Here is a 129,125-nt window from a genome sequence, read left to right as displayed (position 1 = left end):
AAAAAAAAAAAAAAAAAAAAAAAAAAAAAAAAAAAAAAAAAAAAAAAAAAAAAAAAAAAATACATTTACTCGGGAAAAGGCGGTTGTGGGACCCACTTCTTCCCCCTCCACTTTCCTATCCTCTCTTCTTTTCCCTTTCCAGAAGTCGGCAACCTATTCTGTCCAACCGGCGGCGCCCGGTGAGTGACTCTCTTCATTCACTCTACTCCAAAATGTACGCACATAAAAATTTCAAAAAAAAAAAGATGAGATAATTCTCCGCTACTCCGCCACTCAGGCGGCGGCACGCGGGTGGTCAAGTAAATAATATTCTTCCACAACTCAAATTTAACGGACATCCCGGTAAATTTGGGTTGAAGGAGATTGGATACTGTGCACAAGATCTAAATCTACTCCCTTTGCACTCGCTTTTCTTATTGCTCAGATCTCCTCTGTTAAACCTATAATGGACCACTCACTATTAAAAATTATTATTATTATTATTATTATTATTGGATTTGACTAGTCAAACCCCATCACATATTAGCCTGAATAATCAGACTACTAATCAAGGCATTCGTGTAAACCCAACTCAACCCTCCATAACCTGGCCTTCTAATCCCATTTATTATTATTATTATTATTATTATTATTAAAAACGTGTAACAATGGGGGTAGAAAAAGGCATTGGTGGGGGAAGGAGAGGGAAGGTTGGAAGGGCAAGTGGTAAACCCGTAATGTAAATAAGGAGGAAATTTGAGAATAAAATATGCTTCTTATTTTTAACCAACCAACCCCATAATTGACTAAACCAAGAGAAATTAGACAACATGAGTGGACATGTACATAGTGGGATCCCATCATGACCATTCTACCCTTCTCAAAAACCATATTATTAATATTTAATTCTTTGTTTTGATTTGATGTGATATTCTCTTATGCCCCTACCCTTTAATTCCTCCTCCTTTTTTTCTTAACCGTGTCGTATTTGACTAAAATGCCAATTTATTATTATTATTTTCTTTTTTTTTTACATTATATGGAAACTACAATTACTGTATTATTTTAATCATTCTTAACAACCGGATTCATTGGGCGGAACAAACAAAACGTGACGCGTATTAGTCAAAATCAATATGCGGATAAAGTTAAACCACGTGTAAATTGGTTTCCCATCGGATTTCCAACCCTAACTACACGCCGTCAAGATTAAATTGGGTGGAAACTACCAAAATTACCCATGCTAATCACGCCAACCCCGCGTTGCTTTACATGGTCATAGTTGGAATTTTATTATTATTATTATTATTTTTAAAAAAAAACTAAACATTATCTGAATCTAGCTGGCAGAGTTTTAAAAAGGCAATAACACGCTTCGGCTTTGGGTCCACCCAACCCACTTCTCTTCCCTTACGCCTCTCCCGGCCGCCCCTCACATCCAAACCCGCCTCTCCCTTAATACCAATTAATTAAATTACATTAATTCTAAATACTAAATATAAATATTATCTATCAACCATATTTCTTCTTTATATATATATATATATATATATATATATATATTTCTTCTTTTTATATATATATATATATAAGTGATTTGAAAGAAAAAAAATAAAGCAAACGAATTAGTTAATCATCTTTTCGGTTTTGAAAAATAAAATAAAAAGCTTAAAACATTGTTATCATTATATGACCTAATTTCTTTTGAAAATAAGTTAGTATAGTTTCAGATGGTACATCATAAAGTTCCATGGTACGGCATTCTAGAGAATCAAAATTAAACAACCAAGAAGCTTACAAAATGAATGGGACATTTGCCTATAAGTTAGGCTCATATAACCTAATATTATGACATTTCATACCTGTGTTTTATTTATCAATCTACCCTACCAGTTTCTTAATCTAATTGGCCACATAATTTCAATTTTTTTTTTTAGATATTTAAAAAGTATTTATAAATCACCCCAACTCATAAATAATTAATAAAAAAATAATCAAATTTCTTTTATGTCAAATATCCCATTTAAAATTTAAGCAATCAAAGTAACCTCAGCCAATGTGAGGTTCAAACTCGCTATCAAATATTATATGAGACAAATATAAATACGAAAATCCCTCTCCAGTCGAGATACACAACTTACTAGTATTCAACCCGACATTACTTATTTTCAAAATCTATTAAACCAACTCGATTTACACATCAACCTAACACGAAATCCATGATACTTTATTAGGTAAAATATTATGAATGATAACTAGTTCTCGTGGGGTAAAATATCCATTATTAACGTTATTTTAAATTTATGGCTCCTCACAATAAAGCCTAAACCTAAAATTTTGAGGGCGCACTTTATAGCTTTAATGTGAATTTAATTGTTAGATTATGTTCTTAGGCTTTATTGTAAGCCCATGGAATATTTATTAATACAACTGAGTTATTATATGATGTGGTTTTACATCAATGAAATATCCAATAACCATATATACTATGAATGTATATAATCAAAGTGGTAAGATTGCAGTGGCAGGAATTTATGTTATGGATAGAATTACAATTTAAAAACATTATTGAATTTTAGCGATGCAACAAAGTTGGTTTATTTAATATGATAAGATGGACGATTCTCCAAAAACCATTTTTTTGGAAGTTGCAAAATTATTATAATAATAGCTCTACACTTACGATGCACATTACCAATTAAATAAATGGATTATAAAAATGATCAGAATTAAATACATCATCATTTGATTTCAAAACCACCAAACCACATTATCAGTTTATGTTTTTTTTTTTTTTTTTTTTTTAATGGTTTTCTTAATTAAATAAATAAAATTATTGATATTCGGACTAAAAGAATGTCAAATCTAAATAAATAAGAAATTAATCTGCCCTTCAATTTTTTAAATCGGAACTTTCAGATTTAGTCTTATAAACCTTGATCACTGCTGCCAATGCTACACTTTAATTAAAATAAACAAGAAAAAATTATTTTAAAATGCAATTGTCTTCTATTAAAGCTGTTTGACTGTTTACACGTGCAGAGCAACATGTCTAATATATATTTTTATTATTAAAGTAATTTTTAAAAAAAAAAATATTGAGGTTGATATCTACGGTAGAAATACCTGAAAAAATTATAAATTAAATAGTATAATTTTGTTAAACTATTTTGTACGAATAAATACATATCTTAACGATTTTGATGGGGTGATAATTTTAGAAAAATATAAATTGAAAGAGTTAAAAAAAGAAGAAGAGAAATTATTAGAAAATGTATGTTGTGTTGGTTAATTAATATTAAAAGTATGTTAATTGGTTTTGTTGAAGGTAAATGTGTCGAAATAAGAGCCACAGAATCAATTAATTTAAAGCCTAATTGCACTCTCTCGATTGGCTCAAATTTGTTTTGTTTTTATTTATATTTTTAAAAGATTCTAAAAAGAGATATTAATATGCAAGTATTTAAATTAGGTCACTAAATTAGAATTAGGTAGTGAGTAAAAAATGTAAAAAATAGTTATTAGAAAAAAGAAAAAATAAAAATAAAAGGGAAAACAAACTTGAAAACCACGCAACTTGGACTACATTCAACCCCGCCAAAAAAGATTCTGGCGTGCACTAACCACTTGAAATAATCCACCTCACTCAGGTACCGAGGAGCCCATTCTCCAACCATTGCCTGCCACCTGTCTCTCATTTGTGTGGTCATGTGATGCATTATTGGACGGTGAGAAAGGTGTTTATGACTAATTGCAATTCAATGCACCCTGTCCCAACACTTTTCTTTTATTTCTTTATTTCTTTATTTCTTTATCTTAATCTTTTTTTTTTTTTTTTTTTTTTTTTTTTTTTTTTTTTTTTTTTTTTTTTTTTTTTTTTTTTTTTTTTTTTTTTTTACCCAACCTTCTAATTCTAATTTCAATTTTATAAATTCTCACATCAATAAATTTCATTAAATAATAATTTCATTTAATTAAAAAGTCAACCACAAACATTAGACCCTAATCAAAATAAGTTATAACCGATCTAGAATTCATCCTACTTTTTTCTTTACCTGAGTTTTTTTTTTATTTATTTATTTATAAAGTGTTTCTACCTGACCGAAAGCTACTTTCTTTCCCTTCCCTGTGAAAAATAAATAAATAAATAAATAAATTGAATGAAAACTCAAACTAATAATTATATCAATATTTAATTTTTAAAGCCTTATTTTTTTTATTTAAAATCTAATATTAGATTGAGGTGAAATCTCTAAATTGATTTACATAATTTAGGTGATAAGTGATAGACCCCTCCAAATTTCGAGATATATATTTTTTTACTATAATATATTTAATTATCCGACAATATAATAATGTTCAGACTTAAACCTATACTAGTCATGAATAATGCGGTAAATTTTGTTTTTAAAAGGAAGGAGTGAAATTAAGTAATAGTAAGAATAGTAAAGCGATGTAGACGAGAAATGGGTAAAAATAAGAAGAACCATATATGGCTTCTAAAGTCCAACTCAACAACGGAATCGTATAATATTTTTGGTTGTTGCATTCCATGAATTGCAACAAATCTATATGCTTTTCTCATCAACTCCCTCCCTTTTTTTACAGGTGCAGTTAATACAATGGATGCTACCAAACACTTTAGAATATATTCCTAACTTACTTCATTTAAATTTTAAACTCTAAATTCCCGATATAGGCATCAACATCAGCATCCCACATACCTCTTTCCTTTCGTGATTTGATGATTTGAGAGAAGCGCATCTAAACCTACATTAATATAACCCACCCTATGTGCTGAGATATTGTTTGGGCGTATATGTTGCTGAGCTGACTGATAGACATAGCGTTTTAGATTTTTTTACAATGGGTTTACTCTGTTTTCTTCGTTTGATAAACACGTGGCTTGAAATTACATTTTTTTGTGGGAAAGGCGATTCCCAATATATTATTAAAATAAATAAATTGGTTGGGAAAGTAGAGGGAGAAAAAGGGGAAATTAAAAAAAAAAAAAGAAATGTAATTAATTGAAAGGAAGCAACCAAAAAAGCAAAGTGCAACAAATTCTTTCCTCTCTAGCTAGCTACACACACCCAACTTTATTCTTAGCACATATTATTAATATTATTATTATTATTAAATTAAAGTTATAATTTTTGGCTCCCCCTTCTTCCTTAATGCTCCATTTTTGAATCACTTTATAAGCTTTACGTGAAATAGAATCCATTCCAAAATGTCCACCTAACCTAACTCGACAAACTCGACCACATCTATTATTTTTGTTTATCTTGCTTCCATCCACACTTGAGAATTATTGGACCCATTTTTTTTGTTTCTTTTTTTAAACATACCTCTATCTTATTATCTTACTACAATCCCATTTTTCTAATTATATCATATCATATCATATCATATAGTTTTGTTCATATGTTTAACGGCGGCTCCTGAAACTCTGAAACTGTTGTGGATTGAGAAACAAAAGAAGAGGAAAAGTGGTGAGTTGGTTAAGAAGGGCGTTGGGTTTTTGAGTTTTGGTATTGGGTTTGTTGGGTGGACAAAGAAAGGCAATTTTGAATGGAATCTGGTTCCTCAAGAACAGTTTGATTTTGATTGAAAATGAATCTGAATGGTGTAATTTAATGATGGAGAGAAGCCCAATGTTGGCAGAATAATTCACTGCAAATGTGCCATTTTATGGCCCAAGAAATCCCACGCACTTATATTGCACTGTTGATGCAATATAGCAGATTGAAAATTAATTAAACTGTTCCACGCTCCACTCAACAAAACAGAATAACACAATATTGGGAAAACTTGTGGGTGAGTTAGTTGGCCCATTGGTTGGTGGATTATTTGTGGGTGAGTTAGGGCGGCCCATGGAAGAATGAGAGAGGGTTGGCACAGTTTGGGCTTCAACAATAGGTGGAGTTGAAGGCTCCAGGAGAAAACAAGTTAAGGACATTGAAGGGAGAGTTGATTGAATGGACAGTCCAATCAGTTTGGGGTTTGAGGATTGAGTTGTCTTAAGCAAAGCCGAGGAGACATGGGCACATGGGGCTAAATAACACTGTGCCAACCACATAACTTGTTACATGGATTGTTGGGTTTCTCCACATAATAACACCCCTTTAACAAAAGCTTTAGCTTTCCCGGTCCAATATGTTGGAAACAAACTGTTAGAGATGGTGGAAGAAGTAAGGGGAACAGCTCTAGACGCCTTGTGACACCCAATGCCCTACCTTCACAAAAATGTACAAAAGGTTGGGGGGCGGGCCTCCTGGCCACAAGGCCTCAACCATCAACCAACAACCAAATTTCCTTACCCCCCCATGCCCCCATGCCCTACCTCTCTTCACTTCACTTCCCTTCCCTTCCATCTAAATATTTCACCCATTCCCACCCATTTCTAATATGGTATAACACAAAAATCCCCAATCCCCCACATGTATTTCCAGTTATTGCAGGTCCCATAATTTTATTCAAAATTACAAATCTTTATATTATATTTAATTTCAGGTGGTGGGTACATATTATTGAATGAAAACATCCAAACTTTCTTTCCATTGTATTATTACTGGTAGCAGATACTTCACACACACCCCTCTCCTTCTCTGAAAAACAAAATTTACCAAGTCTTTAAGAACCAAGAGGGTTATCATAATAAATTCCGAAAATTAAGGTTATGGGTAGATGCCACGTGGTGTGTCGAGTGGGCTCCATGAATCGAAGAGTATGGCGAAATGTATGGATAATGCCTCGCTAATCATGCACAAGTTTTGACCCCTCATCCCTCTCAATTCACAGCTCTTCATCCACGTCGGACTAAACTTCGATATTAATCTCTGATTTTGACGTCCCTCACTAAAATCCTTGTTATTTTAATTTGTCCAAAATTAATATAAATTATATTTTGGAAAAAAAGAAAAAGAAGTAATTAATTAAATAACATGGGTGTCCAGTAGTCTGAAGCTGACGCAGGGAGGCCCGCTTACACTTGGTAGAGATATATATATATATATATATAAATACACACACACAAAAATAATAATAATAATAATAATAATAATAATAAAAAATTAATAAATAAAAAAAAGGGTTAAGCAAGTTGAAAGTTATAGCCCCAGTTTGGAGACAGAAGGAGCAGGGACGGTATGGCTATGGGCGCATGCAGCTTTTTATTGTTATTTTAATGGGAAAAAAATGTATTTATTATTTAATAAGCAAGCAGTATTAGGAAGTGGTAGAGTTGTCGGGTTCGACCCCAACAAATAGTGGATTACAAATTGTAACAACACTTGGGGGTTTGTTTTCAATGGCTCCCATATCTGTTTGTCTAATAAGATTATTAAGATTATTATGGGTGGTGTGTGTATGTGTGTGTGTCTGAATTCAAATTAACAGCTGCACCCTTCCTCTTAATATAAATCCCCTTTTTAGCTCGCCTTTCTCCAACAAACAACATTACATTCTTCATCTGCCTTTCTCTCACCTCTGCCCTCTGGCCCTCTCTGGATCTCCCCACTTTTCAAACACACACACAAAACCCCCCAATGTCTACCAGAACCTCCCGTTCTAGACGCTCCCCTCTTCCTTCTACCACCATCTCTGACCACCAGATTGCTGATTTGATCTCCAAATTACACCAACTCATCCCTCAGATTCGTAATCGACGTTCCTCCTCCACGGTATTCTCTCCTTTCTCTTTATCATACGTAGGACAATAACTGCTTGCGGTGGACTTAGACGGTGTGAATGTGTGTGGGGATGTAGGTATCAGCTTCCAAGGTTCTACAAGAGACTTGCAACTTCATAAGAAGCTTAGAGAGAGAGGTGGATGACTTGAGCGAGCGATTATCAGAGCTATTGGCGTCCACAGACCCTGAAAGTGCTCAGGCTGCCATACTTAGAAGCTTACTTATGTAATGAGTATCACAACTCCATCCCAGGTTTCTTCTTCTATAGACCATTTGGTGTTCAGCAGCGAAGCCTCAGATGTGGATTTCCCTACACGCACCTATTTCAAACCTTCCATCTTTACCCACCATGCAGTTAATTAATCAATTAATATAAATATGTGTAAAGTCGTATAATAAAATGACCTTCTCTAGAGTTCCACTTTTATTATCATATATTTAAGTTAAGTTAAGTTTATATTGTTCCATAATGTATGTTATAAGGTTTTGCATGTGATGATAGTATCATATTTATTTAATTATCAAAAGGGTTCTAAATTTATTTATTTTATTCCTTTATTATTATGATTTTTTTTCTTCAAGTCTCACATTAGATTAATTAATTAAAGAGAGAATTTTGGATATATGAGTAACCAACATCCTTATAAAATAAAATAAAAATAAAAAATAAAAAATAAAAAATAAAGCCATCTCTTATTTATTTATTTATTTTTTAACTCGTCCCCATCTATAATTTATATTCTTCTGGTCTTTTCTGAGTAGATAGTTATTAAAAATGACATCCAACTTCAAAGAAACTTTTTTTTTAGCTTCCATCTTTTTGTTTTAAACGTGTAGAACCCAAAGTCTTTCTCGAGTTTTGAATAATACGAGTAAACCATGAACACATAAATACATATAATATATATATAATAAACAATCAAGACATGAAATTGTATGAGATTCCATTTTGATTTTAGTTGGAAAGGTGTTAAGGATATTTAGTAATAAATTATAGTTTACCATATATATTATATTTGATATTTTATTATAAGACAAATATGTAATATTTGCTTTATTATCATAGGTATCTTTCCATTTATTGTTATTTTCATTTATTACTATTTCCATATCCTTATAATTCATTTGATTATAAATAAGATAACTTTCACACCATTTGGGTGTGGTGGATTAATCAAACATTTACATGGTATCAGAGCCCTTTCGGTTTAACAACCGTGATCCTTTCTTTTCAATGACTTTTGAATCCTCTAATCTTCTTCTCCACCACCCCTGCTGGTTTTGACACCGCAGGGGCAGTCTTCATGGCTGCCGTAGTCGGAGCCGATTGATTACTCTTCGGCTCCACCCTATTGACCTCCAAATCACCTTTCGTCATACTCTGTACATACAACCTCACCTTTTCCAACCAAATTGGTTTTCCCCTTGGCCAATATAGTCTCTCTCATTTTCTTCCCAATCAACCTTCATCCTTCACATAAACCCTAACCTAAACCCATCAACCTTTTGTAGAGATTTACCTTCGGAATCTGGGTGCCGCACTGGCCTATTCGCCAACCAAGTTGCCGCCGCCCTTCCTGCCAAAATTGGCTTCTTCGCCCGATGAGGCGACTCTTCCGACTGTCCTTCTCGCCAAAATTGGCTCGTTCGCCCAATGTGGCGACTCTTCCGGCTTCAACATTGTCTTTGTCCCTTGCTCTAGGTTTCCCCTTCTACTTCTTGGGGTTAGAAATATTCTCACCAGAGCCAAGGCAGCATCATCGCTAAGCGACAATCCCTCTTCATGGGTTAGACATATTCTCGCCGAAGCCAAGGCAGCATTGCCGCTGAGCGGCGATTCCTCTGCAATTTTCGATGGCCAAGAAAGTGTTTCTCTACGCCTCCTCTGAACCAGGTTGTTGACTTCTTCAAGAAAAGTGTTTCTCAACCTCTTTGAATTTTTCAGATTCAAGCTTCACCTTCGTTTAAATCCGACGCTTAGCTTGCGGTGGGGTGTTAAGGATATTTAATAATAAATTATAGTTTACCATATATATTATATTTGATATTTTATTCTAAGGCAAATATCTAACTTCACACCATTTAGGTGTGGTGGATTAATCAAACATTCACAAAAGGAAAACCAAGCATTCTTTACTTCTCCCAAATACACACGTTTTAAAAATAAAAAAGTCTAAAAAGTAAGAGGATTTTTTTTTTCTTTTTGGTTGTAGGCGGAGATTTAAATGGGATAAACCATTGGTTGATAAACATGGATAGCACTTCCTTCATTTAATGCGCAAAAATTTGATAGAGCATGAAAGAAGGGCGATGGAACAGTGATATAGTCAAAAGGAAACAAATTTCACATGGTGGTGCCAACTTTATAACCCCATAAAAGGAAACTAAACTCCCATATATTCAACCATTAAAACGTGCTGGGTTTGCATCTACCTTCACCACTAAACTTTGCAAACACAGCTAAACAAATTCCTTAATCAAAGGAAACCTGAACCTAATCCACTTCATCATCCCAACCAGAGGTATACAGATAAGAATTCCATCTTTCTGGGGAATTATGAATGATTTGTTCAAACATATTTAATCATAATTGTGTACTGGAGAGCATGGTCTGGATATGTCACACTTTCGGCTGCATCAAAATTTGTCTTTTAAGAAACCATTCTATTTTATTCATGTGAAATGTTGTGTCTGAAAAACAAAGGAAATATAATAATTTTATTAATTTAAGTGTGCAATTATGTATAATAAAATATATGCGACCCGTATTTATGGTATCCGTTTCAAATATATTTGAAAGCTACAACCCAGCAAAGAATAAATTAAAGTTTTGAAACACCGGCTGACACCGTTCACACTACTTGCAGCTTAAAGGGGCTTCCATGATCAATTTTCGGTCGTGATGATCTACTAAGCTCTTAAAGTGGTTAGGTGGCTTTTAAGGATCTTTCCTCTCCCTATTTTATTTGTTTAGTCATCATGCCCTTTTTGTTTCTGGTGTGAGCACTAAGGTTTCTATCCTCTGATCGCCACTCACAATTCTATGATGTTCGGTCTTCTGGAGACGTCCTGACCTAAATCTGCGTCGAGCCACCCTATCCTTATCACCCTAGTCTTTAACTTGTTTCTGGTTCTATTGTGTCGATGTGGAGTACACAAAATCCACCACCTAGAGTTATCATACATTAATTCATGCAAAACAATCACACATGCTCAATGCAGCGATAAAATCCATCGAACACTTAAAAAGACCCGTCCTCCTTTCCATGGTTAAAAAAAAAATAAAAAAAAAATTACAGCCATACATAATGCATGATAATGATAACGATAGGAGGGAATTTTCAAAAGATATTATTTAAATATGATAGGTAGAATAGCACTAAAAAATATTTTAGGAAATAAACTTAAAAAGAGTATATAGCCCAGATATTGGTAGGCCCAAATGCCCATCAAACCAGGCCCATCATATGATCTGAAGAATGGACGGCCCATCCAAGCACAACCGAACCCAGCCCACTGTCGTCTAAAGTTATTCAGTTTGGCGGTGGGCGTTTTGGCGCCTCCTTTCTTCGGGAGTTTTCTCTAGTTTTTCTTCTGAGATTTCGTCCTCTGAAACTCCACTTGCTCGTCTCCTCTGCAAGTTTTATATTTCGTCGAAAGAATAGGCGAATCAAGTTTGCTGCGTGAATATGAGCCCCGGTGGTTATACGGTCGAAGTGACGGGCTTGTCTCCTAAAGCCGAAGAGAAAGATGTCCTCGATTTCTTCGCTTTCTGTGGCCCAATCGAGCTCGTTGAGATTATTAGGTATTCAGTTCTTCCGTATTCAGCATTCAATTTCATTTCCTCGAGTCCGTAATTTCATTATATTTGCATCTTATTGGGTGAACGAGTCGTATTTAAAAGATGTCATAGATTTTTCTAAACGTGATTAGGTTTGTAGTGGCTGTTTAGTGGTGATCACCCTAAATTTATGGCCTTTTTGTATGAGTTTATATATATATATATATATTTTTTTTTTTTTTTGTCTTTTCTCTTTTTCGAAAGCGCTTGGTGTATGGATTTCTGGTTTATGAAAACAGATCTGGTGAAGATGCCTGCACTGCCTATGTGACATTCAAAGATGCTTATTCTCAAGAGACTGCTTGCTTACTGAGTGTGAGTATTTCAATTTCATTTATGCTTCTGGCCTACAATACAGTATTTCATTCTCTTCTTCCGTTACTTTTTATTTGGAGCTACAGGGTATGCTCCCGCGCGCGCTGATACCATATAGACACGTGATCTTTATATTTTTTAATTTTGTTTCTGACTTCTCATATTTTATAACGAGAATCCGAAGAATATGGTTTAATGCATGGCATCGATAGAATTGTGAAATAGCAATACTTTGGTTCTGGGCTGCACCCATATTTTTGCAGTCCACTCCAACCACAAAGCTGTAAAAATTAAAAATTATTTAGAAAAAAATGGGTATAGCTCAAGAAATATTTTTATCGTGAAAACTGCATTCTTTTGTTGTCAACCGCATGTTTAATTTACAATGCCAAAATGAATCGCTCTTTTAAAAAAACTCTGGAAACACGGTAGTGCCTTAGTAGGCATTATTATGTGGTTAACTTGTGTAGATGTGGCTCATTTGGCAATTTTGTTGGATGGGATGCTTTTCAACGAACTAGAAAATGGTTGAACCATACAGGGAAAAATGCCTTTTAATAAAGAAGGGTCCATGATCGTTTCTAAGAAGAATGGTAGTGGCATTTTTCTTTTATCAATTGAAAAAGCTGTTCAATTTGCTCTGGATTCCTTGGAGGAAGGAATATTTCATCTGGTTTTGGTGAAGGATTTCTCTGTCTTTCCTCAATGAAGCAGCCGGTTTCCTTTGAAGATGATTGAGTCCCTCTTTTACTGGATTCCTATTGATAGTGAAGGGCTCCTTCGTTTCCTTCAGTAAGGTCTTTTGTTAGAGAAGAAAACCTATTGAGCGTGCTTACAACAATATATTATTAGAATCAAAATAATTGAAAGAGAGAGAAACTTGAAGAAGCCATAATATGAATATGCCGTTGAAATGTTCTTAGAAGCATGAGCATGGATATAACTGAGCATTCTATTGAAAAAAAAGTGGACCTGTTTATCATTGTCGGACATGGCTTTTAAATGTAAGGCACATGACAAATCTGAATCTTCTTATACAAAAAAGAAAAATAATAATAAAAATGAAGACAAATCTGAACCATCGGCAAATGACAAATCTGGATCTGTGATTAGACAAAATCGCATAATTGTTTTTGTTGCTGCTGCTGCTGAATCTGTGTTTATAGGCAATAACATCGTTTTTTTGTTGTAGAATTTATGACTAGAGTGACAACAACATTGTAGCTGTTTTGTTGAGTACTCTGTGGTTGGAGATTATAACGTTGTTGTTGTTGTTGAATCCATAGTTATTAATAGTTATTGTTGAATAATCTGTTACACATTTATCTCTCCATCTTCTCTTTTGCTGCAAATTTGCGTTGTTTTTAGGTATGAATTATTAATGCAATCTGAACAACATCAGATGAACACCCTCTTAGATGCAATTTATGAAGGATTTTCTGTACGGATACTACATTTCAGTTTGTAAGCATCAAACGTTCTGGTTTGATTATTCTGTTTGTGGTTTGGGGTTTTCAATCAACGTTCATTTCTGGTCATGTGCTTAATGATGTTGAACATACCTTTATTCATCTGATCACTTCATGCCATTAGTTTTTCGCCAAGGAGACAATGGTCGCTACTTTTCAGTTTTTAATAGTTCAATGTCTGATTATTGCAGGGTGCAACAATTGTAGATCAACGAGTGTGCATAACACGGTGGGGACATTTTGATGATGAATTTGGTTTCTGGAGTAGGCCTTCCGGTTACCATGAAGAAGACAGTACTGCTGTAAGTGTAAAAAATAATGTTCATTAATATTTCCTACCTGTTGCAATTTGCAAATGTTTTCTTCCTGTTGACAATCTTTGATTAGTTGATGAGTTTTCCATCTTATAGTCGGCACAAAGAAGTCAGTTTATTTCCAGCGCTGGTAACGCAGTGACCATGGCCCAGGAAGTAGTCAAAACCATGCTGTCCATGGGTTACGTGCTGGGCAAAGATGCATTAACCAAAGCCAAAACCTTTGATGAATCTCATCAGGTCTCAGCAACCGCAGCAGCTAAGGTAGCAGATTTGAGTCATAGAATTGGTCTAACTGACATGATAGGTGCGGGTTTTGAAGCAGTTAAAACCATGGATGAGAAGTACCACGTATTGCAGACCACCAAATCAGCTATATCTGCCACAGGAAGAACAGCTGCTGCCGCTGCCGATACCGTGGTCCAAAGTGGCTACTTCTCTAGGGGAGCTCTTTTCGTGTCGGATGCCCTGAATCGAGCAGCCAAAGTTGCTGCTGACTTGGGTAGTCGTGGTGTTGAGCATTAATGGGTTAGAGAGTGCTACTCTTCCATTGTAAATAAATTATATAAAAAAAAATGTTAAACACTTGCTACCTTAAAATTTTGCAAGTTTATACCGGTATTTTATCAGAGCGTACATTCATCTGAAAGCTGTACGTATAAGTATAAACTCTACATTTCATAGAGTTCAATCACACTAGTCATTTGACCCCACAAGTCTAAATTTTAACCCCAAATAAGGTAAAATCCAATCAGAGATGATCTATATTGAGTTGTTTGTCAGTTTGTAAATTCAGTATCCTTGGAGTCAAATCTGTTTTTTTAGCACTCTTGGAAACGTCTCCCAAATTGTACTTTTACAATCCTGCTGCTTACAGCTTGTCTTCTTCTCCGTAACCAATTTGTTAGTTGGGTTGCGCTCGAATTTGATAAACTTTCTTTGGTTCATTTAGATTGTTGATTGTCTAACTGGGAGGCCATATGGATGTCTGCTTGATTCGGGCGCAACAAGAATGAAGTCCCGCATGCAATTTCGTGATGTTGCCGCCTTGGATAGTTTCTTCCAGCTGTAATTGTCCGAGGCTTGCAACTCGCTCCAGCAGGCAATAGCTCCCTGCAAGTTACAGGTCGGTATGCTCTTCAATTTTCTGCTGTGGACTGTGGACTGTGGTTTCATCAAGTAGACATCGAACATGCAATTGTATTATATGATTCTTGGCATTTAGGCAACACGAGGGACAAACTCGAATGTTATATCTAAGCTGTTAATTAATCGATCAAGTCTCGGCCATAACATTTGAATCATGCATTGCACAATATTCCCACACACCGTGGCTGTATTGTCGTGGTCGGAATCGATCACATCATCTGCTGCAAGTACATAAATAGTTTCAATAGAAATGATCATGGACCCTTCTTTATTAAAAAGCATCTTCCCTGTATGGTTCAACCATTTTGTAGTACGTTGAAAAGCATCCCATCCAACAAAATAGAAAGTAGGATATTTTACTCGGATTGAAACAGCCGACACTGTTGACAAACCAAAGCACATCCGGGAAATATTCAACCTGAGTTAGTCGAGTCAAAAACGTTATTAACTGAGAATTATGGAGTTGGAAAAGGAAATAAACACCAAAAGAAAAAAGGAAATAGAAGGAGGAGCTTGCATATTCTGACTTTTACAGAAAATGATGATAGAAGGACCAATTATGTTGGGGCAATTGTAGTGTACAAATTCTTGTTTTTGGGGGTATCTGAAATAATTGTCCTTTCGGAACTATTTGGACCTTTTTGTTGCTGTGATGGGTTAAGAGACAGACCCCCTTTGAATGGTGGGTCAGTCATAGTGTGCGATTGTTGGTGTGGGTCTTAGCAAATAACAGTGCTTTGAAACTGACTGAGTACGTAGGAGGGAAGTCATTGTTTCTCCAAAGGAGACTCCTGCCTCCCTTTCCTCTCTTCTTAACCAACACAGCAGCTTTCTCCTCCTTTTACCCACACTGCGCCTTGCCGTTATGTTCATCTTCCATAAACCATCAACAGTATCAAGTGAGATCAGACTTCATACCATGAACCATGCCTTTAGATCTATAGATTTCTATTTTTGCAGCTTGCTACTTCAGTTTGTCTATTCTAGACCACAGATTTGGTTAATTAGGTCAAAACCCTAAAGTTATCCTAGCTTCTAAAACCCGCTTCTTAAATGGAAAAAAGAAAAAAAAAAAACCCAAAGAATGCTGTGTTATGTGTCTCGCTTGTCGACCTCTTTCTCAAAGATGAAAGAATCCGGAGGCCTAGAGCCTTTGATTCATCTTCCCTTATGTTATTGAAGGAAGGACATAACGTTCTTCATCACTATAGAGAACAAAATTTGTGGTTCACGTCAACCTTATTTTAATATATTATAAGATATTCACATATATGTATCAATCTTATCCATCTCTTTTTCCCTTTCCTCTCCTCTCTTACATCTTACGTTATGTTTGTGTAAAGGATTCCAAATCCTTTGTCAAAGCAAAGGGCCCCAACGGCATGAATAGCCATCTCTTCACAGATGGCCAGAAAACAGCTGCCATCTGCTTTAAGGGATGGATTTGAATAAAATAGGTACCTTCCCCTTCGAGAGGGGAGGACAGTGGGAAAGTGAAAAGTGATGCTGTATTTAGATCCATCAAAAATTTCTCATCTCATCCTCCACAATCCAGATTTGATCTCTCAAATTGATTGTTTTTGTTACAGATAAGAGAAAGAATACAAGAAATACATGGAAAACTTACCAATTATATATAGAGAGAGAATGCAAGAATTACATGAAAAACTTACCAATTATGTATGGAATTTTATTTCTGTACTCTAAGACAGATTTTGAATCCAAACAAGAATTTAGGTCACATCATCATCCATGGCTATATGAATAGGTAAAGCCATTAATCCAAGTGACATTAAAATGACTGAAGCTCAGGCTTATATACCATCAAACAACCTGCCAAATTATCTCCATGACTTACCTGATGGACATGAATTGAGATGCAAAAATGAACAAATCAGCTTTTTGGAGCATTCTTCAAACTGAAAAGAAAGAAAGAACAGCATCCACTCCACTTGTTTGACGAATTGGACACAAAAAAAACTTGAAGATTTTCATTTCCTTATAAATAAGGTAGTAGCAATGGTTAAAGCCACTTTCTATCCCTCCCTTTTCCGTATTGTATAGCACAAATATAAATATACAACAATTGTTCATTTCAATCTGCAAAGCAAAATCTTTTTAGAACACTTTTTGGATCCTAAACAAACTCACTGTTGAAACCAATCAGGAAATTGTCCCTACCAAACCAATGGCTAAGATTACGAGTGCCATTCTAGCCATTGGTCATTATTATAATCATTTTTTTTTTTTTTTTTATTATTGTTGCAGAAACTGTAATCTAAACTAAACCAGTTGTTGGGGAATCCCTATCGCTGCATATCTTCCTGAGTGGAAGGGGAAATGAATATATATTTATAGGAAGCAAAGCATTCAGAAAACTTAATTTTAAAAAAGTTTTATTAGAAAAAAAAGACCAGAGAGAGAAAAGGAGTGACGTAAGAGAGAGGAAGCACATGGGATCAATCAGTGTCAGCTGAATACACCAGCAGAAGCATGAACACATGTGGAGGAGAAGATTCAGATTATTAATTAAAAATGAATTCTTTATTTTATTTGAAATATTTGAAAAAAAATGTGCAACAGGGGTGGGGGAAGAACATGGATCCACCCCATTCCAATGGGGCACTGCAAAGCTTCCAACTCATAAGGCATGTGATGATGCAGCTGAGAATCCTTTGTCTCTGCCCAATCTCTTTTTTCAAACTCACTATTTTCCTTTCCTTTCCTTTTTCTTCCCCTTTCTCAATGGGACCTCTTTTCAGTCTCATCCTCACCAATTCAAACGACATCACCACGTCCCCTATTTGCTTACCTCTCAAGCCTTCATTTTGATGGGATCCCCCCTCCCTCCATTTCTTTCATGTTTACAACAGTTTTGACTATCTGAAAATTTATTATAGGAAGCCACTGATGGGGACAAAAGATTCTCAAATATTAGGATGAAGTAGTGGATATATATATAATCCCCAAAATCAAGGTAGATCGTGTTCATGTGTGGCTGCTCTGATTCATTTATTTTATTTATTTATTCAAGTTTATGTGTTATCAGAGGTTAAGTCATGTGATGGAAGATTTGACAGAGAAAAACAACTGTGGGTAAAAGTTAGATGAAATCTGTGGCTGCAGAATTCCCTCTAATATTGAGCTGTTTATGATATGAATGATGCCTTTAAATTGCTTCCATGGGTCCTGTGTGGTCTGTGTTTCTTTCCATGTACGTTATGGAATCAATTCAACTTAGAAGAAAGAAGAAATATTGCCCAAAAAGTGGGCTTTGAGTTTTGAGGGTCGATAACTTCCTGTTTAATTAGCTATTCAATTTTGCATTTACTGTACTCTGTGTGTGCGTGTTTGTGTTTGTGTGTTGCCTTCCTTCCTTTTCTCATGCATCCATTCTCTCTTTCCCCCTCTCCCCACAAAATCACAATGCCCCCCCTTCATTTTTCTCAATCATACACAATAATAAGGCGATTCTTATGGCGAAATTTGCTTCTTCGTCATTTTTTTTTATAACCTTGAGCCCATTTCAATCAACCTGATCTCATTAAACGGATTACAGATATTAGACCAAACTCATTTCCTTTAAGAGAATGTAAGGTTGGTATGTTTCTACTCCAAATGTGTAATACACTCCATTGTTTTGAGTCGTTGAAATTCTTATACACCACTATTCAAGTGCACATGTCATGTGTGGACGAAAAATATTAATTAATACTCTATATTGGCAAGATTTATGCCACAATTCAAAATATGGATATTAGCACCCAGACGCTCCAACATTCTCTCTACATCCCATGTGATACACTATTTGTTTGAGTCGAGTTGAGTTTCTTTCCAATATGTTTTGTGTTCTCTAAAAGAAATTTCTAATGAGCTCTCCTTTGTCACGAGATTATTCTAAGATAAATATGCTCACCTTTATATTTTTATAGAACTTATTAGTATCAATAGTAACCACGAACTTTTTTAAGCTACCGTACATAAACGTGTCTTGCATAACTGGTTGAATATGATATTATGTGTAATCTGATGCAAGTTATATGATATATGATAGAAATAGTATTAGATGTATGGTGGGCAAGAGGTGAAAAGTGGTAAAAGGCAAGAGAGATTTGCATGGAGATGAGAGTGTGACATAATAATAATACAAAAGAAGATAAAGTGAGAGAAAAGGACAAAAGAAGGCAGTGGGGGGATAGTGATACTGATAGAGTGAAGAGAAAGAGAGAGCAGTAGTGAAATGGATTGGGAATGGACAAACATTAGACATCAGATTGGGGAAGGAAGGCGTAATAGCAGCTCCACTGCTCGGCACTGATGCACTGCTCCACTGCACCACTGCTCCACTCCCCTTTCTTATTTTCTCTCATATCCATCATCTTCATTTGTAAACCCTCAACTCTCTCCCTTTCAAACATGAGAAAGAAAGAAAGAAAGAATGGGAAGATTGATGATGGGAAAGAGGTTGGTCCTGCTGCACGATACCCTGTTGGTGGGTTAGGTAGCAACCCCTGCCCACCCTTTCTCCGGACCCATCCCTTAGATTCCTGCCCCCACCCCACCTCTCTCTTAACTTACCTCTTTCTTCAGACCAAAACCAATTATTTTTTACTTTACATTCTTCTTCTAAACCAAAAGGAAAGTGGACGCTTTTGGATTGAGTTGAGCTTCTTTTAAATTATATATTCAGACTAAAATTGGATTCCCCCCCTCATTTAAAGGCTTTAACAACTATTTTTCTTCTTTTTAATACGTCTGCCATGCATTGTTCATTGAGATTCGTGGAAATCGCCACTCCTCTTCAAAAAGATTTCAAAAAAGTTACCCATTAACTCTTAACTCTTGATTCAAGAAAATGATGGAAATCTGACTTGAGCTGCTGGGTGTGGCAATAAAGTAGGACACAAGTCAAACTGGGTTAACTAACTAGATCAGGATCTTCAATTCTGTGACCCTCTTTAATTTATACCTGAAATTGGTGGAAGAGAGTGCTTCAGTTACTGCAGCAGCTGTTGTTTGGTGTTCATATTTCAATTATTATTAGCTTTCTCTCAATATCCGTACAGGATGAAAATTTGTAATTAAAACCTGCCCGATTTATACATCTCCGTAAGATTGTATTCGTGGCCTTACCAAAGCAAAAAAAGAAAAAGAGAATCCTGCAGCACAAATACGAAGCTAAGAAGAACTGAGATCCCACGTCTCTCTCTCTCTCTCTATACGTATCTATAGACTATATAGAGAGAAGAAGTAATCGAGCCCAGCTGATATGGTGTACAACCCAATATTTCTCATATAAATGCCTCCCATCTCTCCTCTCTCCATTAATTGAAACAACCCAAGTTGCCTTTCAAATTTTGTGTGTTTCTCCAAGTGAACCCTCCAAAACAAAAGAAAAAAAAAAACCCCATTTCATATTCAATCCCACTTCCATTAAAAAGACAAGATTCTGGCCGCACACGGTGGAGATCGCAGCTACGGCCGCCATGACAAGCAATGGGATGGCGTTTTTTCCAGCAAATTTCATGCTACAAACTTCCCATGAAGATCATGATCATCATCACCACTCTTCTCCTCCATCTCTCAACCCAATTCTTCCTTCTTGCACATCCCAAGATTTTCATGGTATTTCTCAATCATCTCTGTTAAAAAGATACCGTCTTTTTTTATTCTGCTTTACAAAAAACAAAAGGTTTCATCTTTGACATGGGTTTAAAACATTTTTATTCTGGCAGGAGTTGCATCATTTCTAGGAAAACGATCCATGTCGTTTTCAGGGGCGGAAATGGTGGAAGAAGGAAATAACGGTGAGGATGAATTTTCTGATGATGGGTCACAGGCAGGTGAGAAAAAGAGGAGACTCAACATGGAGCAAGTGAAAACACTAGAGAAAAATTTCGAACTGGGAAATAAGCTTGAGCCTGAGAGAAAAATGCAGCTGGCTAGAGCCCTTGGTCTACAGCCAAGACAGATTGCTATTTGGTTTCAAAACAGGAGGGCTCGGTGGAAGACTAAGCAGCTAGAGAAAGACTACGATCTTCTCAAGAGACAATTTGAAGCTATCAAATCAGATAACGAAGCCCTCAAATCCCAGAACCAAAAACTTCAAGCAGAGGTAATTACTTCTTTCCATTCTATTACCTTTTCAACTTCTTGGAGCCTTTCTGAAACTCTGATCATTCAAAAAGCTTAGATTTCTTTTTCCTTTTTTGGAATGGTCAAATTTAGTTTTGGTATTAATTTTAGTACATGATGAATAAATTTCTCTGTCTTGCCATGCATCTAAGTGTAAGGAATGATTACTCATTAGATTGAAGGCAAAAATATGGTAATGATGAGTCCCAAAAGGTGCATATTAATGCAAATGGGAGTTCTTTTTTTCCTTTTTTTAAATATATATATTTATATTGAAGGAAATTGATTGAATGAATGAAAGTGTGAATTGTTGGGGGACAGATAATGGGACTAAAAAGTAGAGAGCCAACAGAATCAATCAACCTGAACAAAGAAACAGAGGGATCTTGCAGTAACAGAAGTGAAAACAGCTCTGATAATATTAAATTGGACATCTCAAGAACACCTGCCATCGATAGTCCTCATCAGCATCAGCATCAGCACCCAACAAACAGGCCTCTTTTTCCCACGTCTTCCTTGAGGCCTCCAGCTTTGGCTCAGCTCTTTCAAACCTCCTCAAGATCATCGGACCCACCAAAGCAACTTGATAACAACAACCACCACCATCATCATCAAATGCCCAAAGAAGAAAACACCAGCTTGTCCAATATGTTCTGTGGAATGGATGATCACTCTGGCTTCTGGCCTTGGTTGGAGCAGCAACATTTCAACTGATCATCATCATCATCTCTCTCATCTCCTCCCCATAATATCAAAAAAGAAAAAAAAAGGAAGCGGAAAGAAATATTAATAATGTCATAATATTAATATGCTTAATTTAATTGGATTTTTCTCAGAGAAATATGAAGTTGCTGTCCTGCGTTTTCCTCTCTCTATCTTTCATTTATCTTCTTCTTTCCGATCTCAACTTGAAGGGTTGTGTTTTTTTGGTGTTAAATTATTTGTCATTGTATAAATTAATGGAATACATATATATATTTTCAGGTGGCGGTTATTGAAAGATGTTCTTATTTTGGCTTTTGAGTTTAAGGAACACATATATATATATATAAGTACGGATAGCATGTCTGGGTGAAAGAAGAGAAACATGAAGATGTATAATGAATGTTGAGAGATTGATGATTGGAGGTAGAGCAGGAGCATGGACGTAATCTCATTAAAAATGAAAAGGGTATTGGCTTAGTTTTCTGTGTCAATAAAGTGAGCTGGGTTGCAATGATTTGGGTGTGCATGGGCACGGTGGACGATGGTTCTACCCATCAAAAGCCAACCCGCCTGCCTGCCTGCCTGCCTGCCTGCCTGCCTGCTCTATGGTCTCCTCTAAAAATAACACTTAAGAGAGAGAGAGAGAGAGAGAGAAAAGGGAATCAAAACACACATCCCAAGGTTGAAAAGAAGACAAGGAGATGGAAGAATGGTAAAAGAAAACAAAAGAAGTTGGAGAAATGGTCGCTGTCGTGAAATGGACGCATGGAGGGGGGCGAGTTTTTCTTTATCATGACAAATGAAAGCAAAGAAAATTACATCAAAATGGGGTATCAAACTCATGAAAACTACAGCTCTCAGTGTCTGTGGGAGCTCTCATGTGAACCCCCCTCTGTCACCCACTCCGCTGCCTATTTCCATCGATTCGATAAGAATTATGATATTGTCTACTTTGACAATATTTTACGGTAACTTTGTTTTTCATTTTCTCAAAAGAACTTATATCAATAAATACTTATAACTTACGACTGTATAAACATACTTTTCAAAGCAAGCATCAAGTTCATTGAAGAGGGAAAATCCAACTACTTAGATGTGCCCAATAACACCACTCCATGCTGCTAGAGGGCCTCGAGCCTTGGACTTGGACCTGGATGCTAAATGTTTGGAGGCCCAGTAACAATCCAAATTGGGCCTATCATTTCACTGGGCTTTCAGCCCACTAAGTTAGATGGCCAGACTCCCAAGTATTAAAAGAAATATAAAAAGCTTTTTCCTTCTATTAAATTCATGAATCTTCAAAAATAAATAAATAGATTTGATTCAGCCACGTGGCCAAAATAATATCCAGTAGTAGCACTCTGTCAATGACCACAAGTTGAGGTCCCCTCCCTCTGTTCATCCTCCGACCAATGGAAACCAAGAGATCTCAAAATCATCCTTCAATCACTTCCCACTCTTTTCTGCTTCATTTCTCCCCTTACAGTTTCGGATAACGCCCCTCAATGGCCGCCTCTACTTCCATCTTTTCACCCACCGCTGCCGCCGTCATCTCCTCCTCCTCCTCCTCCTCCTCCTCCTCCTCCTCCTCTACCCACCGACCACTGTTGTACAATTTCCCCTCAAAGATCACGCCACAATTCAACAGACCCACCACACGCATCCTCGTCTCCTCCTCCTCCTCCACCAACACTTCTCGCGCCGCCGCTGCCGCTTCGAAAAACGCCGCCGAGGAAATCGTGTTCTTCGACGGGGGCGCTCACTATGGCGACCTTGTAGCTAACCTTCTTCTGGGTTTTACTCTTCTATGGCTGCCCTTGACTGTGGCCGCAGTTTCCAGGGCGTTTAACCTCAGGTACAGATTCACCAACCTGCGGGTCACGGTCATTTCAGGACTGACGGGTGAGGACAGAAGTGATTTCTCATACCAGGTGATCAAGGACGTTCAGGTGGTGCCACGTTTCATTGGGGAATGGGGTGACGTTGTGATCACTCTCAAGGACGGCACCAAAGTGGATCTTAGGAGCGTCCCCAAGTTCAGAGAGATCGCCAAATACTGTCTCTCAATGGCTGATAAACCGGCTGTTCCAAAAGAGAGTGGCCCCAAAGGATTTTAGACACCACCGATTCAGTTCTTCTGTTTCTTTGCGAGAGATATGTACGTAATTCTAACTTTTACTCTTTTTATTTTATTTTTTCAATTTCTTCTTGGGATTCTGATGGAGAGTGTATCATTTCAAAATGTGTATCAGAATGGGTAACTAGATTGCATATACAGTTCTGTATTGAATTTTTCAAACAATTCATGATTACTTCTTGAGAGTAACTCGTGCAGCGGATTGAGATGTTGTGCGTTTTGCTCTATAATCCTTCAAATTATTCAAGGAAATGTACTCTGTTCTTGATAAAATTAAACTCAACTGCCTGAAATCTAGGAATTAATGAACAACCGTCGATGAAGTGAAGCTCTTGGAGAGGTTAGGGTCAGAATGAGTAGCCATTATCTTGAAACACAACCCATCTTCTCGCCCATATCCTTCAATCTAGACAACCACGGGAGGACATCACCAGTGTTCAGAATTTCAATCCGAATCGAACTGAATCCAAGAAATGTAAACGTAACCCATTGAATATGTTGTTAATAGTTCATAAGGTTCTTTAATAATCCTTATAACAGTTCAAAGCTTTCAAAATCTATGGAGTTTGTAAGCGTCACTGTTATTAGGTAAGTAATCTATCTAATCACCAAATCACCACAATAATTTACCAATATAAAAACAAAATTGGAACAAAGAATGTTCTCTACTCCACTGTTGAAGACAATATATATATATATTTGAATTGAAAATTTTGATTTGGTACAGTCCATGACTCAGAGCTATCATTTTGAAGGCCAGCTTACCTGGTTGGGGTTGTGGCAGGGCTATCATTTTGAAGGTCAAATCATTATGCTCTTTAACCATCATTTGGACTTCCATTCAAATTTCAAACCAAAGAAAAGTTTGAGTTCATCCATTTTAGAGTGCAATTTATAAAGCTTAAAACTTTCCAGTCTCTTATTCCTCCAAATTTAAGGCCTTTTTGGAATGACTTTTAAAACTATACGAGCACAATCCATCCACAAGTAGATTGCTTTGAACTGAAATGAAATAGAATCCTAGAAGCCATTGTTAAGGAACAAACCTGGGAGCATCTGATCTGACCCAAATGTGTTATGGTGTGGACATTATCTCTTAGCCCAATCTGAGCCCAAGAATTGGGTGTGTGCAAGGTAACTGAAGATGGGAGGGAATTGTAGGCCAAGAAATGGGTAGCTTGGTGGTGGTAGGCCTATTAATAATCATTGAGATGATATGGGGCTTGATAATAGTGATCATCATAATAAAGTCCTGCCCCATTTTAACCCACAACTTTGTGCAACGACTGCCGGTGACAACTGACAGGCGAGAATGCGACGTCTGTGACAGTGTGTAATAAAATCTTGCTCAAATGGTAATAATGGCTTAAATTTCATGCAAGTCTGCAGTTTGTAGTGAAAAAGAGGAGGCCATCCATTGCCAACTTTTTAACTTCACCCCATTGAGACTCAAGAGGAGAGACCCATATTTGGGACCCTCCTCAGGCCTTCAAAATTAAACCAAATCATTTCACTTGACAGATATGAATTAAGTTTGATGAAGATATGGCCCAATCAAAACCCTCTTTCAATCATATAAACATGCTTGGAGGTATGAGTTTTACCACATCTACTAAAAGTGCTAAAAGCTCATTTATCTATCTAAAATGGAGAGATTAAAGCAAAGGAGAAAAACTAAACAAGAATCAAGAAAGTGAGTTACTTTAGTTGCTTGGGGAAATTGTATGGTTAGTTTTGTAGCCCCAGGAAGCAAAATTTGGTGGGAATACAGACTTTTGACCATGTTTCAGGATTTGTCTATCTGACTTCTGCAGAAGAAAAGGCACAAATTTAAGTAAATAAATGATCCTAAGAGTGGGTTTTGGAGGGGACGAAAGATGAACAAGTGATGGGAGGTGGTGTCAAGTCACAGGCCAGAAATGGGAGAAAGAGGCTCACTCTGTGTCTCTGTTTGCTCTGTTTTGATAAAGAGATTGCCCCATTTTTTCTAACTTGACAGAGTGTAATTCATCCTCTCTTTCTCTTTGAAACTTCAACAACATCATGGCTGGGGCTGGGCTGGCCCTCACCTCCACTTCACTTATTAACATAAGCCCTCCAAATGAAACCAAATCCTCTGCATATGGGAGTTCGATCATACAATGATCTTTGTAGATATTGTAGTTATTAATCCAAAGTGGGAGTATTATGCAGTGGTGGAGCAGTGTGCCCCCAAGTTTAAGACATGATTACAAACCAAAAACATCAATGGAATTTGATTTTGTATTGATTATTGGGAACAGTATTCAGTGTAGTAGGTGGAGACTTCAGTTTTGGGGTAGTGGGATTTGAATACAAACTGTCTGCACACTGATATACAAACATCAAGACTTAACATAAACAGTGAAATCTTCCCTTTTTTTTTTTTTTTTTTAAATTTTGTTGAACAGTGAAACGAAAGTGGGTAAGAGTATTAGAAATGGCAAAAAAGGGCATAGGATTCCCGGAACTTTTCTCTTTAGCAAGAGCGTGAAGTGTAAGAAAAATATATGAATGAGCTTAAAAAGGTGGCTCCAATATCCAGGAAATGGGGTGCCCACGTTGTTGGAATCCCCAAGCAACACACAACCCCAACATACACAATAAAAGCTCAATGGCTAGGCATCAAATTATCATTGCACAAAACTCTGATTTCTGTTCCACACGTGGGCCCTTTGGTTTTTTAACATGGGATCCGCCTAAGTTCTATTTTGTTCCAAACCCATCAAGAAATTAAAACCAAAAACAAAGAGATTAATATTTCAAAGATGAACAATGCAAGATTAGTATTGATAAAAAGGGAGATGATTAAGGATAATGAACAAGAAAATGGAAAAAGAGGGGTAGAAAGTTATTTTGTACTCTTGGGTTTGCTTTTGTCTTTGTGTTTATGTTGAAGCAAAAGGGGAAGCTTTATTTGTAGGGTAAAACGCTCCCCCTCTTTTGAGCCTGCTTTTGAGACCTTAACACACCAAGTTTTGAACTGGTGGATTAAGCCACCAGAAAACTAGAATGATTAGGGGAGCGCCATTACCAAATCCTCATTTGGGACCCTCCACATGGAATATATATTACACAATGGATTGTTCTACTTCTCGTCGATTGAAATATTATTATTATTGTTAACACTGAGCACTAAAAGCAAGACACGTTAATGCCAAGGTCTATGGCAAATGCATTGTATTCTACTAACAAAGGAAAGCAAGTTTAGCAGATCATACAGTGGCAGTGGTGTGCCATTTTTGTTTGACTGTCTTTGTCTCTTTCTCTCTGTGAGGTCGGCTACCCCATTTCAAAATGCCATTAACTTATAAAACCATCTTTATTTCTAATTCTATAGGACTAACCACCAGTGGTGTGATGTTGGGAATTGTGTCTCAAACTTAGCCACATAAGCCACATCGATAGAGTTCTCGTGGTTGGTTTAATTAGATGTCATGAGTTTTGGTAATGCCTAGAATAAGTTTTGACCCTATAACAAGAGGGAGACTCATATCATCTTTATCCAAAGAGAAATAAGATTAGGGGTAATAGTTTAAATCTTCCGCTAGCAGATATTGTCATCTAATACAGAGAGTCTTGTCCTACTCCAATTCCGGCAACTGACCATGATATCATTTGTAACATCCTAGGCCCACCACTAGCCGATATTGTCTATTTTGGATTTTTTCCTTCTGGGCTTTCTCTCAAATTTTTCAAACATGTTTGTTAAGGAGAGGTTTACACACTCTTCTAAGGAGTATTTTGTTTCTCTCTCCACCGATATGGAATCTCACATTAGTCTAACTCTAATTCTCTAAACTCCTTAAACTTATGCATCGAAGGCAATGTGATAGTACCACGTCGATGTTCTTTCATGATTCAATATACAGTTGCAACAACATGTGGATCAAATGAATAGATTATATCAAATTTAAATACTTTGAGATCACAAATATTTAAACGGTACATGATTTCTTATTTTGATACCTATCTTAAAATGACTAATAAACCCAAAAAATTAAACCTGCTAATCGGTGATTAAAGGATTAATTGTGTTAAAAGCCGTAACTATTTATGATTGAAGTTAATTTGATTGATGTATTGAACAGAAGAATAAATAAATAAATAAATAACTACTCGTAGGATGCTCAATGGTTCTTTGTTGGGAAGTGGGTTAAAATAATTTGACTACAAAATGAGGAAAATTTAACTATATAGGTAAAACTAATTTCTCCATGACCTATAACTTTTGAATTGATTCCTAACACCATATTTTCAAATAGGAAAAATAAAATAAATAACTAAAAGTTTTGTGTTCATATATTCAAAAATCAACCCTTTGCAAAAGGAAAGAAAGCATCAAGTAAAAAGAAACCAATTTTGTCAAAAGATTTCAATCCAATGCTGCTCAAATTAAAGAAAAAAAAAAAAAAATCAAATCCCATGAAGAATATTTATTTAAAAAATTATATATATATTTGGTTCTACCCGCCAAACTAGAAGGAATTTACTATGATAGATTTGTAGAACTAATCATACCTTAACGTGTGCTAGCCCACTTTGACTCAGGCACACCATATGAGGCACGAACCACTGGAGAAGCAAACTAATAACATTTAAAATTTATAACTTTAATAAGTCAATTATTCAATTTTGTCGTGAAGGATGGAAAAGAATCCCAAATATAAAGTGGTTTAATTATCCGTGACCCAAAGATGGAAAACTAATTTGATAGTAAACCAGGATGTCCTATAAGACAAATCATGAATCCAATAACCATAGAGTATCACAGCTAATAAGAGTATATTAGGACAAAAAAGCATAATATAACGTAGACCCATCTCCCTGATATTGCCAAAATCCTTGCTCTCTTAATTATTTTAGTTTCTAATCATTCCAAATATTCACCTTTATTTAAAACAAGACCCTAAAAAATGAAAAAGAAAACCCCTTAAGCCCTTTTATTATTATTATTATTATTATTATTATTTTGCACCTAAAGGGAAGAGGAAACATTAGTTAAAATGTTGATTCATTATGCAGCCGCTGAGGTTGGCATAATGAGCGGTTCCATGGAAAAAAATAAAAAGAAGAGGCATAAGTGATTATAAGCCCCACATCTATGTTATCACTTCATCAATCTCTTTCGGAACTTGGGCCTCCTCCTCCTCCAATTCTAATCCTCTTTTGCTTCTTACTTGTTTAATTAATTTTGTTAGTGGAACCATCTATAATAATAATACCCTACCAACTCCATTACATACACTTCACTCATAACTAGGTTTAGAGAGTGGCACATCTAGGAGCATTTGAAATCCACTGACACAAAGATGTTGGCAATATGTTTACTGAGGTAGGCGTTGGGAATGGGTAGCAGAAAGGGGAAGAAATGATTCCAAAACTCAGCTGGTATGGGTTGGAAAAGGAACATGGATCCAGTTTGAGGATTGGTTTTCAAATGTGTATTTCAATGGATGCAGCTTTGTGTAAATTCAAGTACTGAAAGCATGTTTTAAAGGAGTAGGACAAAAGTGATAACAATATGTGACCAAAGTATATATACTTCATTTGTGTTTAAATAAAGAGAAAAGGTGATGTTGTATGCACATGTGGGTGGTGGGGTGGGGGGAATCAATGAGGTTGCACATCATCAAATTTTGATCAACGTTAGAATCTAGATGCATTTTAAAATTGACATATATTTATAAATAGACAGTAATATATTAATTCCACCCCACCTGATTGTATTACCTATTTTTTTTCGCGGGTTAGAGTGAAACTAATTTAAGAAAGCTTTGAACCGTTACCAATTTAATTAGTTGGACATATGCATCTTTTCCTAAACAAAAATATGCAACTTTATATATTAGGGTGCCTTTCAAATTCAACATTAAGTTTGTGTAACAATTAATTGGGGTCCAGGCGTGCATTTTGTCAAACATATCCGTAACGCGCTTCCCTATCTAATTATTATTATTATTATATCTTAAACAAATGTAAATATTAACAAGCAACCAAACAACAAATCTACATAAAAAAATTAAAAGTGACCAAACGTTATTTTCACTTTAAATCAAAGAAAAAAATAAAATTAAATTAAGCATTAATGGGGTTCGGAGGAAAGGAGAAGGGGACGTTTATATTTCTTTCCTTTTATTTTATAATTTTGTTGGTGGGATTTCCATTATGCTTTATATATATATATATATATATATATATTTCGAAAATAAAATAAAATAAAATATTTTGTTTTGAGGGTGTGTGGGTTTTGCGTAGGGTTCCACTCCCACAAGGGTCGGTCTTTTTCTGGGTGTTATTGGCATTTGGATGGGCATTTGTGGGACAAATATCACCGTCCCCTCCACAATTACTCCTTTATTATATATATATATATATTTATATATATAACAATTAACATTACCTCTTTTAATGCACTCTTTTTTGAACTTACTCATCCATCAATCTCATATTCAAATAATCTTATTAATTTCCTTACTTTTTTTGTTAATTAAATTTATTTGACTTAGCACCATGATATCTATACCCATGAAACATGAGCATTCATTCTGTCCTAATCAAAAGGATCGAGTAATTAAAACAAATAATTTAAAAATTAAAAGAAGATTAATCAATTAAAAAAATTTAATGAGCTTACAAGTTTGACCAAAGGTGAAACACTTTATATGATTTTTTAAAAGAAAAACAAAAATTGGAAAGTAATTATATTTTAGAGGTGAAAATATTATAATTTTAATTTTTTAAAAGGGAAATGCAATCACTCTTTTTAGGCGGGATATTTCGCTGTCAACAAGAGGGAGTGGGTGAAGGATAGCGTTGTGAGGGGTCCATTCAAAAGATATATAACTTAAATTACTTAATTCCGCTTCTTTTATCTCCACGTGCCACTCGTCCATCTTGTCCACCTAGGACGATCGACACAAAACTCTAATATGGATATTCGGTGACCAGTTCATATCACTGCTGACGTGGAAATAATCTTATGAACATATTTTCATATTTGACCACGCATGTATTAATCTCACACCCACCAAGTTACCTCCATGCATGTTGGGTTCAAATTTTCAAAAATTCAAATGTAGAATATATGGATTCGCATTTTTCATTAATTGTTTACCCACAAAAATTATATTATATATAAAAAAAGCACTCCCAGTCAACCATTTATTAATTACTCGAAATATTAACTTCTGTCACACCCCGTATTACATTACATTTCCTACTTTCTTAAATATTTTAATTTTTATTTCTAAACAACCGTTTTAATTAATATACTCAAAACCCAATTCTGCATGGAGGGTATGTGTAACCTACTTTTATGGGAACTTATTTATTTCTTTTAGCAAATACATTTTTTTTTTAAAATAATAATAAAAGCAGACAATTGCCCAACTTAATAGAGAGTTTTTTCAAATTTTAACAATTTTCTTTTTTTGTTAAGATAAAAATTTAATAAAATATTACTCATGTGACATGCATGCATGCATACATACATACATGACACATATAAAGGGAATAAAAATAATAATAATAATAAAAAAAAAGAGGGGTTGTCAGTGAAATGTGGGTATAGTAGACTCCACCAGGCTATCCCCCACATGGAATTCAGCGTTATTATTCAAACTTCCCTTCATACCCGCGCACTCGCCCAAGAGTCCGTTGTTTCAATTTATTATTTTTTTTTTTCTTTTTTTCTTTTTTTTTTTCTCTAATTTTCTGAATTTTAAATCCCAAGTTCTGGTGTTCTAGATAGAGATTCAAACAGAGGCATTTCTCTGTCTCATATCCTTCCGTCTCTCTACAGTCTCTCGAATCTCTCTCGCCCTTTTACTCGAGGGCTTCTCTATTTTTCACTCACATCCATTTCGATTTCTCTTGCATTTCTGGATCTTTCTTCCCTTCGTAATCATTGGATCTTTAGCTTACAACGCAGTTTCTTGGAGTTCGAGGAAGGAAGATTACTATTACGCTCATTGTTTTGATTCTGGAAATTTCTAATTGGGATTGGATTCATGATTGGTTGTTGGTTGTCTCTGCTCCGTTTCCCTCGGAATCCATGGAGGTTTTGTTTGTTTAATAAACTCAGACACTAGCTGTATAGTGAAGAAATTAAAGTGGTGTGTGTGTGTGTGTGTGTGTGTGTGTGTGAGAGAGAGAGAGAGAGAGAGAGAGAGAGAAAAGGTCAGAATCCGAGGCGGTTTCGATATTGTATGAGGCTTCGTAGAGGGCTTTCACCATCGCTTTCGACTTGAAATTGCTGTTCCGTTTTCCAGCAGTGTTCTCTATCCGTAAAGATTAAAGGAAAGGGAAGGGAGGGAGGTCTTCCTTTTTTGGGGGACTTTGCAGTTTTCTTATCCCCCTTTTTTTATATGCCATAGAAAGGCTGCCTTTAGCATGCAAGTGGGTTTCAATAAAAGGGGAGGAGCGCCTAACACACACAGTTGATTGTAATTAATAAAACCAAATGCAGGACACCAAGAAGAAGCTCGCCACCGAAGATTGCAAGAAGAAGGAACGACACATCGTTTCCTGGACTCAACAGGTTTCCACTTCTTTTCCCTCTCTGATTCTCGTTTTTGTCCTTAATACATTGTTTCCCCTGTTTATACTTCCTTTTGCTGTGATTTCTGACATGGGTTTTTGGAATTTCAGGAGGATGATATTCTCCGAGAGCAGATTAACCAACATGGAACAGAAAAGTATGACCTCGCAGTCATTGGCTCTGTGTTTATCTTCTTTGTTGTTAATCTAATTTAGTTTACTGAAACTGTGATTGATTGTTCTTGTAATCGACTGTTCAGTTGGGCAATCATTGCGTCCAAATTCAAGGATAAGACAACAAGACAGTGCAGAAGAAGGTAATTGAAATGATGAGAACCATTGATTCAAACACTTCTGGTTTTCTTCTGGGTTGATCGAGTTTCACTGATGTGAATGGCCTATGGTAATTACGTTACAGATGGTACACATACTTGAATTCTGATTTTAAGAAAGGGGGATGGTCTCCAGAAGAGGATTTGCTTCTATGCGAGGTGATTCTTCCCCCCATTTGTAAGAAAGAAAAATCCAGAATAGAGATTTAAATATTGTCTGTAATCACTGTCTTATTAGCTTAAAGTTACTGTATATGTCATTTTATTACATTGCTTATTTGTAGGAGTGAAATATAATGTTAAAATGCCTCGGATTAACAAATATAAGCACATGCTGTGGTCTCTTTAAAGATAAAAGTAGCCGAACGGTCAATATGTTGAAACTTTTGCGCATTCCCACGGCATTGGATGCCCTGAAAACTAATAAATTAGCCTGGTCTACAGGCGCAGAAAATATTTGGAAATAGATGGACAGAAATAGCGAAGGTGGTGTCAGGCAGGTATAGAACTTTTCATCCCTCTTATTGCAGTTCAATTTTGCTGCAAAGTTTACTAAACATTTACATGTTGTTTTGGCTTATGCAGAACGGACAATGCAGTAAAAAACCGGTTTACCACCTTGTGTAAAAAGAGAGCCAAATATGAAGCATTAGCAAAAGAGAACTCAAGTTCATTCATCAATCACAACAACAAAAGGGTTCTCTTTCAAAAGGGGAGTAACGACGTTTCTTCTGAAACTTCTCAGTCAGGAAAGAGGATAAGGTAAAAGTTTGTATACAAGATGTTTAAATAGAATGTCAAGGAGAAATTGCTTGACAGGAAATAATTAATTATTCTGCAAATAACCATTTAGGAGAGCACACATATCTCATACAACGGAAAGTTGCTCACTTGATGATGGATTAAAAAAGCCATGCTCAGCAAGGGATCAGCAGCTGAGAGCTCCATTTGCAGCTCTGGTAGAGAATGTCCCTAGTATCGACAATTTGCCAGGTGAACTTCCCATGAACAATGCCGAAGGTCTAAAGACCAGTAAGTCACATACATCAACCTTATAAACCTTCTCATCATTTTGTTAAAACCGGAGACACATCATGCTTTCCAGGATTATCATTTCCTTAAAAATTTCGCCAACGAAAACAAGTCTACTAATCACTCCTTTGTATGCTTTGTATGTTGTTGCATCATTTGGTTTCACTTTCGGGCTCATGATAATGGGTTTAATCTCTTCATTTCTCCACCATAAACAGCTCAAGGCAACAAGAATCAAGAAACCTTTATCAAGAAGGATGATCCGAAGGTAACCGCTTTAACACAACAAGCAGAATTACTTAGTTCGCTCGCATTGAAGGTCAACTCAGAGAATACAGACCAGAGTCTTGAAAATGCTTGGAAGGTAGGTACTTCGTCTATCAACAATGCTGTTATATGTGCTCTGTATGAGTGAGTTGCCATGTTGGTAATGGCAGATAACCAAGTAAATATAGTGGGATAAACCTTTATTCCATGTCTTCCTCATACAAACAAATAAACTCTATTTGTATTATTAGACATGGCAATTAGATTTTCATCATTAAAAAAGGAATAATATCTTGAATTATGTATCGGTGTTAACGTCATTCTCCAAAAATTGTAAACTTCACATCCTATTAAATCTCAAGTATTCTTCTTATATTTTCGTATATGATGTCATATATTCATTCATGTAATAGTTTCTTGTTCTGTGATGTCCATTAAATATGAATCAGATTCTCCAAAATTTTCTCAGTCGAACCAAAGGAAATGACATACCCAGATATGTAACTCCGGATATTGACCTTCAAGTGGAAGACACTAAAGGTTCAGTGGAGGATTTAAGGAGTAGCAATGATGGTAGCCAATGGAGGTAACAAAAGGATGCTAGCTATAATTTTTCAAATTTATGTTACTCATTATTTGTAGCCTTATCTATGTCATGGCCTGCAGAGAATCCAATCTCCACGAATCTCCTGGCAGTTCAGAATACAGTACTGGATCAACACTAGTATCCCAAACCGCGGAGGAAAAAATAGATCAAAGCCAACCTGAGATAGGGACTCATCATCAAGAACCTAAATTTGAATCTGGGTCAACTTGCACCGGAGAGCAAAATAATGGTGAATCTGAGAAAGAAATACTTCCGAAGACAAACCTGGAGCGAGGTAATCAATAAGTTCTCGCATTGGTTATAGAGGCCATTAATCTTTCTCATGATATGCTACTAAGAAGATGCTATGTTTTACTGCAGCAGAGGCTTTCAAGTGTTGCAATGAACGAAAAATTGATACCATTGCCTCTTCCTTTTCAAGCTCAGAATTCAGCTCTCCCATGCATGTAATTCCACTTTTTAGATCCTTGGCAGCAGGAATTCCCAGCCCACAATTCTCTGAAAGTGTAAGTGACCCTTGCTCTTTATGTTTAACTGCACTAATAGAATAGAATCGGTCAAGTGATTGTTTCTATGTTAAAGAAAAAGGAGCTGCAGTAAAAAACAATGGTTGGATAACTTCATCCAAAACTTGAGAGTTTATGGAGAGTTATAGAAATCTGTCAGTCAGAAGTAGCAGTGTCTTGTTCAAAAATGAAAATCGGGTCCTTTTCACTCTCCCCCTCCCTTCATTATTCCATTTCCTCCCATCCAGCCAATAAATCGAATTTTTGCTGCTGGTGCTTGCTGTAGTATCCAATTACAGGAGAGAGTATTAGATGGGAGAAACTTTGATAATGGACTAACGCTAAGAGATTTTGCAGTCTACTGCAGCATCCTAGTCCTGGAAAGGCTTCGGAAGGAGGGGAGAGAGAACGGTAGGACACAGAGAGGGCATAGGGCCAATTTTTCTATTTATGAAAGTTTAAGGATTCAATTTTTACAATTGAGGTTTGGTTCCAATTCTTTTTTGGCTTATTGAAGTTGGTGGGTCTAATTTTTACATTAAAAGTTAGTGTGTCGTAACAATCATGGTTGTTTAGGAGTGGTTTGTGCAATTTGCTCCATAAGTTAATAATTAACATCATTAAACTCCTAACAAAATTAAAGCAACGTGAAAATTTGCTGTAGTTTAAGAATTTTCAGCCGAAACTCTGTTCTTGTTTAGATAAATCCACTTCTTATCTTGAAGTGGTTCAGATTGATAATGGTTGTCAAACTAGGGCAAGTGAAGATAGAACGGGAGAGAGGAAATGCAAGTAGGAATATTGACTAAAAGTTTATATTGATGACGACTACACTGAATAAGGGGTATATATATGGTTCGGTTTACTATATATAGTTTTACCAGATATAAAACTTACCATATATAGGCCCTCAAACCCTATGTGAAGATAAATTATATGGATCTATATATATAGTTTTACCATACATAACCATTTATTATATGTAGCTATCTACCATATATAGGTCCTCAAACCTAGGTGAAGATTGGACATGGCTTCCTATAGATGACTTCTAGTATGTAGCAAGGAGAAATATTCACTAAGGGTTTATATTAATGACTTCTAGTATGTATGGCAAGAGAGAATAAAAAAAAGGCAGATGAACACAAAGAATAGGAAAAAGAATATGCAAGGAAGAATATTGACTAAGGGTTTATATTGAAGACTTCTAGTATGTATAGCAAGAGAGAATACAGAAAATGCAGAAAGTATGTCTTCAAAACACTGCCTAAAATATATATATGGTTCAGTTTACTATATATATTCATCTACTATACGTAACTATGTACCATATTTAGTTTCATACCATATTGATAGGGACTATTTACTTTTTATTAAACTTACCATGTATAGATCTTTACTCTCTATAACATTACTTAAGCTCTTATAACATTAAGTAAGCAGACTCCCTAGCCTAAGAGATAGTTTAAAATGGAAAACCTGAACACTGACTATCCGAGCATAGTCTCTTCGTTAAAGAATATCGGGTCAGCAGCAAATAAATTTTGCTACCCAAAACTACTTTATCCGCTTTGAAGCGTTGCTATCCATAGATATTGAACATTGTATGCATATAAGTATAAAATGTCAGCTGCTATAGTAAATGTTAAAGCTTAAGCCTGATTCATGCTGAGATTTGTTTTCTATATTACCTCTCAATTGTTTTGTTTTGTTTCTTCTTTTTTTTCAGGAAAGGAGTTTTCTTCTTAAAACACTGGGAGTGGAGTCACCTTCCCTTAACCCTAGTGTTAATCCTTCACAACCACCACCCTGCAAAAGAGCCCTTCTCCAAAGTCTATAAAACCTCTCTAATCATCCCACACACAGAGTCTGTATTATCTAGGTTCAAAATTCAGTCTTTTTCTTTCTTTCTTTTGAATTAAATTCCATTGGTTTGCAGCCATTCCGGCCTAAAATTTTTCATGGTGGCATGTTGATATCTGCATTCCATGACCCGTGTCTCGAATGTTATGGAGCATTCTGACACATCGGGACACGTACAACCGCGTGTTCCACATTCTTTTTTTCTTTTCTTTCCCTAGGTGGGGTTTCTCTAATAGTAACGTCCGAACCAGTGTGCTTGGTGTGTCATTTTTCCAGTCCTTGCAATGTGATTCTTAGTGTCCCAGTTTTTGTAGCTTGATTTCCCACATGTACATAACTTCTAGATACATTTATAGACATTCAGAGAGTAAGCATGCTTTGGCCGCATGCTTACTGCCCTCCAACAAAAAGTGATCGAGGGAAGCAGATAGCAAAAAAAGGAAGAAAGGAAAAAACTGATGAAAACAAGAGGATAACCAGTTGGGGTGGTTTCCTGTATACTTTTTATTTTTGGTGTGCAGAGGTATAGAATCAGCTTCTTTTTTTTTTTGGTTCCTTACCTGATTTTTGATGCAACAAACATAAATATGATTTGAGTGGAATGTGTTTTGTTGTTGGTGTGCATTGATCCTTCTACTCTTCTCTTATGCCCCTGGATTTTGAACAGAATAGCAACCAGTTAAGTAACTCCCAATAAAGATACAGAGAAAATGACGCAAAAATCTCTCTGTCTGTCTGATTATCCTTCTCAGTTGGAACTATGAAAACCTCAAGTAAAACAGAAGAAAGTGCAGGAAAAACCCTGTGTAAGTGGTTAATTTGTAAGAGCTTTGTTGAAAACAACACACGAAATGAGAGTTCAAATACATTTGGGGGGTTGGGATAAGACAAATAAAAGACAGACACTGGAGAGAATTTTGTAAGCTTATACCTCATGTCTCGGGCCCTGGCGTGAGACTGAAAATTGAAACGAAGTCGACAGTGCAGGGAAGAAGGGTGTGTGTGTTAAATTCAGATGGTTGGGGGCGGATTTGCAGTGGTGGACAAAGTATAATAATGACGAAAGTCAAAAAGTGGATGTTGAAAAGAGGAGGGAACTACCTACAAAATAAAGGGTCACTTATTGCTATCAACTTTCTCGAGGAACAAGGCTAATTTTGAATTTTGTTTCCAGCAAAGTGGAAAGATCATCAACGTTCTACTTACAACACCTTCATGTTATTTTTGTTTATTTTATACTTTGTCAGAACAAAATCTAGCTACACAGTAACAAACTATATTGCACAACTTTTTTACTGGTCATATGATATATCATGTTATACCATATTATAACTGTAACAAACTATACTACACAACATTGATACACACAACTGATTATTCCGATTTCTGTTTCTTTCTACATTGACTTTGTAGATTGAAGTGTAGATCCATCAAGGACACACTACTCAAAATATCATTCGTATGTATATCCTCACCAGCTAGATGTTATCTTCAAGTTCCAAAAAAAAAAAAAAAAAAAAATGAAAATCAGATACATCTTCATGGAGGGAACTTCCACTGGTCCCTCGCTCCCGAAGCCTGATTACAGAAAATTAAAGAAAAGGCAGAGTCAAAACTTGGTTTATACTTCTAAAGCACTCTATAAATCTACATCCATGAATATTCCAGATACCCTCTAATTCAAGGACCATTGAACCTTTGGTTACAATTGATTTCCTACTTAGGTGGTCTTTCTCTTTCGCTGCAACTTTTGCAGCTTCCTCCACTTGAGGTAAATTTGATATGATAACCCTGAGAAGACCATTACAACGCAGCCCCACTGCTTCGACGACAGAGGGTTTCCACTGAGCACAGAGGACACCACAATGCTGACAAACTTGCGAGTTGTGGTGATGGTGGTATTAGCAAGGGAACCGAATCGGCTGATTGTTAGGAAGATAAAATTTTGGCCAACTGCTCCACAGAGACAATACAGAAGAATGTCCCAAGCTGCTTCAGGATGCTGTCTGCAGAATTCTATGGCATGATATCCAGTACCATGCGGCCACCCAAACATATAGATCACATTATATATAGTACCCCAGAGATTCATTCCCAACATTATGTCCCATGCACTTGTTTTTGTATACCTGCAGAATTGATGACGAATATATGACCATACGTAAACATAATTGATTTAAACTGTTGAACAGCATAAAGCTTCTGAGGACTATGACAAGATAAATACATCAAAACATCACCTTGCTGAAATGGAATACTATGACAAGATAAATACTATGTAATAATGTAAATCTTCAACATGATACATTCGTATAAACTAATCGTGCACAAGAAAGGAAGATTCTGACGAAAGAAAATAATCCAAGTGTTATTCTCACCTTGCTGAAATGGAATCCTGAGTGGCATTCGTGAAACCATCAAATGCAAGGTTCAGGAAGCAAAGCCCATAGCCAAGGGGTGCATTAGGATGTGCCAACTTGCTGATAGTCTTTGAGCTAGTCTGGAATTAACATAAGCATAAATAACAAAAATTTAGAGAGAAATTGATGATAGAAAAACGAGAAGCAAGAAGATTTGAAAAGGAAAAAACCTTTAAGAGAGCAAATGTAGATACTCCTCCAGCAACCAGAAAGGTACACAAAAATTCTGGAAATGTGTATTTAATACCATAAACTAGCGTACCCATCAGCATCACTGCATAAGCAAATACAAAGATTCAGATGAAGGAATACGTACATAGATCATCAATTTCAAGTATTGTTTTCATAACCTCTTTTTCCATGATTTTTTTATTTACCATGAAAGTAACAGTATACTACCCTCATATTAAAGTGGAGTAAAAAATATTATTATGAGGATCTCATTTGTCTAACCTGGAATCATTTTTGATGACTTTGCCAGGACCTGCAGAAATGGACAACATAATTCATAAGCTAGATCAAATATTCACACATTGTTTTAGTTGCCGCTCATTGTTTATTTAGTACTCACACTCATCCCTAGCAGAAACTATCATTTATACATTCATCCCAGGGGTTTATAGTCAGTCAGGGAAATCTTGATTGATTAAATTTAGAAAATTATAGAGCCACAACAGAAATAAAAAGGTTAAACAAGTAAATATGGGTATCATTTGAAACATGCCTGGGCAGGATAGCTTATATACTTCAAAGCTTCAATTCCCATAGCTGGTCCAATAGTATTCGTAATACCAGCACTCCAGTATGTCCACCAAGGTGCACCACCAGTGATACGACTGGACCAGAGCTTTATCACTGTTTATGATGCACAACCAGCTTAGTTCTTTTGACCACAGCACAAAATATTTTTTTCTTTTAAATCCGTACGATAATGGAAGGTACATAATAGAATAGATTTGGTAAGAAGTCGAGCCAAGAGAAACTCACTTATATATGACCATATTAAACAGACAACATTTTGTGCCAGGTTAAGGAAGGAAAGGTGTTCAAATCTCTTTCCGTCGGAACCAAAGCGTTTAGTGGACCTAAAGAGAAATGAAAAACGACTTAAAATCATGAAAATGGATTTGAATCCGTCGGTGAACAAAGCAATAACAATGAGGATGCTCCTCCAGAACGTAATTTTTCCCAAGAGAAAAAATGGGTTTCTTGGGATCAAGTTCACGGAAAAAGACAGTAGGCAGAACGACTACTAGTCCTGAAATCCTATCATTAGAAAAAGAACCCGAATCTTGGATACTAAATCCCAGCATTTTCTGAAACATACGCACTAATGTTAATCTCCCAAAAGATGCAGAAATCTTAAGGTAAGAATATAATGGCGAAGAAATCTTGAAGAAGTTGCATAACGAATAAGTGCAACATCCAATTCCACGGAAAAGTTACCCAGATTGCCCTGGATAATGGGCAGTTACTGTTCGCAAGTAAATTCAACAGAATCAACTTGCTTTCCAACAAAAAATACAAAAAAGAAAGTCTAATATGAAAAATCTGAAAACAAAGCTTATGCTATAATAAGAATCCTCAGGAAGATATCAACAACAGACATTCGCTCAAAAGAAAGTAATAGTAAATAAATCATAACGAACAAAAAAAAACTTACAGAGTCTCCTGAAGAACGCCTTGGTAAATATAAGCGGACCAAATCCCGGCGACGCAAAAGGCGAGCACGAACACGCGGCGGAATCCACTGCCATGAGCTTCCATTCTCAGCCCTTGATGTCGCCGGAGAGACTAGATCCAGGAAAAGAAATCGAAATTGCAGAAATATGCAAGAGAAAAAATTAATTCAGGCAGGAAAAGAAAAATGGCCAAGAGCTGAAATGGAGAAGAAAAAAACTACCCGAGTGCGCTTCAGGGAAGCGAATTATATTGGAAGGTATTCCACGTGGAGCACTTTTATTGGTTGAGTGACTCAACGTCGCACCTCTGATTGGTTGAATCGACGCGGATCTTTTTAACGGAATAGAAGACTTGTAAAGACAACGGCAAAAGCTCGACTTGGCGCCGCGCCGTTAGAAGCGTGGAATTCAGAACTCCAATGGCGCGTAATGGAGCTACAGATTACGGAAGGCCACTACGACGTCTCTTTTACGATACGACGTTTCAACCTTTTGCTAATTTGACGACATGTCGCTTACGTCCATCCGCCGAAACGACGCGTTTCAGTTTTCACTATGCTTTTGGGCTTGTAGTCAGGTCACTAATGGGCCATTATTTTCCTTTTTCCTATTTTTGCCAAATATATTTTGGGTGTGTACAATTTAACATAAAACAGCAAATCTAACCCAATTAAAAGTATTTGTAAATATGAAATAATTTCAAGCTAGAGGAAAATGCAAGTTTGGTATCGTAAGCAGAATGAGATTAGCCCCACCAAATTGGAGTTCCCGATTGAATCGTTGAAATGGCATTAACCTCGATCTAAGACCAGAATTGAAGGATAGAAGGAAGCTTGCCTGAGAAAGATGCCAAAATACATACTATAGACCAGAGTCTAAATTGAAATAGACCATAGTAGTAGTTCATCTTTATAAACCAAGCAAGCATCATTATCATCCATAATACGCAAATTACACAATAAATCGGTTTTCTTCCCAGGTGGAATATCATGCAAACAAGTCATCACTCGACTGTCTTTTCTGTTCGTTCGCCTACACAACCATTTTGTGGCTAATCAGCAGTCCAACTCTGTTCCACGATCTCACGTACTCTCCTATTGTAATCACGCTTGTTCTCGCTAAACATCCGGGCAGCTTCAGAATTAGCAGGTGAGTTTGGATTGGGGTCGCACAGCAACGACTACAACGGAAAACGTTATTGGGATTAAAAAACAAACAAACGAACGAACAAACATTGAGCTTGCAAATAAAAGAAAAGCACCACCGAGCCATTTAACCCTAAATTCCACAAGTCATTTTTCCATTACTGACAACAATATTATCACATACTCAATCTCCACACCAAATAATTCCGCAGATAATTCTTTATCTCACAAACCTACGTTCCTTTCTCCCTTTTCTAGGAGGGCAGTAGTATACTTGCAGTGTTGGATATTTTAATGGTATCATAAAAAATTATAGAATATCGATAATGGCTACAATTTCTTAAGTAGGTCTCAAATTCCAATCAGATAATCAGGCAAGATAATTCCAGTTCTTTATACTTTTTTTTTTTTTGTTTTGTTTTTTTTTTTTTTTTTTGTTTTGTTTTGTTTTTTTTTTTTTTTTTTGTTTTGTTTTGTTTTTTTTTTTTTTTTTTGTTTTGTTTTGTTTTTTTTTTTTTTTTTTGTTTTGTTTTGTTTTTTTTTTTTTTTTTTGTTTTGTTTTGTTTTTTTTTTTTTTTTTTGTTTTGTTTTGTTTTTTTTTTTTTTTTTTGTTTTGTTTTGTTTTTTTTTTTTTTTTTTGTTTTGTTTTGTTTTTTTTTTTTTTTTTTGTTTTGTTTTGTTTTTTTTTTTTTTTTTTGTTTTGTTTTGTTTTTTTTTTTTTTTTTTGTTTTGTTTTGTTTTTTTTTTTTTTTTTTGTTTTGTTTTGTTTTTTTTTTTTTTTTTTGTTTTGTTTTGTTTTTTTTTTTTTTTTTTGTTTTGTTTTGTTTTTTTTTTTTTTTTTTGTTTTGTTTTGTTTTTTTTTTTTTTTTTTGTTTTGTTTTGTTTTTTTTTTTTTTTTTTTTTTTTTTTTCCTTTTGAATAGGAGGCGTGTTCTTTATACTTGATCCTAAATGTCAAAAAATAATAAACTAAATCAATAAATCAAAAGAATCTAAACTGTCATATGCCACGAATTCAGAAAATAAGAACAAAAATTGAAGGAATGAGTGCTCTTATGGCATGGCTAGTCAGTGGCAACGGCAAGTGTATTAATTAAATTCTTGCGTGCACAGCCAATTCCATAAATAAGTTACAATGGGCATCATGAGGACACATGAACCATATGCGTGCTACTTCTAGGATAAGGCATAGTACAGGAGCAGTGGCATGCTTTTCATTTGTGATAAAAAGAGCTATTAATCATACATAAATAAAAAATACGCTTGACATTTATTAAGGTTAAATCAATTAGGAATACCTGAATAGAGGTGAGTATAGCTGCTACATCGTAGATTGGGCTCCATTGATTTTGTAGAATGTCCAAACAAATGCTTCCATCAGCATAAACTGAAGGCAATGGAAAAGGAAAACGCACAAACAAAGTGTAGGCTTAGAAACATGTACAGAACAAATTAAGAATAAAATTGTCACAATTGACAATGTACCCTAAGATAAACATTTACTTTGTCTTTTGACCAGATAGTTATACTTTCTCTCTCTTGCCTTCCAATCATAAAAATCATCCAGGCCCAAGTCAAACATACCCATACATATCAAACATAACACGTCTGAGTTCATATAAAAGTTTGATGAAGGAAACACAATAGACTACTTTTTATTTGTAAGAAAAAGAAAACAACCTATGCACAATATGAAAAATATACAATGAAATTGGGTAAGCACAGCATATAAACATAGTAAGCAACACTCTCTTAACAATAAGTAGCTGGAGAAAGAATCTACAGGAGAACTAGGCATCTTCTTAACCCAGTGCCAATGGAGACTATAATAAGCTCTCAAATTGACCCAGAATGAACCACATAACGCATAACTTGTTTGTAAAGGGCACATTCTTTGATATTGTGAACTTACTATTAGGGTGGAACATTCTGGACACAAAGCGAACTGTTGGTGGCTTATTTGGATAATCCTCCGTGAACTGAAGGGTCAGCTTAAACGTACCTGGTCAACACTCAAAAAAAGGGTAGCCAAATTACAATTCATAAACTACATGAGGAGTTCATAAGAAAAAAATACTTGTGGAAAAATACCAAAATAAGATGCAAAATTAATTGAAATTCTCAGAAAAGTAAACAAGATGCTAATGTCCATTTCAGTGTTTAGAAAAGAACACCAGAATACACAGATCCTCCAGAATACATTCCCATAACTCGCACCAGGAAGTATGAAAGCAACTTAACATTTTGAATTTAAAGAACCAGGAAATCACAACCAGACATTTAGAAAGTTCTAATTATTCTTTGAATTCTCCACCAGAAAATACAACACACATCCATATCCAAACAGTAAAAAGCTTAAAAAGAAGAACATGTAATACAAACAAAATATCATGCAAATCAGGACCCGATAATTTTAAAATTGACAAATCAATTTAACTGTACAAAGCTAATAGATATAAAGCAAACATACACATCTACATAGCTGCAGTGAAAAAAGATCCTCATTAGTAATAGTTTTGGACAGAAAAACAAAGTGAAACCATCAAAGAAGAAATGAGTACATTACTATAGAACTTGATCCTAATACAACGCTGTTTATTCTAAATAAGAAAAATAGGCCAAGAAAGGCAGAAGTTAAGAATACCTCCATCCCAAGGTGTATCATCTGGCCTGCAAAAGCCAACAAAAAACAATCAAAGACCAAAGCATCAGTAGTCAAAGAAACAATTGCCCTGCACAAATTCTGATAAGAAGAAAGAACAAGGTCATTATTTCTTTTCCCAGCTTACCCAAATATGACAGCATTCCATAGCATGATATTATTGTCTAGTGGAGCACCACTGATGCCAGCAGGTGGATCTTGCTGCAACCTCCTGAAGTCTCTCATCAGTCTCTTCCTTGCAGGAGTAGACATCCTCACCGGCTAAAAATAGACCAAGACAACAATCTTAGCTTCAATTGTTAAAAATGCATATGGCCAATGCAGAAAAATGAATAAGGACCGTTAAAGAAGGATACAAAAGATGAAAATTCAACCACGTGAAAGTTAGATGAGGGACATGAAACAAGTTCAATCAAATGAGAAGGAGGTGCCTCTATCTTCCATGATATCACCATAACGAAAAGAACAATGGAGAACTTCAATGGCGCTTTTTAAGTAAATTAAAATTGCAGGTCTAAAATGAAGTCCAGACTCTAGAGCATACGTCCACATGAACCCAATGGATGCAGAAGGAGGAGATACCATTTAATTCCATTTACAGGACAAACAAGAACATAAAAGAATCTCCTTCGATACATAATTCAATCCGGAAAACATAGTAGCTACTACAAACCCGTGCCTTAACAAAATTAACACTCAAGCTCTTGGACGTCAATAAACCCTTTCCCGTACCCTTCTCATGAAACAAAACCCTAGATCTCTCTCCTAAACTGCTGGATAGACACAGATTACAATTCCTAACAAATTAGGGCGAACAAGCTTTTAACACCTCGGTATTAGCACAAGTACAACCACGTCGACTACGTCGAAGACAAAGGCCAGTAACACCACGGTGATCGACGAATCGGAGACAAAATTAACAAAGAGCGACCAAAAAAGACAATAACTCAAAAAACTAAGATGATCGAAATCCCTTACCCGTAACCGAGCTCGGCGAGCCGATAACTTCGGCTGATCTCGATGGATGATTCAGAAACAAAATGAAAGAAAATCCCGAGCACTTATCTCGACTGGTTTTACGAAAGGTACTCGTCCACAAGAGATCTCCACCGGTGACCAAAACACGATAAGAGGAGAGAAGGCAGGAGATAACCCAAATCTTGCTTATATTGAATTGAAATCAAATTTCACAAAAGAAAAAAATAAATAAATATTATAGAGGAAAATGAGTTGGCACGTGCGAATCTGCAGTGCGGTAATTTTGTAGTGTTCGTTATTATTTTATTTGGTATTTGTCCGAATTTTTAGCGCGTACATTAACAGGAAGCCGCCTTGGCCTCCCATCTCCAATGATTAAAAGCACTGTTCAGTCCAAGATTTTTCTTTTTCTTTTTACTTTTCTTTTTTATTTAAATACGTTTTTTCTTTTTCCTTTTTATTTTTTATTTCTTTTTCATTTGAATGGTCATCGTACGTTTTACGCAATTGTCGCTTTCCTTTAATATTATTCTTTCTTCAGCTTTTCTAATTACCCTATCTCATCTCATGATGAGCTATTTGAATTTTTTATTTGATGTAAAACTTGTTTTGAAATTATAAACCTGTCATTGGGAACAAAATAAGTAGACTGTGTCCAAAAAGAAATATATAAAAACTTCTTATAGTGTAACATAACACATAAAATATTATTATACGAGTATTGATACAGCTCGCATTTTACCCTTGCTTAATTAAAAAAAAAAATCAATAAATAAAGAGGAAATAAAAGGATTCTAAGGTCCTTGCTGTCTAAGCCGGCAGTACAGTTTGGTACACAGAATGACAAACATCACGTGTAGTCTATATTATTAATCCCTGATCCTCCATAGCTTTTCATCGTATTGGTAAGCACCCCAATTGAAGATGTGTAATGATGGCACTTGTCTGGATCAAAAGGTCGGAATTAAAGGATAGAGGAAAACTTAGGTGAGAAAGATGCAAAAGCCAGACCAGAGACAAATTGAAATAGACTAAAGCAGTTCATCTTAATAAACCAAGCAAGCATATCACATAATACGCAAATTACAAAACAAATCAGTTTTCTTCCCAGGTACACAATATCATGCAAACAAGCCAATCGACCATCTTTTCTGTTTTGTTCGCCTACAACCATTTTGTGGCTAATCAGCAGTCCAGCTCTGTTCCACAATTTCACGAACTCGCCTGTTGTACTCACGCTTGTTCTCGCTAAACATCCTAGCAGCTTCAGAATTAGCAGGAGAGTTTGGATTGGGGTCGCAAAGCAGCGACTGCAAAGGAAAACATTAATGGTATAAAAACACAAAAGGTTGATAAAATTTCCAAAACACCTCCATCCCAAAGTGTATCATCTCTCAACTAAAGGATGCAAATTAAGATTAAGCCATAAACAAAGAAGAGTGGCAGTGACAAACAAAGACTCCCAAATAACCGAACCCAGGGCCCACTATTGCAAAACAAATTTCTTACCTTGGAGGATAATGTGTCTTCATCCATTAGTCAATCATTTTTTATTGTTCACCTAGTTTCCCACCCATATTTTCCACTAACCCCACTCTTCCACCATTTTTCCCCCATGAAGATCCCTGCTCCTTTGACTTTTCCAGTGTGTGACTGCTAATTTTGACAAATGTATTACTATTCTCACAATACATGGCTCTCGATGCCATTTAAACTAAAACTCTAACCTTCAATTCCACTTCCCTCCCTATCAACACCATTTTGAATAAAGCTAAAATCCTTGACTTTTTGATGCCTCACTACCACGTAAATATTTAGATTCATTTAAATTCGAAAGTTAATAGCATATTTATGCAGTTTTGAAACAATTTTAAAGGTTCAGTTAGAATATGACTTGGAGATAATAAGAACATAACTAAAACCTATTCAAAAGTCAAAGGGCATAATTGAAATCTGTCACTTATGCTCATGTACCTTATTCTATATACGACCATATCATATTTCTGTGTTCATGTTAACAAAAGAGTTGGCAGAAGGGATGTTTCCAAACAATTCAAAGGTCAAAAATGAAACTTATAAAACGACATGGTCAAAATTGAAACCTACACTGAAATTCTAGGGCATTATGTTTTTAGTTTTTTTTTTTTTTTTTTTTTTTTTCCTAAAAGAAAAAATGAGTGAATCAAACCTATCATGTGTTGCTAATTCAAAAATCAAGGACAAAAACTACAAGAACAACGCATTTATGCATGGGTCAGCAGGGAGAACAGGCTTACAACTAACCGCCTGCTCAATAAGCTAGTTTCATCAAAATTTAATGCAATAAACATCCAGAGGACACATGAACCTTATGCATTCTTCAACAAAGGTTGGGCATAGTACAGAGGAGGCAATGGCAGGTTTCATTAACTGACTATAATTACATTATTTACATCTTATAAAATGATAAAAGGAGCCTGCCGATAATATAGCAAGAAAAAATTTCATCCTTGACAGACATTAAGGTCAAATTGATTAGGTGGTACCTGAATAGAGGTGAGTATAGCGGCTACGTCATATATTGGGCTCCACTGATTTTGCAGAATGTCCAAACAAATGCTACCATCGGCATAAACTGAAGGTGATTGCAAAAGACAAATGAGCAAAATAAAATAAAATAAAATAAAATAACTAAGCAGCTCGTACAGAAAATAATTTAAAAACAAAATTGTCACAACTTACGTTGCAACCTAAGATAAATATTTACTTTGTCATTTTACAAGATAGTTGAACTCTTTTTCTCTGAACTTTCACATATTAAAATCACCCATCCATATCCAAGCCCAACATAGCATACATATCAAGCATTGCAATTAGGATTTATAAAGGTTTGATGAAAGCAGAAACGATAATATTAGAAGATGGTTTTTTTTCCATTTCTTAGCAAGAGAATTATATGAGCACCAAAACACACACATTGAGCTACATTGTATTAACAGAAAATAGTAGAGAAAAAAACGTACAGTAGAACTAGCCATCCTCATAAAACCTAGTGCCAATGGAGATTACAAAAAGCCCGCAAATTGACCGAGAATGAATCAAATCATAAAATATTTGTTAAGGCCACATTCCTGGGTTGTGAACTTACTGTTAGGGTGGAACATTCTAGAAACAAAGCGGACTGTCGGTGGCTTATTTGGATAATCCTCAGTGAACTGAAGGGTAAGTTTGAACGTACCTGGTCAACTCAAAAAAAATGATTACCAAATTACACACCATACACAAGAAATTCAGAAATATATTTAATTAAGAAAACTACCAAATTTGAATACAAAATTAACTAAAAATTTCAGAAAATCAAACGACAAACAAGATGCCAATATCCCTTTCACTAAAATCTCACGTTTAGAAAAGCACTGCATAATACATGGATCATTCAGAGTACATACCCGTACATTGCATCAGGAGAGATGAAAATAACCTGACTTTACAAAGTCAAGAGCCCCAAGAAGACAATAAATGGAATTTTAGAAGTTATAATTATTCCGATTATCCCCCCAGGAAATACAATGCACTCGCTATATCCAAATAGTGGAAAGAGCTTGACAAGAAGATCAAGAGACGTGAAGATACAAACTATCATTCAAATAATTAACTATATAGCAAAAAAAATATCTACATAATTGAGAAAAGTTAAAATACTATTGTATATATTGTAGTACACATGCATCAATATCATTAATTATTTGTAGTTTTGGATAGAAAACAAAGTGAAATCGTCAAATAAGAGAGAGGTAAATCATTAGAAGACTCGGTTCTAATAACAACACTGTTGTCTTCTTAATTAGTCATAAAGGACCAGAAATTGAGAATACCTCCATCCCAAGGTGTATCATCTGGCCTGCATAAGCCAACGAAGTAACATGTAAGTCAGTTAGCAACAGAAGCAATGATGGACATGTAAAAAAAATTCTGATAAGAAAAAGGAAAAAAAGGGTCGTACCCGAATATAACAGCATTCCATAGCATGATATTATTGTCTTGGGGAGCACCACTGATGCCAGCAGGTGGATCTAGCTGCAACCTCTTGAAATCTCTCATCAGTCTCTTCCTTGCAGGAGTAGACATCCTCACCGGCTGAAAATAAACCAAGAGAACAATTTTAACTTCACTTTCTTCAGCACTCGCATGGCCAACGCAGAAATAATGAATATGCTCAATCTGAAGATGAAAAGATACCGTTTGAGTATTCAAAATATATAAAAATTCACGCCAAGTGCAAGTTTGATGAAGAACAAGAAACAACCTCGATCGTCAAACGAGAAGGGGATTAAATGGATGGAGAAGTGGTGGAACTGTTTAATTTCATTTAAAGAACAAGCAAGATACGAGGAAATGTCGTCGAGACACATTTCAATTCGGAAAGCTAACTACTAGATATTACAAACCCGTGCAGTAACAAAACAAAATAGTTAACGCGTTGCACGTCAATAAATCTTTTCCCATACTGTCGCCGTAATCAAAACCCCTAGATCTCTGTCCAAATCTGCTAGCCAGACAAGCAGAATACATCATCTAACAAATTAAGGTGAACAGGTCTTAACCTCGGTATGGGAACACATGCATCCACGCGACAACCACGTCAATAACATCGAAAACAAAAACCAGTGACACCATGATAATCCACGAATCGAAGACAAAATTAACAAGGCAACCATGTAGAAAAGAATTCAAACAATTAAGATGATCGAAACCCCTTACCCGTAACCTAGCACGGCGAGATCCTTCACTTGATCTTGATGGACTCAAAAACTAAATCAAAGAAAAATCCCGATTTCAATCCTCAAACGGTTCACGAGAAGGAATCGTCGATGAGAGACTTCCCCAGTGGCCAAAACACGATTAAGAGACTAAAAGAGGGAGAGGAGAATCGAGTAGTGCTTATATTATTGCATTTGTCCCACCAAAATAATAATAATAATAATAATAATAATAATAATAATAAAGACAATAAAAGATAAATTGTAGAGGAAAATGAATTACCACGTGCCAATCAGCGATGTGCTGGTAATTTGCCATTTTGGCCGCCCATTTTGCGCGTAAATTAACGTGGCGCCGTCTTGCCCTCCCATGATTATTTGTAAGGGATCTCTAATCTGTAAGTTGTTATGATCTAGAGGTGATATTAAAAAAATAAATTACTTAATTTTAAAATAATATTTAGATTTTTTTTTCTGATGGTTAAAGATTATGTTTATATTAAAATTTAAATTTTTAAAAGTTAAGTTGGTAAAACATGTATAATATATATAAAAGATATTGATTTATTATGATTTTTAATAAATATTATATTAAAATATGAAAAATTTAAAATAATTATCTTTTTTAAAAAAAACAATAAACCGAAATAATATAGGAAATCTATGATTTCTGTAAATAAATAAATAAATGAGAAATTTAATGGAGATAAGATAGGGACGACTTTATATACATAGTGGACATCGTTTCATATACCTAATGCACAACATAAAAATTAAAAATAATAAAAAACTTTATAGGAAAAATGTTTGATAAAAACTAAAATCCGTAGATAAGGAAAGGCTTAATAAGATTATTTAACATAACTCAGAGACCCACTTGAATTACTTATGGGATAATAAGTTTAATATGGATTAAAATCTCACTTCAACTTAAAATATTATATCAAACGTCCTGAAATGAAATTAACCCGGTTATCTTATTTCTTATGCTTAACTATCTGTCGGACTTCCAAGTAATGATTCCCTCGTTAATGGAGGTGTTATTTGTAATTTTCATTATGCTTTTTCATCGAGCTCTTGCTGTTGTGCATTCAGAATTTGAGTGCATGTTCCACTCCAACCTCATAACATGATCTCCCCGCAAGAGCGGTGGAAAAAATTTGATGTTCTTGCTCTTGAAACTATTTTATTAGCATATTTGAACCCACGAAACACGTTAACCTGAAAAATTAGATAACATTAACATTTGAGCCGTCAGTAAGGATCTTAAATTTTTATAGCTGAGACAAATTATTGGAATTTATCTAAATGATTAGGTAACATTTAATAGGATTGTCCTCTCTTTTGTAAAGCTTGTTTAACTACTTAAATAAATAAGAAAAGTCGAACGGACCAACGTAAACGAGCGTTGGAAGGTAACAAGTCTACAACTGGTTAATAAGCTCGATCGCTTGTGCTCCGATCAAATCCCATGAATCGCGAAATAGTGCGATTGGTGGCCAAAGGATTTTACGTTGAAGCATTCTCCATGTACTCGCAGCACCACTCAGCCTCCCTTAGTTCTCACAATTTCATTTTTCCTCCTCTCTTCAAAGCGTGCGCAAAGCTTAACTCGGTTCCACAAGGCCAAATGCTGCATACCCACTTGATGAAAGTGGGGTTTTCAGCAGACGTCTATGCAGCAACAGCCCTCACGGATATGTATTTGAAGCTTTTTCATGTTGATGACGCTCTGAAAGTGTTCGACGAAATGCCCCACAGAAACACGGCGTCTTTAAACGCAATGATTTCTGGGTTTCTGTTGAATGGTTTTCGTGGAGAAGCGTTACGGATGGTTGAGCTTGTGAATCGCGGTTCATTAAAGCCCAATTCAATTACCATTGTTAACTTACTGTCAGCATGCGCAAGTGTTGCTCATGGGATGCAAGTACATTGTTGGGCTATCAACCTGGGTTTTCAAATGGATGTATATGTTGCTACGGCGCTTTTGACGATGTATTGTACTTGTGAAAAAATGGGTTTCGCTGCAAAGGTATTCCAAGAGATGTCGAACAAAAACGTGGTGAGTTTTAATGCTTATATTTCAGGGCTTCTACTGAATGGCATGCCCCGTATGGTAATTGATGTATTTAAGAGCATGATGGAACGCCCACCTGGGAAATCGAATTCCGTCACACTGGTTTCTGTCCTTTCTGCTTGTTCTAGTCTTTCACATCTTGGATTTGGTAGGCAGGTTCATGCACTCACTGTTAAAATTGATAATGATGATGTAATGGTAGGAACTGCACTGGTGGACATGTATTCTAAATGTGGGGCTTGGCAGTGTGCACACAATGTATTAAACGAGCGGAAAGGAACCAGTAACTTATTTACTTGGAATTCATTGATTGCAGGAATGATGTTAAATGAACAGAGTGAAATTGCAGTGGAACTTTTTGAATCGTTGGAGTCCCATAAATTGCAACCAGATTCAGCTACCTGGAACTCAATGATAAGTGGACATGCCCATTTGGGTCAGCCGGCGAAGGCCTTTAAGTACTTTCATAGAATGCAATCGGCTGGCACAGTCCCTAGTTTAAAATCTCTCACCAGTTTTTTATCCATTTGTTCAGACTTGTCTGCATTGCGACATGGCAAAGAGATCCATGCCCAAGTAACTAAACGTTTCATTCATATGGACGTGTTGCTTGCCACGGCACTTATTGACATGTACATGAAATGTGGATGTCTTTCTTCAGCACAGAGACTCTTCGATCAATTTGGCTTCAAACCAAAAGATACAATATTTTGGAACGCAATGATCTCAGGTTACGGGAACAATGGGGAGAACAAATCTGCGTTTGATATATTTGATCGGATGCTGGAAGAAGGAGTACATCCTAATGCGGCCACATTTACCAGTCTCTTATCTATTTGCAGTCATTGTGGTCAGGTTGACAAAGGTTGGCAGTTTTTCAAGATGATGAACAAGAAATACGACCTTCAGCCAGATCGTGATCATTATAACTGCATGATAGACATTTTGGGTAGAGCCGGCCAGTTGGGGAAAGCTCGAAAATTGTTGGAAGAATTGCCAGAGCCTTCTATGTCTTCTCTTGCTTCTTTGCTTGGTGCTTGTAGCTTGCACAAAGATTCTAAACTGGGCGAAGAAATGGCTTCAAGAATTTCAGAATTAGAGCCTAAAAATCCACTTCCATTTGTTATCTTATCCAATATATATGCTGAGCTTGGAAGGTGGAAAGATGTTGAAAGGGTTAGAGAAATGATGAATGACAAAGGATTGAGAAAGCCATCTGGCCTTAGTTCAATAGAATGACCTAAGAGTGTAAGTACATAAACCAAGTAATTAGTATACTTCTGGTGCCAAACCAGAACTCGCAACTCTTTTACAGCTTAAATATTTATGATTTGTAAGGAAAACTTATAAATATCACTGATTCAACATTTCTTCGGCAGAGAATCCAAAGTTGTTGATTATGTAGTTGGGTGGTTCAAAAATGAAGCACGAGATCACATCCCTTAGGGTGATGACCCCTACAACTTCGTCATCAGCAGCTACGACATAGATCCTGTGGACTGATTTGGAAGCAAGACTATGAATAACAGAGCCGAGAGTCGAATCGAGTTTGCATATGATTGGTGGGGCTAGTTTCCCAACATCTTGGATCAACATAACTACTGTTTTGATGAAATCCATAACAGTAAGCTTCCTGAAATCCAACGACAAAAGAAACATAAAACATTAATCAAGAAAAATGGCTTTTATAGCTTAAACACGTTTGATAATATAGAAAAACAGAAGGAATTAGCCCATACGAGCCATAAAAGAAAGTTCATTACCTCATTGGGGCATTAGTTTCTAACATAGTTAATATGCAATCCTTTCCACGTTTATTGATTTTCATAGTTGGCAGATACTAGAGCATTCTATAGTAGAAGGTCAAGTATGTGACTTAAAAACGTAATTCAACGTGCATAATGAAAAGTCCTGCCTCGTATCCTACCTGAAATTGGAGAAAATTTCAGGCTTAAGCAGCAAATATCTTATGTCTCTTATACTTATATTTCCCACAATTCTGTTCTTTGGCCCCTCGACAACTGGAAGCCCACCAATGTGATTATCTCTCATTCGCTTGAAAGCTTCCAGTATCAACTCTTGGCTTTGGATGGTAATAACCTGACCAAAAAGAGAACAGACAATTAAAGCTGTAAATTGTTACAAACCCAAACCAGTCATTATAAGTACTTGCCTCGTTACAAGACATGAAAGGAAGTCCTAAATCGGAAATAGGTCTTGCAGCTATACAGTCAAACCAGTCCCTTCCTCTACACCTTTCAAGACCCTGAACCACTGCAGATTGAGTTATGTAATTCTTGATGTCGGGTTTCCCTGGTTCGATGACAGGTACATTCCTCAATCTATATTTTGAGAGTAGCAATAAGACACCTAACATGGAATTATCTAGGGTCACTGGAAGAAATGGAGCCCAGCGGTAGGATTTCAATATTGACTGAACCTGGAACACATGAGTACATGATACCAAGGCTTGAAAATGAGTACATATGATATGAGGTAGTAATTTGGTTAGTTTGAGCAATAAAAGTCACCCTACTGGCATAGTTTAAGAGCCTACTGTTGTTGATTTGAATGGTTCTTCTTGCAGTAAGACTTTGTAAAAATCTTGTCCTAAACTATCAGCCGCTGTGGCAGCATCTTTACCGATTCCTCTGTCCACAGCAACTCCACCAGCCACAGCAGCTCCAACCGCCGCTGCAGCTATCCCTGCAACTGCAATGGGGCCTGTCGCGCCTAATGCCAATGCTCCAAGAGCACCAACTGCTCCTGCACCAACTCCAATAGCAGTAGCTGAACCAGCAGATAAGGAAGCTGCAGCAAGTTCCGCACTCTCCATCACCCACAAGATAATTGCCGAATAATCCACAATTCCAAGGTATCTTTCTCTCCAATTTATACTTGCTCTTGCATTTGGATTTGTTACAGGAGCTGATAAAATGTTGCACTCAGATAGAATCTTCACAGCATGAGGAATAGTTGTGTCTGCTGGAATCTCAATAACTGTAAAAAGTATATATTTTTTTCTTTTTATTTCTTCAACCCTCCTAGTAATTTGTTATGCATAAACATACGAAGGAAGTTATAAAATTGAAGTTGTTGTTGATACTCATTATTACCTCTGCCTACCGAAACTCCAGGAAATGAGGAAACTGGGATCCTGGCAAATGCATCATTCAGCGTCTCCTGTAAGAACTTTGGAAGTTTCTTCGTAGATTGGATGCGTTCGAAATAGGATTCGCAGTTTGACAATGCAGAATATCTAACCTCCTGTCCTTGTGCCATATGTTGTAAACTGGGATCCTGGGAAATGCATCATTCACTCCTACTTATGATTGAAACGTTTAAAAAACCATATAGATCAAACCTACCTCAGAAGATGCGCTTCGAAAGGCTCCTTAGGCTCTGTTGTGTATCATCAAATGAATTCAGGAATTAGATCAGAAGGTTCCCTCTCTTTAACTGGCCTGCAGGATTTATCGCTGATATCCCATCTTCCCGCCACGTCTCTGAATGCGACTCCGTCAGCTGCCACCAGCATTGAAATGGTCAGCACCTCCCTCTCTCTCTGGCTATGTAAGAAAGTCCCACGCATCGAAGGTTGCGTTGCGTTGGTCTTTTTTGCGGTCTGGTTTCGTCCTCTCGATCATATGGCCTTATAATTACACAATGTAAGCACATTGCAAAATTTTATTTTATGGAGGGGAATATGATGCTTCTTTTTAAATTTGAACCAGTAATTTTAAAATTATTAAAAGGGTATATTTGAGATTATGAAATTAAAAAAAATCATATATTTATCTTTAACCATTTTTATGTTCTAACGGAAGTATTTTGATATTTACTTAAAATAATAAATGAAAAAACAAACTACTAATAAAATAAAAGTATCATTTAAATGACTAAATTCTTAAATTTAAATTATAATCTTAAATATTAAAATGTCCAAAAAAATAAATCTAAAAAACCGATATATTATATGTAAAGGAAGTAAAAGAAATAACATTAATATATATTTAAGTGGCAACTCGTTAGTGACCTAATGTGAAAGACGGTTTTGTTGTGCATGATCAAACGGCGTCGTCTGGAAATAATTTTAATATTTTGTTTCATCGCCGACCAGTTCCAGTTAACATAGCATTCCGGGTATCCACTCCGGACTTAATTTTTTGTCCTTCTCCGAGCCCCCATTTCTCCTCCCTAGGGCTTCCGATTTGACGAACATCACTATGGCTATGACAACTGGAGTAGGCCTTTCGAAGATTCTGATTCTTGTTGGAGCTGGTATTTCAACTATACTTCTAATCTATTTAATTTATACGTTCATGCTGTTTATATGATCTAAAACCAATTTTTTTTCGAGAGTATGTCACATTTGTTAATGTTGTTATTGTGTTTGTTTTTACAGGCTACTCTAGTACGATCCTGCTTAAGAATGGTAAATTATCGGATGTGTTGGGTGAACTTCAGGTGTCGATTTTTCTTATTTTGGCTGTTTTTATTTTTCTGCTCAATTAGCTCCAATGTTGCGTGGCATTAGGAAATTTTTTGGGAAAGTTCCAAGATGCTATTGACTTTTTATCTGATTGGCGATGGAACGTTCGTGAAAGGTGTTTCAAATTATTGTTGTCATCGTTTATTTACGGTGGACTTCAATATCTCACTTTCTAGATTATTGTTGCAACGGAATAGCTTATTGGATGTCTCATAAATTTGCCCAAACAAGTCAAATGATAAACTAGGCTCAACAAAGCGTTGTAACATTTGTTTTGTTTCCCTATGAGTGACTGCATTTTCTATTGTTGTGCTTACAGTCCTTGGTGAAGGGCTTAGAGAAGTCTGGGGAACAATATGAGGGTGATTCTGACTACTCTGATGCCATTGCTGCTCAGGTGCTGATAAAATATATGCATTTTAAAGAGGTATTGTCCGATAGTTTTTTTATGTGGTTAATGAAACGTCTATCTGACTGTCGTGTAGGTGCGTCGATTAGCTATGGAAGTTCGGCATCTCTCTTCTTCACGACAAATTACTATTCTCAATGGAAACTCTGGGACTGTTGGCAAGTCAGCTTATTTTTAATCAATTCATTGGCAAATTGCATAATTTAAGAACTTTGATAATGTGCCAATAAATTGGATCGTTGCTTTCACTTCAAGGGTAATAGTTTTCTGTGCCATTGACTGCCTTTTAATCATTTATTTATTTTAACAGGTAATATATCATCTTTCATAATTCCAGCTGCTACTTTGGGTGCCTTGGGATATGGATACATGTGGTGGAAGGTAATGTTAGATTCTTTTTCAAGTGTTCTAAAGTTACTTTTTATGTGCCCAAAATTTAATGTCTTCTGTAATTTTCTCTCTCTCTTCACTTTTCTATCAATAAGTCATTAGCTTTTAAGCCTTGATTTTTAAAATGCGTTGTTCTTAAACTTGTTAAAAGAAATGTTCCATAGTGTTTCAAATTGGTGGTTTGTCCTCTTTTTTTTTTTTTTTTTTCCATAACTCATCTTATTTATTCTTTCTGTTTGAACAGGGGTTTTCATTCTCAGACCTTATGTATGTTACAAAGCGCAATATGGCTAATGCTGTCTCAAACTTAACTAAACATTTGGAGCACGTATCAGAGGCCCTTGCTGTAAGTGTGGTCTAGTATGCTCTTCAACCTGTTTTATTTAGAGGGAAAGAAGTGTGAGTATAGCTTGTTTCGTAGTGTTACTATTATTTTTTTTTAAATTCATGACTTTTTAGAACTTGACATGTTCTCTTCATATCCTTGTTGAAAATCTCATTTATTATCTACTATGACGTAATTGGATGCTTGATTAATAGTTGCATATTTCTGCATATTAATGCTTAATCCATATTTCAGATAGTACTGATATTTATTAATTCTTTTCTTTTTCCTGCTGTGTATATTGTAGAACTAGGTATAATAAAACATCCAATTCATTTACCCCACCCCTCAAGCCGTTTATTTTCCTTTTCCACCTTTTTTAATTGGAAACATTTTTTTTTTTTTTGCATAATGATGGTTTAATTTGTCCAACTCTGAATAAAGTATGCTATGGAGAAAAATTGTCCCTTTTTCATCCGGTTTCGGGCAGAGACCAAAGGTTTTGAATGATTGCTCCTGCAGAATGATGCAGGAAATAAAGAATTACCATTTTTGAACGTTTGTTTGTTTGTTTCCTGTGAGACTGTGATTTGTGATTATTGAGTGTGATGTCACTGTTAAGTCAACTACTCTTTTATTGGTGTTGGAAATTGTCAAATTGTTACAAAAATGAATAAGGAATGTGTTGACATTTTTTTACTTATTTCTTTGGTTAAATAGGCAACAAAGAGGCATTTGACACAGCGGATTGAGAACTTGGATGATAAGATGTTGAAGCAGAATGAACTCTCGAAATTGATCAAAGAAGATGTATGTCTAATGATTTTGCAGTTCTATAAACTTGACTGTTGAGTTTTTACATAATGTGCTAGTTTGAGGAAACCAATATGTTTGTGTATGGTGTAGGCATGTGCTAGTGTTCAGAAATTTTGTTAAATGATGAATGGATACATGGACTTTGTGGTGATCTGAAGTTATCCTGATGTAAATAAATTTTATACCTCGAAAAATACTGTTATTTATTTATTTTTATTTTTATTTCTTAGCATTACAGTACATACATACATACATACATGCATACATACATACATATTTATATATATAAATATATATATATATTTGAAAAAAAAGTCTTTTGCTATGTTGTAACTGCTACAACCCATCATACTACACTTTTTTCCCAGAGCGTTATTATTTTTTATTTAAGAAAAAAACTAAAAAGATAAAAGTTATATATAAATAATCGCATGCATCCAACGCTTTGAGGTGTCTGAATATTATCAAAATTTCACGTGCCAAGTCTCCAAGAAATATTGATAACTTCCATATAATATGATCACAAATAAAAGCTAAGCTGCTTTCTTATCTCTTTATAGAGGTAGTACGTTCGAAATTCTGTTCACATGAAGGAGTAGGAGATGCATTCTGTCAAATATTTATAAACGTTTACATCATGTTTTGATATGGTTAAGATTGGTGGAACAGGTAGCAGAAGTTCAAAAATCTCTTTCTGGCATCGACTTTGACTTGGCTCAGTTGCAAAACATGGTTTCTGGTTTGGTGAGTTTTCCATGAAAGTAGTTGTAAAATTAATATATATGTTTCTATCTCATAAGATTGGTAATCTGATCCATCTGTTGCATTTACTATGCGGTTGCTTTGACAGTTGTACTTGCACAGACATGTCAAATCATTTTTTTCAGTAACTGCTTCTGGTTTCGAATTTGATAAGTGATGAGAGATTCTCTAGAATTCGCGTTCACTTTTACTTGAGCATTAATTACCATACATCTCTTCTCTTGTTTCAGGATGGGAAACTATCTTCTCTTGAATATAAGCAGGTGAGAAACTTTCTCTTTTATTCTTTTGGGTGTATATAGTACTGACTTTGTCAGTTTGACTGGTCTTCTTTTATACCTTAAAATGCTAGGTCTCCAACCAAATAGAATAAAATTGGGTGATGTATCGCCTATGTATTTAGAATAGGGAGGTTTCCCCAAGTCGTTCTCATTTCCTGATATGATCTTGTTTTTTTTATTATTGCAAAGTCATTTCTACTATTACGATATTGGGAACTTTGCTTATGATGATCCGTTACTTTCAGGAACTTGCAAATGTTGGTGTATTGTACTTGTGCAACGTTGTTGATGGAAAGGAAGCGAAAATGTCTGAAACTGTAAAGGTTAGATCCAGTACTTGTGCAAATTAGCCTGAACTGGAAAACAAAACAACTCAACTATACCCATTATCAGATGCGATTATTTTGTTTCAACTTTCTCTCAATAATTGGGTCCTGTGACTCACTAATTAATTTCATTATTGGTCGGAGGGGTCCTTAAGTTACATTTCTTTTATTTTTCTCATATTTATCACATGTGTCTGTTGATCAAGTTAACTACATGACTCAATTATTTCCATTTTTTATTATTTCAATTTTTGAACTGATGTTACATGTTGTATCCCGGTACTTGCAGGAGCAGCTTAAACTTCCAGGCAGGACTCAGGGTCTGCTGACGCATCTGGAAACTCCTAATCTGAAGGTATACATTATGCAACAACCCCCAATTGATTGAAGGGGGAATGCATATAACGTGAAGTACTTTTGCAATTTGTGATAATTTAAGCGCAATGTTTTTTATTCTCATGGCAACCGTTGTGCCAACTTTCTAAAGCTTGGGCCGTTGTCAAGTATGAAACAATTATTCCTTCATTCACAAACATAATTTTTGTTGTGGAAGCACCAAATGCCCTTTCAAAACTTTCTATGATCAACATGTGCTTCTCAAATTTACCAAAACGCATCAAACAGATTTGGATTATTCATTTACCTGTCTTAAATAACTTTTAATTTTTATTACTTGTTTGTAAGTATCCCAATGATTCTTTCAGGGTCTTAAAGAACTTACTGATACGCTTTCACGAGATTTTACAGAAGGCCAACCAAAAGCCCTTCTCAGGTTTGAGGACTTTTGGTTTCATCTTGATTTTTTCCCTGTTTTCAGATTATTAGTGTATACATGTAGAAGAAGTGATTAATGTTCACTAATGTGCAACAGTGTTGTTTAACTGGGTTCTCATTATACTTTAGAAATTGGAATTTGAAAGGACCAACATCCCTCATCTTCCTCGAGATAACCCTATTTCCGTTTCCATATCTCGTGCTAGTTCAATTATGTGAAGTATAAACCTTGCATGTGTTAGATTGCCTTGGTTTATACTTTCTATTGGGGCTAAGTTACTAATAGAATAAAGGAGATAATAGATATGAATTGTCAGCTTCTCTGTATTAGATGACCTCACTTCAAAAGTTTAGATTTTATTAAGTTTGCCGTTTTTTCTTTTCCTTTTTGCCAATTTCAGAATATAAATCTCTCTTTGCTATGCCCCCAACAATTTCATAGAGAAGACGGCGTGCTATGTTGCTCATCATTTATGCGGTTGTTTTGACTAATGGCAGGTCCGCATCAACTAGATGTTAATGGGAAGAGAGATTGTCTGCTGTGCATCCTCCTGTGTCGATTCCACCATCATCCACACATTTCTTCAAGTTGTTTATCTTACATATATTCCAAGAAGGAGGCGCAATTTCTTCCTTTTCCTAAAATTTATGAATAGTTCATGTTGGCAATGAGTAAAATACCATGCAACGTTAGGACTTTTTTGAGGTGTGATTACTCCTTCACACGAATAAACTACAGTATTGAGAAATTCAATTCAACTCCAGATTCTACAGAATCAATGATATGTAAGGGTCATGGAACAAAATTTTGCCCCGTAAATCACTAGTATGTCGCTTCTTGTGGCTGATTATTTCTTTAGAATTTCATTCATCATCCATTCTTTTGTAGCTTTTTTTTTTTTTTTGTACAGTTCACAACATTTACAGGAGGAATTTTTATGATCTTGCGAAGGTAAAATAAAAGTTCCAACATTTTTTTTTTACAGTTTACAACATTTACAGAAGGAATTTTGAAGACTTTGCCAAAGGTAAAAATAAAAAAGAAAAGCTGTAACATTATGTTAGAACGCACGTCAAATTTACGTTCTCTTATTTAACATTTGTTAAATTCTTTCAAAATTTCCCCACAAAAATGTTAAATAATAACAAATATTTATTATTAATGCTATGGTAAATAAGTGAACAAAGAGGTTTATAAAACAAGTTCACTTGTATCTTGATAGATAATGCCAGAAAGACCCAATCCAGTCGAGCCAACCAAATAATTAATACTCAATGAGTTGAGCGGTGACCCAAAGAGTAAAATTCTGTTCGTTGACGGCGAGTTTGCGTCGTTTTTAGCATGGTCTGCCGATGAAGCAGGGAAGCGCACCTGACATACGTGTCATTCTGGTAACGTATGTCCCTTCTTTGTACGAGATCATATCCATCCTTGAGAAAGGTCGTTTCTTCCTCTGGTCGCCGGAGGTAACAAAGAATGCTCCGTTCATCATCAAGTCTCCCTCTGATCTCCATGTCCACGTCTTCCACACACTCTCCGGCGAGTACTCTCTCTTTGTCACCTGAGTTGGTTCACTCCCAGTTTTAGTTTCTTGAGAAAATTAAATATTTGATTTGATTTGATTACCTCTTTAGCATTTACATTTGGAGGAGCAATGAATCGATTGCCCTGGCTGATAATGATGGGATGCTGGCTACCACCTATGGCATACATAAGCCAATGAGTGTAGTCATTGTTGACGACATGGAAGAACCCCCATCGGCACCTTGGCATCCTCTGCACCAACCCTTGACCAAAGTGATTGAATGCCACTGTCACTTGCATTATCTGATCATTCGAGTACCCATCGCTTGCTCCGAACAGCATCACCTGCATTAAACTCCCAACTTTTAAACTCTTTTATGAAAACATCAGTCACATGGTTTCAGCATGCTTCATTACATCATTGTGGTGAGTGAAATGGCTATTGGATATGGTGATGGCAGTGGATCCCATGATGGCATCGATTAGACCATCTTGACAATTGGACATGGAAACATGGTCAATCCAAATGTTGGAGGAACCGAAAATTGAAATGCCATCGCCGTCGCTCATTGTCCTCAAACCCACATGGTCCACAGAGTCCCTGATCATTCCGCCGCTACCCATGACGATGTGATGGATACGAAGGCCATGGATGATCACATTTTGTACATACTGAAGAGTAATGCCAGCCCCATAAGCAATCTGAACATTGGCGCCTCTTGCATCTATGGTCTTGTCGCTGGACACGATGAGCTCCTGAGTTAGCCTAATGGCCATGTTGGTTGAGAATGTGATCCACAACGGCCCCTTTTGGATCACAGCATGTCGGAGGGTCCCAGGTTTTGGTTCCATGATATCCGAGTCCGACGAATCGTTCACCACGTAGAATGGACCCAACTTCCCGCCTATGGTCTTCCAGCCAAAACCCAGAACACAATCGGCCAGCTTCTTCCTGTTTTTGGCCCAATTGGGGTCGCATCTCCAGCACCGGTCAATGGGATTAGTGGCTAGACATGGCCCTGTATATCTCTTCAAATTCCTTCTCGTATCATTGCTTCCGCTCAATTCCCTGCATCAAACTCCAATCCCATTAATTCATTTCCCCTGAGTTCTTACTAGAAAATTTCTCCTGAAGATTGAAAAAAAAAGAAAATAAAACAACTTACTGCTCAACTTCAGCATTGAGGATGTCGGTGACGTTCTCTGGATTAGGGTCGAAGGCCTTGGCGGCGGCTTTCTCAGCCTTGGCGGCGCGTGATTTCCAGTAATCATCGAAGTTTCCAATGTCAGCATATGCAGTAGCCACCAAGGACAATGTTAGCAGAACCCCAAGCATAGCTCTGCTCGTAGGTGCTACCATTTCTGTGGGATGATGAAAGCCCTTTGAATCTTAGACTATGATTACCAGATTTGAATCCTCAAGCGAAACACGAAGGATTCCGCTTGAGGAAGTGTGAATTGCTTGATGGGAAGGAGAAGGTTTTAAGGAGTTATGAGGGAAAACAGAGGAAGATGATGGGGGTAGCGAAGGTCGTTCATGGCGGGAAGAAGGGAGAACCGTTACCTATTCAGACGGTTAAAACAGTTATTTACTAACATGGATATTTTCTGTGGCTCAGCTTCGGCTGTTTTTTTTTTCCTTCTATTTCCGTTGCTTTTAAAGAGACATGGAACAAACCCAGCTTTATATTATTATTATTATTAATTTTCTTTTTCCTTTTTTCTATCATCCTAAGAATTCAAAGTTCAATATTTACTTATGAAAAATAGTAAAAAATTTGTACGCCCACAAATTAACTAATTATTTAATTATTTTACATACTCAAATCTTCGAGATTTAACCACTTTAAAAGCCTAGGGGTATTTTCTTGATTTATTTACTTTTTTTCTCTTTTAAAGATTTGGAGTTTTTTTTCTTTATAAAAAAAAAAAAAAAAAAAACCTTCAGCGTTGTCTAATCTTGAAATTAAATATATATATATATATATATATATATGCATTTTTTTCTATATTTAAAAAAAAATTAATTAAATTAATTAATTTTAAGAATATTAAAATTTGAATTTTTAAAATTTAGGTTAGTATATAATAATTATTTTTTTTATCATTTTTTTAATTGAAAAATGAAAAATTTAAAATAACTATAAAAATTATCAGGGGAGAATTCAATTCTCGCAAGCTTTATGTGGAGAATTTCCACTCGAACCTTACAAAATTAGATGAAAAATTTTGCGGGAATGAAACACGTGCCAGAGATGGGGACAACTCCATGGACATCTTTAAGATATTTACCTTTTCAATTTTGTACCAAATAAGCTCAAACTTTGAAAATGTTAAATAAGTCTCAAATTTTTTATTTCAAACCTTTAATATTTTTAAAAATTAACAAATCTATTAAATAGTGTGTAACATTTATCTAATAATTTTTTATCTAATAGGTTTATGAATTTTATTAAAATGTCGAATACGTTAAAGAACTTATTAAACATAAAACAAAAAGTATACAAACTTGTTATTTTTGAAAATTTTGAGACCGCATTGTAACGTTTCTAACAAAAGCTTAACCAATATAAACAAAGAATACAAACTACACTATGTCGATAAATTTCATATAATTATTACATAATAGAGATCAAACGAAGAGAATAATCTTTATCTCTAAAATTATTAGATCATACAATAAGCCGAGAACATAGAAAATACATTTTGCACTCTTAAGTATATATATAGTTTAATTTATATAGTCATCTACTATACATAACTATCTACCATATATAGATTTACCGATATCATTAAACATCGAAGATCGATGAACATGTATGATACATATATAACAGTATAAATCTACTCTCCACAATCCAATAAAGTCCCAGAGAAGTTGGCTGTTGTCTAAAGTTAGGGATTCACCAGGATTTAGTTGGATACTTCCCAGACCTTGTAGTCTTTTCCCTCCATAACCAATGACCATCCACTGGATCCTCTAGGAGGTTCAAAGTTGCCTGGTCCAATCTTCACTCCAACTTTTTCATCCATGGTGGCTGCATACACATCCCTTTCTGCCTTCTCAATTTTAACCTGGAAATTACAGGACAGAGTAATTAAAGCCTACTTATACTTGTTCTTCATCTGTGAAGGCTTAGGCCAATAGGAATTTTCTTCAATCTTTTAAAAAGATCATTCATACTTACTACGCTCCGGCAGTGAAGTTTCTGCCGTTTTCTAAGACAAATAAGTGTTGCAATCTCAGATTTGTAGTGGGAGAAAATGTGGTCAAAGAATAGTGATGGTGTCCCAGGATGAGTCAGGATGTAAGCATATCCTTGCATTTCTTTTCCACTAGGAAATCTCCAATGACCCTACAACATCAGAAAACACCATCATCAAATTAATTTTAAGATTTAAAATGGAATAACGGTTCGATGAGGATTATTGGAAGTGAGTTCCACATTAGTTAATTGAGTGGAAGATCATGGGTTTATAAAGGAGGAATACAATCTTCATTGGTAGGAGGCCTTTTGGGGAAGCCCAAAGCAAAGCCATGAGAACTTATGCTCAAAATGGACAATATCATAACATTGTGGAGAGTCGTGTTTGTCTAACCGGAACCTCTCAAGTACAAACATCAGAGTGTGTATCTGTAATGAATGTTTCACCCAGTCAATAAACTGGTTGTTATGGAAAGATGTTTAAACCTGAGTAGATCCAGTGTCGTGGTTCTCTATAAAGGTAACAGCACGAGAGGGCCACCATCCAACGACTCCAGGAGGCTTTCGTTTCTGATCTGATAAACGCCAATATTCACATCTATCAACTGCCTATAAAACAGATTTTCCAAATGGTCACTGAAAAAAAAGAACATGGAAAAAAATATATAATAAGCATCTCACAAGTATATAACGTTCTACGAGTAAGAATCAAAGAATCTTAGGGATTGCTGCAGAAGTACTGCCAAAAACGAACACCAATATGATTTTTCTAATTGAATCCATCAGACACATCTAAAACAGACACGAGGAGAAAGTAGAAATTATGACAATATCATAAAAATTCTTTTTCTTACGAGTTTAATCCTGTGTTTTTAATAAACAGTCGTTACCCCCTGGTATGTGCCGCTTTCCTAATCAAAAGATGGGAGAGCACCCCTTCTCCTGAAGTTACGGGGTCATTTTGCCGACTTTCTTTGACATGTTTCTCTCAAGTGCCCTAGTATACTCTACTTGTTCACCTGTATCAGTTTGGGGTACGGTCAGTTCACTGGAAGGATCACCCTCCCAATTCGAAGTTTTTTCCTAAAGGTTTCAACCTTGTTAACTATGACAACAGTCACAACTATGGCGGGGTGGTACACTCTCTCAGGACCCCCTACTCTAATCAAAAGACTAAAGGCTCCTACTAAAAGGCGAGCAATGGAACGAGAAAGGCTTGTTGGCTCGTGAGGCTGAACGACACATTCAAAAACTAAAGCGCACACTCGAAAGTGATTCGAAAGGTGTCAGCAGGTGCGCAAAACTGAAGCCTGCCATGTTCACCCGCTGGGCCGAGTGTTCATCCACTTCAGAGTCTTCGCCTTTAGATAACAAAAAAAGGTGTCAGCCCCTTAGGTCGCCAAACTGCGACGAAAGTTTCGCCTTTCGGCCTGCCAGTCATGTAGGGCGACCGGACTAGGCCGAGTCAGAAAGAATTTGATGACTCAAGGTTCATATTAGGAAAAGGATAACAGAAATATTGTGAATAAGCTCCGAAATTTTCTTCCACAGAATTGAGAACCAGTTAATTGAATGAAAGCTTACAGAATGAAGAATCCCTTTGGTAGTAACATCAAATGCCCCAGCAGTTCCATTAGTAGCATTTATCCAGTCAATGATTCTCTGTCTATGAGCATCTTGATTATGATCCATCACACCATACGTATAGCTCAAGGAATCCCAGTATTCGCCAACAGCAAAGTAAGGTTCACTTGCATCCAAGTAATCCTTCACATAACCCCCCCAGAATCCTCTGACAAAATCAAGCCTCCACCCATCGTACCCAATCTCCTTTCTGCATGTCAGCAGCCAGAAACATATGCATAAAGCATGGCTACTCTAATCTTTAAAAGCAAAGTGAAAAAGAGATTTGAATTGATTAGGAAACCTATGTGCATACACATATCAGCAAATCATAGAGTTAAGAACATCAAGCACTTCGTTAAAACAACCAGAATGAAACCCACCAATTCATAATTTAAAGATAGCCGCATGGTTTCATTTCAAGGAACAAACATTAAAAAGATTGATAAGAAAATCAAGCATGACCCGACCCAAGAGCTCATGTATAACAACTCAAGCCCACCGCTAGCAGATACTATCTTCTTTGGGCTTTACCTTCTGGGCTTCTCCTCATGGTTTTAAAATACGTCTACTAGGGAAAGATTTTCACACCCTTATAAGGAATACTTCGTCCTCCTCTCAACCGATGTGAGATCTCACAATCCACCCCCTTGGGGGACCAGCATCCTCATTGGCACACCGCTCGATGTCTGGCTCTGATACCATTTGTAACAGCCCAAGCCCACCGCTAACAGATATTGTCATCTTTGGGCTTTCCCTTCTGGGATTCCTCTCAAGGTTTTAAAACACGTCTACTAGGAAGAGGTTTCCACACCCTTATAAGGAATGTTTTGTTCCCTCTCCAATTGATGTGGGATCTCACACCATGTACCAACGTAACTCAAACTCTTCGCTTATTTGGTTAACTTAACATATTTTAGAAAATGTCCTTCAATTTTTTTGTTAAGCCTCTTTTCACCGCTATGTCAAACTTATGAGTTATCATGTCACAATACAATAAGGTCTTCACATCGAAGACTAGAAACTATGAAATAAACAGATAAAAGTTCCACAGAAATTAATAGTTCAGCCAGAAAAGGATTGGTTGGGGAATTAACCTTAACCAGCATAACCATTCTTTAATATCATTTCTCACAAAATCTTGTGAATGATCAATGTTAGGCGCAGCATGAAAGTTATCTCCGCTACTTTTGTTGCCCCTACCCTTCACATGGCATGAAAATTGAATAATCAATGGGACATTGACATGTGTGCTGTCAAGGTTTTTATAACAGAAATGGGGTTATGAAGTATTTGCATTGTAGAATTTTCTCTCATTCTTCATCCTCAGTGTAAGATAATTAATTTTAGATCGCATATGAAAAGTGGATAATCATTCATATCAATGATCGAATTAATAAAACATCAAACCTGAAAATGTGGATCATCTGAAACTACAGCACGTTCATCCCAATTTAAGCGACCACCAAATATATTCCAAATACCATTTTGATTTCTAAAATGTGCACAACGATGATTTAGGACAACATCACCAAGAACCTTTATCCCAACATCATGGAACGTCTTCACAGCATCCTTCAGCTCATCAATGTTACCATATCTAAAATCAACAAAGTAGACTCCATAGAACAACAGTTTTGAACGATCATTGGACGTTAACGGTTACTCAACAAGTGATAATGATTTAATCTAGGAGTGGATTGAAAAAAGAAAAGGATCTGCATATACCTGGAACTTAAATTATACAAGTCCTTCGGCATATACCCCTCTGGTGACACAGATTCTGTTGGAGGTGGCAACCATAGCATAGTGAAACCAAGGGAGGATAATTCTGCAGCTTTATCTTTAAGTATCATGTACCATCTTCCAGACTTGTGAGATTCCCAATTGAACCCTTGGCACAATATTTCAAAACCTGTACCTGTGCCAGAGGATGTTTGAATGGGTGGTTCGACAGGTTTAGGCGTCTCAATTATTTCCTCTGTTGAAGAAGAACTTCTGAAGAGATTATAGGCTTCAGCAGACAATTTTTCAATTTCCTGAAGAATGCTTTCTTGTGCTTCTCTGGTTTTTTTCTTTTGAGTCTTCTGAGAAGAAATGTCAGTAACAGAAACTCCTTCAGATTCTTCTTCAGGTTTTCTAGATACTTCTGCATCCTCTGATTCGCTCCGTCTCGGGTGATCAGGCAGGTTACCAGAACTTGAGAAGGGGACATAGAAGTCATCTCCCTTATAGTTTAACCAAGAGTTCTCATTCTGCTTGAGAACAAAATGAAATCCTCCAAAATCTTCTTCTATGGTAAAAGTTCCACAACTTCCCTTCCCCCCTTCTTTCGGCTGCAAACATAACATTTCATAATTAATAATAATCAATTGAGTTATACTCATGTTGATTTTTCTAAGATAATTTTTCACATCCACGACTTATTAGGAGGACCTCACAGAGCCCGCCCACAACACAGGAGCAGGACTCTCTAAAAAGCCAAGGTACCACGTGGTTTGAGAGCTTAAAGGAGGCTACACTCAAGGTTCCCTCCGATTATATGTCTCTGAATTTCTATTCGTTGTCCCAATAATGCCAGAAAATAGTTCTCACAAAATGAAGATTACATAACCGCTATTGGATAATAATAACCATTCTGTTTCCGTAGCAAAAAATAGAAGCATTTGATGAATAGCAATAAGTATTAGCTCAAATTTCAGGAAGAAATATTTTGCACTGGACCTGCAGTAGGGTACGCAAGGCCTTGTTCTTGAACACTGTTGTTTCCGGAGGATGAGGAGCAGCTGGAATCTCCCATTTCCTAGTCTCATCTCTGCACGCTCCCCATTGAACAATAACATCTCCAGGTAGATCAGTTTCCAAATACAAAAGATATTTTGTTGTTTCTGGACGCTTACTAACCGAGACACAGACCAAATTATCAACAGCTACTTCTTTTACAATAGGCAGCTCTTCATAGAATCCTTCCAAATACATTTTGTTCTCCTTTGTATCTCCAGATTCACCATTGCTTCCTTGATCTTTAGAATTTGATTCTGCTTTGACAAGGAGGTTGTATAGCTGAACCAAAGCCCCTACAATTGAGGCCATCTAAAAATCATAACCCAATAACGAAATTAAATTCCCTCGAGTGCACAATGGAAGCAAGAAATGGACCATAGGCATTACTTCCTAGTTTGGTGCTCTAAGAATGTATACAATGAAAGAAATCACTTGGGATGTCTTGCTGCTCAACAGCCAAGACTACAGCTCCTATCATGAAATCAGATAAAATTGACATAACAGAAGAGATATCAAAGAGAAAAATACTTAATCAGTGGTTTATTGTACCGTCAATTAAATGGATATGCCATGAACATAAAATCATTTATTTCTGTCGGTCTTATTCAGCTCAATGGCTGCTTCCAATCAAGACAACTATATTTCATAAGAACTTCTCTAACCTGGCCATAAATCCAAATCCTTTTTTGTTCCAACTATATTTTCATCTTCACCATGGTATTCTAAAAGAGGCACCTTAAAATCTCTCCCTTTGTGCTGATACCAAACTCCAGTTTCTTCATCCTGCACTACCAAAAATAAGAAGTCAGATTCACCAAAAGAACTAGCAATATTAAAAACGAGAATGATCAAAGGACCAAAGAGGAATAGCAAACATCCTCAATTGCTAACTACTGAAAATAAGAACCTTCAAAACAAAATTTATAGTTGCAATTGTTTTGTCGAGAACATGATGAATCTTCACTTCATGAACACAATCTCCCGAAGAAGATGAGGATGATTTCTTCAATGGTGTCTCAATAGCATAATCCTGAGAATATAATTGTTATTACACTTAAGCAGACAATGCAAAAACAGCTTAGACATTGAAATGAAGAGACTGTTACAAACTTTGATGGGTATTGAGCCCGGTGGTGTAATTTCTTCAGGAGGTTGATCCCATTCGCTGCAAGGTTCATTCATTCATTCAACCCATTTTAGATGAAGGCAGGGAGGGTACAACGAAACAAACTCAGCTTCAGTAACTTTTTTAGTAATTTAGGCTTCTCCTCATACCCAAAGGAACATAGATTAAAACGAGATATACCTGCCACTGTCGTCCATTGAGGACGCTCCCCATTGAAGGATCCATTTCCCAGCAAGGTTACATCCTATAGTAAGCTCCAATTGGTTCTGGTCCTTCACCTGGGCTAGTCTGAAAGATATCATTCCCTTCAACTACAAGCTCAAATCAACAAGGAAAACAAAAAAATCTTAGGGAAAACAAGAAAAGCGAGTAAAGGCAAACAAAAAAAATTATCATCTCGAGAGTGAACAACTCAAGGAAGCAAAAAGGAAATGCACTTCCCAGCAGAAAGAAAACAGATCCCACAAATTAAAGAGGAAGAAAAAGAGCCCCACATCCTAAGATAAAATTTAAACCTTTTCGATGCGGTTGAGAGGAAACGTATCCTTGAGCAAGACATCCATAGATTGGAAAGTTTGAAGAAGAGACGCATTAGTAGTGGTAGCTTTAAAAGCAGGAACTCTATAAGAAGTGTAATTATAATTGACAAAGCTCTTTCGGCCACGATAAAGAACCTTATTTGGACAGTAACTAAAGGAACAGGTTATGGCGTATGGAATCTAGGACGGTGGTAAAATCTGTGCTTCCCTTCACCACAGTGACAGAGAAGAGGATCAATCCCAATTGGACATGACCCCACAGTTGCCACTCCCTCTACAGAGCAAGTTCAGGAAGAAGTTGAACAAAGAAAAGAAGAACAGAGCAAAAACCAAAACAGAGAGATAGGAGAAAAGTTACAGAAGTGGACGATATTTGTTAACTAAAATGTGATGTAATTTGTGACCCTTTTGATTTCCTAATTTGGTTTAGAAATAATATATCCATCCAATTCACAAAAAACGTTAAGAAAAGATCCACCCATTTGAAAATTTCGATTCTTCTTTGTCATCAAACGACTAATTGTGGGCTCTTTAGCTTGAAGAAAGAAACAGGACATTCTACAAACAGCTTACCTGCACTGCCGCTTTTTTAGAAATATTTGCTCTTTGCGACAGCAAACCGAATGAATTTAAGGTAGCAAATGGCAATTCGGAGTTCAGGTCTTTTCAGTTCTGTGATGATTGCTTCTTTTCTCCGCCGTCCACGCGGCGGATTTCGAACAGTTAGCATATTGGGAAAGTGGGTGTGAGAAGCCGTTCAACATCTTACAGTAATTCCAGCTTCAAATGCATCCTTGTTCCAATAATTCAGTCAAACCCATTGATTAATCACGTATTCGCTATCAATAATCAGGTTTATAAGTGTGCGCGTTGCTTAATACTTTGTCAATCCAAGATTCTTTTTTTTTTTTTTTTTTGGTAAGTTCAGCTCGTCAGTTTATGTGGGGCATTGACTCTGTAAGCCAGCAAAGTTGCTTGTTAGTATCATTTTTTTCCCTAAAATGGAAAGGTTTGAGCCACAAAAATGACGAGGCAAAGGAGTGAAGAGAAGAGCTATTGAGTTCTGTCTGTTCTTCCCAAAACAATATGAGATTGAAAATGGATGAACAAAATTCATCTGCTATCGTACACTTTACTGACAGGTTTCCCATTCTAACAAGATGATAGTGCAGACATCACTGTCTGTAGCATTTTCAATGATCCACCAGCAAATGCTGTTTAGCAAAATAAACATCTATCTATACTGAGGTAGAAGGGGGAGATCTATTGATGACAAAATGAGATGGGTTAACACAACTAGATAATTACTAATTAATTACCAAACAACCCAATTCTTAGGCTTTGACATTGGGTTTTGGAGATGGATGGGGTTGCTGATTATGATATGGAGAAGTATGAGAACCATTGGCGACTGAATAACTGCGTAGTTGCTGCCCGTTCTTCGGAACTGGTCCAGCCCCGGCATGGTAGCCATTTCTCGCCATTGGGCTCAATCGTATGCGGTCAGCTTGCATTGTCTGAAAATAATAAGATGAACTTGCCATGTCCTTGAGGTTTGGGAGGGGCTTCAAGGCTTCTACAACTTCACTCATTAGAGGTCTGATCTTTTGATCTCGACTAAGGCATTGAACAGCTAATTGTGCTGCCTTTTGGGCACCTTTTATTGAGAAATGCCCTTCAAGCCTAGGGTCTATCAAACGATAGAATCTCTTTTTCTCTCCTAGGTATGGCCGTGCCCATTCCACAAGGTTATGTTCACCATTAGGACGATTTTTATCCATGGATCTTCTGCCAGTTAACATTTCGAGAAGAACCACTCCAAAACTGTAAACATCACTCCTCGATGTAAGATGTCCTGTCGGAGCAGCATGTATCAGACCAAAAGCAATCGCCAGGAAGAATGAAAAGGCACAGGAAGACTGAACAAGATAACATATTTCCAAATTCTACAATTTTAATCTTAGTGTTGCCTGCTATGGGAACCTATAAAGAATGTCAATCCCCACACGCTCCTAAACTATAGGACCATAAGTTCTACTCAGTTCAAGGAAAATTTCCATTTTAATATTCTAAAACTCACCGGTCATTACGTATTCTGGAGCTGCATAGCCATACGTTCCCATCACACGAGTAGAGACATGGGTTTTATCTCCATCAGGTCCATCTTTTGCAAGTCCAAAATCAGAAAGCTTGGCATTGTATTCCTGAAATAGTGATACTATCAGGAAGATCAAAAATGAAGAAAAACAAATTATAACCACAGCTTCTGTCACATACGGCATCTAATAGAATGTTGGACGTTTTAAAATCACGATATATCACAGGTCTTTGTGCTTCCTCATGAAGAAAAGCAAGGCCCTTGGCAGCCCCTAGAGCAATTTTCATCCTAATAGACCACGGAAGAGGTAGAGATCCTGCACATGATATAGATTTTTACAAATGAGAAACAGAAGCATACATACGAGATTGGTTTTTAAATATTAAAAAGACTAAGCTAGTTAACTAATTAACAGACAAGATCGTAAGTCACGGACTTCCTGATATATTCGTAAGAGAAGACTCGAAGAATGCACCATTTACCCAGCAACTACAGGATGAATGGAAATGAAAAATGAAGCTACATACTCCGGAAAAGATGATTCTCCAGGCTTCCTCTAGGCATGAACTCATATACAAGCAGTCTTTGATCATCTTCGTTGCAGTAACCGATAAGTCTGACTAAGTTCGGATGTTTGAGATCACTAAGAAAGTTCACTTCAGCCTGCCACATAACACAACCCACCCATCAACTAGAAAGTAGAACATATGGAAATTCCTACCATCCAAACAACTTTTTACCACATGCATACAGGATGAAAAATGCATCAAAATATCAAAAAGACGATCAGAGAAGCTACAAACCATCCACTCTTTATGACCCTGAAGACCATCGTGGTTGAGCGTTTTAACAGCAACAGTGAGTCCTGTACCAGGTTTAACTGGAGCAGTTCCATTTTCTTCAACCCAACCCTTGAAAACACAACCAAAACCACCCTCACCAAGTAGACTCTCGGGTCTAAAGTTCCTTGTAGCCAACTTAAGATCATTAAATGAAAAATTCCGTAGATGAGGCGAAATTTTAAGTTCCTCTTCTAGTTTGGAAGTGGATGAAGTACTCTCTGCATTACTCATACTTGTGGCTGTTGAAGATATCTCTCGAGGTGTTGGTTGATCTCTACTTGAATCAGCCGTAGACTTGCTTTCAGCTGACACAAAAGGATCATAAATTAGTAAAACTCAAAAATTAAAAATAAAAAGTTAGAAAATGCATATCGATATCAACAGCGCAGGATGCAGTTTTGTTTCAAACTTCAAACATTAATCTAAATTCCCCATTCCTATAAACAATCCGTTACTTACCCACCATCTATAACCTTTTAAAGATTATCATCCACAAAAAAAGAACACTAGTCTGCATTTTGCAACAAGGGTTATCATAAGTCGAGGAGATCGTTCCAGGTTCGTAAGGTAAAAGCTGCATTCAAGAAAACCACTCCCGCTTTCTACAGAAGCTTGACTGGATAAGTCAAGCAGAGCTTCAAGATCCATTTTCTAGACTTCCATTACAACTTTTCTAATCTTAAATAACACAAATGCAAGATTAAGAACTCGCATTGTTCAATGATTTTAAGTACACAAATATTGTTGTTAATCAACTTGTGACAACAATACACAAACCACGCTTACTCTTGGACACTTTTGCGAAAAGAATCAATGCTGACATCAGAAAATGTTTCCAAATCACAACAATCAAAATCAAACCCTTAAAGAACATAAACTAAAGTAGAAATTTCAGGAGGTCCCAGAAAGCAATAAATCTAAGTTTTAAGCCATTAAGCGACGACAGAGAATACAACAAGAGGAAAATGATCTTCCGATAACATAAGTCATTACCATAGTTGATACTAGTCCCACTAATCGAACTGTCAACTTTGGATCTCGAAGAAATGCAGCTACCAAAAATCCTCAAAGCAATCCAACAACCAGTCTCCTCTTCCAAGTTTCCAATCTGTTCCTTGTTGTTCTTCTGCTTCTTCTTCTTCCCCTTCGATTCCCTCACTTCCCGAGACTCAACTTTCCCATCTTCAGCGATTACCTCCATGGCTCAAGCACCAAGAGAAACACAGAAAATCATAAAAATCCTCGAATCGGAAACACCATCCAGTGCCTCACCTTCCCGAGTCGCTACATCAACTGCGGCTAGTTAATTTTTTCCTTGAAAACAGCGGAAGTGAAGCCTACCAAAAGATCACTCAAATCTACCCCGTTTCACTAAGGGCAAAGAAAGAAGAAGATTACCAGATCGTATAAAAATCGATGAATTCCAAGAGAAACCCTTCAAAAGGCAAAAAATGGATGAACTAGAATGAGCTCATACAGAAGTCTCCTTTCCATCGAAGGACAATGATTGTTGCAGTCCCTCGCTGTTCAACTTACAAATCTGTGCGCCTAAAGATATAGATTATCCCCAAGATGGGTTTTCAACAAGAACAAGCAGATTAGTTTTAAGCTGGTAGATTTATAAATTTTATGCAACAAAAACAATTAAATAAAAGGAAAATTATTTTCCAAAATATCAATTCTCTCTCTCTCTTCCTTTTTCTTTCTTCCCCTCACCCCCATTTTCCAATGGAATCAAAGACTGGCCAAAAGTTTGCGTCGCTGCCCGGGGAAGCGGGCAGCGACCAAACTGCCGGCCGTATCAGCTGACCGTGGCCCGTGGCGCCAAATCAGAATGGACCAAACATATCGGGCATAAGAAAGTAGTAAACTCGGGCATTTCGGGCATGGGAGAGAAGGTGACCGTGACCCCACAGGGATGTTGACGTGTCTGCCTTCGTGGGCGGATTTGAATGCGCACGTCAAATTATTCGGTGCATTGCACGCACCTCTATTCAATTTTCCCTCTATTTTTTCGAATTATTAAAAACAAGTTTATAATTTATTTCTTTTTTCCAAATTGAAAAACCGATTGTACCCCTACCCCACCCTCTGCCCTAAATTATAATAATAGAGCTCCAACCCCAATCATTTCGAGCTCTTTATTTAAGTAAATTTGTTGACAACCAAATCAAATTGCACACACTAATTTTCATATATTTTCTGAACACAACTTTTTTTTTTTTTTTTAATTATTATTTCTAATTTTATCAAAAACCCGAAACTCTTTTCTTGGAACCAGAGGACGAGTGATGAACTTGAAGATTAAGCATTTTAAGGGGACTTATTTGTGTGCTTCTAATAATTTGTTTTATTTCTTGACAAAAAAAAAAAATTACTTGACTTGATGTTGCATAAACGTGCACCACATTGCTTCACTTTAGTCATACTAGTTTTAATATATTGATTAAAACTAATTGTTTTTTAGGTTTAATACAAATATATTGTTTTAATATATGTTTACAAAGCAACACTCAGACTTGAGATATAATACAAATTTTATAATTCTATTTTTTATATAAAAAAAAAAAAAACCATTTTCTTAAATTAAGAAGAGGGTTTGATTTTAAACATAAGTCAAGCTTCCATGACAAATATATTCTAAATTAGAGAAACTTAGTTGAATACTGGTAGATTTGATGAAAAATAAATATGATTTTATAACTTTTTTGAAAGACTTCCAATAAAATTATTTTTAAATTTGACTTTTTTAAATATAAATCTTCAGATATGTTTCGTTTACCCTAAAAACTTGTGTATAAAAAAGATAATTATCAAAAAGATACTATCACATGAATTAGGAAGAAAAAACACTGAATTTTGAAAGGAATCTATAAATGAAGATGCATTAATGTAACAATAACGCTAGATGTGTTGACCATAAAGTATATTCTTTGAATGAAGAAATTCGACGTACTTGTATGATAAAGTAGAAGCGCGCTTTAACCGAAAATCATTTTTTGTCACACGCGAGAATTTTTTTCCTGTCTTTTTTGGTTAGGGTGGGAGGTGCTATGAGCAATCCATCCATTTTGTTTTGGCAGACTTCCAATCCACAAAACTGAGTTGTTTCCCATTCCCACCGTCTCTTTTTAGATATGGGAGGGAATTGCCTGTTTTTGTACTTTATTTTCACTAGCCGCATAGCATGTGTGTGTGTAATAGATATAGAAATCAAAAAGCGTGGAGAAAAACTAGACCATCAAGCCCTTCAAAGCTTTGCTACCCAATGACAAATAACTTCCACCACCATAGCAAGGGGACCAAAGGGGGTAAAGCGTATGCACTATTTTTTTTTTCATACTTTTTTACAAAGAAGGAAACAGATTATGACTATTCAAACTATGTTCATTCATTTATCAATTTGGTCCATCATATACAAAGTGATAAGACTAAGCTCCTTAATTGTAATGTAGTATTCTAATAAAAGAGTAAGACTTTAGAACTAAGTACTTCTATTGATTTTAAAGAGATTTTATTCCACCATCTACATAGAACAATAAAGTCAAATAATATCCAAGAAATATCAAGAACACTAACAATAATTGAAACTCAGACCTGTCCATTGAAGTTGGCTTAATTTTGTGTGGCCTGTCTTGGATGATTGCTCTGCGTTGAAAACGTCCTGTTGGACAGGCCACAGGCACCATTACATCTCGTAGAAAGGATGAAAAAGATGCAATATTATTAGCTAACAGCATGGCAGGAGTTATTAAGGCATCAAATTTGGAATCAGGAACAGCAGATCTGAACAAGGTCTTCAGCTTTAATAGATGTAAAAATAGAAACATACAATCTAGTAATATATCAAAAACCAGCCACAGCAAAAGTTGCAGATTCACAGTTTTTCTCTACTATTTTCTAGGTGCAGTAACCTGGAAGCACAATCAAATAATAAAAGTAAAATAAGTACATATTTTGACATTCCAGAATGTACATCGATTCCATTTCCAAGACGAGGGTACACAACTTACAACACACGACTAAAAGCTATAAATCCAAGGTAAATTGATACGGGTGTATCAATCATTCAAAGAGAAGGCAAACGCGCGAATGGTCATTCATTGGCCTAGAAACCATAAAAATTCTGATCAAGAATGGCCAAAAGGGCGGGCCTTGGATGGACCCTCCAGAGCTCGAGATAAAATGTGAAACACTAGGAACCATCTTAAATAATCCCAGTAGAAACGCTGGAGGTTGCATTTATTTTCAGTGAGTGCTCGGGGATATACGTAGCACCTGTTGCATCAAAATAATTTAACGAATTTCTAGTAGATATTTTTTCAGAAAAATTATCGTAAGTTATTGAAAATAAGAATAAGAAAAAATCTATGTGAAAAATCAGCGGGCATGAAGAATGGTAGAATGAGAACCAAATCTATGATCTTGAGCATAATAAAAATAAAGATATTATTCCCTAATGTTACGCATATAAATCAAATTTGAATTGGTGTAAAACCTATTGCAAATAAAAATATCTGTTAAGAGTTACCGAAAAGGGAAATGAGAGAATTAATCTCTATCCTTTTAGGAGGGATAAATATAGAGAAACGATTCTCAATTTTAGCACATGACTCGCATAGAATTCGAGTTTGTTAGAAGCACGAGCATTGAAGGTAAAGTTTTAACAGAAACCAGAAAGCTTCCTCAGAAACCTCAGATGCAAGCAATATCAGAATAAATTTTCCAGACTGGATAATGATTAGTGATGGTGAGCAAATAAACACAAAGGAACTGCTTATAAGTTATACAGTCATATGGGGATATATGCTAGGAACCCAAATAGCTACTCTCTGCCGTCAATTGTCGCTATACATTGTATGCTTCAGTGTATGCAAACGAGGATAACTTGAATGTAAGAATAATGAGTGATCATAAACATAAATAGTAGGCCATGCCCGTCATAATTATCATTACCTATACTGTAAAATTTTCGAAGTGGGTTCACCCCAACCAAAAAATGTTTAATAACTTGGGCAGGATTATTTAGCTTTTTCTCACCATGGGTACGAATTTGAAGAATGCAGAGAAGAGAAAGAACGACCATCATTACCTTTTTCCTTGACATCAATCTGTAATGTGTCAAGCGTAATTATGCCATCAGTCAAGGGAAGTAGCTCAAGTTTGATGGTAGCTGTGGATTGAGAAGGAATACATCTGCAGAGACCAAGCAAGCAATGAGTGTTGGAAAAACTATTTGTGCAGAGAGAAAGGAATTATTTATTACCCTAATGGAACTCTACTCTGGAGCCACAAATGCGAGCAACCTAAACCAGCACTCGGGATGATATCTGACATGGGAGAAGATTGTTCTTTAAAAGAAACCGACCGGCCCGTAAAATCAACACTGTGTTTTTTATTCTCAGATGCAGCAGGAATTGATCTCGGTCTTCCCAATGTACTACACTTCTCACTGCCGATCCTTCCAGCAACTTCTTTTAAAACCATGTATGGACTCATGGGTGATGATGGTGAGGAATTCAACGAAATCACAGATGGAGAAGTGGATGAAGCTGGAGCACGAACCGTCATGGTCAGATCTTCAGATGTTAAATTTGATGCTTGAAGTGTCAAAACCTGAAATTTAAAACCACTTCAGATGACTTCTGATTGGACAGCATGAAAAATTAGTGCAGATATATATATAGTGGTGATCGTGGGGGGTTGGGTTGCTGGAAATTTGTAGCTTTAAACCTGAACGGGAAGGTGGGAAACAATCCCATTGGCTTTAGGGGGGTCCCCTGAAAGCACCACAGACACCATAAGATCCCTTGAAATTCGAGGTCGCCAACTAGTTGGTTGCTTGAAAAACAATCTTGACTCTGTACAAATTCAGAAAATATAAGAAATAATTGAAATACTTGAATAAGAGGCCAACTGACAGAATTATGAGATTGCAGTAAGAAGAATCCATATGCTTGTCTTCTACCAATGCCCCTTTAACCTTGGTTCATAGGATGCTAACCTTCTTTGTTTAATCTTAGTTGGCTTTAGAAACTTGGTGAGAAAGAAAAATTGTGGAGTGAGCATATGCTTTGAAAAAATAGCTTTGAAGAAATGCGAAGACATTATGGTCCAACAAGGTAAAACCAATCCAATGACAATTGTGATTAGTTGTCGAGAGAGACTTGTGGTTGTGAAATCAAAGAATCCTTAATGACCAGTGCAGGAATTGGGAGAGGGAGAGGGTTACTTGAAAATTCTATGTTTAGTCCTTCATTTCGGTGCTCCCCATCCAATTCATTTTGTGATTATTCTCTAGCCGAAATTTCCTTAAGTAAGTTGTTTTCTATAAGTTCCTATGGATGGGTAATACTTGTGCGATGGAAATTTTCCACAATATCAAAGAATGTGTTTATCCTCAGTGAAACAGAAAATCGCAAAATGCCCCAATTAAACTAATTAAGATAAATTATAAAAATATAGATCAGCGAACATACCAGTATAGTTGCACCGGCAAGTTACCATAATTGCATATTGATCAATATTTTTGGAGGTAAGCAACAAACTTGATGTCGCATTTCCAGCCTGCAACCGGGATGATTGAGAATTTCTTTCTCCACAAGCCTTTATATTCCTCCACATAGAAGTTGCTGGTTTGAGAATAAAAGAGTGCTCTTCGTTTCTCCTGCCATAGAGAAGCTCCACATACGGTCAAATGAATGTAACTTTTCAATTACCATGTCAAAGTGAAAACAGAGGCACCAATATAAATATATTCTCATACCAAAATGATTCACAAGTAATACTTGGATACATTCGAAGGTCACAATTGTCACTTAACGAAATTAAAAAACACTCATCTTGGATAATATTCTAGTCAAAATTGAAATGACACTGTAAAATTTACCCCTCACTAGAGACAATGGTACTAAGTTGGTGCCTCCCGTCATATACACAAACACAAGAAGCAAGCATTTAAAGAAAAACCCATAACCAATTTTTTTATTAGTTCACCACACGCATAAAGTAGGAAGTTCATTCTCAAACTACCGCAACCCCACCACTTGCTGGTTACAGCAGATGCACAACAACTAAAAAAATAACTGAAGCATGAGAACTTTAATGAATACAATGAATTTTAAGTGGATGAAAACCTGAGGGCTAAATTTGGTAAGCTGTGTTCATTGCCTCCTTCTACGCAAGCTATTGGTAATGATGAGGGGAGTCCATCCTTTGATGCCTCTTCAAAAACAATCGTTATAGCATCAATATATATTATGATATCCGGTATATGAGCTGGAGACACATTCTGCAAAACAACAAATGTAACTCTGAAAAAAGACTGCACAAAGAACCTCCAAAGGAATACTAGAGAAACATAATATCAATGACACATATGTATTGGCATATCATGTACTGCTTATAAATTTATTTAAAAAAAAAAAAAAAGATTTCCTGGCATCAAACCTTAATTTGAACGCATAAAAGGTCATCTGTATTGCAATCAGCAGCAAAGGACTGGATTTCGACAGGATGAATGATTTCAAGTTTTCTCCTCCATCGTCTTCCTGGAATATGAATTCCTTTCAGTCCACAACAAACAGAAAATCTCTCTTGCTCCAAAGAGACACCTCGAAATGATAAAAGGTCATGGCCCCCAATTCTTTTGCTCTTTGAAGACTTCTGGGTTGAGAACTGGTCCCAATTATCAATTTCAAAGCTTGGCTTTGAACTTGCAGCTTTAATGGGTGCAGGAGGTGGTGCCGTATTGTGAGGTATAGAGGACATAGAGTAGCTTCTAAAATGGCCAAATGAGAAGAGTTGAGAGCCAGGTGAAGCAGAAACACTGGACTTCTGAGATGTGCCACCAATTCCTGCATTGGTAGTTAAACGAGGAGGGGATAAAGGGCGGGGAATAGAAGGAATGGTGTTGTCTAGAGGAAGCAACCATTTCAACAATTCTCCACATGGATCCGGATTTGAATAACCTAAGGCATCCTGATTCTCAAATGACATTGGCCGCTCTTGGTATTTCTCAAATTGAAGAATTTCCAATACAGGATCTCTCAATATGTCAACACCAACGTTCACATGTAAAAGCACCTGCATCCTTCCCACAAGAAGACAGAATGAGAATCAGTAGTTAGAAAGAGGGTTGAAATTGATACTGATATTAGAAATTAGGAACTTATATAGGAAGAAAGAACTCTGAAAAGAAGTATGATGATATCAAATGAACCACAAACCATTATTCCAACGGAAGGAACAGTTATATGTAGTAAAAGAAATGCTGCAATAAATATGGATGGACAAGACCACTTGCTACGTTGGCTTAACATGAAATAAATAGGGAACAACCAAGTTCTATTTCTACTGAACAAGTTGCATCACAATAACTACGCTGAATGTCAACACAAAGGATATAGAAAATTCTACCATGAAAAAGCAAGTAAAGTAAGCTTGTGTATCAATTGATTCACACTTAAGGTGAAGACCGTGTTGCAAGACCAAGATATCAGAAGTTCTTGGAGCCTGCCGAGGGTATAGGCTCAAGAAAAACAGAGGGACATAACACTTTCCAAGAGAATTCCAGAAGCTTTTTAATACATACCACTATGCTTCCGTCAGAAAGAGAGCAGCACTTGAAGGTACCTCTTGCTACGCCACCAGAGACATTGGAATTAAAGTCCCCTTGATCAATGACTGCATTTATGCTAGACTTAACAGTGTTTTGACCCACCGTCTCACAGTCACTTTGTTTGTCAGTAGATCCCTTTTTTGACCAAAGTGAATCACTAGACTCGGCAATTCTTACAAAAAAGTGAGAGTTCTCAAATCGTTGTAACAATGTTTCTGTTTGTCGTCTGTGGTCTTCCATTCTGAGAAGAGACTCACTGGCAGAAACATCCTCTGATGGATCAAACTTCTCACATAAAAGATTTTCACCATTCTGGTCTGTACTATGTGTTTCCCCATTCGTGGAATTAGTTTCATCATCCATGTTTCCATTTTGTTTTTTGGGACTATGCCATTTTCCATTTTTACTCATAACTGCTGCGACTTTAAAAGGAGTGATGGTTTCTGTATCCTGTTTATAAGCAGATAAACAAGCCAAGATACATATTTGTTCACCTGGATAAAGGGCAGAGTTAAAGAACCATACCGGTAACACATTATTTCTCTCATCTGAAGATGCACGTGTATGAAAAACAAAATAAACAAAAGATGGAAAAAGTATATGTACCTGGGAATACAAAAGATCGATCCTCACTGCATAATGCATGCACATCTGATGCATTTTTCCAATCATTAGGAAGACCCTCTAGAAAAGAATATCAAGTTTTAGATTTCCTTTGTGAAACAGAACCAAAAGAGGAGAACGTATCTATCAAATAAAGAATATAGCTATGTTAACCATTCTACTACTCAGGAATCAGGACCTCTAACCATACATTTAGTTAAAATAATTTCAGGTGTGTGTTCTTGTGTGTAAGAATTTCACATCAAACGAATGCGTTATTAAGTAATTGTCCTAGTAATAAGACTAATCAATCTCGCGACTTTAACACTAAAATGATACTTAAAGAATCTTTCCACTCTAAACGTATGAGAAGGAACCGCAAGATTTATGCAATGAAGTTCCTAAGCTAGTTCTATCTTAGTTAATGAGAGACTTCAAACTTCAAACAAAAGGACAGGAGGAGGACATCATTTGAGAACTGAAACTTCACATTCAGCTTTCAAAGCCATTTGATCCGACGAAATGTGGAATTAGGTGCCTTAACTTGAAACGAATGCCAAAGTTTCGAGTTGACTATTCACATACAATGTAGACGTATCTTTTTTGAATAAAAATCACAGTATATACAAGCTATACGGTGTGTTATGATCATCATCTTATGCAACCAGAATGTATGCAAAGCATCGGTACACATTCATACACTATGACACAGTTACGAAATTCAGACATTAGTGAACTGATATAACAAGAACCCACTGCATGGAATGGAAATCCACCCTTCTTCCTCGGAAACATCAGTATGCTTTACTACCCTAGCACGTCCGCTTCTGTCCATATGATCAGCAATACTTCCAAAATCACCGCCAGATGCATCAGCCTCCTCGTCATTATTACCAACAGCAGAATATTGGGGAAACGGATCTTCAGAAATCAGACCCTCCAAAGTTACTGCTGGCTTTGGCGCATAATAGGCAGCTGGAGGAGGGGTTTCTTGAACAGAAGGCCGTTCTGGAGGGACGGTATGTGTAGATCTGAGTAGAAAATTCATTATCGTATCGACAGAGTATCTGCAAAATCAAGATGCGTCCGGTAAACTCGTAATTGGAAATTGAAATTGATCGATGATGCCATTTGTCAATCACTAAGCAGGTAGAGCAAAGAAATTGAGAATAATATAGATAAGTCGGGGAAACAAACGGTCCTTGGGTCTACCTACCTGATCAGAGATCGAGCCGGAGAAACTCTGTTAGCGAAGTGGAGGATAGATCCAGTGGTGGCGGAGCACCGGACATAAGAAAATCGGTGGCCGGGCCGAACATACTTTCTCGCTAAGGCACCAATGGGCCATTTAATGTGGGCTGGGCTTTACTTGTTCAGAGCTTCTCTGGGCCCAATAAATTTGAAATATGATTATTAGTCGACTTATTCTATTTTAATAAAAAATATATGTAAATATCATTTTTCAGACTTATTCTATTATAATCTCACTTTCACATCACATTATAATATAAAGTATTTTTGAGATATTTATTTTCTTGTTAAAAAAAATTCTAAGAGGCCCTCTAGAGAATTTTATTGAAATTTTAAATTTTTAAATATTTTAAAAAAATACATTTTATTAATATATATACAAAAAATACAAAATAATCTAATCTTTAACCCCACCTCATTAACGTCCTAAGATATAAGTTTGAAATGTCTTCTTTAAAAAAATAGCATATGTTATTTAATATAAAGTATAAATTTATATCGCATCGGTTATTTAATATATATAGTACCATTTGAAGTTATGCATGATTGAGCTACCGAAAAAAAAGGTACACTTTGATAATATAACCAATAACTTTAAATTATTTTAAGTTTTTTTTAGCCATCATATTTTTTAAATATTTCTTATTCATATATAATATCGCCTAATTTGTGACTTCCTTCTTTAATATGGCGTCGCATGTCCACCAACTGCTACCTTAATTCGTTCCCATATCATGTCATACTAGAAGAAGTATAATGACCCAGATCCACCGTTACTTATGTACTATGATTACCTTACAACTACGCGAGATCTCATATTCGAAGAGAAGAACAAAACATTCCGATAAGGGTGTGGGGGAATGAAATATTCCTAATAAAGGTTGGAAGCCTCTTCCAACAGATACGTTTTAATACCTCGAAAAGAAAAGCTCAAAGAGGATAATCCATGCTAGCAGTAGGTTTGGGCTATTACATATGGTATCCAAGCTCGACATTGGGCTGTGCTAGTGATGACACTGGCCCCCAAGAGGGTGGATGGTGAGATTTCATCCAAAAAGGACGATATATGTTAGCAGTGGATTTGACTCTTACAAGAAGTTTTCCTCTAATATAATGTAACGACCCAAAAATTTTGAAAGTCTCGAGCCATTAATCGTTACTCGAGAATGTCAAAATAAGAAAAATGCATAAAATTTAAAACATTTAAACACGTGCGTGTAATTTGAAATTTAATTAAAGTAGAAATGAAAATTTTGTTTTCTTTTTATAAAGAAAAGAGAAAAGACCACTAAGATACAACATGGTTCGGACGACTATTTAAAATACATAAAGGTAGGTACAAAGAAATTCGACTCAAATGTGATGGAATTCTCAATAGCCAACAGCCCCCTGTGCCTCCGCCTCGACTGCTACATCAACTCCCACCTGAAAAGAAAGTTGTAGCAGGGATTATTAAGTCTTATTAATCTTGTTTCCACGTTCGGTATCTTATTCTCCCACCGGGATTCATTCTCCTGCATAGGCTTCTTCCTAGGTTACACCCTAAGATCTCTCATTCCACTCTCTTGGTTCACGGTCCTATCTGAACCTCCAGCCCTCGGAATATTCTTAGGTTCTCTAGGTCACCTGGTTAGACGCTTTTGCTAGCCTCTCATCATCGTCATCATATCTCCAGCACTAAGGGTTCATGCATTCTAAGACTCAACCAACTCTCAAGTGTACCACTGTAGACCCCTACCACTCGTGACAGGTTCACTTAAAGGAAACTAATTGACAAACTCCCTATAAGTCCCTACAAGGTACCATCAACAATAAAATGGCCAATTCTATAGTTATGCGGATCTCTGACGATCGAGTCAGGTTTACGATTAGAGGTTAGTTGGCGAACCCCTAATCGTCCCCGGATAACCGCTAATATCATATGCATGAACAGTAATCCTCAACCAACTCTAATGTACCAATGTGGACCCCTGTCTCTCGTGACAGGTTCACTTAAAGGAAACTAACTGGCAAACTTTCTATAAGTCCCCACACGGTACCATCAACAGTAACATGGCCAGTTCTATAGATACGCGGACCCCAGACAATCGAGTCAGGTTTATGATTAAAGGTTAGTTAGCGAACCCCTAATTGTCCCCGGATAACCGCTAATATCATATGTATGAACAGTAATCCTCAACCAACTCTAATGTACCAACGTGGACCCCTGTCCCTCATGACAGGTTCACTTAAAGGAAATAACTGACAAACCTCCTATAAGTCCCCACAAGGTACCCTCGTGAATAAAATGGTCAGTTCTATAGTTACGCGGACCCCTGATAATCGAGTCAGGTTTACTGTTAGGGGTTAGTTGGCAAACCCCTAATCGTCCCTAGGTAACCGCTAATACTGTAACATGCGTGATGGAGGCATAAATTAATCACCTACTCATGGAAAGCTAGTCATGAATCTCTGTTCATAAGGTGGTTGCATACGTGTTTCATTAAAGTTTCAGCGAACATACATAATCACATTAAACATGTATCATCTCAACTTATTATATGCTCAAACTTCTAAAACATACTTCTTATATCATAATTTCATGCATACTAAGAGCATAGCTATATCCAAGGTTCCGAGGTGCCACTTACCTGAAAAGCGTAACACTTTTTTGTTCGGATTTGCGTCTTTAGTCTAAAATTTGTCAAACTCATCAGATAATTCCTACATTGGTGCAAAAATGGAGAATACCATGAAAACGATGCCAAGATCGGAGTTAAAGCGGGTGAATTAAATCAAAAGGGCCAACCGACCCAATTAAGTCGGGTCGAGTCGACTGGACCTCGGTTCGCGCGCCCGTGGTGGGCAAGGTGGGACGCACGCGCCTGCATTGGCCGCACACAGGCCCGGGCTGGGCCACGCGAGGCGGAGGCCGGCGCAAGACGTGGAACCATCGTTTTCCCTTGCCCGCCCTATCGCTTTCACTCACCTCTGCATGTTCATCGTCGCCTCATCCTCTGATTCGTTTCCGACGCCCACAATCCTCCTCAAATCTCGTAGATCGTCCTCCCGCAAACACATAACAACTTGGCATTCTTCCTTCGTTCGACTTCCCTCCTCGGTTTTGTATTTAGCTATGCTTCCTTCGTTCGACGCCCACAATCCTTCTCTCTCTTTTTTTTTTTAATATTTTGTTTTATTTTATTTTATTTATTTATTTATACCTCCTTCAACCAATTTAGAGTTTAGGGTTTAGGGTTTTTGGACTAAGACGTTACAAAAATAATAATAATAATAATAATAATAATAATAATAATAATAATAATAATAATAATAATGTAAAAAAAAAAAAAACTAATACTCAATTTAATAACCATTTAGTATTAAAAAAAAAATTATAAACACTATTTTCATCCATAAATTCATATGTTTTTGTTATTCACTTTCTACTTACTTTTCTAAATAAAAAAAATATATAAAAAAAAAGGTTGTTTGATATCTATTGTTTTAGTTTTTCTATTTTTTAAAATTTATGATTATTTCCTCCCAAAAATTCAATTAGTTTTGTGAAAGGGAACACTAGAATTTTTAGTTAAATTTTAAAAATTATTTTTTTAGTATTTAAAATTTGACTTTGCTTTTCAAATTAAAAAAACGTGGAATATATGGATAAGAGCCTTTTATAATAAAATGAAAATAAAAATACCACGACTCGCGTTCTGCCACGCACTTGGTTCTGCTATTAAAAATTTTAAAAAAAAATTAAAAAATTAAAAAATCATATTCACACACCACAGTGTGACGAGGATTTGGATAAGAACGGTATTCCGCTCAGCGTCGGTGCCCTCGTTTGCTTCTGTTCTCAGCCCATCAATACATTGTCCCTCATCTACGTGGACACTTCTTGTCACAATGATTGGGACTACCATCGGCACACCCTCTCTAATTCCTCCGTTTTTCGGTAAATCTGTGGCAACTCAGCCAGAAAATTATACCTTGATCTTCATGATTTACATTCTTGTTATCTTTTTGATATGATCAGAAGCTTAGAACAATGGGATAACCATTTTTCCTTGTTTTTTTTGTAAATATTTTGTGGCCAAAGGAGGGGGTAATATCAACCAGAAATATTGTGCCGCGAATTTGTGAACGGCGTTGGTTCTGCTTTCTTTTTCTTCATTGCTGGTTTGATATTTTTCATTTTCCAATCTCGACGGCGTGATGGGTGATTTGATTTCTGGATCATTTTCATTTCAATTTTCTCATCGCATCGAAATATGGATAGTTGCGAACAATTTTTGTTGATCACAATTTACGCGATATTTTTCATTCGGATGTTCTCTTATTCACAGTCATATGGACACTCGTAGTTGCTAAGTGTGTTCTCCCCGCGAGTAGCTTGTCGAATCCCTGAGTCGATACGGATTCATTCTAGGGTTTTTGTTTGTTGTTCTTCTTGATTTTATATACTGAAGTTCAAAGCTTCTTCGAGAGACTGAACCAGAGGTTTGAGTGCCTCATGGGATTGGGACTATTCCGAATATCGAGGAAGAAAGGGGTTTTAGTCCAACAAGTTGAAGAACCAGGAGGATGGAATTTCAATTGGGTTTGATTGAACAATCACTTAACAGTCGTTATTCGCTCTGGGTCCGTGAAGCTCTTAATGATTTGTCGGATAATTTTACAATCACTGATCCCAGTATGTCGGGTCACCCAATTGTGTTCGTGAGCCGTGGATTCTTGAAGATGACTGGATATACCAAAGAAGAGGTGATTGGAAAAAATGGGAGGATGTTTCAGGGCCCAAAAACTTGTAGGAGTTCAGTAATGCAAATTCGCGAGGCAATTCGGGAAGAGAAGGGGATTCAAATTAATTTGCTAAATTATCGTAAAGATGGTACACCCTTCTGGGTCTTTTTTCAACTGAGCCCCGTCTTCTGCAAGGAAGATGGGCGGATCATTCACTTTGTGGGTGTTCAGGTGCCGATATGGAAGAATTCAAGGAAATCTATATGTGGGTTCGCTAGAATTCAAGGTGTTCCTTATGAGAATGAATTTAGAGCGTGCAAAAGTCTTTTAGAGTCCTGCCGCCGGGAGTTGTTGTCTGATTCTATCTCGGAATTGGATTTTCTTTTGAACAGAGATTCACCACCGGATTCCGACATCAGAGGTCTGTCTCTAAATTATGCATCAAGCTGTTTCCTGTTTGCTCCTGTTGAAATTTTTTAGCTGTTTGCATTCATATTTCTTCTTGATTTTTCTCCCATTCTGTTAACCAGTTTCTATCTCATTGAAGAGCTTGATCCAGTGTTTCCTGAAAGTATTGCTTGAACTTTCATCTATTTCTCTCCTTCACTTTCTTCTTCCTTTTCTCGTTCTGTTAACATTGAGTAATGTTCTAATATTTTTCAACACAGATTTATGATCTGCTACCATTATTCATTCAGAGTTTTAGTCATTCCACCAGTTATTTTATTTTTGTTTTCATCTTTGGTTATGATATTGGCCATTGATTTTCTCCTGAGTGGATATCTCATAGGAGTAGACATTGAAGAACCATGTGAAGCTTGTGATGATGAGAAGCAAAGAGCTGCAATTGCTATTAGTAACATCTTATCTGTCCTAACTCATCACAGTGAGGTAACTGGCAGATTGGTGTGCGAAAGGAGATGCAGCGTGCCTAGGGTGGGCATTCTTTGTTCATCCTTGAATACATCTCTTAACAGAATTAAACAGAGCTTTGTATTGTGAGTTATTCCAGACTAGTACTTCTGTTTATGCCTAAATCTTGTGTTTTATAAGCGAATTACGTTATCCTGTTCACTTTTGGATTCATGTCATGTCTCTGCATTTTTGCAGAACTGATCCGAACTTACCAGACATGCCTATAGTTTATGCGAGTGACGAGTTTTTGAAATTAACAGGTGCTAAACTAAACATTGAGGAAACTATATAGCATTTAAGATTTTGATGCCTAAAGATTCTGATTGAACAATACATTACAATTTTTCTTGCCTTGCATGCCTTAGGTTATACTAGACGTGAAGTGCTTGGGCGCAACTGTAGATTCTTAAGTGGAATTGACACGGATTCTTCAACCCTTTTTAAGGTTGTGTATTTCCTCCTTTCTGGTTGAACAAGCATTTTTCACCCGAGTTTCTGATGAGTTATAGAAATAATTGTTATGAATCTGATTTTCTTTGCCAGATAAAGGAAAGTCTTCAATCTGAACAAGCTTGCACTGTACGGATTTTAAATTACAGGTTGATATTATCTACAACATCTTATACAATGCGTAATTTGTAGTCTTCAGAATAAAAGACAACTTTCTAACTGCTCTTACAACAGGAAAAATAAGAGCTCATTTTGGAATGATCTCCACATATCACCTGTTCGAAATGCTTCAGGAAAGGTATTGTTGCTTTCTTTAGTATTGATTGAAATTTTGGGATTCTCTAGTTCTAATAATGTCCACGTTTTCTGAATTGAGTTAAAAAAACATTGTTTGCCTTCTTTAGTCATAGTACATTGTGCACGATCACCCATCTAAGACAAGCACTGTATTTAGTTCAAATTCAGAGATTGTTTCGGAGCTGTTGTTGAATGTAACTTTCTATTTTTATTTTCAGAAATGTTTTTAAGTGCTGAATTTGGATGATTCATATAGATTAACGTTATTATAATGTTAGAGATTGCTATGTTATGTTTGAATGCTCGATTTACAAACCGCAACTAAGGAAGGAACAAAACTTAAAAAAAGAAAGAAAAAAACAAAAATACTTAGGGAAGGAACCTAAAGGTGGGTGGATTGTGAGATCCCACATCGGTTAGAGAGGCGAACAAAGCACTCTTTATAAAGGCTTGGATTGGAAATCTCTCCCTAGTAGACGCCTTTTAAAAACTTTAAGAGGAAGTTCGAAAGGAAAAACTCAAAGAAGACAATATCTGCTAGCGGTGGACATGAGCTTAGGCATGGACTGTTACAAGATAATCCCTGTAAAACAATTCAAAGAATAGTTATGAAACCTTGCTTTCATAATGTTTCTTTGCCCCAGTATTTGATCAATGTGTATAACAAGAAGTGTACTAATGCCCACTATTGACACCTTTTGACATTTTATAGCTGAATTTACCAAGAAAGCTTTTCTATTTCCTTACCAAGTGAATGGTATTGTTTGCAGGTAGCGTACTTTGTGGGTGTCCAGATGGATGAAGATGATAAAAAGCAGGATGAACATGGGTTGAACCCTAAGATGAAACAACTTAGCACCGTGGGTGCAGTCAGGGTGGCCGTGAGGAGCTTGTCCATGACCGTGGGATGTTCACGGGGCTAGCCCGTTCGTCTCGTTTTGAATAGTAATATTAAATTTTCACTGTAATTACATCTCCTGAAGAGGTATATAAGAAAGATAAGACAGTAGATGTTCTTAAACGCTATTGTCAAGTTCTCATTTTTCTAATATGGAATGTGAAGCGTCTCAATTTTAAGTTGAAATAGCGGGCATTCTTTTGATTTATGCGTTAGCGGCTGTGTTTACATTGTAGCTTATTAGTAAGGGTGAAGTTTAGATTGTTGTGTGGACTGATTAAAATTAAATATTATCATACCATTGGGAAGGATCGTAGTTTCTAATTGTTATATATCCATCAAATTTTGTATGCAAAGAACGTGCAATAAGAAAGATTCAATTAATGCAAACCAAATACAAAGAGGTTGATAAAAAGATGCTTTGGCGAATATTTAACTCTCTCCCACGCATCACAGATTCACTGATACAAGTCATTTCATTCTCCGCCCACCTGAAAAATTTACCCTTCCATTCTGTCTGTCTCATGCCAGCTGAAAGATAAGAGCATTTGCAGTGCTTGTCAAGATTCTCTCCACTGGATGGAAGGCGGGAATTTAAATCTATTTGAATAAATCTGTGAAACCCTGTAAGTATTACTGCATCATATCCATATCTATATCTATCTATTGTCCTGATTTTGGTCTGTACTTGTACTGCATAGCCCAAAATAGGTAGTGCACAAAGTTTAATCCACTGAGCACACACATCAACCAGTAGAATCTCTCAAGGTGATAATGGTTTAGATTTCTTCCCGACAGCCATGGCTGGTGGTCTGATCTATCTGTGACGTTGTTGATTATTGATATAACCACTGAGCTAAGATAGTATCCCATAGCCAGAGAAGCCCAGGATAGAGATGTAGCCAAGGATCTCATACTTGCAGGTGCTTCTGTGAAGAAAAATTCCAATGATCCAGCCAAGGAGAAAAGATCTGCTGATCCAAGAAACAAGTACTGGATAGCAATCCAAAGAAATGAGATGGGCAATGGCTGAGCCGAGTTGAGTAGACCATGTTCGGTGGCTACTCTCTTGCGCTTAGTCTCAACTGCTGCTGCAACAGCCATGGCTCCAATAGAGAAAAGTAACCCAACTCCAATCCTCTGAAGATGAGTGATCCCCGTTTCGGTTTTCGTTATTCTCCGAGAAAACGGGATGATTAAGTGATCATATATTGGCGCAAGGAACATGATGAAGAGTATTGGGAATATAGGGAGAGATGCAGGTGGAACTTTGAAGGAACCTATTTTGGTGTCCATTGTTGATGCTTGTTCAACCGAAAATGTAGAGAGCTGAGCTACACAGCAGTTGAGGATGATAGTGCAAGCAAATATTGGTAGAATTCTCAACACAATCTTCACTTCTTCAACTTCTTTCACTGTACATTCTAATGCTGAATAGAATGGCTTGTTCAGAGCTGCATTATTTAGAAACTTGAGGCTCTCTGATGGCTCTTCCACCTCATCTGTTGAATGTCTTTCCTTTTCATTTTGTATAGCTTCCTTGTCATCAAGAGCCGGGCTCATCTCCATACTCGATATCGAGTTTCGTGAGTTCATGCCGATGCAGCAACCAAACATTGCAGCTACTAACACCTGCACTCAGTAAAAACACAAAAGCTCATTCATTTGATTCCATTTTGCCTCATATTAAAAGTTTCTACTTAATTTCTACCTTGCTAATTGTTGTGAATGGGCTTCCATTAGGTATTTTGTTGCGGTAAAGGGGGGAGCCTGCAAAGAACACAATCATGGACAAAACTATGCTGAGCATTGCAATTCCAAAGCCCCACTCCCAGCCTTTGTTGTCTTCAACCCACACCACCAATGTGACTGCAATTAGCCCACCACATGACAGACAAAACACAAAGTAGTTGAAGAAACTGGATCTCCTTTTCCTGCCATGTGGGGTACTGTCATCAAACTGCTCCGCCCCATGCGACGGCAGCGACCCTTTTATGCCACCGACTCCCAATGCCACCAGATATAGCCCAGCAAACAACATGGCTTCTTTACCCCCGCTCGCTTCTTGGCACATGGTGCCATGGTTTGCATGGCGATCGCATGGAGGAGGCATCAGCGATGGTATCTTGGCTTGAATCAGCAACACTGCCAATCCCTGCTCAAATTCTTGGATTAGAGCTTCATTACTGTAATCATTAACTAAATCAAAGTTGATTACAACGTTAACTATGTTTTATGTCAGAAGATATTGATTGTCAGATTAAAATGATAGGATCATAAGTAGTTGGAATGAGAGGAAATTCAAGGAGGCAGGTGTCAGTACTAAGCAATCATATTCCCTCACTGACACCAATGTGAACACACTTGAAGCCACGTGTTACTCTTTCCTCTCATCCTATTGGCTGCCGCTTACCTATTCACAGGGACATCTTTTAATTTTTATGTCGTTTTGACCATGTAATATAATGTCATGCTTCCTTATGTTCATCTCCATACCATAACTCATTAAAACTATAGTCCCCAAGTGATAAAGACTACCAAAAATTAATCTCTACCTATACATAGATCATCGCATATTTAATATTCATCATAATACAATAAGATAAGCACTTACCTTAAAATATTCATCTTTCAAGAATCATCTAGCTAAATTATTCAAACATATTTCAACAATGTCATCATGCATATCTTTTAAATAATCAATATTTTAAAATATATTACACTAAAAAATTATTTTAACTATAAGATCCAAGAGAGGGGAACAAATGTCAGCAAGGACGACGACCCAAAAGAATAGTGGATTGTGAGATCTCACATCAGTTGGAGAGAGAAACGATGGCCTCAAAAAGAGATGAATTATGAGATCTTACAATGGTTGGAGAGAGAAATAATGACACATAATAATAAAAATAAAAAAACTAAAGACACAATATTTGCTAGAGATCGTGATCTTGGTTGATCTTGGTTTGAGAGGAAAACAATGACCTAAAAAAAATAAAAGCCAAAAAAGATAATATCGAACGGAGTGATCTCATGACTTAGAGCCTATTTCTAAGATCAACAAATCTTAGACAAAGACCATAAATGGACAACTGTACAGAAAAAAAGAATTGTCTTATTTCGAGTATGATGTGGACAAGACTTAAAGACACGTGTCGTAATAAAAACACAAGAGTTATGTGCGTGGCGACATCTGATAGGGCTACAGCCGTTATGTTGAGGACCAATGGCTTACAAATAGGGACAAGACGACTACAAGAAGATGAGTAAACACAAACACAAAATAATTAGCCTTATATGCATGGTGGGGGAAATATTCCAGTACGACGCACTCATTGCATGATCATCATCACACTCTTAGTGGGTCCCACTTCTTCTAATCTAATAAAGTTCCTTCCTTTTTTTTCACACAACCATGGGGGCATCAACAGTTAGCTCGTGATCCACCTCCTCCCAAGTACCCCTTTTGTCTTGTTTTTCATATCATACCCATATCAAGAATTCAGACGTTCGAATCTTTTACCGAAAAAAAGGGTAATATATAGAAAGATATACTTACGAGTAATTGAATGGCAGCACTAATGAAGTAGATGAGATAAGAGGTGAAAAAGGCATCAGAAAGAAAGCCACCAAGGAGCGCAAGAAGGAAGGCAGTTCCCATGAAATCTGTGACATTGTTGGCTGATTTTGATGGAGAAAAGTGCATGTAATGCGACAAGTACATCACCAAGTTGCTTGCATTTGCCAAGAACGCCAAATTCTCCAATATCTCCACAACTAAACCCATAAAAAAAAATCAAAATTCTTCAATTTGATCTCCAAAATCCTCTCTTTTTTCTCAAAATTATGTTATGACACACATACCAAGATCAAACGCTGCCGCAATGATTCCCCCATGGCGGCCTTTCAAAGCCGGCCTCTTCCTCCAATCCACATACCCTTCCCATCTACTAACTCGATCACCACTTTCCTGAAAGAAACAGATATCAAATCAGAGAGACATGATTGAAGGCATTGAAGAGAATGAATGAAAGAAAGAAAGAAAGCACCCACCATATTCCCTTCTGGTTTAGGGATTTGAATCTCTCTGCTTCGAATGTTTGCTATATGGGTTTCTTTCTTTTCGTTTGTACACAAAGAACTGAATACTAAAAGTGAGGGGTAAGTGGTCTTATTTAAAGAGTCTAGGAGAGAGAAATTAGTTAGAGAGAGAGAGAGAGAGAGAGGAGAAATGTGTAGAGGGTTCAGAAAATGACCTCCATTCCCTCCAAGCACTTCATTTCGCCACAAGATTATATATTCCAAGACCAAGAAATGTGTTCTTGCTTGGCTACAAAAGGGTTACTAATTGGTTTGGCATCCAAGAAGGGTAGAAACAAAGAAAGCAAGAATCAGGTAGATATTGAAGCATCAAATCCCTCCACTAACAAAACCCATAACATATATATATATAAACATAGATTTGGGTATCATTTTCTTCGCTTTGTTTGACCCATCAACCAAAACAAAACCCTCTTCCAATCTTATGACTTTTATATATATATATATATATCTAAAGTTGTTTATGATTATGCCCACTCAGCCTCCTCCCTTCTCTTGTGGGTTATATTATTATTATTATTATTATTATTATTTTAGGCATTTCCCAAAAGTTATGCAACTTTCACACCTTCTAGGCCACAATTCATGGTGACACTCTATTGGTTTTCATTGCATATTAATTAATTAGATTCATATTTCATATCCCATCTCTTATTTTAATTGTGTAATGATTTTATATGAACAAAGTTTCAATTTTTTTTTTTATTATATTTTAAAGATGAAAGCATTCGTCTATTGGTTGGCATGATATTCGTTTATATAGTACTCGCTACTGGTGATTTAAGATCGAAGGAATAAACTAAGAACATGTTGTAGCGAAAACAGAATCTCTTGCATTGGTGATAGTCAATCACGGTAACAAATATATTTACAAGTGTATATTTTATATTCTCATATTGATCATATACCAATATGGGAGATGAACTAAACAAATCCAATTGGGACATGAACTTAAGTGAGAAATGTACCAAAATTAGGATTCATGAAAGAAATCTTCATGACAATTCTCAACGGAGCAAGATGGATCCAAGGCCAATTGGAAGCCCTAACTTGAGCGGTGCTCGAGCCCATAAACATAGGGAGAAGAAGAAATTGGGGTTTGGCCGATTCAACGAGTTTTAACCTTATCCAAGATAAAAACTATAAATCTAGGTCAACCCTCATATTATTTCGAGCTCTTGAAAAGACCATTATTCTTTGATTTAGTTTCGAAGGGCGATAACCTTAACCTAGAACTCGATCTACGACCCTAGTTAGGGACACTCAAAAGCGTCGTTGCCAACCGTGCAATCTATAGTGCCTCCAAAACATCCCACCTCCTCCCAAGTGATTCAAATCAAGTAAGGCAAATCAGATTCACCAACCAAATCGAAAACTCAATCCTAAACTTCGAAAACATAAGCATGGAAGCGTTCTTAACAAGCACCACATCAACAAACCGTAGTTTCTTCTCTTTTATCGATCACCTCATTTCCCAATTCAACAAATTTAGCATAGAAGAAGGTTCGATTTTTGGTGGTCCATGCATGAATAAGTAGTTGATAATAAACCATAAAGTATACTTTTGTGAAGCTCCTAATGAATCTAGAAGGTAGCACGAACAATGAAAACTATGTGCTACAATTTTGAAGATTCTTATTCAAATTCGTCCCCTTGCAAACTTTTGGTCCTACTTTAGATAGAAGCAGCTTGAGATAGGAATTGATTCTTCATTAACTTATTCGTTTCACAGTCCCATATGGGATTGGATTTTTGTGGAAAAATTATGAAAGTTTGATCTGAAGAGTGTGAAAGAGATGACTTTGAATCCCAGAAGAGTTGAATAAGGAACACAAATTGCAGCAAAAAGATGCGTGTAATGTTCCATAATTCACCAAATTGCTCAACTTGAAGGATCACAAATTGGAATCCCAATTACAACTCCCCCAAAGAACCACAAACAGTGCCATTAAAAAATTGGGGGATTTGGTTTGGAAGTCAATAAATGGGTTTAAAAGCAAGTCGATATTTCTTTTTCACCAAATTCACCGTCCTTCTTTCTAATCTACTTTTGTTTTTTTTTTTTACCAAACACTAAAACTTAATGCCTACCTCATTATTATTTGTTTATTCTTTCGTTTTAATCTAAAATTTTGAAGTGATAGATTACGGGTTTTACGAGAAGCATGGTCACAGACTGTAATAACCCCGTTACATATCGTCATCAACCTCACGATTTTAAAACGAGTTTACTAGGAAAATGTTTCCATACCCTTGTAAGAAATCTGGAGTAGAGAGATTTAGAAAGAGAGTTTTGAAAGTAAGATTGGAGAAATTGGAAATTGTGTTATATGGGAATGTAAGCAAAAGGCAACAACGACTTACTGCATATAACTAAGAAGTTAACAACTAGTCATATCTCTCATAATACATTTTGGGGCATTTTAGCCCTTGCAAGTGTAGACACGATTTTGGTGAACGATCATACACCCTCGTACTGATCCAATATGGAATGGTAAAGAAAAGGATTTGGAACGGGCTTACAACTATGGTGGACATCACGCCTTGGACATGCATGACCGTGACACTCAGCACCCTTATAAGAAATGTTTCGTTTCCATCTCAATGGATGTGGGATTTCACAATCCAACCCCCTTGAAGGCCTAATGTCCTCGCTAGCACACCACTCGATGTCTAGCTCTGATACCATTCATAACAGTCCAAGCCTACTGCTAGCAAATTTTGTTTGTTTTAGCTCATTACATATAATTGTCAATCTCCTAGTTTATCAATGTGGGATCTCATACAAACATTAGCCACCCAAAGAAGGAAACATAAAGCATAGTTTATCAATTACACACACTCCTTTTAAGGTTCGACATTCAAACACCCAAAGAATCCAAAAAAGGTAAAAGACACACCGATATCATAAGACGATCTCTTTGAGTTATCACCACTAACATTAACACATTTATTTTCAAGATCTTAAAAAAAAATCTTATTCAAACAATTTTGTTTTGATTTTCATTTTAAAAACATACTTAAAATTTTGAAAAGTTAGAAGAAAGTTGGGTTGGCCAAGTTAGCTAATGTAATGTCGTTTTTGGATGAAAACAATAAAATCAAGTCATGTCCAATCATATTAAGAGTGCAAAGAATTTGGTCTATATTTAGTTTGATTCAATTCAAACCCAAATCTAACCAAAACTAAATATCTCATAGCACCATACAATTATTATTATTAAATTCATTTATGATTCTAAGTACAAATAAAGATTATAAATGAATGAAATCATGTTACATCATACATTAAAAAATTAAATAATAACAATAATAATTCAATTGAAACGTGTTGGTGATACAAAATTTGATTGAGACAATAAATTATTTAAGTTGAGAAAAGATTTTACGTCGAGGTTGGGTCATACCAAAGATCTCTTCTAATTAATGTAAAACTAATTTAATAATTTTGTCTCCAGGTAAATGTCAAAACCAAGCATTAATCAAAATCATATTGGTGATATGTTACAATCTTCATTTCAAAAATTTAATCTCATATTGTATTTATTAATGTTTTCTTCTTCATAATCATATATAAAATAGGACACATACGTTTTGGTCGAGAATACACACCTAAAATGTTATACTAAAGACTTAACTCGGTCCATGAAGAGAGTCCAAGGTCACTCTATTTGTAGCAACCCAAGTCAGCGCTACACATATTGTTCGTTTTGACCTGTTACGTAGTGTCGTCAGCCTCACAGCCAGCCGATGTGGAATCTTACAATTCAATGCTTCGTTCTCTCTCTAATCGATGTAGAATCTTATAATCTACCTGCTTGGGGGCTCAGCATCTGTTTTAGCACGTTACGTATCGTCGTTAGCCTCACGATTTTAAAATGTGTCTACTAATGAGAGATTTTCACACTCTTATAAAAAATATTTCGTTTCTCTCTTTGACAAACGTGGGATCTTGTGTAATTGTCTTACGTGATCTTTAATGTTAGGGTTGACTAATCTTCTTTGACCAAACAAACGACAAAAATAAAACTGAGTCACAGCAGATAAATACATAAAATAGGGAGAGAAAAAAAGAATAAAAATACTTTTAAGCCCTTCAAAATCGCTTTCAAATAAGATATTTTAAGATCTATCCTAACGTTTGGGCTTGGACAACTTGGGGAGCTGAACTTGGACATGCAATTTTCCAGTTCGGACAAAAACGCCGTCGTTTGGTAATTTTAAGTGAGGCTTTAAACAAAATTAAGACTTTGATTATTCTAGTTTAATCATTTATATTTTTATGATTTAATCTTTAAAAATACATAAAAATCATTCGTTTTATTGAAAATTATTGGAAGGAATGATTCCTACGTGGAAAAAAACATGTTTTTTTTTTTTTAATAAAAGTAAAATCATTTGAGCTTATACTTAAATGTAAACAATACATCTGACTTTCGTTTGAGGCCACGTGAATGAAAAAGTGAAACCTTCACTCTCACCTTATCTTTCTCAAGAATTTCATGAGGTGTTAGGACGCTCACAAATATAATCGAACTACAATCTCGCTTTCGCTATTCCCTTTCTCAGAGGGAGTTTCCTTTCACATTGACACCATCTAAATTATATCCTTAACTAACTCAGTAGATACCTGTTATGTTTAAAATGCCCTTCGACCAACAAAATCATCATTCCTATCACATTGTTCATGTGTTTAGGGTTTAGAAATATATATTTTTTCTTTTGGTTTATTTTTATAAATAATTGAAATATAATTTTTTTTTTTTTTTCTTTCTTCCAGACTTGTTGAGCTTTACCTTGTATAGGTTAATTAAAAAATTGTTATAAAAATAAAACCGAAAAATTGGTATTTATTATTTTGGAGTGCGTGAAAGAGACTTCTTGTCATTTTGTTGTGGAAAATGTTTATTTTATCATATTCTAATGAAATAAAGCATCCAAAGAGAAAAGTCAAATTTTAGTTGTCATGCTTATAAGGCAATGTGCATGTGATTCATTCCACGTGTCTATTAAAATTATGGAGATGTATATAATATGCTTTTCCTTAATATATTCACAAAATATTTGGCAATTCAAACTTAGGTTATTTACTAATTAATGCTCAATTCATCTTATTATTACTTCAGGATTTTTTTAATTAGTATAGTTTGAGAGTAGAAATTTTATCTTTTTAAACCTTTTAATTAAAAATATATACCGTACCAATTTTGGAAGTACAGAAAATATTATTTTAATTTCAATTAAAATAAAATTTATATTCATAAGCATTTATATTCCAGCTTTTTTTTATCCAAACTTGTTAGAATTTAATGAAAATCATATTTTAAAAAAATAATTTAAAATAATTTGAAACGTTACCGGTTATAAAGAACCTTTGCTCTTATGCGAGATCCTACGTCGATATAAGGATATGGAAACACCTCTGTAATAGATGTGTTTTAAAATCATGAAGCTAATAGAATATGTAACAAGTCAAACTAGACAATATCAGCTAATAATGGGATTGAGTTGTTACAAAGAGTATTAAAGCCAGTTACCGAAAAAGTATGCTAGCGAGAACGTTGAACTCTTAAGAAAGAATGAATTGTGAGATCCTACCTTAGTTAGAGAAAGAGAATGAAACAATCAACCTCAGTCAAGGTTAGCCACAATCATAGAGTGGTTATGCATTAAAATAAAAACTAATTAATTAACTTGGGCTTTTGGGCCCAACCCAAAACTAGTTCAACCTTTTGTTTAGGGCCCAACCCAATTTAAATTAAAAAAAAAACGAATCTAATAAATTATTCAATATGGGAAAATAACGACATGTTTGGTAACCATCTAGATTCTAAAAATTTTAAATACAGTATTATATTAATACTATATAAATATATTAATAAATATAGGAAATCATTTTTTATAAATTAAGATATATTTCATATATGATATTAATCAGTGTAATTTTTTTTAATATAAAACATGTTTTTCACTTATTATAATAATTCTCAATAAATCAGCTCACGCTTTCAGCATGTTATCATGGATCGGAGTACATTACATATCTTTTATGTTTGATAACAGTACATAAAGCACCATGCTCGAGGTCACTTTGTCCAACTCTATATTCTTATTCTACCAAAACTACCAAAAGTCATAAATTCGAAACCTCAAATCTCACACGATGGAAAAAAATATTGAAATTTTTTGTAACGGAAGTTGTGTACACATGTTTGATGCATAAATTACTCGAGAATTATTAAACTAAAAAAAAAAAAAAAAATTAAGATAAATCCATAATCCTAACAGTGAAAGATGTTCATGTGGTTGATGGATTTTGGAATATTCTTTTGATTTTCTTTGTACTTTTTCCCTAACGCTGTTCATCAGAAAGTAACAACTCATTAATAATGGAAGGTTTATAGTTGAGTTCATTTTTATATTTCCGAATTAAAATTATAAAATCAAATCAAATCCATTATTTTCAATTTATTTAACTAAAATCTTCTCCTACCACAATGCTTAGCTTTCTTAATGCACCAAACCATTAAAAAAAATCTTATAATATTCTTACTTGATAAGTTTACGAGAGGCTAATAGAGAGAGAAACGAAACAACTCAATCGATAGAGACAGAAGCGTGAAATAAAAGGAAGTCGTAGAAAGAAGAAGCAAGATTATACGTTTTGATGATAGTTGGTTTCCACTCGAACAAAAGCAAAAGATGATATGAAAAGTGGTTGGTTTTGCTTTTCTTTTTTTTGATGTCGAACATAAAGTTAGCCAATATTCCACGATCTTTAGTGATTTCAAAATCAACGGAAAAAAAAGAGTCTCCTTTTCAGTTGTTTAGTGTAAAAAAGTTGTCACAATTTCTAGAGTGTTGTAAAGGTGATTGGTTGTGGTAAAGCCATTCAAAAATGGCCCTCGTGTTGTTTGGCTCCATCCACCAAGTTTTTAGATATCATGTAACGCAGTCTATTCTTGGGAGAAAGCAAGAGATGGCGTTTGGGCCCATCAACAGTTCATATATTTATTAATGATGTGAGGGACCAAAGGCTTCCATTGATGATAAGATGTCGTAATCAATCGAGCTATAGTTACAGCTCAACCAAATAAGAAAGAAAACCGTGGTATATTAGTAGAGAACCATATTCTAAATTGTCGTGGGAGTGGTTATATTATGTACAACTATATAGTGTATAAGATTTAGAAGTATATTGTATTTTTTGAGTTTTTCCTTCCAATAGTTTTTCCTTAAGGTTTTAAAACCCGTATATTAGAGAAAGGTTTTCACACTGAGAATACTTTGTTTCATTTTCCAACCGATGTGTGATCTCACAATTCATTCTACTTGGTAGCCCAGCCTTCTCGTTGATACATTGCTCAGCGATTGACTCTAATACCATTTGTAATAGCCCAAGCACACACTAATAGATATTGTCCTCTTTGGACTTCTATAAGAATATTTCGTTTCTCTCTCAATGAATGTGTGATCTCATGAGAAGGTAAGAGTGCCATGTGCATTAATTTTTGGGAGAAAAATTCAAAACTCTCCCTATCTCTCTGTTCTTGTCTCTTTGGATGTCTGACCGTGAGCAAGCCAAGTCACCAAGCAACTTTTTCCTCCATCTTTGTCGCGAAGTATCAGCGGCACATAGCTTATAATTTGCATGAGCTGATGAGTGCGATCTCTGCCCATCCCTCAAACGTTCAACATTATCATACCAATCCACACACAATCCCTCATTCCAGGCCTCCATTTTCTTCATTTCTTCAACCAAGAAAGCCAAAAGCTTGGGTTTTTCAGCCTCATTTGAGAATCCAAATTGCACCCATTTCCCCCAAAATGGATTCTGAAACGACCCATTTCCTACCATTGCCTGAATCTCTCCCCTCTCTATGGATCTCCGATTCTTGCTCTTCCATGGAAGGTGAATTCTCGCAACCACAAGCGAAGGCAGATCGAAACCGAGGCGGCAAGAAACGAAGGCTCACACTGGATCAAGTTCGGATGCTTGAGAGAACTTTTAATGCTGAAAGCAAGCTTGAACATGAGAGGAAGGTTCAAATTGCAGAGGAGATTGGTTTACGGCCTCGCCAAGTTGCAGTTTGGTTCCAGAATCGAAGAGCTCGATCAAAGACCAAGAAGATTGAAATTGATTATGAATCATTGAATGCTGAATATGATAAGCTCAAGAATGATTTTGACAGTCTTTTAAAAGTGAATCATGAACTGAAAGCAGAGGTATGGCCTCTGTTTCTGTCATTAAAACCTCCAGTTCTGTAATTGATATTATCCTCATTGTCGTTTAATCACGGTTTTGTACTAGGTTGATCAGCTGAGAGACAAATGGGCTGCAACTGAGAAGACGAACAATCCTTATGAACCAGTTGGAGCTTTGTACAAGGTGGAAATGGGGTCATCCAGACAGGAACAGGGTAGCCGAAGCTCAAGCAAAAGTGATGTCTTTTATGCTGAGAGCCCGACCAGGGAAAACCAGTCACGGTCCGGGAATTTCTTGCGAGATGAAGAAGAAGATGATGAATTAGGGTACTGGGGGATACTAGAAGATGAACTTTCTGCTGATGAGCTCATGGATTCCTTTAATGTTATGAGTAGTGCAGCTGAATATCAATCTTTCTGTTTCTGGTCTTTTTGAAATGAAGTTTAATTCTCACTAAAATGTTTGTGTATTGAAGATTAGTAATAAAAAGTCATTTCTCTGTCATCTCAAAACCGGTAACCGAACATGTTAGAGTCATGACTTATGAAGTAACAATTCACCCTTTAACATCAAGTTTGTCTATCTTTTCTAGATCAACGTGAACATACTCCGTGCAACCAGAATGAATCTTTATGGACGTCGCCTGCTCATTCAATATTCTGTTTATCTAATTCCCTAATTGCATAAAATGTTTTAAACTCGGACTTGTCGTACTTTTCCCCATCGTCAGACCTCTCCAACTCTAAAATCATACCGCCAAGATCCAAATAGTTTAGTTTATTGTCAATACAAAAAGTTAAAGTTCATTTGATGTGAAGTCATATGTCAATCAGGCAGCAAACTCTTACAAATTTCAAATGCAATCATACAGCCAAGATCTTAAGAAACATCACCCTTAATGATTGACATTGTTAGTGCAAATGTCAAAGTGTGCAATCTTTTCAAAGTTTGAAAAACAAGGAGGGAAAACGGCCTAAATGACTTTTGGCGCATCCCATTGCTTGTTCATGGACACCGACGGCTGGCCACCTTCCATTATTGATATCCATCTCTTTGAGTCTGATATCAACCTTGCATTTTGGTCTCTGGAAATGGCCTTCCTAAACAGTTCCTTAATCTGATTGAAGCAGCCATCACGCTCCATGAAAGAAAAAGTTAAGAAAAAAAAATCATATAATAAAGAAAGAATCTGTTTTTGTGGACAATGGCAGCTCAAACTCTTATGGTTCATATACACTCACGTCCTTCATTTACATAAAATTGTTATAAAAAAAAACAGGAACTTCAGCAGAAAGTCTCTGTGTTGTGGAACTCCATTCTCACGTGAAGGAGAAAGCTTTTTGTTTTTACTTTCCTTGGCAGTAAAAGAGATTAATAATTGTGCACGTGCGAATTGGATTTGAAGATCTTTACTATTGGAATGGAGGCTGCTGAATTTGGCACATGGGATTTGACAGTTTTGTCAAGCGTAATCAACTTACAATGATTTGTCAACTTTTTATGGCTTTGTTTATTCAATTATCGTCGAGTATTTGGAAACATATGGGGTTTGCGTATCAAACTCAACATATCGTTTTAAAAAAGTAACTTTGTTTAAAAAATTGGATTGATACGAGGGTTTTTGTAGAAACAAAAAAACAAACTCTTATGTTCATTCAAAGTGGAATAGAATCCTTAATTTGGTATTAGAACCATACCCTTTAACTTAGTCTTGCAATAGAGTCTTCGAGTGTCGAATAAATAAGGTACTTTGTTTGAGGCTCCATAGAAAAAGTCGAAGCTCGATTAAAGGGAGAAAGAGGGATCGGAGGTTATGAACATTGAAATCAAGCAAATCATAACCTTAAATTAGAGAGGAAAGATGAGTTTGACTGTGAAAACAGAGGAGAGAAAGTGAGATGAAAGAAAAGAATATAAAGAGAAGTCATTGAAGAAACAAGAAAATGGGTTTTCTTTGAGATTAATAGAAAAGGGTTTAAAAGATTCCAAAAAAAATAGTAAAATAATGGATCAGAAATTATTTGCTCAACAAAAATTCTGGTTTTTATGTTTTTTTTTTTGTTTTTTTTTTTGTGAATTTCAAGAATTTGTTGTAGTTGGTGTCTTGTGTAATTGGCAAAGGAAAGGAATTGCTTATGAGAAAGGACTTTAATTCAAAACAAAATGCCAAACCTGAAGAACTCATATTGCGGCTCAGAATAATCAACAACCTTATCCTCCTTGGGAGGTTCTTTATAACAATCATCCAAACCCATACCCATAGCCAACATAATTAATGGATTTTGGCAGCATCTTTCTTCTTCTTGGTGTCCTTTCCTCCTTCTCTTGTGCATATGGCTGCGTATTCACCATCACAAACAATTGCCCGCATCCCATATGGCCAGGCACGCTCTCTGGCGCTGCCACGCCGCCGCTTCCCACGACAGGATTTCTTTTGAACTCGGGCCAAAGTGTTAGAATCCCATCGACTCCGGGATGGTCGGGACGAATATGGGGAAGGACCGGATGCAACTTCGATGCTTCTGGGATTGGGAAGTGTCAAACAGGAGACTGTGGGGGAAGGCTGGAATGTGATGGCAATGGTGCCACTCCTCCCGTTTCGCTCTTTGAGATCACTGTTGGCACTGGCGATGACAAGGACTTCTACGATGTCAGCATTGTCGATGGCTATAACTTGCCGCTTGTCGTCGTGCCACGTGGTGTCTTTGGTCCCTGTAATGCTACAGGCTGTGCTTCCGATCTCAATTTAGGTAAGTTAAGTTTAGAGCATATACTCGGACAATATCATATCATTATAGAGAGTCGTGATAGTCCAATATTGACGTATACAGGTTGTCCAAAAGAGCTGCAAGTAGTGGGGGGAGATGGGGGACAAGAAGGGGGAGTGGTGGCATGCAAAAGCGCTTGCGAGGCATTTGGGCTTGACCAATACTGTTGCAGTGGACAATTTGCAAACCCCACGACATGCCACCCTTCCATTTACTCCTCTATTTTCAAGCATGCATGTCCAAAGGCATACAGTTATGCCTATGACGATGGGACTAGTACTTTTACCTGCAAAGCTTACGACTATACAATTGTGTTCTGCCCCGACGCCGATGGGTATGCCCCTAGACCGACTTAATTCATCCGGGTTTATAAACATTTCAAAAACTGTCATTAAAAGTCGACTTTTTTGTCTAAAAGTTATAAAAGAATGGGAGTAAATTATGTTTTATGCTTAACAAGTGATGCATTGGGATGCAGAACAAAGAAAGCATCAAATGAAACAACGAGCAATCCAGGCATTGAAGAGCCAAGAAATGGAGAGTTCATACATTTGGTTTCTTCATCCAACATTCTCCTACCATTTCCATTAGCAGTTGTGTTGTTCATCGTCATCAACTTACTCTTCTAATTTGCATGCCTAATCCCTCCAAGCAAAGCCCTCTGGAATCATGATCTTTCAGACAGCCCACCTCGGCCTTTGGATGTCAAAACATGGTGAAATCAATGGGTGGAGACTTTGAGAGAAATTGGAGAACAAATTTTAGTCTAAAAGATTGAGTCTGCTACTAAGACGGTCATGTTTGTCTAAGGCGTGTTGTCTGTGACTGCATGCCCGTTTCATGTCAACCCCTTGTGTTGTATCATTTTACTGCTTTTCTTTACCGATTTCATGATGTATGGTTTCTTTTTGTATTTCCTAAGTGTATGATGTTTCGGTATAATCATGCATATGCTCGACTCAAAATCTACTATAGGTGGATGCGACTAGTCGTCAATTCTTCCTACTCGAAGTTATATATTATTTAAGTCGTTGTGTTATCTTTCTCGCTTAAAGTACATAACATTGTGTCAATCTTACTTTCAAATCCTCTTTCAAAGATCTCTTTACCTTTGTTTTCTAAAAACCTTGTTAATGGGGCCAGTGGATAAGTGTTAGCGCAATCTCTTTCTTTGTCCCTAATTTTGAGTTGGCTAACTCACTTTATTCTAAGAGTAAATGTCACACAATTGCTTGTAAACGTGTTGAAGAGTAGCCAAAGTTGAGGGACCAACTATATTTTAAAACCATGTTAATTGTTTATTTATTTTCTATACTTAAATGTCGTCTATTTATATTAAGAAACTCCTTAATTTTGTCTAAAAAAATTCTTCGGTATCATTTTCTTTTAAAATTTGTAATATTACTCTTAATCCTTCCCAAAAATTATCATAAAAATATAAATTTTTATTTTGATAACACATTATTTTAGATTACCATCCTAATTTTTATTTGAAATTAAATACTATTTATACTACAAATATAGTTTAAAGAGTTTAGGGAAACTCAAATATAAAAGGGTAGATTTTGAATGAATAATGGGTGATCTTAAAATAAAAATAAAACTTAAGGATATTTTTTATAATTTAGTACACCAAAGATAAAAAGAAAAAAATATATGTTTTTTGATAAAAAAAAATTATAAACTTTACAATTTATTTCAATAATACTTTACATTTTCAAAAAAATCACAAAAATAAAAAAAATTATATTTTACTTTTTTTTAAATCTTCAAAAATATTTTTAAATCTTTTAAAGAAAAATTAAAAAGTTTGGAGATAAGTTATGAGATGTCAATTAAAACTTTTTTTATAAATTTTTTTTATAAAAGTAACCAGTGTTAATATTATTTTTGAAATTTTATGTGTATTTTTAAAATATATTTCTAATAGAAAGGGTATTTTTGAATTAAAAGAACAAAGGGTATAAATTTTTTAAAATTCTGTTAATTTATTTATTATTATTATTTTTTTTTTTTCATGTAATATGTGAAAATTTTGCTAACACAAATAGAGCTCAGTGTCGTTGGAACGTGTAGGGGCTAAATTTGCAGAGGGCGGAGGTGAAATTGGGGCATAAGGCGCAGTTTCCTTGGCATCAACCATTCTCTGCCGCCGCTCCCCCGAGAAGCGATGGGTCGAAAGAGAGATAAACCTTACCCTTCCACCCACCACTCTACGTCCTTCGCTAAGAGGCGGCGCCATCAGCCGCCGGCATCGTTGCCTGCGGAGGACGATGATGTGGACAAGCCCTTGCCGAAGCCTGCGCCGCCGCTTGCCCTAGTCGTCGTTGACCTTCCGTCACACTGCTCGGTGCTTGACTTGAAGTCCCGATTTGAAATCTACGGATCCATCTCCCGCATCCGCATCGACCGTGATTGTGTTGGCTACATCATGTATCGTACCAAAGACTCCGCTGATGCTGCCATGGCCGCTGCTCTCGATCCCTCATTCGGCTTCACCATTGATTCCAAAAAGGTTCCCTTTTATTTTTCTGCACTTCTGAAGTAGAAAAGGCTCTCGGCGAAAATATAGAGTAAATTGGAAGCTCTCTTCTGATCATTCTAGTTGGGTGGAGATTTATGTACCAGATTTTGTTTATCTTTTACTGTTTGCTGCATTTCTCGCATTCCTATATTGAAAATTTGAACTATTCCTTCATCCACTTTCGCAAATTTCTCAAGGCCCATCTGAATTTAGGTCTTGATTTTGCGTGCGAAACTCTAAATTGGCTAGGGCTTGAGACTCAATTGGATTTGCTGCTCTACTAGTTTTCATTGTGAATGATGAAATTGAGGACATTACCACAGGTTCAGGTATTATGGGCGAATGATCCTCAAGTGCAATGGCGGCAAGGGATTAACGTTGGTGTTAACAAGAACAAGGAAATGTCATCGAAGCTCTTGCGGGCAGAAGTGCCACTGAGTAGACATGGAAGAGGCAATAAGCTTGCTTCAACCATTGTCAACCCCAGAAAAAGCAATAGTTCGTCAAGGTCCGATGAGCCTTTCAGGGGCAGGGAAGTTGTTGCTTACGATGATATTCTCTAAGGTTATAGATTACTTCATTATTTGATAGTTTGTCTGTTTGTTTGCTCTTTTTTGGGTATATTATGGTGAAGTATAGATTGAGTGTTCGAGTGCATAACTGTTTATGCTAGATTTCTCCCAATTCCCCCTTAATTCTTACGAGTTCAAGCTTATTTATGGTCCTAAATTCATGTGTGTGTTATAAATGTAAATCTTCCGTTAATACAAGGAAACTCTAGCTTCTCACCAAAGCTTTGTTGCATAATTAGTGCGTTCTTTTTTTCGAACTGTTCTGAGTTCATCAAGATGCTGGGTGCTTGCTTTTAATTATGCTTCGGCTTTCCTTACTATATGAGCTTCTGCAAGAGCACAGAACCTCCTCTAAGAAAAATGCATCTTTTAACGGATTGGTAGATGTTTGTGGTTGAGCACGACTAATAACATTAAGAACTTTTATGGATTATATTTACTGTATAATTCATGGTTAAATTCTGTTCTTGAACATCCATGGGCTCAGCAGGAACTGTTTCTGGCTTCTTCTTGAGGGTTTTGTAATAACTTTTTCTTGGGTTTTGGTGAGCTCTCATGGCTGCTCTTGTTCTTGCTCCGTGTTTTGATGAGTTCTATTTCAAAAGACAAAATTTGTGAAATAGAATTACTCCACGATATGTGATACATAACATATGAAAAAAAAACAAGAGACCGTGACAAGAATCGTGAAAAATGAGTCTTCACTGATTCTTATTGAGCTGATTGAGTCTCTGGAAATAATTGTGTTATATTTATCTATATTTTTACATCAGCGAGAAATGTGAACTTGGAGAAGGAGGAATTCTAGACTAGAAGTTCAGAGAAATGCATGTATAATTAGTACGAATATGCTACGAAAGGGGAATGTTAAGGCACCCGACTCTACGGGCAAGCCTGGTGTAAACTGCTATGTGATAATCAGTAGATTATTCTCGTACCCACTGCTAATAACAATTGGGCGTAAAGGGTCGATCTTCCATTGGCCATCAACAATGAATTTAATCTGCATATCAAGAAAAACGGTAGGATGTTTATTCAAAACTATAAACTATGTGAACAGACATTCCAAGGAATAACCAACCTCGTATTTTCCAGGAGACAGCTTTAGGAATAATGAGAAAACGCCCACACTTGACCTTACCATCTTCCTCTGCAGAATGGGAACAGATGAATTAATAAAGTAACCAGTGTTAATATTCAGCGTAGTTGTGTAAAGATCAACCACTAGAAACCTACATGATCATGTATAATTCACATCTTAAAACATCATCAGCCTGAGCAACAGTTATCTGACAAAACTGTCAACTGTGGTTTAAAGGAACCCAAGGTCATAAAATGTAAATCCATTGCAAGCAAGACATTCACCAACTATAACAGCCCATTACGTATCACCGTCAGCCTCACAATTTTAAAACACGTCTACTAAGGAGAGACTTTCGCACCCTCATAAAGAATGTTTTGTTCTCCTCTCAAACCAACGTGGGATCTTACACCAACAAAGCAAGGCCAAAGTAGTGGAAGTTATCAAAATGGATGTTCTTGTCGAGAAGCCTAACTTCTGAACTACCACACAGGGCCAATCACATTTCAATCAATAGGCAAGCAGTACATTCTAGAGGCATAACAGAGGAAATAATCCCTAGTAGATTTCAAATTTTGTTTTAATGCCCTCCCTCCCTAGGTTATTATTATTTCAACCGTCAAAATCAAGCAAATTAATCAAATAGGAATGACTTTTTACCTGGTTTGACCAACCATCAAATGATCCTACTAAGAGAACCTCTGATGCAGAATTAGGCCAGACCACACAAGCAGTGCGGAGCATTTGCAAAGCTCTGCGGGCACACTTGATATTCTTTTGTTTCTCCTCTATCACTTTTTGTGCATCACTGAAAACACTTTATAAAGTTATTGATACTTCCATGGTTAAAACAAATCAATGTGCAAACCACAAGTTTTCCATACATAATTGTCAGTGCCATCTTTCCTTCTACCACGGCCAACTTTGCTCGTATAGACCGTAGCTCGTCCTTGGCATTTAGGATCCTATTTTCTTGAAACTCAAAAGCATCCGAAAGCTCTAGCAAATCATCAGAACATTTACTTTGGTCCTAATGATCGTGAAAGAAATAATCATCAGAACGTTCATCCTTTTTATCAATACGATTAGAATAGTTAGCTCTTATACTTTATTCAGATCTCTCTCTAGTTCCAAAATAGGAAATAAAAGCATGTAGATTGTAGAATGAACCTTCTCAGACGCAAATGCATTAGATCTCAATGAGCCAAGTACGTTGGAGAGCTCCAACTCCATGTTCTGAAGGTGAAGTCGCATTTGATTGTGATTCATTTCTTTCTTGCCAGAGTTTGAATTGGTCGAATCCTGTCTATATCCTGGTGTTTCATATCTCAAAACATCCAGTACTTTCCCGCTCCTTCCTCCCCTCAAAGCAATTTCAGAAGCTGTACATACAAAGGAAAAGTGAGTCGATGTGTACACTTATATCACAAAGCAACCTATGAATAAATGAAAAACCTTCGAAACCTCCATCTTGAAGATCTGTCTTCAATGTGTTCCAAGTTATCGGCACCTCGGGACTGACCGAGCCTCCAAGACCATTAACTCGTCCAGGAAAAGAACTCCGACAAAGATAACCCTCCAAATTGCTCCAACGTTTGGCACTAAGTGGAGTGCTGGTAGTGCTTCCTTGTAAGTCAGCAACTGTCTTTTACCATGGAAGAAGCATCACAAGTTAAGTTTCAGGGTCTTCCAATTCTTACGAGAGATTATGCATATACACTATTTCAAAGCTCAATGAAAAAGAAATCATAGCACAAGCACAGCCAATTATGACAAGCCAGTGAGGAAGATATCCTGCATCAAATTCTAATTATGGACAACAATCTTGCCCAGATTGGGAAAATCAATCATTGAATCACTGTAGCAACTTTACCTCGTTTCCTGATGTTTCAGGATGCGAATCATTTTTACGAGCCCCGAAGGTCACACTTCTTTCTTTTTCCAATCGACTCAGTATACCCTCAATACCAGACTCGTGCTTAACAACAGTTTCCCTGTGAAAATGAAGCCATGTAGACTCATCACCCTTACAAATATTGTTGATAGTAGACAAACTAGACACAACAAGGAAAACTCGATTAATACTAAGATGTGGTAATGGAATCCTCACAGTGATCTACCGGTGAATGAAGATGGTGTAGATGCAGAAGCAATGCGAGAAACAGCCGTCGCAAATCTTTGTCTATCATCCCACTTTGAACAGTTGGATTCACCAAAACTATCCCAATCAGTGGCTAACGCAAACTCCCGATCGTTCAAATCCCATCCAAGACAAAGCCACCCACCTTTCTTGACAATCGCATCCACTAAATCCTCCCTCCCAGCCTCAATCAGGTCTTTCTTGCTCGGAAACGCATCTGGATTTCTTGAACTTTCCATAAACTCCAATATCTCCGCCTCCAATTCGAAATCCCCTTCTCTATCCAAATTTTTACACCTCCTCACAAACCCAGAACAACCGTTAATCATACCCTTCGAAGACAAAAACGCGCACCGTGTTTCGGTCGCAGCCATATGAAGCGGATTCCCGCCGCATCTCGAGCTACAAACCAAACCAACGGAGGGAAATACGCATGGGCTCAAACATCCAAACTCGTTGGGGAAGCAACAAGAAGCGGGTAATGCGCTGGTGAAAAATCCGAAGTAGAGCATGGTTCAGGCATTTCGTCAAAGCAAGGCGCATTAACTAAGTGCAGCAATGAGATAACCTGGCGTTGAAAGTACAATCTCCGGCAGGGGAGCTAATTAGCAGCTCCATTTCTTTCTAAATCGGCAAGAACTGGAGAAGAATCAGAAAACCGTGGTGACTGAATGCAAAATTGTTGGATAATAAAATCAAGATTTCTAATTATCAAATCATTATTAGAATTATTTTGTCTTTGTTTTTTCTTAAATAAAGTAATTTCCAGTATTTTATAGTTTTGATTTTATTTTTGTTATTATTCTGTCTTTTGTCTCCCTTTATTCGGAGGCGTTCATTTGAAAGTAAAAGAAAGCAAGTGGACTGGGCCCAATCCAAAAGTTGACTTGTAGCTTTCGGGCTTCTAACGGTAAGTGGGCCGAGCCCACATAAAAAAGAGTATATTAATGGGCTTAGAGGAAGAGAAATTCCAGTACATTTCGGACTAACAAATCTGGGCCCTATTACTCATTAAATCAACTCTGGAACAAAGTCCACTGCATCCAGTCATCAGTTTTCAACGCTTTTAAGTCAAAATTAGCCAACTGGCATTTCCACGCCCCCATTTTGGGGGTCTTATTCTTTCCAGCTTTTACTCAATTATCTTCAATTAATACCTCACCTTTTTTGTTTACATATATATATATATATATATATAAGTTTAAGTCTCCACTTATTTCAATTGCTTTTTACCATTAATTCCATTAATTTAATTAATCGTATTATTTAACAATTAAATGGCGTAGTAGTTGAAAAAAGTTTAGAAATTTAATAGGATAAAGATTAAAATAATGAAATTAATAAAAGACTCGTAATATAAAAAATTAAAATATTAAAAATTTAGACAATGTATTTTTCTTAACTTTATTTTACACCTAACAATATTACACGTGGCCTACTGATTTGTCACATTCATTTATATAAAGTTGATCTCAAATATTGATGAAATAGGTTTCTATGCAAAGTCCACACCTAAAGACAATCAAAATATAATATTTTGTTTATTTTAAAATATTATAAATCTAATCGCTCTAGGCAGATGGTGGAACATACATAAATCCATTAGAAAAGTATAGAAATATTTAATTCATGATTTCCTTTTTAAAAAGTATATGTATATATATATATATATATGTATGTATAATTGCTCTACTTTTGGCAGTGCTCTACCTTTTTCTTCCTTTGCTTATTTATTTATAATGAAATTAAAACAAAATTTCCCCATTTTCTGGGTAATATTTATGGGAAATTACAAAATTATTATTATTATTATTATTATATATGGTAGCATAATGCCCAAAAAAAAAGTAACGTACACGACTCTTTGCACATGTGAAAACCCAACCAGACTTTTTAGCTTCAAGACAACTTTTGCTTTCACATTCCATTCCCAATCATTTACACGACCAAATTTATCATTATATAGTTAATAAATTCAACCGATTCCATTTAATAATAGGCTGAGTGATGCTTTAATGTACCAAATTTTAATTGTTTGAGTTCTACGAGTAAAAATTTATTGATATATAAATAAAAAAATATATTTAACTAATTTAGAAAATAATTATAAGTTTTAATCAAGGGTTACTATCTTTATTCGTATGAGGCATTTTGAGAATGACATTTTGGGAAGGCAAACAAAGTCATGAGAGCTTATAGCACAGGTTCTATCGTGTAATGTTCTAATACCATAAGTTGTATGATGTTTTGTTCGAGACTCAAAATAAAGTTGATGTTTAAAAGAGGTAAGAAAAAAATGAGAAGAAAATATAGGTTTGGATAGTTATAACTTAAGAAGCCAAACAAATTGAAATGAGATTAAAAAAACGACAAGGAATTGAATTTATGGTTGAAATTTATGGAATAAAATCACTGACACGTAGGATTTGGAAAGTTTTGTGAATAGTGGGGCGGTGGAGTGGGCGAACCTATGTATGAAGGACAGGTGGAATGTTGTCATTACTGGTACAGCTGACACCTCCACTGCCACTGCTCGCATCTCCTTTTCTCATAGGTTCCTATTCGTTCATTTTGAAATACCCAAATTTCCACTCTTCAATTATTTTTTTTTATTTTTTATTTTTACAAATTAAATTTATACATTTATTTATTTATTTTGTTTTTTAAATTTCTCCGCGAAAAATGAAAATTATCAAATGATGAAATGATTACTAAATTGATCATCGTTTTTCACTTTTATTTCTCTATTTTCTGTGCATATAAATTCTAAAATAAGCTTTAATTTCTTTAATAATTAAAGTGCATTTCTCTATTTTTCCTAGTAGACGCGTTTTAAAATCTTGAGACGAAGCCCGAAAGAGAAAGTCTAAAGAGAACAATATCTGCTAACGGTGGATCTGGGTCGTTACAAATGGTATTAGAGCTAGGTTACCGGACAATGCCAGCCTTATCGCGGTTCCTCGAAAGGAGATAGACACGAGGCAGTGTGTCAGTCTTCTTGCTGTTCCCTAAAGGGTGGTAGACACAAGACGGTGTACTAATAAGGACGCTGGGTCCCAAAGAGGGGTAGATTTGGTGGTAATCCCACATCGATCGAACAATGTGTCAGCCTTCTTATTGTTCTCCAAAATGGGGTAGACACGAGGCAGTGTACCAGTAAAGACGCTTGGTCTCAAAGAGGGGTGGATTTGGTGATAATCCCACATTGATTGGAGAAAGAAATGAGTTCGAGGTAGACACGAGGCGGTGTGCCAGTAAGGATGTTGGGTCCCAAAGGGGGTAGATTTAGTGGTAGTTCTAGTAGACGCGTGTAGAAACCTTCTCTTAAACGCGTTTTAAAGCCTTGAGGTGAAGCCCGAAAGAAAAAGCCTAAAGAAGACAATATCTACTAGCAGTGGATATGGGTCTCCTAGACACGTTTTAAAGCCTTGAGGTGAAACCCGAAAAGAAAGCCCAAAAAAAATAATATCTACTAGCAGTGGATTTGAGTGGTTAAAAAATATAGGAATTAAATACAAAAATAAGAAAAATATAGACGAAAAATAAATATTAAAGTGGAGAGCCATTGTTATTTGGAATCATCCCACCACGTGAATGACTTGATGCAGTCACATCCACGTCTTTTTTATTTTGCATAACTTTTTAAAAAAAAATTAAAAATTAAATGATTATTCACATCACTACAATTATTAGCTTAAATTTCTCTTTTTCTCCAAATTTTACTTTAAAAAACTAAGTTCAAATCCTTAAAAATTTTAATATTATTTTCTATTATTTAAGAGTTAGATTTGATAGTTTGATGTCTTCCACGGTTAAAATTATTCTTTTTTTAGTTAAATTCAACTAAGTAAACAAAATTTATAATTATATTAATTTTAACTGTTATCCCAATTAAATTTGATATATAATTTCCAAATTTTTTTTTTTAGTTTTGTTGTTCACGTATGCTAAATAATTAGAAATGAGATGTGAGGGAGGCTAAAGAATGGTCGTCTTCAAGCTAAATTTGTGTACGTTACATATTTGTGTTTTTGGATCTATGACGCTGATTGTAGACTATAGTCTAGAGCAATTAGGCCCTAAATAAATTATTCTATAGTTTGACTTCGACTTAAATTTTAAATATTTAATTATTGAAAATAACTAATTCTATTTATAATGCGGGTAGACTGATGTGTGTTTATGGATTATATGTTTAATAACTATGGATTATATGTTTGTTAATTTATGAGTGGCATGGGCTCATTGTGGAAAATTTGGGACCCATGATCTAGAAAATTTCTCGAATTAGGTAGACACTCCCAATTGATGTTGGTGTGATGTTTGGTTGATTGAAAAAATATTAATGGAGATCCCTTTTTAATGATTTTTCTTTTATTATTTAATAAAAAAAACTTTTTAATGTTTTTAAATTATCGAAATCATCGTAATTAGTATGCATTCAAAATTAAAGTTATGCCTTTAATATTTAGTTCAAAAGGTATAGAAAAAAGAGTTCAATAACGAAGGTGAATCAACATTTGTAAATTTTAGATATATTTAGCGTTTTGTATCAATCATTTGTAAATTGAGACGGGTTGGAAAGTTTTTTTTTTTTTTTGACCGACCTGACATTTTGGATGGGTTAGGTTGGTAATTCAAGTAACACCGATAAATTTCACAACTCAATCAATCTAGCCCTTTATTTTCAAGTTGGGTTGGACGAGGTTCTTTTTTATTTTGAATTATTTAAAAAATCATACTATTTATAATTCAGGTTAAATTAATAACTAAAATCTCGTAAAATTCAAATATAAATATTCATAATTTAGAGTTAAATATTATTAATCTGTGTTAAGTTTGATTTTTTTACTCAAATAATAATAATAATAATAATAAAACCTAACCCAACTTCTTTTTCACTAATTTGAATGAATAATTCTCAAATTATATGAAGATTTGTATTAGAGAATTCTATGAAAACATAAAGATATATATATATATATATATATTTTTGATAGATGGTTCATGTGATATGGCGAGGAGGTGGCTTGTTCTTGTTGCATACGCAGTTGGCTTCTCCTCACTCAAACCTACACCACATTTTCTCTCTTTGTTTCTATCAATACCCATTTTATTTTCCCCTCCAGACATTAAAATTTTAAATTTCTCATACATTTCACTTTCAAAATTCTAATAATTTACTTTTATAGCATTTGTTCATATGCTCATTTCAAACGGTATGTACTATACTGCCGACTGCAGCGCCATCATTATATTCCTATATAAATTTAGCCACACCCCATTATTAAAAACAGCCCAAACCAGAGCGACACAATGGACGCCGAGCACCAAATCAAAGCTAATCCCAAGCTTTGTTTTTCCCCGCAGAACAAAGCTAAAAGAGAGCCCGGAGGATGGAAGAGCATGCCCTACATACTCGGTCGGAGTCTATGTCCTTCTTTTACTCGATGGGTTTTTCTTTGATGGGATAATTGTCTGATATTTTGGTGTACTTGCAGGCAATGAAACCTTTGAAAGGCTGGCTTCCATGGGGCTATTGGCTAACTTTATGGTGTATCTCACAAAAGTGTATCACATGGATCAGGTTTCTGCCACTAGCTTAATGGGTCTATGGACCGGCGTCACCAATTTCCTGCCCCTTCTCGGCGCCTTTCTCTCCGACGCTTATGCCGGCCGCTACTGGACTATCGCCGTTGCTTCCTTCTTTTCTTTCCTCGTAATCCTTCTCTAATTTTCATATAATAAATTTTGGAGTTTATCTTTTTGAAGATTCGGTTGGGGATATTTTATTATTTCTTTCATCTATCAATTCATAATCATTGAGCAGGGGATGACTTCCATGACTTTGACGGCGTGGCTGCCTCAGCTACATCCGCCGACGTGCAGCGGAGCGAATTGCGAAGGGCCGACGGCGTCCCAATTGGGGTTCTTAGTGATGAGTCTATGTTTGGTATCAATTGGTAGCGCCGGGATCAGGCCGTGTAGTATTCCGTTCGGGGTGGACCAATTTGACCCCACCACCGATAAAGGAAGGAAGGGAATAGCTAGTTTTTATAATTGGTACTATGCCACTTTCTCGGTGGTTTTGGTGTTTACTTTGACCATCGTTGTGTATATTCAAGATTCTGTTAGCTGGGTTTTGGGGTATGGCATACCCACAGTGCTTATGTTTTGTTCCATCGTTCTGTTCTTCATGGGGACTCATGTTTATGTGTTCATTAAGCCTGAAGGTAGCATCTTTACAGGGTTAGCTCAAGTCGCTGTTGCAGCCTACAAGAAGCGCCACCTTGAGCTTCCTTCTTTAGATGACCGGACGGCTTTCTATGACCCTCCTTTGGAACCTGCCTCGGTTGTCCTCTCCAAGCTGCCTCTCACCAACCAATTCAGGTCTCTTCCATACAAATTTAAATTAATAAAGACTTTAATGATATTGTACACTCCCCGCGTAAACTCTCGCAACTTTGCTTTAAACTTCCTCAAAAGATTTCGTACCAATGAAGATATATTTCCTCCCAATAATTTCCCACTCCAACAAAGTACACTATATTGAAGCCTATGAAACCCTTGAAAATCTCTCCTTAGTTGAGGTGGGACTCGTTTCACTGGAGTCATCGAATAAAGTACACTCTTTATTCGACATTTGAGTCACTTTTGACTACCATTTCAAGGGTTGTTATACCCTTCATTCAACATTTGAGTCACTCTTGACTACACCTTCGAAGGTCGTACACCATTTGTTCGACATTTGAGTCACTTTTGATTACACTTTTGAGGGTCTAACTTCGTTGTTCAACATTCGATGATTCTATTGACATAATTAAGTTAAGAGCATGACTCTGATACTATATTAAGAATCATAGATATCCACCTGGACTTTACTAAAAGGGTCTCGTACTAAAAGAGAGTATTCCTTATTTATAAATCCACTATGATTCCTTAAATTAGCAACATAGACGATATAGAACTCCCTTCCAACCATCGTGGATACGACCTCGGTGGTTAGTTTATTTGAAAATTTGTTAATGAAGTCTAGTGGGTTTGAAAAATTTGCAGTTTTCTGACCAAGGCAGCCATAGTTGTGGAGAAGGAGCTAAACCCAGATGGAACAAGGATAAACAAGTGGAATCTAAGCAGCATACAGCAAGTGGAAGAATTGAAATGCTTGGTGAGAGTTGGACCCATCTGGGTCACCGGAATCCTGAGCCTGACTCCAATTATTCAGCAAGCCACTTTCTCAATCTCCCAGGCTCTGCAAATGGACCGTCACATGGGACCCAACTTCCAAATGCCACCTGCTTCAATCATCGTCATATCCTTCCTCACAATCACGTTTTTCATCCCCCTCTACGACCAATTCCTCGTCCCCGCCTTTAGAAAATTCACCCAACACCCAAACGGCATAACAGAGCTCCAACGAATGGCGGTCGGGATAATCTTCGCCGTTCTGTCCATGATCGTCGCCGGAATAGTGGAGAAAGAGAGAAGAAACCGGGCGAATGGACCCAACGGCGGTTCAATAATGTCGGTGTTTTGGCTGACCCCGCAATTCTTCTTGATGGGGCTTTGTGAGGCATTCAATATAATCGGGCAGATCGAGTTCTTCAATAAGGAGTTTCCAGAGCATATGAGGACTATGGGCAACGCTTTCTCCTCCTGCTCCATTGCCTTGTCAAGCTATGTCAACACTGCCATGGTCCTAATTGTGCATCGAACCACCGGCAGCGGCGGCGCTCATGGGAAACCCGATTGGTTGACCAATGACCTGAACAAAGGCAGACTGGATTACTTTTACTACGTTGTTGCAGCAACAGCCTTTTTTAACTTTTTCTTTTTTATTTACTGCGCCAAGAATTACCATTACAAGGGTAAAGTATCCGACTCTCAACAGGATTTGGAACTTGTAATAGCCTCCGACAAAAAGCTGGATGTCTGAATTTCGTACTTAATAATTAATTCGTTACCCCACTTATTATTATACAAAATTATTATTGGAGTCCATGTTTCGTCCATTAAGGGGACGAAGATTATAGAAGTAGTTGATTTAAGATATTTTTTTAATAGCGAAGTAGTTGATAAGAAATCACTAGAACATAAGATTCAGAATATATTGTTGATATCTTAAGTAAGAGCATTTCAAATTACGTTGTTGATTGAATATCTCATTTAAAAAGATTTGTTTGAGATTCAAATTACTCCATAAGAAAAATAGATCATGTCAAATTTGAATGATTTTAAACATGTAGCCTAAACTATTTAAAATTGCAAAGAAAAGTTTGTTTTTTTTTACTACATTTCCAAGTCATGACTTTTTTTTAGTGATTAGAAGATTCAAAACGAAGACTTATAATTCATGAGAAATTACAATATTTTGTGAGAATTTGAATAACATTTTCTTTCACGCACGGGACCACGCACCTTCAATCATGCTAATGAGGAGAACAATTGGCCAATGCCTTCCTCTCGATCATTGCTACCTGTGCGAAAACTTTGGTGGCCATAATTGTACACAGTATCAACTGTCAGCCTTGGAAAGTCTGATTTGGCCACACACGTTGGAAAGTTGACAATCACTGCTATATTTGCTTATTCAACTGGTTTTTGCTGGTGTTATGTGGTAGTCATTGTCGGTACGAGAAAGCTGTTAGAGTTTATGTGGACAAGGTTGCATGGATGGCGTTGATTCCAAATAAATTGGCTGTTGGGGGAAATTTGACATACTTTAATGCCCCAATTCAAACAATGCCTCTCAAATAGAGAATTGTCGAGTTTGTTCAACACATTTCGTCAAACTATAGCTGAGTAGCAAAGTTAGGCCTGAGCATAAAATTTCTCCTATAGTTATTGGAGAGTTCTCGTCGTGAATGTGATCTTTGTACTACGTGGTTGAAACAATTTGAGTTGGAAAAAGATATCAACTTGCCCTGCTCGACTTTAGTCTTAGTCATATGGCATGCATGCAGGAGCCTAATTATATATATGAACAACTAAATTTACTAATTTGTTGGACTTAGGATCAAATTTTATATTAAAATATTTTCGATGAAAAAAATATTTAAAAAATTTAAACGGTATATTGGTATAAAATGAATATCGGGACCTTTAAAATAATAAATTTAGTGATATATAAATTAAAATTAAAAAAAATTGAAATTAAAATGATAATGGGTAAGTTATTATTATTATTATTATTTTATATAGAAAAGGTCGGTTTACTTAATTATATATTGAATTTCGAATAATAATAACAATAATAATAATAAAGGAAGAAAAAAAACAAAAAGAAGTTTGGCCCAATTGTAGTGGATCGAAGAGAGCCCAGGGATAGGCCTTAACCCTCTCTCTTGTATCTCTCTTAAATTGAGTCTCCATCCCTCCCGCCTCCTCCTCTTTCCCCAATCGCATTCTCTTTACACTTACAGAAACCTTTCAAAACCCTCGGTCTACTGTCCCTCCCATCACCACTGATTCTTGGTGGTGCTCCGACGATTGCCCTCTTTACCACCGCCTTCGCCGGACTAAACAATGGCGGCTGCAGCTTCCTCTGATGTTTCCGATGGACCAGTCCTCAGCCTCATCAACAAGCGTCTCCGCGCCCTTCGCAAGAAGCACAATCGCATCATTCTGATGGAGGAGGCAATTTCTCAGGGAAAGCCCATTAACAAGGAGCAAGAGGACGTCCTTCGCTCTAAGCCTTCCGTCACCGCTCTCATCGATGAGCTTGAAAAGCTTCGTCAACCGCTATCGTCGGCTGTCTCTGAGGAAATTAACTTGGCCGTTCAACGCCAGCAGGCGAGTGTCTCCTCTCAGCCCGTTGTAACCGATGATTCGCCTTCGGAGGTTACGGATGACAAACCGAGTGGCGAGAAAGACCAGTCCGAACACGCTGTGGTCGAGGACCTTCTAAACCTCCTTTATTTTGGCTCTTTGTTTGACGTCAAATCTCAAAGCGATTTTACTTCTACGATGCTTACGAGAACGCACGAAAGAAGTTGCTGCATCACCTACGATTATGTCACCGACGATGCTACCGATCTTCTTGCCGAGAGGGATTTGGATTTGATATCGACGATGAGCGGCCTATTGGTCTCTCGTCCCGTAGATTCGAATTTGCCGCATAAGAATGCATTGGAGCGTTGCATCGAGCACGCTAAACTCTGGCTCACGAAGGCTGATCAGCCTATTGAGCCCAACACGGACGTTACTTGTATTGTTTTTTCCCTTATTTCTACTCGATTTATTTATCGCTAGTTTTGTTCGTTTAATTTCGTTCTTTCCTTTTAGATGTTCTGTTGACTTGTAATACAACTTTGTAGATGCAAACTTGAGGGAGAGGCTGCACAAGATCATGGCGTCAGATTACTTCACTACCACACCTGAGATAAAAGGTCCTGTTGAGGTAGCTGCTGTTGCTGCAGGAAACTATGCCAATTTCCAGGTTCCGGTGGCTGTCCATGAAGAAGAATCAGATGAAAAGTTTCAACATACGGTATTATTGGATTCTCATACCATATGATATTATTCATCTGTTACATGATCTCTTTTAAATGAATGTCAAGTAATTCTTCTAAGCAATTTGTTTCATCCGTCGTGCAGTGCTTTTCATTAACTTAATGCCTTTCATCAAACTCTCTTTTAAAATTGCAGTTAGAATAGGAATGAAAATTCTTTTAAAAAAGAGAGAATGACCTTTTCCTGTAGGAGTTTGATCAAGATGAGAAACCTTTCTGTTGATTTGTGGAGCTTGGAAACCTTTACATACATTGGTTACTATGGTGGGAGCTTCCCTTCATACTAGTTGAAGTCTCCTAATCTTCCTCCTTGCACTCTTCCAGCATTTTCTAAATATGTCCCTTTTTCAATGCTTTATAGCTTATACCATTTTGGCAAATTAGCTGATTTTCATGGTATCTTTTCTCAAAGATGGCAAAAGTTTACAAGCTTGAGTAAGAAGTAAAGGCTTTCTTTGACACAAAGGACAACGATTAGTGATCAACCTAACTTCTTGACTGTTTCTTCCTGCCTCGAAAAACAAATAACTGTCTTACTGAGGTTGACATAACAAAGACTTTGGAGGAAGTGTATGTGTTTTTCCCCTTATTTTGTACTTCCTTCTTGTTTAGACATGGGCTATTTGACCTTGTCTTGTCCAAAGCCTGCTTAGAAGGATTCTTGCCGATTTGTTACCCATCAGCTGAAGAAAACAGAACCACCATCAACCATGGGAGGAGGTATTTGGTAATTTAAAAATAAGAAATTGCTCGGATTTACTTCAAAGTGAAGGGTAAGAATTTGAACTTTTGACCTCATGGAAATGAGTCAAACGCCTTAATGACTAAGCTATGCACATGTTGGAAAACCTTTGAAGGGGTAGGGATTTGAGCCATGTCTATGAGTTTGAAGAAACTACTAGAGGAGAAAGCTTTATGGAGATTTGCTATTGAGACCTAATTAGCCACTTCTCATTTTTGTTCACTCTTAAACTTCCATTTCTTGCTCATCACAAGGCCCTTGAAGGTGTTTTCCATGCACAAAGGCCTCATTAATTTTGATGTTAAATCATTCGTTGTAAAGCTTAATCAGTAGTGATCTAAAGGTCTTGTACCTATGCTTGGGAAAATTTGTGCTTGAGCGAGGCCAATGCTTGCTTTTTGAGATCTTCCTTAATTCTTCTCAATATTCAATTATAGAGCCTCCTTATCCTAGATATTTGTAGTCCTCTAATCAACTCTTAGAAATCTAGGCATAAGAAGAAACTTTAAGGAAGATGAATTTGTTGAATTCGCCTTCCTATCTCGCTTTCTTTTTTATTTCTGGCCAAACAACCACATTTGATCATTGGACTCAGCATTCAGATCCCCGTGGCAGCTTGGCTGTAGGCTTCCTCCTTAAAGATTTAGTCAGCCACAGCTCCCTGTCTTTGTGCTTTTTCCTTAGGGCGGTTCAGTCTTTGCAAGAAAGATCAGAAACTCAAAGTCGGCCCTTGCTTGCTCATTTACTGGTGGTTTCTTTAACTTTATACTCCACCTTCAATTGGCACATGGCCTTCCCGAAAGACAACAATAGGCTAACACATGATTTTTGCAGAAGTTGGACCCTTCAGTTTAAGAGATTTGTCGGTAAAGAGGTACAATAGAATCTTCAACAACAAGAATAAGTTGTTTAGTTGGGTTATAGATTTATTACCATTTGTGGCTCCTTTTTGGCTTAAACTCTCGTTTGCTTCCATTTTAGAACTTTGTAGCTTAAGCACTATTTTAGGCAATTGGAAGAGCCTTTTACATCTCCTTTGTATTTTAGCCTGGCTTATGGTATTCTGCCCATCCTTCAAAATTTCATATTGTTTCTTATTAAAATAAATGTTAAATATATGTCTTAGTCCCTAATGTTTGAGTTCTTGTTGCTTTTTTTATTTAAAGAAACTAATAAATTCACTTATGTTTTAATGTTTTTCAATCATTACCCTTCTCTTTGGTGGATATTTTGGTTGCTAATAAATTTACATGATATCATATTTAGCGAGTTGTTAGAAATTTAAAGGAAGAATTAGGCCACCTAAGACTAAGGGAAGATTGATTATGCAGACAAAATTTATTAGTTCTTTTTTTACATTAAAAAAAAAAACTAATAAATTTGGTCACGTATGTTTTAATGTTTTTCAATCATTACCCTTCTCTTTGGTGGATGTTAAAATTTGGTTGATAATAAATTTACTGTAAATGATATCTAGTGAGTTGTTAGAAATTTTAAGGAAGAACTAGGCAACCTAAGACTAAGAGAAGAATGATTATGCAAACTTAGACATTTGGAGAAAAAATTAGAAACTTTCCTCCCTTAAGTGGCCTAATTCTTACTTTAAGTTTGCTTAAACTCACCAAATATCATACCATGTAAACTTTACATCAATTGATTTTTGCATTCACTAATGTTGAAGTTTTAATTGAAAACTAAATTGAAAAAACATTCATACATCAGGGTGAAAATAAACATATGCTACATATAGGATGTTCACAATTTCAAATTTATTGGGTGTTTGGCTGACACATTATACAATTATTCAGTGGCCATAAGTTCAAAGAAAAGCAAGAAATTCTATGGCTGAATGCAGTTAGCTGTAGCTTGAGTCTATGTTTTGAGATGATTAACTGGATCATTAAGAAGAAAAAAGGATAGTGGTGGAAGGATGTGATGTTGTATTATTGTATAAGTAGGTTTTAGGAAGTTAGGTTATCCATTAGTTGGTTGGCAATTCGTTGTCATTTGTAATTTAGTAACTTGTTTTTCCTATTCTTTTGACCGTTGAAGGTTGTTAGGAGCTGGTATAAAAGCCAGCCCTTCTGTTAACTTCTATTTAATTTTTTTGGATATAAGAAAAGTTACTTTTGTGGTTGATGCTTCATATATTGCATTTTTATAAGCTCTAAATATATTAACTAGCTTGCCTTATTTTGAGATTTTGCAATAACAACGTTTTTCTATCTCAGGATTTCCGTTCTATCAATGAAATGAAAAAAAAAAAAAAAAAAATCAACGTTTCTCCTTAAAAAATGTTTCAAGTATAGGGGAATGTTGATTTTGTATTATAATTTCTTACCAAATCAATGAAAATATATAGACATCAGATGCCTAAATCTTATACATTAAGTGTTCTGAGGAATCTTTTTTTCTTTTGTCTTTTTTTGTTGTTTGTATTAGACCACTCAACTGTTTTAGCTTGTTGCATTGTGCTGAGTGTTCAACCATCTTCATAAATGCTATTGAAACTTTTCCCAAGGAAATAGTACGATGTTTTGTTTCCGTTTGTTAATCGCAATCCCTGTAGGATGCCTTCAGCATTAAATCATTGGGTGGGGGTTAATGTTCTTTCTGGATAGGAAAGAAGAGAGACCGTAGTTTAGCCTTCTCCTTTTCCTCTGGGATTTGAGTTTTTTTTTTATCCCTTGTTTGATCATAGAAAATTACATGCTTGGCTTTGTCGGAAAACTACCGATTCAAAAGTACATCTTTATTTTGTCAATAGCCTTGGGAAAAAGATTGTCACAATGTCTCTCCTCTGGATTCATTCTTTTCTGCCAACTTTTCTCATCTGAATTCTTAAGTTGCTTAAGTAATGGAGTAATTTGATTTATTAGTGGTTGAGTTTGCTGCTTTATAGCAATGAGCAATTGATGAAGTACCTCAAACCTAGGGTTCAGTTGTTTGAAATTATTATTGAAGTTTTTTTTACCTTCAATTTTTTTGTTTATTTGTGTTACTGTTACAAAATTTGAAAATAATATTGTATAACTCCTTAATTTGTAGGATGTTGATGTGGGAGACTTGCAAGGAGATGATATCAGTGATGGTCAACCTGGTTCTGTTGACGAGATGCCCCGGGTATGCCCCAGTTTTGTTAATCTTTCTGTAGTACTTCATTCTCTATATAGCCGACCCCTTGTTTTATTGTACTTTTTGGGTGTCTTTATTTGAATATGGAGACTTCTGCTTTGCAGGATGTGCAAGAAACTGGAAATTCTTCTGAACTCGTCACACAGCAAGAAGTGAGACCAGAAGAAGAATTTGAGCAGAAACATGCGGACGGAGATGCAAAAGATCAGCAGTATGTTCCTCGAAGGGGCTATATGAACCAAAGAGGTGGCCGTGGAGTTGGTGGCCGAAGAGGATATTCTAATGGTCGTGGAGGTCGAGGCGATGGAAGGGGAGGAGGATCCTACCAGAATGGACGCAGCCGATATTATGACCAGTCAGGAAACTATTATCAGAGGAACTACTACAATGGTCGAGGAAGAGGTGGGAGGGGCGGTGGCCAATCTTACAACAGTCATGGTTCAGCCCAAGGCGCTCCCAACTCTAACTCTAACTCTGCAAGTGTTGGCGTGGCTTTGTGATGACGGTATTGATATGTCCTCGGAGTGTTTCTCAGAAGTGGGTGGGTGATGCGAATGTTTGTTGCTTTTCATTATTCTCTCTCTCCATCTATGGACATTGGTCCTCGTTGAATTCACCATCCTACATCTTGTTTTTGTAGCTAGTTTTGATGGATCCAA

General features: G+C 36.3%; 23 protein-coding genes and 1 long non-coding RNA gene across 35 annotated transcripts in view; 13 read left to right on the top strand and 11 right to left on the bottom strand.

The window, feature by feature from the left end:
• Positions 1-7,451: 7,451 nt before the first annotated feature.
• Positions 7,452-8,132, top strand: LOC111485123 (transcription factor PRE6-like). Its single transcript, XM_023131859.1, has 2 exons — positions 7,452-7,664; positions 7,750-8,132. Exons 1-2 carry the CDS (start codon positions 7,530-7,532, stop codon positions 7,900-7,902), a joined length of 288 nt encoding a protein of 95 aa, XP_022987627.1. The 5' UTR covers positions 7,452-7,529; the 3' UTR covers positions 7,903-8,132.
• A 3,090-nt stretch (positions 8,133-11,222) lies between these two features.
• Positions 11,223-14,916, top strand: LOC111486072 (binding partner of ACD11 1-like). 2 transcript variants are annotated; one of them, XM_023133089.1, is made up of 5 exons: positions 11,223-11,478; positions 11,754-11,829; positions 13,490-13,600; positions 13,709-14,140; positions 14,565-14,916. In XM_023133089.1, the coding sequence occupies exons 1-4, from the start codon at positions 11,363-11,365 to the stop codon at positions 14,135-14,137; spliced, it is 732 nt and encodes a 243-aa protein (XP_022988857.1). In that variant the 5' UTR covers positions 11,223-11,362; the 3' UTR covers positions 14,138-14,140; positions 14,565-14,916. The 2 variants fall into 2 exon arrangements, with proteins under 2 accessions (XP_022988857.1, XP_022988849.1); XM_023133081.1 differs by lacking the exon at positions 14,565-14,916 and having other exon boundaries at positions 13,709-14,441.
• Positions 14,917-19,914: 4,998 nt separating this feature from the next.
• Positions 19,915-21,874, top strand: LOC111499246 (homeobox-leucine zipper protein ATHB-13-like). The gene is made up of 3 exons (XM_023150829.1): positions 19,915-20,386; positions 20,497-20,876; positions 21,218-21,874. The coding sequence occupies exons 1-3, from the start codon at positions 20,248-20,250 to the stop codon at positions 21,608-21,610; spliced, it is 912 nt and encodes a 303-aa protein (XP_023006597.1). The 5' UTR covers positions 19,915-20,247; the 3' UTR covers positions 21,611-21,874.
• A 1,154-nt stretch (positions 21,875-23,028) lies between these two features.
• On the top strand, positions 23,029-23,965 carry LOC111499332. The gene has a single exon (XM_023150940.1). It carries the CDS (start codon positions 23,107-23,109, stop codon positions 23,716-23,718), a length of 612 nt encoding a protein of 203 aa, XP_023006708.1. The 5' UTR covers positions 23,029-23,106; the 3' UTR covers positions 23,719-23,965.
• A 7,955-nt stretch (positions 23,966-31,920) lies between these two features.
• Positions 31,921-37,528, top strand: LOC111498980 (transcription factor MYB124-like). 2 transcript variants are annotated; one of them, XM_023150512.1, is made up of 12 exons: positions 31,921-32,298; positions 32,409-32,455; positions 32,558-32,614; positions 32,716-32,788; positions 33,074-33,129; positions 33,215-33,391; positions 33,483-33,661; positions 33,880-34,025; positions 34,378-34,514; positions 34,595-34,809; positions 34,899-35,041; positions 36,771-37,528. In XM_023150512.1, the coding sequence occupies exons 1-12, from the start codon at positions 32,221-32,223 to the stop codon at positions 36,879-36,881; spliced, it is 1,419 nt and encodes a 472-aa protein (XP_023006280.1). In that variant the 5' UTR covers positions 31,921-32,220; the 3' UTR covers positions 36,882-37,528. The 2 variants fall into 2 exon arrangements, with proteins under 2 accessions (XP_023006280.1, XP_023006202.1); XM_023150434.1 differs by having other exon boundaries at positions 34,896-35,041.
• A 664-nt stretch (positions 37,529-38,192) lies between these two features.
• Positions 38,193-41,207, bottom strand: LOC111499116 (UDP-galactose/UDP-glucose transporter 3). 2 transcript variants are annotated; one of them, XM_023150634.1, is made up of 7 exons: positions 40,988-41,207; positions 40,312-40,409; positions 40,049-40,179; positions 39,778-39,808; positions 39,495-39,598; positions 39,283-39,404; positions 38,193-39,033 (listed from the first exon to the last, which is right to left on the bottom strand). In XM_023150634.1, the coding sequence occupies exons 1-7, from the start codon at positions 41,089-41,091 to the stop codon at positions 38,625-38,627; spliced, it is 999 nt and encodes a 332-aa protein (XP_023006402.1). In that variant the 5' UTR covers positions 41,092-41,207; the 3' UTR covers positions 38,193-38,624. The 2 variants fall into 2 exon arrangements, with proteins under 2 accessions (XP_023006402.1, XP_023006479.1); XM_023150711.1 differs by lacking the exon at positions 40,312-40,409 and having other exon boundaries at positions 38,331-39,033.
• Positions 41,208-41,851: 644 nt separating this feature from the next.
• On the bottom strand, positions 41,852-45,969 carry LOC111476778 (ubiquitin-conjugating enzyme E2 2-like). Its single transcript, XM_023120584.1, has 6 exons — positions 45,791-45,969; positions 44,940-45,073; positions 44,795-44,820; positions 44,063-44,152; positions 43,449-43,537; positions 41,852-42,186 (listed from the first exon to the last, which is right to left on the bottom strand). The coding sequence occupies exons 2-6, from the start codon at positions 45,062-45,064 to the stop codon at positions 42,058-42,060; spliced, it is 459 nt and encodes a 152-aa protein (XP_022976352.1). The 5' UTR covers positions 45,065-45,073; positions 45,791-45,969; the 3' UTR covers positions 41,852-42,057.
• Positions 45,970-46,804: 835 nt separating this feature from the next.
• Positions 46,805-50,698, bottom strand: LOC111476786 (ubiquitin-conjugating enzyme E2 2). 2 transcript variants are annotated; one of them, XM_023120605.1, is made up of 6 exons: positions 50,531-50,698; positions 49,773-49,990; positions 49,645-49,670; positions 48,918-49,007; positions 48,316-48,404; positions 46,805-47,100 (listed from the first exon to the last, which is right to left on the bottom strand). In XM_023120605.1, exons 2-6 carry the CDS (start codon positions 49,895-49,897, stop codon positions 46,972-46,974), a joined length of 459 nt encoding a protein of 152 aa, XP_022976373.1. In that variant the 5' UTR covers positions 49,898-49,990; positions 50,531-50,698; the 3' UTR covers positions 46,805-46,971. The 2 variants fall into 2 exon arrangements, with proteins under 2 accessions (XP_022976373.1, XP_022976364.1); XM_023120596.1 differs by having other exon boundaries at positions 49,773-49,906; positions 50,531-50,697.
• Positions 50,699-51,913: 1,215 nt separating this feature from the next.
• Positions 51,914-54,077, top strand: LOC111492916 (pentatricopeptide repeat-containing protein At2g02750). Its single transcript, XM_023142463.1, has 2 exons — positions 51,914-53,852; positions 53,986-54,077. The coding sequence occupies exon 1, from the start codon at positions 52,001-52,003 to the stop codon at positions 53,843-53,845; it is 1,845 nt and encodes a 614-aa protein (XP_022998231.1). The 5' UTR covers positions 51,914-52,000; the 3' UTR covers positions 53,846-53,852; positions 53,986-54,077.
• On the bottom strand, positions 53,810-56,308 carry LOC111493607 (SNF1-related protein kinase regulatory subunit gamma-1-like). Of its 2 annotated transcripts, none has more exons than XM_023143403.1 (6): positions 55,975-56,308; positions 55,723-55,906; positions 55,164-55,606; positions 54,780-55,046; positions 54,534-54,706; positions 53,810-54,239 (listed from the first exon to the last, which is right to left on the bottom strand). In XM_023143403.1, the coding sequence occupies exons 2-6, from the start codon at positions 55,886-55,888 to the stop codon at positions 53,960-53,962; spliced, it is 1,329 nt and encodes a 442-aa protein (XP_022999171.1). In that variant the 5' UTR covers positions 55,889-55,906; positions 55,975-56,308; the 3' UTR covers positions 53,810-53,959. The 2 variants fall into 2 exon arrangements, with proteins under 2 accessions (XP_022999171.1, XP_022999253.1); XM_023143485.1 differs by having other exon boundaries at positions 55,723-55,898.
• A 387-nt stretch (positions 56,309-56,695) lies between these two features.
• Positions 56,696-62,032, top strand: LOC111494386. The gene is made up of 13 exons (XM_023144355.1): positions 56,696-56,887; positions 57,012-57,073; positions 57,418-57,495; positions 57,584-57,665; positions 57,818-57,888; positions 58,142-58,243; positions 58,943-59,032; positions 59,708-59,782; positions 60,031-60,063; positions 60,327-60,404; positions 60,697-60,762; positions 61,112-61,179; positions 61,680-62,032. Exons 1-13 carry the CDS (start codon positions 56,833-56,835, stop codon positions 61,699-61,701), a joined length of 882 nt encoding a protein of 293 aa, XP_023000123.1. The 5' UTR covers positions 56,696-56,832; the 3' UTR covers positions 61,702-62,032.
• Positions 62,033-62,409: 377 nt separating this feature from the next.
• LOC111493864 (probable pectate lyase P59) lies at positions 62,410-64,377 on the bottom strand. Its single transcript, XM_023143800.1, has 4 exons — positions 63,873-64,377; positions 63,124-63,775; positions 62,809-63,051; positions 62,410-62,743 (listed from the first exon to the last, which is right to left on the bottom strand). The coding sequence occupies exons 1-4, from the start codon at positions 64,064-64,066 to the stop codon at positions 62,519-62,521; spliced, it is 1,314 nt and encodes a 437-aa protein (XP_022999568.1). The 5' UTR covers positions 64,067-64,377; the 3' UTR covers positions 62,410-62,518.
• A 1,137-nt stretch (positions 64,378-65,514) lies between these two features.
• Positions 65,515-72,650, bottom strand: LOC111492830 (alpha-amylase 3, chloroplastic-like). The gene is made up of 13 exons (XM_023142345.1): positions 72,558-72,650; positions 71,626-71,756; positions 71,430-71,484; positions 71,227-71,349; positions 70,982-71,102; positions 70,260-70,612; positions 69,264-69,871; positions 68,946-69,135; positions 68,633-68,739; positions 67,497-67,746; positions 66,399-66,521; positions 65,895-66,062; positions 65,515-65,781 (listed from the first exon to the last, which is right to left on the bottom strand). Exons 2-13 carry the CDS (start codon positions 71,745-71,747, stop codon positions 65,620-65,622), a joined length of 2,382 nt encoding a protein of 793 aa, XP_022998113.1. The 5' UTR covers positions 71,748-71,756; positions 72,558-72,650; the 3' UTR covers positions 65,515-65,619.
• Positions 72,651-73,054: 404 nt separating this feature from the next.
• LOC111493531 (probable serine/threonine-protein kinase PIX7) lies at positions 73,055-76,603 on the bottom strand. Its single transcript, XM_023143287.1, has 7 exons — positions 76,402-76,603; positions 75,918-76,295; positions 74,886-75,229; positions 74,610-74,745; positions 74,262-74,398; positions 74,065-74,188; positions 73,055-73,839 (listed from the first exon to the last, which is right to left on the bottom strand). Exons 2-7 carry the CDS (start codon positions 76,123-76,125, stop codon positions 73,319-73,321), a joined length of 1,470 nt encoding a protein of 489 aa, XP_022999055.1. The 5' UTR covers positions 76,126-76,295; positions 76,402-76,603; the 3' UTR covers positions 73,055-73,318.
• A 2,108-nt stretch (positions 76,604-78,711) lies between these two features.
• LOC111492752 lies at positions 78,712-85,460 on the bottom strand. Its single transcript, XM_023142223.1, has 11 exons — positions 85,364-85,460; positions 84,904-85,214; positions 84,151-84,228; positions 83,518-84,038; positions 82,374-83,009; positions 82,061-82,215; positions 81,404-81,591; positions 80,658-80,785; positions 80,191-80,540; positions 80,017-80,120; positions 78,712-79,202 (listed from the first exon to the last, which is right to left on the bottom strand). The coding sequence occupies exons 2-11, from the start codon at positions 85,193-85,195 to the stop codon at positions 79,132-79,134; spliced, it is 2,523 nt and encodes an 840-aa protein (XP_022997991.1). The 5' UTR covers positions 85,196-85,214; positions 85,364-85,460; the 3' UTR covers positions 78,712-79,131.
• Positions 85,461-89,200: 3,740 nt separating this feature from the next.
• LOC111493936 (protein TWIN LOV 1) lies at positions 89,201-92,892 on the top strand. 2 transcript variants are annotated; one of them, XM_023143991.1, is made up of 8 exons: positions 89,201-89,338; positions 89,483-90,547; positions 90,917-91,124; positions 91,237-91,301; positions 91,407-91,486; positions 91,585-91,640; positions 91,726-91,789; positions 92,559-92,892. In XM_023143991.1, the coding sequence occupies exons 2-8, from the start codon at positions 89,968-89,970 to the stop codon at positions 92,709-92,711; spliced, it is 1,206 nt and encodes a 401-aa protein (XP_022999759.1). In that variant the 5' UTR covers positions 89,201-89,338; positions 89,483-89,967; the 3' UTR covers positions 92,712-92,892. The 2 variants fall into 2 exon arrangements, with proteins under 2 accessions (XP_022999759.1, XP_022999675.1); XM_023143907.1 differs by having other exon boundaries at positions 89,201-90,547.
• Positions 92,893-93,047: 155 nt separating this feature from the next.
• Positions 93,048-97,092, bottom strand: LOC111493153 (protein NRT1/ PTR FAMILY 4.6-like). Its single transcript, XM_023142826.1, has 6 exons — positions 96,943-97,092; positions 96,740-96,827; positions 96,551-96,656; positions 96,246-96,463; positions 94,398-94,841; positions 93,048-94,318 (listed from the first exon to the last, which is right to left on the bottom strand). The coding sequence occupies exons 2-6, from the start codon at positions 96,740-96,742 to the stop codon at positions 93,350-93,352; spliced, it is 1,740 nt and encodes a 579-aa protein (XP_022998594.1). The 5' UTR covers positions 96,743-96,827; positions 96,943-97,092; the 3' UTR covers positions 93,048-93,349.
• A 7,252-nt stretch (positions 97,093-104,344) lies between these two features.
• Positions 104,345-105,493, top strand: LOC111494298 (homeobox-leucine zipper protein ATHB-7-like). The gene is made up of 2 exons (XM_023144243.1): positions 104,345-105,013; positions 105,099-105,493. The coding sequence occupies exons 1-2, from the start codon at positions 104,447-104,449 to the stop codon at positions 105,426-105,428; spliced, it is 897 nt and encodes a 298-aa protein (XP_023000011.1). The 5' UTR covers positions 104,345-104,446; the 3' UTR covers positions 105,429-105,493.
• Position 105,494: 1 nt separating this feature from the next.
• Positions 105,495-106,827, bottom strand: LOC111494661. Of its 3 annotated transcripts, XR_002720220.1 has the most exons (3): positions 106,691-106,827; positions 105,887-106,110; positions 105,495-105,735 (listed from the first exon to the last, which is right to left on the bottom strand). It is a non-coding gene; the product is annotated as an uncharacterized LOC111494661 (long non-coding RNA). The 3 variants fall into 3 exon arrangements; XR_002720224.1 differs by lacking the exon at positions 105,495-105,735 and having other exon boundaries at positions 105,756-106,131; XR_002720212.1 differs by lacking the exon at positions 105,495-105,735 and having other exon boundaries at positions 105,756-106,110.
• Positions 106,828-107,212: 385 nt separating this feature from the next.
• LOC111494210 (thaumatin-like protein 1) lies at positions 107,213-108,839 on the top strand. Its single transcript, XM_023144133.1, has 3 exons — positions 107,213-107,743; positions 107,825-108,095; positions 108,240-108,839. Exons 1-3 carry the CDS (start codon positions 107,269-107,271, stop codon positions 108,388-108,390), a joined length of 897 nt encoding a protein of 298 aa, XP_022999901.1. The 5' UTR covers positions 107,213-107,268; the 3' UTR covers positions 108,391-108,839.
• A 1,022-nt stretch (positions 108,840-109,861) lies between these two features.
• LOC111494480 (uncharacterized protein At1g27050) lies at positions 109,862-111,092 on the top strand. Its single transcript, XM_023144453.1, has 2 exons — positions 109,862-110,276; positions 110,609-111,092. Exons 1-2 carry the CDS (start codon positions 109,932-109,934, stop codon positions 110,846-110,848), a joined length of 585 nt encoding a protein of 194 aa, XP_023000221.1. The 5' UTR covers positions 109,862-109,931; the 3' UTR covers positions 110,849-111,092.
• A 452-nt stretch (positions 111,093-111,544) lies between these two features.
• LOC111493248 (protein PTST homolog 2, chloroplastic-like) lies at positions 111,545-114,767 on the bottom strand. 3 transcript variants are annotated; one of them, XM_023142928.1, is made up of 8 exons: positions 114,049-114,767; positions 113,812-113,932; positions 113,394-113,586; positions 113,109-113,320; positions 112,823-112,968; positions 112,599-112,746; positions 111,939-112,007; positions 111,545-111,860 (listed from the first exon to the last, which is right to left on the bottom strand). In XM_023142928.1, exons 1-8 carry the CDS (start codon positions 114,588-114,590, stop codon positions 111,765-111,767), a joined length of 1,527 nt encoding a protein of 508 aa, XP_022998696.1. In that variant the 5' UTR covers positions 114,591-114,767; the 3' UTR covers positions 111,545-111,764. The 3 variants fall into 3 exon arrangements, with proteins under 3 accessions (XP_022998696.1, XP_022998848.1, XP_022998767.1); XM_023143080.1 differs by having other exon boundaries at positions 113,403-113,586; XM_023142999.1 differs by having other exon boundaries at positions 113,394-113,583.
• Positions 114,768-119,319: 4,552 nt separating this feature from the next.
• On the top strand, positions 119,320-122,053 carry LOC111493070 (protein NRT1/ PTR FAMILY 2.13-like). The gene is made up of 4 exons (XM_023142708.1): positions 119,320-119,500; positions 119,580-119,797; positions 119,909-120,468; positions 121,135-122,053. Exons 1-4 carry the CDS (start codon positions 119,395-119,397, stop codon positions 122,012-122,014), a joined length of 1,764 nt encoding a protein of 587 aa, XP_022998476.1. The 5' UTR covers positions 119,320-119,394; the 3' UTR covers positions 122,015-122,053.
• Positions 122,054-123,449: 1,396 nt separating this feature from the next.
• The window catches only part of LOC111493736, a 5,821-nt gene continuing 145 nt past the window's right edge, over positions 123,450-129,125 (top strand). Inside the window, exons 1-5 of one of the 2 annotated variants that reach the window (XM_023143681.1) lie at positions 123,450-124,285; positions 124,395-124,567; positions 128,380-128,454; positions 128,571-129,007; positions 129,107-129,125. The exon at positions 129,107-129,125 is cut by the window's right edge and continues 145 nt beyond it. In XM_023143681.1, the coding sequence (XP_022999449.1) occupies positions 123,604-124,285; positions 124,395-124,567; positions 128,380-128,454; positions 128,571-128,966 (1,326 nt within the window). In that variant the 5' untranslated portion in view covers positions 123,450-123,603 and the 3' untranslated portion in view covers positions 128,967-129,007; positions 129,107-129,125. Of the gene's footprint in view, positions 124,286-124,394; positions 124,568-128,379; positions 128,455-128,570 lie in introns of both variants that reach the window. The other variant, XM_023143600.1, reaches the window with a different exon arrangement.

The sequence above is a fragment of the Cucurbita maxima genome, unplaced genomic scaffold (assembly GCF_002738345.1).
Source record: "Cucurbita maxima cultivar Rimu unplaced genomic scaffold, Cmax_1.0 Cma_Scf00001, whole genome shotgun sequence".
NCBI classification, from domain to species: Eukaryota; Viridiplantae; Streptophyta; class Magnoliopsida; order Cucurbitales; family Cucurbitaceae; genus Cucurbita; species Cucurbita maxima.
This window is presented reverse-complemented; position numbering and strand designations above follow the sequence as displayed.

Excerpts from the sequence above, each read along its gene's own strand:
- LOC111485123 (XM_023131859.1), top strand. The coding sequence starts at position 7,530 with ATGTCTACCAGAACCTCCCGTTCTAGACGCTCCCCTCTTCCTTCTACC. Across the intron at positions 7,665-7,749 it reads ATCGACGTTCCTCCTCCACG|GTATCAGCTTCCAAGGTTCT; the intron begins GTATTCTCTCCT and ends GTGGGGATGTAG.
- LOC111486072 (XM_023133089.1), top strand. The coding sequence starts at position 11,363 with ATGAGCCCCGGTGGTTATACGGTCGAAGTGACGGGCTTGTCTCCTAAA. Across the intron at positions 11,830-13,489 it reads AGACTGCTTGCTTACTGAGT|GGTGCAACAATTGTAGATCA; the intron begins GTGAGTATTTCA and ends TGATTATTGCAG. Across the intron at positions 13,601-13,708 it reads ATGAAGAAGACAGTACTGCT|TCGGCACAAAGAAGTCAGTT; the intron begins GTAAGTGTAAAA and ends TCCATCTTATAG.
- LOC111499246 (XM_023150829.1), top strand. The coding sequence starts at position 20,248 with ATGACAAGCAATGGGATGGCGTTTTTTCCAGCAAATTTCATGCTACAA. Across the intron at positions 20,387-20,496 it reads CACATCCCAAGATTTTCATG|GAGTTGCATCATTTCTAGGA; the intron begins GTATTTCTCAAT and ends TTATTCTGGCAG. Across the intron at positions 20,877-21,217 it reads ACCAAAAACTTCAAGCAGAG|ATAATGGGACTAAAAAGTAG; the intron begins GTAATTACTTCT and ends GTTGGGGGACAG.
- LOC111499332 (XM_023150940.1), top strand. The coding sequence starts at position 23,107 with ATGGCCGCCTCTACTTCCATCTTTTCACCCACCGCTGCCGCCGTCATC.
- LOC111498980 (XM_023150434.1), top strand. The coding sequence starts at position 32,221 with ATGCAGGACACCAAGAAGAAGCTCGCCACCGAAGATTGCAAGAAGAAG. Across the intron at positions 32,299-32,408 it reads TCGTTTCCTGGACTCAACAG|GAGGATGATATTCTCCGAGA; the intron begins GTTTCCACTTCT and ends TTGGAATTTCAG. Across the intron at positions 32,615-32,715 it reads ACAAGACAGTGCAGAAGAAG|ATGGTACACATACTTGAATT; the intron begins GTAATTGAAATG and ends ATTACGTTACAG.
- LOC111499116 (XM_023150634.1), bottom strand. The coding sequence starts at position 41,091 with ATGGAAGCTCATGGCAGTGGATTCCGCCGCGTGTTCGTGCTCGCCTTT. Across the intron at positions 40,180-40,311 it reads TTTAATATGGTCATATATAA|TGATAAAGCTCTGGTCCAGT; the intron begins GTGAGTTTCTCT and ends CATCATAAACAG. Across the intron at positions 39,405-39,494 it reads CTACATTTGCTCTCTTAAAG|ACTAGCTCAAAGACTATCAG; the intron begins GTTTTTTCCTTT and ends TGTTAATTCCAG.
- LOC111476778 (XM_023120584.1), bottom strand. The coding sequence starts at position 45,064 with ATGTCTACTCCTGCAAGGAAGAGACTGATGAGAGACTTCAGGAGGTTG. Across the intron at positions 44,153-44,794 it reads TGATACACCTTGGGATGGAG|GTACGTTTAAGCTGACCCTT; the intron begins GTATTCTTAACT and ends AGTGTTGACCAG. Across the intron at positions 42,187-43,448 it reads CTATACTCACCTCTATTCAG|TCGTTGCTGTGCGACCCCAA; the intron begins GTATTCCTAATT and ends TTTCCGTTGTAG.
- LOC111476786 (XM_023120605.1), bottom strand. The coding sequence starts at position 49,897 with ATGTCTACTCCTGCAAGGAAGAGACTGATGAGAGATTTCAAGAGGTTG. Across the intron at positions 49,671-49,772 it reads TGGAATGCTGTTATATTCGG|GCCAGATGATACACCTTGGG; the intron begins GTACGACCCTTT and ends TGGCTTATGCAG. Across the intron at positions 48,405-48,917 it reads TAGAATGTTCCACCCTAACA|TTTATGCCGATGGTAGCATT; the intron begins GTAAGTTCACAA and ends AATCACCTTCAG.
- LOC111492916 (XM_023142463.1), top strand. The coding sequence starts at position 52,001 with ATGAATCGCGAAATAGTGCGATTGGTGGCCAAAGGATTTTACGTTGAA.
- LOC111493607 (XM_023143403.1), bottom strand. The coding sequence starts at position 55,888 with ATGGCACAAGGACAGGAGGTTAGATATTCTGCATTGTCAAACTGCGAA. Across the intron at positions 55,047-55,163 it reads AACCATTCAAATCAACAACA|GTTCAGTCAATATTGAAATC; the intron begins GTAGGCTCTTAA and ends CATGTGTTCCAG. Across the intron at positions 54,707-54,779 it reads CTTTCATGTCTTGTAACGAG|GTTATTACCATCCAAAGCCA; the intron begins GCAAGTACTTAT and ends CTTTTTGGTCAG.
- LOC111494386 (XM_023144355.1), top strand. The coding sequence starts at position 56,833 with ATGGCTATGACAACTGGAGTAGGCCTTTCGAAGATTCTGATTCTTGTT. Across the intron at positions 58,244-58,942 it reads ACGTATCAGAGGCCCTTGCT|GCAACAAAGAGGCATTTGAC; the intron begins GTAAGTGTGGTC and ends TTGGTTAAATAG. Across the intron at positions 60,763-61,111 it reads TGGAAACTCCTAATCTGAAG|GGTCTTAAAGAACTTACTGA; the intron begins GTATACATTATG and ends TGATTCTTTCAG.
- LOC111493864 (XM_023143800.1), bottom strand. The coding sequence starts at position 64,066 with ATGGTAGCACCTACGAGCAGAGCTATGCTTGGGGTTCTGCTAACATTG. Across the intron at positions 63,776-63,872 it reads CTCAATGCTGAAGTTGAGCA|GGAATTGAGCGGAAGCAATG; the intron begins GTAAGTTGTTTT and ends AGTTTGATGCAG. Across the intron at positions 62,744-62,808 it reads CAAATGTAAATGCTAAAGAG|GTGACAAAGAGAGAGTACTC; the intron begins GTAATCAAATCA and ends GAACCAACTCAG.
- LOC111492830 (XM_023142345.1), bottom strand. The coding sequence starts at position 71,747 with ATGATATCTTTCAGACTAGCCCAGGTGAAGGACCAGAACCAATTGGAG. Across the intron at positions 71,485-71,625 it reads TCAATGGACGACAGTGGCAG|CGAATGGGATCAACCTCCTG; the intron begins GTATATCTCGTT and ends TGAACCTTGCAG. Across the intron at positions 67,747-68,632 it reads GAATGGTTATGCTGGTTAAG|AAAGGAGATTGGGTACGATG; the intron begins GTTAATTCCCCA and ends GCTGACATGCAG.
- LOC111493531 (XM_023143287.1), bottom strand. The coding sequence starts at position 76,125 with ATGGAGGTAATCGCTGAAGATGGGAAAGTTGAGTCTCGGGAAGTGAGG. Across the intron at positions 74,189-74,261 it reads CCAACATTCTATTAGATGCC|GAATACAATGCCAAGCTTTC; the intron begins GTATGTGACAGA and ends TCACTATTTCAG. Across the intron at positions 73,840-74,064 it reads TCCAGAATACGTAATGACCG|GACATCTTACATCGAGGAGT; the intron begins GTGAGTTTTAGA and ends CTGCTCCGACAG.
- LOC111492752 (XM_023142223.1), bottom strand. The coding sequence starts at position 85,195 with ATGAATTTTCTACTCAGATCTACACATACCGTCCCTCCAGAACGGCCT. Across the intron at positions 84,039-84,150 it reads TCGATCTTTTGTATTCCCAG|GTGAACAAATATGTATCTTG; the intron begins GTACATATACTT and ends CCCTTTATCCAG. Across the intron at positions 79,203-80,016 it reads GATTGATGTCAAGGAAAAAG|GTGCTACGTATATCCCCGAG; the intron begins GTAATGATGGTC and ends TTGATGCAACAG.
- LOC111493936 (XM_023143991.1), top strand. The coding sequence starts at position 89,968 with ATGGAATTTCAATTGGGTTTGATTGAACAATCACTTAACAGTCGTTAT. Across the intron at positions 90,548-90,916 it reads ACCGGATTCCGACATCAGAG|GAGTAGACATTGAAGAACCA; the intron begins GTCTGTCTCTAA and ends GATATCTCATAG. Across the intron at positions 91,302-91,406 it reads CGAGTTTTTGAAATTAACAG|GTTATACTAGACGTGAAGTG; the intron begins GTGCTAAACTAA and ends TGCATGCCTTAG.
- LOC111493153 (XM_023142826.1), bottom strand. Across the intron at positions 96,464-96,550 it reads TGCGGCAGCGTTTGATCTTG|TTGTGGAGATATTGGAGAAT; the intron begins GTATGTGTGTCA and ends TTATGGGTTTAG. Across the intron at positions 94,319-94,397 it reads CATTCACAACAATTAGCAAG|GTGTTAGTAGCTGCAATGTT; the intron begins GTAGAAATTAAG and ends TACTGAGTGCAG.
- LOC111494298 (XM_023144243.1), top strand. The coding sequence starts at position 104,447 with ATGAGTGCGATCTCTGCCCATCCCTCAAACGTTCAACATTATCATACC. Across the intron at positions 105,014-105,098 it reads ATCATGAACTGAAAGCAGAG|GTTGATCAGCTGAGAGACAA; the intron begins GTATGGCCTCTG and ends GTTTTGTACTAG.
- LOC111494210 (XM_023144133.1), top strand. The coding sequence starts at position 107,269 with ATGGATTTTGGCAGCATCTTTCTTCTTCTTGGTGTCCTTTCCTCCTTC. Across the intron at positions 107,744-107,824 it reads TGCTTCCGATCTCAATTTAG|GTTGTCCAAAAGAGCTGCAA; the intron begins GTAAGTTAAGTT and ends TGACGTATACAG. Across the intron at positions 108,096-108,239 it reads TTCTGCCCCGACGCCGATGG|AACAAAGAAAGCATCAAATG; the intron begins GTATGCCCCTAG and ends ATTGGGATGCAG.
- LOC111494480 (XM_023144453.1), top strand. The coding sequence starts at position 109,932 with ATGGGTCGAAAGAGAGATAAACCTTACCCTTCCACCCACCACTCTACG. Across the intron at positions 110,277-110,608 it reads TCACCATTGATTCCAAAAAG|GTTCAGGTATTATGGGCGAA; the intron begins GTTCCCTTTTAT and ends ACATTACCACAG.
- LOC111493248 (XM_023142928.1), bottom strand. The coding sequence starts at position 114,590 with ATGCTCTACTTCGGATTTTTCACCAGCGCATTACCCGCTTCTTGTTGC. Across the intron at positions 112,747-112,822 it reads AAGATGGCACTGACAATTAT|TGATGCACAAAAAGTGATAG; the intron begins GTATGGAAAACT and ends AAGTGTTTTCAG. Across the intron at positions 112,008-112,598 it reads TTGATGGTTGGTCAAACCAG|AGGAAGATGGTAAGGTCAAG; the intron begins GTAAAAAGTCAT and ends CCCATTCTGCAG.
- LOC111493070 (XM_023142708.1), top strand. The coding sequence starts at position 119,395 with ATGGACGCCGAGCACCAAATCAAAGCTAATCCCAAGCTTTGTTTTTCC. Across the intron at positions 119,798-119,908 it reads CTTCCTTCTTTTCTTTCCTC|GGGATGACTTCCATGACTTT; the intron begins GTAATCCTTCTC and ends ATCATTGAGCAG. Across the intron at positions 120,469-121,134 it reads CCTCTCACCAACCAATTCAG|TTTTCTGACCAAGGCAGCCA; the intron begins GTCTCTTCCATA and ends AAAAATTTGCAG.